Here is a 144,179-nt window from a genome sequence, read left to right as displayed (position 1 = left end):
CCACATCTCTATTCCTCTGCGTTCTTCTCCTGGCTCAGGTCCTTTCATCCCAGGGCTTGCTTCTCTTTCCTCTGCATGCGGACTTCCTTTGGCTCCAGCCTAAGACTTCAGCATCAAACGCCAACATCAGAAAACCCTCAACTCTGTCCTTTGCCATGCCTTTTATCTGTGAGTCCCAACCCAACGAAGGGTGGGAACTCAACGTCCTAATGACATGGCCCAATCAAAGCCCTAATCATAACTTAATCATACCTAGGCACAGACCAGATTACAAAAATAATCCAATGTCGATTTTTGGAATTCATAAGTATTAAACTGCTACACAACCCCATTCCATTTCTTCTTTCAGCTGAATAGTATTGCATTGTGTGAATATATCACATTTTGTTTATCTATTCATCAGTTGATGGATATTTGGGCTGCTTCCAAGTATTTTAGAAATTGTGAATAATCCCAGCACCATTTTTTGAAGAGACTATTCTTTCCCAATTAAGTAGTCTTTGTCACCTTTTCAAAAATCAGTTGGCTGTAAATGTGAGGGTTGATTCCTGGGCTCTCTATTTGATTCCATTGCTCTATATCTGCCAGTGTTCCATTACCATGTTATTTTGAGTACTGTGGCTTTGTAATAAGTTTTAAAATCCAAAAATGTGAACCCTCCAACTTCATTTTTCTTTTTCAAGGTGGTTTTAGCTATTTGGGGCCCCTTACCCTTCAACATAAATTTGATGATTGGCTTTTTTATTTCTCCAAGGAAGGATGTTGGAATTTTGGTTGGGATTGTGTTGAATTTATAAATCACTTTGGGTAGGATTGACATCCGAACAATATTTAGTCTTCCAATCCACAAACATGGAATGTACTTCCATTTATTTAGGTATCCTTTGATTTCTTTTAACAAGAAGTCAAGAGAAAGTGCTAGCATGTGAAAGAGTGCTAATAGGTTGGAAGTCAGTCTATGGTAACATGATCTTGTGTCCCATCACTATTGCTATATTCTTTCATTGGAATCAAATCACTAAGTATACCCCACATTCAAGGGAAGGGGATTTCATAAAGATGAGACTATCAAGGAGGTGCAGATCATTGGGTGCCATGTTAGAAGTTCCCTACCACAACATTATATACAGCATTTAAATAAAATTTTATGCAAAATTCAAAAGCATGTAAAAGTAAACTGTAAGTTATTAAGATTTATTTATTTGGTGATACTCTGTAGGAAAGCAAAAAATTCAGTACGGTCATTAGTTCTGTGGAGCAAGGAAGGGTATTGCCATCTGTGGTGGTTTGAAGCTTTATGTACTCCCAGAAAAGCATGTTCTTAAATGTAATCCATTTTCAAGTGTGTAAATCCATTGTAAGTAGAATCTTTTTCAAAAGGCTACTTCAGTTAAGGTGTGACCCACCTCATTCAGAATGAGACTTAATCTTATTACTGGAATCCTTTATAAACCAAATGAATACAGAGAGAAAGCCATGGAAGCAAAAAAGCTGAAAGCAAGGAAACTTGGAAAAGAAAGGAGAGAACAGCAGATGCTGTCATGTGGCAGAGGAACCAAGGATTGCTGGTTGCCACTCTTCTGGAAGAAAGCATCATCTTTTTTTTTATTCATTTTTAAAAAATATTACTTTCAAAAAATATGAGGTCGCATTCAACCCCACCACCCCCACCCTCCAATCCCCCCACAACAACACTCTCTCCCATCATCATGACACATTCATTGCATTTGGTAAGTATATCTCTGGGCATCGCTGCACCTCATGGTCAATGGTCCACATCATAGCCCATACTCTCCCACGTTCCATCCGGTGGGCCCTGGGGGGATCTACAATGTCCCGTAATTGTCCATGAAGCACCACCCGAGACAACTCCAAGTCCCGAAAACGCTTCCACATCTCATCTCTTCCTCCCATTCCCCCACCCAGCAGCCACCATGGCCATGAAAGCATCATCTTGATGATGCCTTGGTGATGCCTTGGTTTGGAATTTCTCATGGTCTAAAACTGTAAGCTTTGTTTACATTTCCATTGTTTAAAGGTAACCTATTACATGATATCTGCTTTATGCTGCCTTGAAAACTAAAACACCATCATAAAGGGTAAAAAAGGACCCTAACTATACATACAGACTCCAACAATATTTGTGACTGTGTTTGTCACATTCTATTTCTTTACCTACAAGGTAGATGCATGTGTGCTTTATTATACAATATTTTATATTTTTAGGTATGTGAGATATTTTATAATAAAAAATGTTTCTAAGAAAAATAGTATCTTTTCCTTTGGCCTGCATGAATATATATGAGGTCACTCAGGAGATAGGGCAAAGTTCTGTTGAAATGTAATATACCCAATATATCCAGTCTCTGCTAATAATTATCCTTTCCTTCTCTCCCTCTCTCATGCCTTTTTGAATGAATCCATGTGGATATTGCTGGAAGGAAACTAATAAAAGTCAGCTTGCAGTAGCTTTGAGAATGTTTGTTTTTCTGAGTTGGAATTGAGAATTTGGCCCATGAACTTTTTAAAGGCACCATGCTATCAACAGAATTTCCTAAAATATGCCAGTCAAAAATACTTTGTTTTAATATGTATTTTCTAAAAAAACAAGGTGCAAAGATTCCTCTTGGAAATTATAACATCATTATTGTGTTGGCTTATCAGTGTGCTGAAGAATAAAGAAAGTAAATTTCCAGTTAAACAGGTCTGAGCTTGAAATTTTGTAGTCACTTACTAGCTATGTGATCTTGGATATTTTGCTTAATCTTTCAAAACATTTGCCTCCTTGAGTATGTTATAAAGATAATAGTAATTACTTTATAAGTTTGATGTGAGGATAAAATGAAATAATGTGTGTAAAACACATTACAGAAATCCAATAATTTTTAGTTATATGTTACACTAATTGATTCCATAATTTTTCAGGTAACATGAAATGCAAAACTTATTCTATAGATTAGTTTATGAGTCTTCTACAGAAAAAATTCCCAGGGTTCTGTGAGTGGTATGCTGCCAAAATAATTAATATGCAGAAAATCTTAGTGTTTTAAGGATTTTTTTCTATAGGAAGTGTTTTAAGCAATTTAAAAAGCTTTTTTATTCTCTAATTACCAAAAGAAATTCAGTTAATGCTCCCATGACATCTACTAACATCTTAAGGAATAGGCTTCCCTAATTTTTAAATAAATTTTTTTTAAAAATAAAATATTTAGAAGTATAGTATATCATTCATACATGAACATACATAAACAATAACTCGATAGTAAAATTTGTGAATTTATAGGAGAAATATTCATATCATCATACAAGGTTTCCATAAATCTCCCCACCATCAACACCTTGCACTGTTGTGAAACATTTGTTACAAACTATGAAAGAGCATTGTATTAGTCAGCCAAAGGGGTGGTGATGCAAAATATAAGAAATTGGTTGGTTTTTATAAAGGGTATTTATTTGGGGTGGGAGCTAATAGATACCAGGCCATAAAGCATAAGTTACTTCCCTCACCAAAGTCTATTTTCATGTGTTGGAGCAAGATGGCGGCCAATGTCTGTGAAAGTTCAGGCTTCTTGCGTTCCTCTCTTTCAGGGTCTTGCTTCTTTCTTGGTTCAGGGTTCCTCTCTTCCTGGGGCTTCCTTCTGTTTCCTCTGTGAGTTTACTTCCTGGGGCTCCAGCTTAAGTCTTCAGCATCAAACTCCAACATCAAAAACCCTCTACTCTGTCCTTTGCCATGTCTTTTATCTGTGAGTCTCCACCCACCAAGGGGTAGGGACTCAATGCCCTAATGACATGGCCCAATCAAAACCCTAATCATAACTTAATCATGCCTAGGTACAGACCAGATTACAAACATAATCCAATATCTTTTTTAGGAGTTTATACCCATATCAAACTGCTACATTCCACCCTCTGAATTCCAAAAAGACATTACAATATTTGAAAAAACCTTAAATCAGTAACAATGCAAGTATTAAATCATATCACATCACAATCAATTTAAAGAAATAGTTTCTCTTGGGGCAAAGTCCTATTTGCTATAGACCTATGAAACTTACAAAGCAATTTATCTATTTCCAATACACAAATGGACAAAGGATAAACATTTTCACTACAATAAGGAGAAATTGGGAGGGAAACATGAGTTATATGTCCTCTACATTTCAGTTAACCTGCAAGGCATCCTCCATTCAATTTCAGACTGAGCATCATTCTTAAGATGATGGTTTCTTCTCCTTGGTGCCTTATAGGAACCCACCCTTTCCACATGTTTGCACAACTGCCATTTTCTTGGTTCCATTCTCATCAAGCATCTGTGTGCTGTCCAAGTCCCAGACCTCACCATCCAAGAGCATTGGGGTGATTGCCACATCTTACCCAATCTTTGGGTTAGAGTTTTAACCCCCTAGTACATTGATGTGAAGACAACATTCCCCTTAACATTTGGCAAAATAGTAAATTTTGAGCTCTGAGAGGGTTGAACCTCTCAGAATGAGTTGACCACCTGGCCTTCCCTAATCCATGGGGGACAGGTTCACCCCTCTCAGACCAATGGGTTCTGACCTTAACTGCCCTAATCTTTGAGGAATGTGCTCCACCCTCCCTGTATCCTGGGGCAGCAAAACTCTCCCAGAACTTCAGACAGGACATCCACCCTCTTCAACTGCTGGGATAAACTCACCCTCTCTGAACACATGGGTGGGGTTCCTCTCTTGGCCCAAGGTGATGTCTTAATTCCAGATCTCAGCTTCCATGGTTTTCCCCTTGAAGTTGTTTCCCCTTCAATCTCTCTTTTCCATGTCCCTTTTATTCCAGGCTGACTGTGATTTTGTTCATACAGCTCTCTCAAAAAGTCTGTTGTTTTAGCATGCAGGAAGCAGGGGACCAAGCCATCAGACAGTAAGACTTTCCAAAACTCTTTCCAAGATAACTACATCTTCAATCCTGATTTACAAGTCCCAAGTTTACTTAAGTCCTCCAATGGGGCACTTTCATCTGGGAGCTCGATTTCCAAAGGCTTGGAATTTCCAGAATCAGTTTCTGTTTTCTTTGTATGCAACAGTTCAGTCCTCAGCGTATATCTCTCATCTAGCATTTTTCTGTAAACTGCAAGCAGAAACCAAGCCACATTCTCTGGGTTTACTTTGGAAATTTCTTCAGCTAAATGCCCAGGCTCACCATGCCTTCCATATACACCAGGGGTTAATTTTGCTAAGTTCTCTGCAACTTTAAAACATGATCATCTTTCCTCCAGTTTCCAATAATAGTTTCATCATTTACTTCTGAGGCATCATAAAAATTCTCTTTAGCATCTATATTGCTATCAACAGTCTCTTCAAAGCACTGTAGGTCTTTTCTTCCAAGCATCTCACAATACCTCCAAAAAACAACCTTTACCCATTTATAAAACTGTTCCAGCATTTTGGTAATTGCAAAAGCACTTCCCCACTCCTCAGTACCAAATTCCATATTAGTCAGCCAAAGGGATGGTGATGCAAAATACCAGAAATTGTTTGGTTTTTTAAAGGGTATTTATTTTGGGTAGGAGCTTATAGATACCAGGCCATAAAGCATAAGTTACTTCTCTCACCAAAGTCTAATTTCACATGTTGGAGCAAGATGGCTGCTGACATCTGTGAGGGTTCAGGCTTCCTGAGTTCCTCTCTTCCCAGGGCTTGCTTCTTCCTGAGCTCAGGATTCCTCTTTTCCCGGGGCTTCCTTCTGTTTTCTCTGTGAGCTTATTTCCCGGGGCTCCAGCTTAAAGCTTCAGCATCAAACTTCAACATCAAAACTTAACATCAAAACCTCTCAACTATGTCCTTTGCCATGTTTTTTATATTTGAGTCCCCACCCACCTAGTGGTGGAGACTCAACACTATAATGATATGACCCAATCAAAGCCCTAATCATAACTAATCATGCCCAGGTACAAACCAGATTACAAACATAATCCAGTATCTATTTTTGGAGTTCATAACCATATCAAACTGCTACAAATAGTAATTGATTTGTTAAGATTTTCTATTTCTTCTTGAGAAATACTGTCAAGGGGAATTTTTACTCAAGACAAACTGTATTCCTATAACTGATTTTGATGTGATTTTTGTACTTAGCATTTCTACTGAAATGATTTAAGGTTTTTGGAATACTGTAATGTATTTTTGGGATTCAGAGGGTGGAGTATGGCAATTTGAGATTATTTATGAAAGATTATGTTTGTAAACTAATCTATTCCTCTGGATGTGATACTCTTTGTTGGCATCAAATTCAGATGAGGTGTCTTTTCATTAGATTGAGTGGTAAATTAGGGATTTTGATTCGACTACATCAGTGGGTGTGACTCAGACTCAGGTTGAGTCTTTGCCACCTTGCTGGGTCTGATATAAACAGACAAACACTCGCATAGACAAACAGACACAGGAAGAGAGAGCTCTGTTATTTTTGATCCTGCCGTGTGACAGAAAGGAGAAGGCTCAACAGCTGAAGCTCCAGGGAGAATAAACCATTTTGCCTGATAGCTTACAGCTGACCTTAGGAAGAGTGCAGAGACTGATATAGGAAGCCCTGAGAGACCAGCCCTATGCCAGCTGGCAGGTGAATACAGGAAGAAGCAGAGCAGCTGAGCCTGAGAGAAGAAGCCTAGAGGGAAAGGCTTAAACCTCATAGAGATCACCCACCATCTTGATTCAAAACATGGCAGCTGATTTTGGTGAGAAAGTACCTCTTATGGTACCTTGAGTTGGCCTTTCCATGGCTTTGGGCCTCTAAGCTTTTAGCCCAAATAAACACTCTTTATAAAAACCAAGGGATTTCTGGTATTTTCCATCAACACCCCTTTGACAGATAATACATAGCCCATGTCTTACATTTGGTGTATTTTCCCCTTCCTGACCCAATTATTAAGACCCTTTATTGGTATTTGCTGTCATTTAGGAGAATACATTCTCATACCTGTTAACCACAGTCATCATCTACCACTGAATTTCCTGTGTTATATAGTTCCAGGCTTTGTACAATCCATTCAAAGTGTATACTCAGTGGTTTCATTTTCATCACAGAGTTGTGCTGCCATCTCCTCAGTCAATTTTAGAACATTTTTATTACCCCAAAAGTACAAATTCCATACCCCTTATAGTCCCTAGTGTTGTCCCTTAGTATTGAAAAAATATCTTCTTGCCATAGTTGTAAAATGTTACAATATTACTGTTAAACTATCATCCATAAGTTACATTAGTTGTAAATTCTTCCATGTATCACCATATTCTTAGCACTTTGTAAAAGAAGTACCTTCTTATATTTATGTTAACCACAATCTTTGTCTACCACTGAAATCACTATGCTATAGATTTTCTAGTTTATTCTCTAGTTTCCTTTCAATTGAGAGTTACTTCCACATACTACCCCTTTCAGCCACAATCACTTTATAAATCAAGAGTGTTAGTTATAACCGTTATAATGTGTTACTCTCAGTTCTATTCATTTCCACACATTTACAGGTAGCCTTATTAATAATGCTAAATATATTAAGCATCAGCTCCCATTCTCAACCCACCTATTTCATAGGACCCTATATTCTAGAATTTACCTATGTGAGTTTACTCATCATATTTACTTCACATTGGTGAGACCATAAAATATTTTTCCTTTCATTTCTGGTTTATTTCATTCAACATAATATCATCTCATTTCAACCATATTGTCATATGTATTCCAATTTCATTTCTTCTTTCAGCTGAATAGTATTGCATGTGTATATATACCACATTTTGTTTATCCATTCATCAGTTGATGGATACTTGGGCTGGTTCCATATATTAGCAATTATGAATAATGTGCCTTTGAACATCAGAGTGCAACTATAAATTCGGTTGATATTTCTGGCTGAACTTGCTTTCAATTCTTCTGAACATATTCCTAAAAATTGTATTGCTGGATCATATGGCAGCTCTATATTCAGCTTCTTGCAGTACTGCCAAACTGCCTTCCATGGAGGCTGCACCATTCTACATTCCCAATATTAAAGGCATTTCTCCACATTCTTCCCAGTGCTTGTAGTTTTCTGTTTGTTTTTTAAATTAATGGTCATTCTATAAGATGTGAAATGATATGTCATAGTTTTGGTGTGCATTTCTGTAATAGCTTGTGATGTTGTGCATTTTTTCATGGATTTTTGTTCACTTGCATTTCTTCTTTGGAGATGCCTACTTAAGTCTTTGGCCCATTTTTAAATTGGGTTGCTTGTCTTTTCATCATTGAGTTGTATGATCTCTTTATATAATATGAATATCAAACCCTTATCAGATATGTGGTTTCTAAATATTTTCTCCCTTTGAATAGGCAACCTTTTAATTTCTTGGCAAAGTCTTTTCAAGAACAAAAGTGATTAATTTTGAGGAGGCCCCATTTATCTATTTTTTCTTTTGTTGCTCATGCTTTGGGTGTAAAGTTTAAGAAATTACTGCCTACCACAAGATCTTGAAGATATTTTCCTAAATTTTCTTCTAGGAGATTTATGGTACTATCCAATGCTGAGAATGGTGTATTAAAGTCTTTATTATTGTAGATGTCTATTTCTTCCTTCAGTGTTGCCAATGTGTGGCTTATGTATCTTGGGACACTCAGGCTAAGTGCATAAATATTTATTATAATCATTTCTTTTTGGTGAATTGCCCCTTTTATTAATATATATTGACCATCTGCATTTAAAATCTTTTTTGTCCAGTATTAGTATAATTACCCAGATCTTTATTTGTTACTATTTGTATGGAATAACTTTTTCCAACCTTTCACTTTCAACCTTGTTGTGTCCTTATGTCTGAGGTAAGTCTCTTGTAGATAGCATACATATGGCTCATATTTGCTTTATCCATTCTATCAGTGCATGTCTTTTGATTGGAGAGTTCAAGCCATTAACATTCAATGTTATTACCATAAAGATATTACTTCATCCATTTTATCCTTTGGCTTTCTGCTGTCATATCTTACTATTGTCTGTCATTTTACCTTAATTACCCTTCCATATAATCTTTATTTCTGCACTCTCCTCCAAGTCTCTCACCCTTCTTTTTTCCTTTCAGACTGCAGCACTCCCTTTAGTATCCCTTGTAATTCTGGTCTTTTGGTAACATATTGTATCAGTTTTGGTTGTCTGTGAACACTTTGAATTCCCCTTCGTTTTTGAAGGTCAGGTTTGCCAGATATAGAATTTTTGGCTGGCATTTTTTTTCTCTTTCAGTACCTTAAATACACTAGACCACTTTCTTCTTCATCCATGGTTTCTGATGAGAGGTCAGCACTTAATCTTATTGAAGGTCTTTTGTAAATGATGCTTTTCTTTTCTCATGATGCTTTCAGAATCTTCTCTTTATCTCTGATATTTGTCATTCTGAATAGTAGAGGTCTCTGGGTAGGTCTGTGGAGATTTTATTCTGTTTGGGGTGTGTTGTCCTTCTTTGATATTGATATTTATGTTTTTCATAAGGATAGGGAAGTTTTAAGTCATTATTTCATGAAATATTCTTTCTGCCCCTTTCTCATTTTTTTGTCCTTCTGGAACATTGACAATATGTATGTTTTTGCATTTCATGTTGTCATTCAATTCCCTCAGACCCTATTCCATTTTTTTCATTCTCTTCTCTTTCTATTCTCCTGTCTTTTCCAGTTCAGAAGTTCTGTCTTTGAAATCACTAATTTTGTCTTTGAGTAATTCAAATCTGCTCTTATGGGCATCTAATATAGTTTTAACCTCATCCACAGTGTCTTTTATTCCCATAAGATCTGTTACTTTTCTTTGCAGACTTTAAAATTGTTCTTTATGCTCACCATGTCTTCTTAATATCCTTTATCTCTTTAGTCATATTTTCTTTCAATTCTTTAAAATTGATTTAGGAGAGTGTGTGATTATCATTGATTAATTGTCTTAAATCCTGTATCTTTTCAGGATATTTGATCTGTTCCTTTGTCCATGCCATGTCTTCCTGTTTCCTAGTATGGTTTGTAGTTTTTTTGCTGATGTCTAGGTATCTGAATATGTTGGTGAATTTACTCTGATGGCCAATTTTTCTAATCTATTGTTATTATGTTTTCACAGCTCTTCTCTGATATTTGGTTTAACTTGTTCCAAGTCTTTAAAATTGCCTGGTTTAAATTATAAAAATCCTGCCAGGAACTCACTAGTGGGGTGCAGATTTTCTTCTGGAAGTTAGAGGTGACCCAATGGCAGTTTTTGTTAATGCAATTTCCTGACTGGCCAGCAGATGGTGCTGGGGGAGGGGAACATTTTCCTGGGGCCAGGAAGTTTAGTAATTCAGTTTGTTGTTTCAGCTTCTTCATCTCTCTATCCCTCACCTTCCTGGGAATTATGAAGCACTGTCTTGGTCTGCTGACCCCCAAAGCAGGCCCCTCAGGCATTGCTCTTTCTCAATAGTTTTTGCAAGAGAGCTGAGCCTTATCTACACCAGCAATTAGGGAAATGCAAATCAAAACTACAAAGAGGTATCACTTCACACCTGTTAGACTCGCTGCTATTGAAAAATCAGAAAACTGTAAATGTTGGAGAGGATGTGGAGAGATAAGAATGCTTATTCACTGTTGGTGGGAATGAAGAATGGTACAGTCACTGAGGAAGACTGTTTGGCAGTTCCTAAGGATGTTGAATATAGACTTGCTATGGGACCCAGGGTTACCATTTCTAGGTATATACCCCAAAGTACTGAGAGCAGTGACACAAATAGGAATCTGCACACCAATGTCTATAGCAGCATTATTGATGATAGCCAAAAGTTGGAAACCACCCAGGTGTCCATCAGCTGACAAATGATAAACCAAATGTGGAGTTTACATATGATGGAATATTATGCAGCAGTAGGAAGAAATGAAATCATGAAACTGATGACAATATGGATGACCTGGAGGACATTATGCTGAGTGAAGCAAGCCAGACACAAAAGGACAAATACTGTATGATTGCACTATTATGAACTAAATATATTATGTGAAATATGAATATGGATAGAATTGCATATATAAGACCATTTTTCTTTGAAACTGAACAAACACAGGTTAACACTATAAAATTTTAATATTAGACAAAAAAGCACATTATACCAAGTGAAGGAGACCAGACACAGAATACTACATATTGTATGATTCCAATTATATAAAATGTAAATATAAATCAATTTATAAAGATGAAATTAAATTAATGGTTATGTAGGGCTGATGAGGGAATGTTAAGAGGTGTGGAGTCTTTATTTTTGGAGTAATGAAATTGTTCTAAAATTTTTGATATGATGAATGTACAACATTGTGATTATACTAAAAGTCATTGATTATACACTTTTGGTAGATCACATGGTATGTGAATATATCTCAATAAAACTGTTTAATAAACAAATAATTGTGCAAGAATAGCCAGAAATAGCAGGGGAAACAAAGAGATTGAGAGGTGAGAAATTTTCTTGTTTGTTTGTCTGGTTTTTGTTTATTATTATTATTGAGATAATGAAAATGCTTTAATAATTATTTACGTGATGAACACACAACTATGTGATTATACCAGATACCATTGATTATACACTTTGGATAAGTTGTATGCTTTATTAATATGTATCAATAAAATTAATTTGCATTTTGAAAAAGATTCTACAGCTTAAGTTATCAAAATCAGGGCAGGGATTCACTAATGAGGCAAAAATTTTCTCCCAGGATTTCAGGTTAAGAGAGACCTGAAAGTAGTTTTTCTCTTGCAGTTTCTTGGTCAGCCAGCAGATGACAATGGTCAATGAAGCTTGCCATAGAACTGTTTCTTTAAACCTCCACTTGCTGGTGTTTCTGGTCTGCTCAGAACAGAGATTCAAAGTAGGCTGTGCTAGCCAAATTCACCAACGAGAAACCGTTCTCCCTCTGCCATACCCTCCCTTTTCCCAGGGAGGAAGATGTCTGTTCCTCTCTCAATCAGCTATAGTGGACCACAGGTTTTATCCAGGTTGCACACCTTGAAGGTGCAGGATGGGTGCCCTTCCTGGCTGCCATGGTGGTTTAGTAGCTCACTGTTGTCATTTTGGTTATTCATCTCTCTGTCCTTTGTCCTCCTGGGAGTTGTGCAACACTGTCTTGTTCTAGTGACCCCCAAAGCCACACCCAGGATAGTTTTTGACCCTTTCTCCATTTGTTTTTATGAGAGAGCTGAGCACTGCCTACCTACCACAACACTATCTTCCCAAGAACTCCTTTAATTGACTTTTGCTACCATTTCAAAATGTGTGGGCAAGGAAAAAGCAGGTAGAAAATGATTGCTAATATTTTTATCCCATTCATTTCTGATACTCTGAGCTAGAGCCTTCTTCATAAAGTGTACAACTCATTACAAGTAAAATATGCTTAGTGTGTATGTCTTGATTTATTTATATCTCATGTTGCAACAAAGCAAGATTTAAGATGGCCTATCAAAGACGTAAAATGCTACAAGAGAAAATACATATATTTTTATATAGATAATGTAATAAATAAGCAAGTAGTTCTTGAACCAGAGGCAAAATTCATGAGTTGTGTTAAATATAAAAAGTAACTTAGTAACTTGGAAGATACATTAAAGATAGAAGAAATGGAATGTATTATGGAACAGACAAGATTAATAATAGAAGAGGTGACACTATAGCTCTCTAGGCTGAGAGCTATGTTATATCTAAATAGGCCACCAACTGATGTCACCCATTTATAGTTTCATTCTGGCCCCACATATGCTCTGTCTCAAGAAACACTTAGCAAGATCATTGTCTAGTTACAGCTCTGGCCAAGAGTATTTTGCCCCTGTGGCTCTCTGCCAGAATTCAGAAGCAGCCCAAGGGTATACTGACAGAAGACTGGATAAGCAAAAGTGTATATACCTACAATGGAATATTATAGGACCATAAAAGAGAATGAAGTTCTGATGTATACTACAACATGGATGAACCCTGAAGACATCATGTTGAGTGAAACAAACCAGATACAAAAGGACAGGTATTGTGTGATCTCATTTACATGAAATTAGAATATAAAAATTCATAAAGTCAGAAACTAGAATATAGTTTATCATGGGCTGGATAAGAGTAGGGAATGGGGAATTTAATGCTTAATTGGGACAGTTTATGGTTGAGGTGATAGAAAAGTTTTGATATTGGATTGTGATGATGGTAACAACATTGTGAATGTAATTAACTTCACCAAATTGTATATTTGACTGTGGTTAAAATGGGAAATTTTAGGTTGTATATATGTTACCAGAATAAAAAAATTTTAAAGCAAAAAAAAAAAAAAGGAAGGATATAGGAGTTCAGGCCGAAAGAAAGTGGAAGTCACAGGTGGGATCAACTCATAAGCATGTTAATTCACTAACAGGTTAAAATAGGCCAGGACACATAGAGTGGTCTTTCCTTACTTTTGGAAGTCAATTCAAAGAGAGAAGTGTGGTCCATATATCTCACGATGTCCATAAAATGATAATTATAATAATTACTATTGTCAAGAAAAAGTACAGCTCTTCTGCATATAGAGGCTCATGGAAGAAGTCCCTAAGAAATCAAGAAGATATCCCTATAGTGTTCCAAGTGACAAGAGTGTTTTGTAAATTTAATGCTTGCCCCTCCTTTGAAAGATCCACATTGTTTCCTGGGTTTTGATATACTATATACTTCATTGATTTTATTATGCACTTTTTTCATATTTTAGCATACCTGAAGTTGGAATATATCTTGCAATCAATGACAACTTAGATTCAATGAAATATGCTGAATTGTTTGGATAGAGTTCCACTTAGAATTTCAAGAGGCATTTTGTTATGTGCAAACATGGCCTTTCATAATGTTTAAGTCTCGCTGTTTTAAAATACTTAATTAAACCAATGAAATCATCTGACATAATTCTATACAAGCATGTCATGGTACATTCAAGTTTCGTAAAGTCACCTAGAAAATAATTTTTTTTTCAAATGAATGTTATGTGCCTACTTGTGGGCTAATTGCTTGCTCAGGGCAATGTTGCATTTAATTGGCGTTTGTATTGTGACATGAAGAAAAATATTTGGAACTGTGCTGAGACATCTTGAGCAGTTAAAAGGAGGTAAATCAGATTTCAGTTATTGTACCAGAGTGTTTAATTCCTCTATCTATAAATTAATGAACAGTGATTTTTCTATGACTTGGATCTGCCCTATTATGTAAGGTATTTGAGAGAATTTGTTACTATGTCCTCGGAAAGTTTTCTCTGAAAGAGTTGAGACAGCAAGCTAAATTTATATACAAGGCTCGATTGTTCTGATCTTACTAAATGTCTATTGCTATTTTCAGAGGTCCCCTTATACTGAAAAATGATGGTGTGAACTTGAATTAGAGTACTGTATTCTGAACATGATTTGCAGTTTTACTGAACAGAGCTGACTTTTTTTCTTCCATATTATCAGTGCCATTTATTAAAAGCAAGGTAATTACATGTCATATTCCTTCAGCACAGAAAGACTGGAATATAAAGTGAACTTATTTCAAAATGAATTATATAATATAGTAAACTACTGCTTGAGGACTTGGATACAGTAGTGTAGAAATACTAATATTTTCCTCAGTTGATTCTTTTTGCAACTAGATTAGGAGGACAGAGTTTATATATTCCCGCTTAAATACACATCGATATAATAGAATTAATATTATTTAATTTAAGAATGTACTTATTAAATTTACCAGATATTTAGAGATAGGAACTATATCATAAAAAACCACAAACCCCATGAATTTATGATAAAACTGGATATCAACTACATTGATTTTTGAGGAAGAGACCTGGGAACTAGAGAAGATGGACTCAATGGGAAGATATTCTAGAAAAAAGGCCGTATTGCTTTAGAACATAAATAGTTAAGTACCATTCTCTATTTCTATATGTTAGGTTGTTTGATCAATCTGGACGGCTTGGCTTGAATCCTGGTTATTGCATGACCTTGGGCAAATTTCTTAACCTACCTATGTCTCAATTTCTTCCTCTATAAAGTGGGAATAATAACGGTTCCTACTTTTTTAAGGGTTTTGTGATAATTAAATGATAAACAAATTTTCTAATACATATAAAGTAAAAAGTACTTAATTAGGACTGTATCTGGAACATAGTAAGTGCTCAATATACGTAAGCTATTGCTGTTGTTTTGAGATGTTAATTTTTGATACATGCTGATGTTAAGAATTATAAACAAATCTGTAGGATTAGAAAAATTTAATCAAATCATATAGGGCTTTCCAAGAGACCATGCAATATTTAAGCTATATGCAACCTATATGCATATATAAGCTATATGCAAGAGTCATCTAGTCCAGCCCTATTATTTTACAGATGAAGAAGCAGATGCTTGCGGGAAAAATAGATTTTACAATGTCTTACAACAGATTACCTGCAGAGTAAAGGCTAGAACCTTGAATCATCAATAACCGAATCTAACACTCTTTCCAGGTTCTTGATGCCTTAGTAAGAGTTACATTGTGAAACAGCTCAAGTGCATACTGAATGGATAAGGCCACTGCCACTCTAAATCTGAAAAAAAAACAAAGCTGAATTTATTGCTTACTTAAGTAAGGGAGAGTTTTACTGGTCTGGCAAAGTCTAAATAAGCAAAGAAAATGGCTTTGGGTGTTTTGGTTTCAGGGGCAAGAGTGGATAGATGTCAGTCTTAAAGGTAAGGCAAGGTTGTGCTGTTTGCAGAGGTGAGCATGTGGTGACAGACATGTGTTGATGTCACCTTAGAAGAGTGCTCCCTGAAGTAGAGTCACTGATGACTGGCTAACTTTCAAAGCTTGAGGTTGTCACTGATTGGTTGACTTTCAGAATCATGTTCACCCCATAGCAAGTTGCCCATAATAGATTGGACAGGTTAAACCAGCTTTGCTGGTATTTGTTACCACAACTTTCTTTTCCTAAGAGAGTGAGGACTTTTTTTTTTCCTTAAAACAATCCTCCTGTGAAAATTGTTCAGATGGAAAAGAAGTGATTATATGGAAAGTTTAAGGTTTCAGTTTGGTTTATGTCATGTAGAAGCATCAAAATTTGAAGTAAGATATGGTATTGCCTCACAAGAGTCATACTCCTCTCCTTTATGTGCTTCATTAAGAAGCAGGAAGCAAATTGAGCACCCTACCTTCCCAATTGGAGAGCTTGAAAACCACCATTATTCCTTGAATGAGCTTTTCTGACCTTGGCATTCAGTGCCACACCTCTCTTGGCCTCTCCTACAGGATCTCCTCCAGAGTAAAGTCTCCTATCTCCCACTTAAGGTGCTGTCCCCAGGTGCTTCTGCTTATGACAGTAGATATATTCGTAAAGCCACAATATGAACTGATGCATCAAGTTACATTCCATGCATAGGAGATACAAAGGTATACATCTACTCCTGCAGTTTTCCCCTTGCCCTGAGCCACGGAACACCTTTTATGAGATGTTACAGTAGATTGACATCACCATTAAAAATACAAATCACCAATGGAAGGGCTTGTTGTTCATCTTTCTTCCACATTGTATCCTCTGAAAGGTAAGGATTCTTCCTGAATCAAAAAAGGTCCTTACTGATATACCTCGGTTAGCACATCTTATCTGTTGTTTAACCCTGATACAATAAAATCCGAACTGGGTCTCTTTCTCTTCATACCAAGAGCTTTTGTCTTAAACTTGATTCAGGTTGGCTCACACCTGAAGTAATGCCTCCTCTTCCTCTCAGGACTACCTGCTGCATCAAAAGGCATCTGAAATGTACAAATAAAGCTGTCTTTGCTGCTGGGGCTTTGATCTGGCTACTCCTCTGCTCAGGTTTTATGTAAACATCAAAAGCCTTAGCCTATAATTTAAAGGCTATTACCTATGTTTCCTAGGCATCTGGTTGCCAGAGGGATCTCTTTCCCTACTTTGAGGTATATCTTGAGGGGCAAGATATCAGCTAAACATATTAGCTATCATAGGCACATGTTCTATGGTCAGGAGCCTCAGAATTACCTCCTCAATCTCCCTGTTTCTGGGTCTCCCCAGGAAAAGCAGGAATACAGGAAAAACACAGTAGGCTCAAGATTTCTCTCCTGTCCATGGCTGTCAAGAGATCCACTGGGAATGTCTAAAAGCAAGTGACTTAGAATACAAAAAAAAAAAAAAAAAAGTTGGAAGTCTTTATTAAAGAAAGAAATATGTTAATCTATATAATAATTGTTGTAGGGAAATGATGTCATCAACATGGAGACATAAGACATCCCCTGGAAGAGCCTCCATAGAAAGTCAACAAATAAAGGGACAAATCCCACTTGCTTAGAACTCTGGAGAGAATGTTAGAGACTCCAAAAATGCTGAATCAAAGAAAAAGAAAAAAATAAAGGTATAATTTTCTGTCCTGGACCACAAGCCCACTTCCCTTCTCCTTACTTGATCTCATGCAGTTTGGTAGTTGCTTAGTGGTAGTGGCCCAAATCCTTCCCACCTCCCACTGGGGACACAGACTGTAGAGCTACCCACAACAGCAATTTAGAGCTGCAAGCAAGTCCAGGCAAGGGGACCCAAGTCCACAGAGACCATGGGATGAACACAAGCCTCTGAGGAGTGGTGCATATAAAAGGGACCCCCGGGGGCAGAGGGCAAGGGGGCAGAGACTGCTGTAGAACTGTTGCTGGTAAGTGGTGAGCTCACACTAGTTCCTCCAGGTATGCAGTAGAGCTTTGATTTTAGCTCTTTCTTCTCCTTCTTCTTCTCCTTCTCCTTCTCCTCCTACTTCTTTTTGAAGGGCAAGATTTCATTTATTGTTGCATCAATCTTATAAATAAACCCAACACAGTCTGGAACACTGAGCAGATAAAGTGCCAGTGTGGAGACCAGGCATTGGGAGAGAAGAATCCAGTTTATCTCCATGTTTCTAGCCGGGAAAGATATTTCTATTACACAGAGTGAGGGCAGCTGACAGACCAAGAAGTCCATTCTGTAAACTCTTGGAGCTAAGGAATAGAATAACTTACCAGTTGGGTTCTGTGCAGGGCAAGGAAATAGAAAAATCAGAAAACATTCATTTTTCAGATGAATCAGGCATAGAAATACTGGCCCAATGGATAGGGCGTCCACCTACCACATGGAAGGTCCACAGTTAAAACCCTGGGCCTTCTTGACCCGTGTGGAGCTGGCCGATGTGCAGTGCTGATGCGCACAAGAGGTGCTGTGCCATGCAGGTTTGTCCTCTGTGTAGGGGAGCCCCATTCACAAGAAGTGCACCCAGTAAGGAGAGCCGCCGAGTGCAAAAGGAAGTGCAGCCTGCCCAAGAATGGCACCGCACACACGGAGAGCTGACACAGCAAGATGATGCAACAAAAAGAAACACAGATGCTCGGTGCTGCTGATAAGGATAGAAGGGGTCACAGAAGAACACACAGTAAATGGACATGGAGGGGGAGGACAACTGGGGGGGGAGGGGAAAGGGGAGAGAAATAAATAAAAAATAAATCTTAAAAAAAAAAAAGAAATATCAAATGATAAAAACAAGTATTTTCCCAACTCCCTGTATTAGAGATTGACATTGAATAAGGAATAAAACGGGTATTAGTTTTTCAAGGTCAATTTCTTGAAGACCTGGGTAGACACCTGCTCTCCCTGTACCAGAGATACCACAGAGAAAATTTTCTAGAATTTGGGGAAGAACTGACCCAAAACTGACCTCACCTGCTTACTTTGCCACTCCCCCAAAAGCAGCCTCAGTGCACCCTCTTGGCCATCAAGGGTATATGGGCTATCAGAGTAATCAACTTGGCAGCATTTTTTAAAGTTTAGTGATGCTCAAGACTTCCTATATTGTCTCTGGACATTTTTAGGTGGTTCTATCAAGTCTGGGTTTTAAACATAATTACTTGGTTAGAGAACTCAAACGATTTGACTGCATTGAATGAGATTTTGATATCCTAAGTCCAGAGCACACCAATTGTTTCTTTTCAAAATTGGAAGACTCTCAGAGGCTAGAAGGATCATGAAAGGTCATCTGATCATTACCCTGACTCAATATAATTCTTAATTCAAAGGGCTAGAAGCAGTCACACTTTCCAGAACCTAAGAGTTCATGGCCTCACTTGGTCCACAGAGAATCCAAACCAGGCCAAGACGCCTCATTTATGGCCAAGAATCAAGGCTCAGAGTGGAACTTTCAAATAGGAAATTTAGGGAGTAAAATATTTCAGCTCAGTTCCAGGATAAGATGCAGGGCAAAGTGGTACCACAGTAAGCAGAGGAGGATAATGGGGAAGACTCAGTGGAAGGGCACAGGCTCCTACTATGTAAGAGAATGGGGCGAAGCTGGAGAGGGCACTGAAGGCTGGTATCCCTGGGATCACCCCTGCTGAGCATCAGCCATGACCTCCCCTTACTGTGGCTATGCTTAGCTCTCCCCAGCTTCCTCTACAGAGGCTGAGAGGAAGGGATCCTGGGGAGTGACCCAGGGATAGCTGGCTTCAATAGAAGCGTCTAGCTGTTCAAAAGGGGGTCACCAAGGTCCTAGTCCTTGGGAGATTCTGTGAGGCCAAAAAAGTTGAAAGTTCTGGAGAGTTATTTGGTAGGGGCAATCTCTGAAACCCAGACTAGAGATTGTTGGTGCTACCTTGGTAAGGTTCAAAGTTGAATCACTCTGGAAACCACTGCTATGAACCCACGGTAGACCTGGGAATCTCTTAAAGTGACACTCACAGTTGGTTATTTTTCTGACTTCTCTGAACACTTCATGACCAAACTGAAGGGGTAACTCCAGTACAGATACCTCTGTACCTAAGCTGTCACCCCAACAAACATAGTTTCAAGAAATACCTGTGATCTCCCCAACCCTTTGAAAAGAGTCAGGAAGTACTGGGCAGTTAGAAAAAGTTGTCCTTAACACTGCCAGCTCCAGACCAGCCTTTTTCCTTTTGCCAAGCCAGAGCTAACAGTTTCTCACCCCTCAATTCCCTGCCTGGAAATTTCATCCACTACCTCCATCCTAGAAGTGTTTCCTCTAGTAGGCCTCCCCACCAACTGATTCTACCTAGTCTCCTCCCACCCACTTTGGCTCTGGTCTGGAATTTTTTTCTTTTCCTACCCCTGTTCTCAGCTACCTCAGACCTTGGAAGGCACAAAACAGGCTAGGTAAAAATACTAACTGGATATTGGGGGTATAAACATCTGACAATATGTTCAAATTATTTACTGAAGCCTTCGATTTCTAGAGAGGAATTAATGTTCCTTTCCTGTTCCTTCCCCATTCTGTAATTCCTTCCCCACTGTCCCTGCCAAAAAGTTCAAGGTGAGAGACCATCACATTCATCTTTGTACCCTCAGCTATGGGGCACCAAGATAAATGTTTAAATGGTGTATTTGGGCTGGGGACTTCCAGTGGATGCAGCACACAGGAGAGAGGTCTACCTAGAGTCGCCCCAGCGTCTAGCCCCAATGCATACTTTTTTCCCTACCCAGCTTTTTTATATACTCTCACCTTTTCTCCCTCCTCTCAGGACAAATGAGGCAGCATGGAAGAATAAATATAGCCTTGACTTGGAAGTCAGAACTGAGGTCTAGGTCTCTTTCAACCGGTGACTCGGTATTGAGCTTTACTTGCCTCTCTGAAATTTTAAATAAAAGGATTAGAACTCTCTGGGTTCTTTCAGATAAATTCCTACTTGAGAAATCGATGAATGATTTAGAAGAATTTTTAATTCCAAGACCTGGGTATCCTATACCTCTTTGAAACAGTTGAAAGAAGGTAAAGGTCAGGTTCCTATTTATTATACATTTAGCTATAGGAAAAGAAGCAAGTGTCTATGGAGAAATAGAACCTGGTAGCCCCTATACTTGACTAATAAAGGCAAATTCCTGGAGCAAGCAGAGATATAGACCATAAGGAGAAAGGATCTATAAACTAAGTGATCAAAGGAGTAAAAACACTATAGCTATAACCTGACAATATCCCTAAGCACAGACTTAAGTCTAGAGAGGTCTGAGTGGGGAGGAGCGCCTGGAGCTTTTATTGGAGAAGGGAGAAACAAAAGAGCAAATTGCTCTTGTATTTGGCTCAAACCCAGTTTTCTCAATATTTCAACCTGAAGTGTGTACGTGCAGCAGGGTGTAGTTATACTTCGGAAGTGTTGTCTTCATTCAAAGAAACTGTCTCTACACAAGGGATTTCTTCCTTTTCTCTATTCCGCATGGTCAGCCCGTGCTTATTGAGGTTTGCACTTTGGGGATCAAAGGACAAGTGTTTCTCATTGCCATCAGTTACAGCCACTGGGCAGCCAAGGCAAAGGGAGCCCAGCAGGGTCACTAGATGCTCAATCCAGCCCACTATTTTGAGACCCAGGTAGGAGAAAGCTTCTCATCTTCATGCTTGTGAGATTTGACGTGCTCCCTGAGTCCCAATCTGTCCAGACAGGCTGAAGAGTTAAGCTTATACTGACAGCCTGTGTCAATCAACCAAGTCTTTCGTATCCTTTCTAGCACATTGGCAAGAAACCAAAATCATGTTAACACCCTTAGATTTAGCCCATCAGACTTAAACTGATGGAGTATGTTGGTCTTGGAGCCCCAAGGTATACCACTGCTTTGGATCTTAGGGTGGTTTCCATGAATGCAAAATGTTATGAGGTTGCTAGTCCCTGGACTAACCCAGCTTCTGGAGGCTGTTCAGAAGCAGCAGGTCTGCAGAGGAGTTCTTGTGGATGAACTGCACTGCCTGCTTCATGCGGCCTTGCTGCTGCTGCCCACGGCCCCCTGAGTATCTCCTTGCAGCCGCCCTCGGTGAGGAGACCTGTCCACACTGTGGCAGACCCTGGAACCACCGAGAGCTGACAGCTCGGCCATGCCTGCCGTCCCTCCAGGGTGCCTCCCAGCTTTGCAGACTCCTATATTGCCGGGCATCAGCATCTCTGAGCTCACAGCAGGAGCACCGGAAGGCAGGCGGCACACTCCGAAACTGGAAGCACTCACTCTTCTGTTTTGATGTAAGCTTTCAGGGCTATAAATTTCCACCTTTGCTGTGTCCCCTCGGTTTTGACAGGTTGTGTTCTCATTTTCATTCATCTCAAGATACTTACTGAATTCTCTTATAATTTATTCTTTGACTCACTGATTATTTGTGCTGTTTAATCTCCATGTATTTAAATATTTTCCCTTTTTCCATCCATTATCGATTTCCAGCTTCATTACATTATGGTCTGAGAAAGTGTTTTGTATAATTTCAATCTTTTAAAATTTATTGGTATTTGGTCTATCTTGGATTAGGATTCATGAGCACTTGAAAAGAATGTATATCCTGTTGTTTGGGGCTGCAATGCTCTATAGATGTCTGTTAGGTCTAGTTCATTTACCATGTTATTCAAACTCTCTGTTTCTTTATTCTCTGTCCAGATGTTCCACCCAAAGATGAGAGTGATGTGTTAAACCCTCCAACTGTTATTATAGAGACACCTATTTCTCACTTCTAGTTTGCCAGTGTGTGCCTCGTGTATCTTGGGTTACCCATGTTAGGTGCATAAATATTTATTATCGTTATTTCTTCTTGGTGAATTGCCACATTTATTAATATAATGACCTTCTTCATCCCTTATAACAGTTTTGCATTTAAAATCTATTTGTATGATATTAGTATCACTCCTCTAGATCTCTACTGGTTACTATTTGTGTGGAATAATTTTTTTCAGCCTTTCACTTTAATCTGGTTGTGTCCTTATGTCTGATGTTAGTCTCTTGTAGACAGCATAAATGGTCTGTATTTTTTTATCCATTCTATCAGTCTATGTCTTTTGATTGTGGAGTTCAAGTCATTAATATTTAGTGTTATTATGTAAAGGCATTACAATTTGTCTATTGTATCCTTTTTCTGTTGTCATATCTTACTATTGTCTCTTTTTGTGTCTATTATATTAATGTGTTCTGTTTGTTTTTTATTTGCCTCCATATATTTTTAATACTCTTTTTCTCTATATACTATATGGTAGGATTGTCCTCCTGGTGACAACCTTTCCAGATCAGATTTCCCAGCCAAAATTAGCCTAGGGACCCATGAATGGGATCTAGCTTTATTCCAATGTGCTCTGGGGAGGAGATCCCAAAGGCTGCCAATCTTCTCTTTGACATCTCCCCAAATCTACGCTTTCTTGTGTACCTAGCAGATTACACTTTTCATCCAGTTGTTCCCCGCTGCCCTAAGGTGTTGCTGTGCCTTTAATTCTCAGCTGACTTAGTCCCCAGTGAGATTGAGATTGAAGCTGAGGCTGTCAGGATGGGATGAAACTGTTGCAGAGCTCCCAGCTCTTGGGCTTTGTATTCTCTTATCAACTGCCACAACCTGTGCTGAGCCCCCAAAGTGGGCAGGGTGAATCTGTCTGCACTGTCAGAGAGAAACTGTTTAGACTGTGCAGTGTTTCCTCTCCTTCCTGAAGTGCACTGAGGCCTGGAGTGCCACAGTCCTTTAAAGTGCACTGGGTGAGTGTACCTGCTCTGCCCTGAGAAAGTGATCAAACCCACCCAACTTCTATTCCTGCTAGGCATGGGGTCCCAAGCAGTTAAATATCAAAAAGCCCAGCTGAAGAAACAGGTAAAAATTTGTCAGCCAGTATTTTGACAGGGAGTATTTTGCAGCTTGTATGACCTTAAATATGTGAATTTGAAAATATTGAGTTTAGAATAATTATTGTGCTTTGTGTTGCTCTGACAAACATAACACTGGCTATTGAAAAAGCATGTTCAAAAATATTTAATTCACTTCAGTCTTACAAATTATGTTGGTTTCTATGCACCCCTGAAGCTTCGGCCATTTAGCTCAGCTACATTACTAAATATATTCATCTTCCAGTACAATCGTGTTTCATACCATTGACATTTGCATACTCTAGAATAATATAGAAAGAAATGTATAATGTACAATGTTCAGAAAAGCAAGCAAAAGGTCAAGGAACCTACCTGGTTCTTCTGAGATGGTCTTTTGACAGCTTCATAAGCATTCATTCTACAAAACAGTAAGCTAATGGTTGAACATAATTTCCCAGATAAAGCACATTTTTGCATAAATAATGAAGTCTTTTTCTCAGACACCTCAAAAGAATTTTTATTTGAACATATTTCATGGAATGTGTTTAACCTGGTATTTCAATATATTTAAGACTTCCAGTGTTTTGAAAGGACCAGATTTTATTTGGAATACTCAGAAGAGAAAGTAACTGTCTTCTGAACGAGGTGAACTCAACCATTACCAATAAAAAAAGTATCCCCTGTATTCATCTCTTATAGATACAAAAAAATTTAACATTTCCCTCCTTATAATAATGTATATATTGTACATAATCAAACAATAAAATCTGGAAAGCAGCATGAAACCCTAAAATTCCAATGTTAAAATGTTGAACAGATGACCAAAATGTGAGAACTGCTAGAGTAGTCAAAAAGAGACAAGAAAAAAAGCTTTCTTACATATGTATAAATGAAGTGTGATCATCGCCAAAAGGTTTTAAAATTTATAATCATTACCTTCCAGTTTGAAAACTTTAATTCTAAATTTTTTGAAAAATCTATACACAAACCACTGATTTGACCAGACCATGAAAGTCAGCAGTAAGCAGGACCCAGAGTTCTTACATGTACAACTCCTTCAGGATTTATCTCATAAGGAACTTCTGGTTTTACACTGTATAAAATTTATGTAATAAATTTGGACCTTTAGTTTTACAAGAGGAGCAGATTATACAGTAAAGTACTGTAATGAATATAGATGCATATATCCTTAAGAAAATATTTGCAAATTGAACCCAATAGGACATTCAAGAATTATAAGCATGATCAAGTGGATTTTATACCAGGTATGCAAGGGTGGTTCAACATAAGGAAAACAACTGTTGTAATAAATCTCATTAACAAAAGCAAAGGAAAAATAAGAAACTGATGATCATCTCAATTGGTGCAGAAAAGGCATTTGACCAAATCCAGCATCTGTTCTTAGTTAAAAAAACACTCAGAGAAATGGAAGAGAAGGAAACTTCCTAACTATGATAAAGGAAATATATGAAAAACCCACAGCTAGCATCATATTCAATGATGAAAGACTGAAACATTCCCCTCAAGATCTGGAACAAGACAAGGATGCACCCTGTTACTACTGTTATTCAACATAGTACTGGACATTCTAGCCAGAGAAACTAGGCAAAAAATTTTAAAAATAAAAAGAAATAACAGGTATCCAAATTGGAAGGGAAAAAGTAAAACTTTCACTATTTGCAGATGACATGATCTTATATTTAGAAAGTCCTGAAAAAGCTACAATAAAGTTACTAGAGCTAATACATGAATTCAGCAAAGTGGTCAGGCACAAGATCAAAGCACAGTAATCACTAGTGTTTCTAGCCACTAATAATGAGCAAGTTAAGGTGGAAAGCAATAAGAAAATACATTTATAGTAGCAATCAAAAGAATCAAATATCTAGGGATAAATTAAACTTAAGATGTTAAGGACTTGTACACAGAAAACTATAAAACACTGCTAAAAGTAATCAAAGAAGATCTAAATAAATGGAAAGACATTCCATGTTCATTGATTGGAAAACTATATATCAGTAAGATGTCAATTCTACCCAAAATAATTTAAATTCAATGCAATCTCAATCAAAATTCCAATAGCTTAATTTGCAAAAATGAAAAAGCCAATAATCAAATTTATTTAGACAGGTAAGAGGTTCCTGAATAGCCAAAAACATCTTAAAAAAGAATGGAGTTGGACTACTCACTCTTACTGATTTTAAAGTATGTTATAAAGCTACAATGGTCAAAACATCAGGATACTGGCACAAGGATAACAATAAAGAGCAATGGAACTGAATTCAGAGTTCAGAAATAGACCTTTCCACATATGGCCAATAGATTTTTGATGATGCTTCCAAGTCCACACTAATGGGAGAGAACACTCTTCAACAAATAGTGCTGTGAGAACTGAATATGCATACGCAAAAGAATAAAAGAGAACCCTTATCTGACAACATATACAAAAACTAATTCAAAATGAATGAAAGACTTTAATATACAGTCCACTACTATAAAACTCCTAGAAGAAAATGTACGGAATCATCTTTAGGATCTTGTGTTAGGCAATGGATTCTTAGGATTTACACCAAATGTACACATAATGAAAAAAATAGATAACTGGGACCTCCAAAACTAAAAAAATATTGTGCATCAAAGGATTTGTCAAAAAAGTAAAATGACATCCTACAAAATAGGAGAAAATATTTTGAAACCACTTATCCGATAAAGGTTAAATATCCAAAATATATAAAGAAATCCTACAGCTCAATAATAAAATGATGAACCAAAAAATTTAAAAATCGGCAAAAGTTCTCCTAAAGCCAAACTCAGCAAATTAACTCACTGTCTCCCCCACAACATGGGACATGACTCCCAGGATGAGCTTCCCTGCCACTGATGATTTACTATCAAGCACCAACCAGTGATGCCTTTGAAAAAAGATTTTGACCAAAAAAGGGAAATATTAAATACAGAAGAATTTTTACAGCTAAGCGATTTCAAAGTGTGTTGGGAGGTCATTCCAGAGGTTACACTTATTCACATCTCAGGAGGATATCATTGGATGCCCAGTAAACAAAGTCTCAAGCAAAAGTGCTCCCAAGGGCTATAGGGACATCTGGACACTATGCAAAGTGCATAACTCCATGAAATCAGCACCCCCATTGGTAGGCCTTATTTTGGTATGTATGATAATCTTTTTCCTCCATATAACAGATTTAAGACTCACTTATAATTTCCTTACTCATGATTCTTCTACTCTTTATTTGAACCTATAATTAGCACTATACCCATTAAATATATGTCCCAGAGACTTAAATGTTTGGTCTGTTCATATGCCAGTTGATCCCTGAATCTCAACAGAGTTGCAGTCAACACCTACTCTCCAGTTCATCAGATTCTCCCAGGAAAACTAACGAAATGATGATGATGGACAACCCCATCCAAAAAACAAAGAATATCTACAACTGCAAGTAAAACAGCTCTTTCCATCTTCCCCATCATATCTAAGCCTCTTCTCAATCCTAAGTGGAGCAGACATCATGCCAAATTCTTTAAGATTGAGAAATGAGGAAACACAAGTAGTGAGTACAACCACAGACCAAAGAATATTTACTGTTATTGTAGTTATTAGCATGTGGTAACAGAAGAATTTGTAACATTGATATAAAGATAGTGGTTACTAGAGGTTCTGAGGGGAGGGCAAGGAAGATTAGCTGAAACAAAGGGCATTTTTAGGGCATTGAAATTGTCCTATATGATACTGCAATGACCAATACATTACATATTGGCAAAAACCTATAAAACCGTACAACATAAAGTGTAAGCCATAATGTAAACTATAGACCTTGGTTAGTAGCAATGCTTCAATATTGGGTCATCAATTGTAACAAATGTACCACACTAATGTAAGATGTTATTAATAAGGGAAATCATGGGGCAGGGAAGGGGTGGAGTATATCAAATCCCCTATACTTTATATGTAACTTTTTTATCATCTAAAACTTCTCTAAAAGTTAAGTTTATTATTACCAAAAAAAAAGGGCAAAAGTCTTAAATAGACATTTCTCCAAAGAGAATATACAAATGGTCAAAAACGCACATGACAAGATATCCAATATCACTCCTAGGGAAAGGCAAGTCAAAACCATAATGAGTTATCATTTCACACCGAATAGAGTGGCTATGGTTTTTAATAAATTACAAGTATTGGAGATGTTGTGGAGACACAGAAACACTCATTCATTGCTGGGAGGAAAGTAAAATGGTGCAGCCACTATGGAAGACAGTTCCTCAAAAGCTATGTATAGAATTACCATATGACCCAGCAATCCCACTACTAGACTTATACCTAGTTGAAAGCAGGGACTTACACAGATATTTGCACACTGATGTTCATAGAGGCATTCTTTACAATTGTTGGAAGATGGAAACAACAAAAGTGTTTCATCAACTGATGAATGATTGAACAAAATGTACTATATACATTATGATGGAATATTATTCAGCTGTATAAAGGAATGTAGTCTTGATACATGCAATGTGGATTAATCTTGAGGATATTATGCAGCAAAACAAGAGAGGAATGAAAAGACAAATATTGTATTATCTCACTGCTATGAACTAATTATAATAGGCAAATTCATAGAGATAAAATCTAGAATAGAGGTTTCCACATGGTAGGTTGGGGTAGAGAAGGAGAAACTGATGTTTAATTTGTATAGAATTTCTACTTAGGTTGATTGTAAGGATTTAGAAATGGATGGTAGTAATGGTAGCACATTATTTTGAGCATAAGTAATAATGGTGAACTATATATGTGAATGTGGTTGAAAAAGGGAGTTTGGGTCATGTATGTTACCAGAATGAAAGAAGATAAACCATGGGACTGGATAACACAGTGCACCCTGTTTTGGATGATAGACTGGAGTTAATAGTACAGGTATAAGAATGTTCTTTCACGAATTATAACAAATGCACGACATGGTAAGAATAGGTTGGTATAGGAAAAATACACCAAATGTCAACTGTGGACTATAATTAATATTACTATTACAATATTCTTTTATCAATTGTAACAAAGGTACCACACTAATACAAATTGTCAACAACAGTGTGGTATATCAGAACATTGTATTTTTTACATGACTTTTCTGTAAACATAAACTTCTCTAATTAAAAAAAATAACTATTTTCAAAGAAGCTTTTGGTTATAGAAAAGTCACATAGAAAATATAGAGGATTACCATATACCCCACCCCCTCTCACATTTTCCCCTATTAATAATGTCTTACAGGAATATGGTACATAAGTTACAACTGAAGAACAAGTATTGAAGCATTGCTACTAACCATGGTCAATGGTCTAATTTTGATTTACGTTTTGCACCATACACTTTGAGAAGTTTTAACAAAATGTATATGGGCTTATATCTGTCATTGCAAGACCATGCAGAATAGTTCCAATGCCCTGAAAATATTGTATGTTCTACCTATTCTTCCCTACCCCCTCCCCTGAGAACCTATGTTAACCACTAAGTTTCAATTTTTGAAGACTAAGGTTCATAGTTACATGCATTAATTCTGAGGGCTTGACATACTGGTCTGTTTTCTTTTATTACGCATTGCCTAGGTTCTCAAGGGATTCTTCTCTCTCTAATTGAGACAAACCAGGATTCCCAAGGATGGGAGTTTAATATTTTCCTGTTTATTTTGTGGGTCTCCACCCACTGAGACACCACACTATGACAAGATGAACACTTACAAATTCCATAGAAACATACCACAGGTGCGCCTTGTCCTATATATCACCCCACACCCAATGCCCTACACCAGTAATGCTCCCCTGCCATATTTTTCAAAAGAACAGTCCCACCATTGTAATTTTAACCACAGACCTCCAAATCCCCCAGAGTTTACCTGTTCCTTCCTTCCCCTCAGTTCCATGGATAGCCCAGCCCACCCATTCATCCTAGTACCACTGACCCCACTCATATCCCTATACCAACACCACCCCCAACCTCTGCCAAATAACCCCCATCCACCTTATCATAGGCTTTACCCATATTGAGCATCAGCTCACCACACTCTACTCCCTTTCTGTCTCCTGATAACCTATCTTCCAGACTTCATCTCTGTGAGTCTGTTCAGTTTGCTTTGTTCATATCAGAGAGCTCACATAATATTTGTCTTTCAGTTACTGGCTTCCTTCACTCAACATAAGGTCTTCAAGATTCATCCCTGTTGTCCCATGTGTCAATATTTCTTTCCTTCTTACAGCTGAGTAGCATTCCATTGTAGGTATATACTGCAAACTGCTTATCTATTCATCTGTTGATGGACACTTGGGTTGCTTCCAATTTTTGGCAATAGTGAACAATGCTGCTATGAACATTGGTGTGCATATATGTGTTTGTGTCCTTGCTTTCACTTCTTCTGGGTATGCATCCAACAGTGGGATTGCTGAATCATATGGCAGTACTATAATTAGCTTCCTGAGGATCTGCCAAACCATCCTCCACAATGGCTGCACCATTCTACATTCCCATTAGCAGTGGTTGAAGGTTATCGTCCCTCCACATCCTTTCCAACACTTGTAGTTCTCTGTTTTTCAATGGCCACCTGTCTAATAGGTGTTAAGATGACATCTCATTGTAGTTTCAATTTTCATTTCTTAATAGATAATGATGCTGAGCATCTTTTCATGTGCTTTTTAGTCATTTATGTTTCTTCTTTGAAAAAGTGTCTATTCACATCTCTTGTTCAATTTTTAAATGGGTTGTCTTTTTATTTTCAAGGTGTAGAATTTCTTTATATATGCAGCGTATTAGGCTGTTATCAGATAGATGGTTACCAAATACTTTCTCCCATTGAGTAGGCTGCTTTTTCACTTTCTTGACAAACTCCTTTGAAGCAAAAAAGTTTTTAATTTTGAGGAAATTCCATGTATCTGTTTTTTCTTTTGTTGTTTGGGATTTGGGTGTAAAGTTTATAAAACTATTTCCTAACTAAGATCTTATAGATGCTTCCCTACATTATCTTCTAGGAGTTTTATGGGCTTGGCTTTTATATTCAGCTCTTTGATCCATCTTGAGTTAATTTTTTGTATAGGGCATAAGATGGTGATCCTCCTTCATTCTTTTGGATATGAATATCCAGTTCTCTCAGCATCATTTGTTGAAGAGACCATTCTATCTCAGTTGAGTAGGCTTGGTGACCTTGTCAAATATCACTTGATCATATAACTAAAGAACTCTTAAAGTATTGAAAGCTAAAAATGTATGAATAGTGAAATCCACAACAGACAAATTTAAAAGAAAAACAGTCACCTGTAGAAAAATATTTGCAACTCACAGGTATAATTTCCCTCATATGTAAAGAGGTCCTTCAAGTTGAAAACAGAAGACCAATAACTATGGAAAACGAGGCTCAAGGCCATTGTTTTGGTTTGCAAAGACTGCCCATGCAAAATACCAAAAGTGAGGTGCCTTTCATAAAATGAATTTATTGGGTAAGAATTACAGTTCTGAGGCTGTGAAAACACTGAAATTAAGGCCTCATCAGAGATGCTGTCTCACCAAGGTTGACTGTGGGTAATACTAGACTCCTGCCATGTGGGCAAGGCAAAATGATGGCTCTCCATCCAAGTCTCTGCCTTCTCCTCCAGGCCACTTCTCTCAGAGCTCAGTGTGGTCAATCAAGTAAATGGTAGGGCTTGTCTCTTCAGCTTTGAGCAGCTCCATGGGTCTAAACTCTCAGAGTTTCTCTCCATTTCTCTGTCACCCTCTTGGGGTTTCTTTTTTCTTTCTGTGACTGCAGGTGATTCTGGAGTCCTTTCTCACACAGTAGAGTAAAAATGGCAGATCTTTTTCTTTAGCATAATAGAAGAGAACACATCTAAAGATATATTTAAGCAGTGGCAATGAGGCCTATGTTTCCTGATTACATTATTTATATTTGACTAATAATGTCTTTCCTACGTAAAAAGAATCATCATAAATAATTTATTGATACTTGTACTTTTTAAAGAATACAACCTAAAGGGCAATGGGAAATTATCTGGGCACTAGAGTAGACATTCAGGACCCAAGGAAAGTATTCCAAGCTTCAAAAGGACCAAAAACAAGACCTTGATAGATCAACAGGTAACCTATATCTAGGCTAAGGACCAGGCCCTGTGATTGTCTTCAGGATTCATAGCAACATTTGAGAAAGAGAGGGAAGGTCCCAGCTAGTATAGAAAGAGGTAGACTTCATTTATTACCAAAATATTCCAATTAAAGACCTCTGAATACAGAGAAAGGAGGGGTATCTTCATTCTTATGTGATATTCTAATGCCTCTGGGATGAAGATTCAAACCAACGCAATCAGCCTGTCCAAGGATTATGGTTTGCTTTGCACCACCAGACCATCCTCTTCATTATTACCCTTCTAATTGATTCTCCCCATGGCCTGCTTCTGGTATGCCCTGAACATGGCTCAGAGTCCAGGGTACTCTCCAGCTCCTCATCCTAGATGTTCCCACTCACACTATCCAAGAGTTAGTCACAGTATCTTTGACTGATTTTATTTGCAAAGGAGTCTGCAGAGGTGTTTTCATCAAGTGAATTCCAAAGACGTCCTGGATTCTTATTATAGACTCAAGTGTTCCTTTCAGAGGGGGGCTCTTGCCAAGATTTACTGCTTTCATTAACAGTGTAGTAAAAAAAGGGCCAGTATGTATATTTACATTTGAGGCCTAACGGAAAACATGTGGGGTCCAATAATGAGGTGATTAAACTTTCAAAATCTCAGATGCCTTCTTTTTTCTTTTTTTCCTTTTTTAAAATTGTGTCTTTTCAAAAAAAAAGATACATAGATCACAAAAAATGTTACATTAAAAAATATAAGATGTTCTGATATAACCCCCCTCTCCCCTCCCCCTGATGTAGACACTGAGGAAGAAATGGAAGAGATTGTCTTGCCACTATACATATAGGGCAACACCTATTATAGTGATGAAAGACAAAACGTCAAAGAAAAGTTTTATATTTTTTCATTTTTTTAATGCCCCAATTTATTTTTTACTTTATTTTAGTTTTTCTAAATTAGTATATATTCTATTTCTAATCTTAAACCCTATCAATACTATTTTATTTTCCTACTAATTGAATTTGGCAATATATTAGGCTCATTTTTAAAGAAGTTTTGGATCACAGAGGGTTTCAACTATGTCAGGGGAGGAGCACTGGTGTGGGGTGTCATTGATGGGGGATGCATGGCTGGGAGGGAGTTCTCCAGGGCATGCATATAGGGTACATAGATACGTTTGGATGTAAGTTGGGTATTGTCATAGTGGGTATAGTTTCACATGACAACTGAGGGAGTACTGAATTCCCATCCTGGGGAGCTCTATTGACTTCCCCAGTGGAACAGCAATAATACCCTAAGTGCCAGGGCAATGATCAAATACCATTTTTCTGCCATTTTCCCCATTGATGAGAGGTGTGATGAAAACCATCTCCCAGTGAAATTCCCTGCAGGATTCATTGCTTGCCTGCTGGAACCAAAAGGGAGTTTATCTAGAAGAATCACACACTAGATGATTTAAAGAATTGTAAAAAAATCAGTAAAAGCCAGCTATTTAGCTGATGAAAGGAACAGAGCAGGTAAAGCAAGTTATGTAGCTGAAAGTGCCAGATTATTTAGACTGAAGATAAGGGAGAGTCTGCGTACTCATTAACACAGTGGAATATTAAAGAGTTTATTTGCCAGAGAGGGACAAAATCAGTGGGAATATCAGAAGGTAGTGGAAGTCTTGCAACCCTGTGAAGTTCTTGGCCTATGAACTGTCTGAAGAGTGGTTTAGAAGCAATTTAATTTTGACTCATTGTCAGTCAACAAGCTTGGGACAAATTCAACTATTGGAAGGTGGCTATTTTTGGTTTTTTTATAAAAATTTGTGTCGTTTTCAATTCCTGTTTAGTGTATACATGCAACCCTTATCTCAATTTCATTAAATTTCCTCAGAGAATAAATCCTTATTACACCGAATTGAAAACAAAGGGACACCAAGCCACAACTGAAATTTAAATGACAACTGAAAGATACACCACAAGCCTGTGGTGGCTTGAAGCTATATATAGTCCAGGAGAGCATGTTATTAAATTTAATCCATTCTTGTGGGTGCGGCCTGTTATAAGTAAGACCTTTTAATGAGGCTGCCTCAGTTAAGGTGTGACCCACTTCAAATAGAATGAGTCTCAGTCCTATTACTATTGTCCTTTATAAATGGAATAGAGAGAAAGAGAGAGAACAAGCCACAGAAGCAAGAAGCTGAAATCAGTGAAACCAGGAAGAGAAGGAAGAGACCAGCAGACACTGTCATATGCCATGACATGTGGCAGACGATTCAAGGATCTCCAACAGTCTGTCTTTGGGAAGAAAATATGACCTTGATGATGCTTTCATTTGGACATTTTCATGGCCTCAAATCTGTAAACTAATAAATTCCCATTGCTAAAACCAAACTATTTCATGGTATTTGCTTAGAACAACCTAGGAAACTAAAATACACCCTAAAAAAATTAGAATTGTGTGTGCTAGTCTGGAGTTCCCTTATTTGTGGACAACCTTAGCAAACCAACCTATATGAAATCCAGAAATAATTCAGGACCTAAATGGCTTCCCCCTTTTCCTGATTCTCCTTTATAAAAGTTCAAACTCTGGCTGGTATAGACAACATTCTCCCAAGAGAACTGGCAGAAAAAAAGTAAGAAGTAGGAAGGATAGAAACAGAAATCAATATTGTACTCCTGTCACATATTCAATTATCATTCATAATTTTTTATTTGGAGGTACCAGGGATTGAACCTGGACCTCATACATGTGAAGCAGGTGCTTAACCCAGAGCTAGATCCAATGTCCCATAATTCATAATTTTAAAAGAGTCAGCAAACTTTTAGTTGAAATTTGATGTTAATAACTACTACCAATAATGAGATAGCTAATGGTTAGGCCCCTTTTAGTGCAAGTTCCATGGAAGATGTGATCATTTCTTGTCTTTGTTACCCAGCAACTGTAAGATCTAAAATGCCTGATGCACACAAAATGATATTTGGAAGGTACCAAAGAAATTTTCCCAGAGGAATATACAACACAGTTTTGAGGTTCTACTTCATCTATTAGCAAACACCTTACTAAAGTCTGACTTTCCTTGCAGATAAGTCACTGATAGCTTTTATTCATAATCTCAAGACAAAAAGTATGTCTGCCATCTCAGCCAATCAATTGTGGGGGAGTGAGATAAGTCTCAATGCCATAGTCTATGACGGGTGTGAACTAGGAGGTAGCCTAATTTCCAGGCTCCCTTCCCACCATCATGTGATCCTACTCTGAATATTTTTTATTACATGTGCTTTGATTTTCTTATTTTAACAGTACATATTGATATGCAACAAATATTACAAGCTTCATTTATTCTCAAGTTTCAAACACAGTGTTCTATTAGCCTGATCTCTTGAGAGTAACTTATATAGTGCTTTATTCTATTTGTTCCAAAAGACCAAGCACATTAATAAAGTCCAGCAATACATTAGATTTGTTTATTTCTTACTTAATAATGGAAGATACTTGTACAAAGAATAACAAATGGTTTCTGAATAATACAAATTCACAAAAGCTAATAAGTCTGAATTTGAAAATAAATGCATATTCAGTATTAAATTCAGTGAATCTAATTTTTAAATAGTGTATATAGCTCTGTGACATGTGAATTTAGTGAATTACAGAAAAGATTATATTCTTAAATTAATCTATTCTAATGAGTGTGGAACTCTTTAATTTCATTAGATTCGATTAAGGGACCATTTGATCAGATCATTTTCACTTAAATAGCTTTAGGACTTTTTGCAAGACTACGTCAGCGAGACATGATGCAGGTTGGTCTCCATCCTTTTGGTGGGTCTTAATAAACTGAGAACAAACACAGAAAGAAGAGACATAGAGCATGGGAGCCTGCCATTTTGACCCTGCCATGTGAGAGAAAGGGAAAAACCCTGAGACACTGAGAGAGAGGTCCGAGGCTGGAGTCATTGGAAAAGCTGAAAGAGAGGCCCCAGAAGAGACAAACCCTATGCCTGAGTATCCACAGCTGAGCTCTGGGAGACAGTGAGCTTGGAGAGAAAGGCGGGAACCTCGGCAGAGTTCAGCCACAATCTTACTTTCCATGTGTCAGGACAGGAGGTCACCAGTAGCTGATGGTGAGAAAACATCTCTGGTGATGCCTTGTTTTGAATATTTCAATGCCTCAGAACTATAAACTTTTGTCCCAAATAAATTCCCTTTATAAATGCCAACACATTTCTGGTAATTTTCCATTGTCAGCCTTTGGCAAACTAATACAAGTTCTTTGTTAGGAGATAAAAATAACATAACTTATTTTAACATAGAGAATTCAATACAAAGAATTAAAATAAATAAAAGAATTATTAACCAGGAAACTAAAAATTCTTTTAAATTTAAGAAAAATAAGGTGTCTTGAAGCTAGCAATTGCAGGATTCAGTTACCATCTCCAGGGTTAGAAGAATTTAGAGAAGTTGTAACTATTAAAACTTAAAACTTTGGACAAGGGAACTCATGGAACAGATACAGACCTCTGAAAAAAGTGTTGCACAGCCAGAGCAGGTGTCTTGAGCTTGGAAGAGGCCTCCACAGAACAGAGATGCAGACTTCACAAGAGGAGAAGCTGACCGCGTGGGCTGGTGTCTCTGAGGGGCACAATGGGTTCTGCAAAAGTCGGAAAATCCACAAATTAGATTCAGCTGTTTCTATAGGAATGACGTTCCACTCTCAGGTTGAAGACATGAGTCTCCTGGGGTGCTGAAGGAAACCAACCTGTCGGCAAAAGAAGAATATCATTCCTTCTTTCTCTCCAGTTTATTATCCTTCTCCAATGTCCCCCTTTGACAGAGCCTATAAGAAAGCTAACCGGCAAAAAAAAAAAAAAAAAAAAAAAATGTGGTTTGCAGAATCCAGCCCTAGAATTAGAAAGTAGAATATAAAGGGTGGATTTGGACCTAAGACACAATAGCTTAATAACTGGCACAATCTGCCCTTTGGTCTATTCACCATTCATCACAATCTTTCTACATATATTGAGCCTCCATAAACAACAACAAAAAAGAAATCTATAATTAGACCTAACATATTGAAATGATGTTTGTTGATGAGTCAATGCACATACTGCATCCAGTATGATAGAACCACCATCTTTTAAACTTGTCTCCTAAAACAATTACAATTGTGCCTTCAATAAATGATCTCACCATTATATTTGGCTAACTGATTTTTTTGATAGGTTAAAGACCACTCAATTTCATGAATATGAACCCATTTCACACTTATTATTCTATTAAATAAGTTCCTTGGTCAGAATAACGTTGGGGGAAGCAGACTTGGCCCAGTGGTTAGGGCGCCCGTCTACCACATGGGAGGTCCGCAGTTCAAACCCCGGGCCTCCTTGACCTGTGTAGAGCTAGCACATGTGCAGTGCTGATGCATGCAAGCAGTGCCCTGCCACGCAGGGGTGTCCCCTGCATAGAGGGGCACCACGCGCGGGGAGTGGACCCTGTAAGTAGAGCCACCCAGCATGAAAAAAAAGGGTTCAGCCTGCCCAGGAGTGGTGCCGCACATACGGAGGGCTGATGCAGCAAGATGACGCAACAAAAGAAAACACAGATTCCCGGGTCGCTGACAACAACAGAACCGGACAAAAAGAACACGCAGCAAATGGACACAGAGAACAGACAACTGGGGCGGGCAGGGGGAAGGGGAAAGAAATAAATAAAAATTTAAAAAAGACATTAAATGACCTTATCTAATAACACCAAATTACGTATTTTAAAAAATATATATTGGGCAGAATACTATAACAGTAGCACAGATGTTGTATGGAATATACTATGGCCATGACATTATGTGTCGGTAAGGCCAGCCCATATCCAGAATACATGTGTATTCGAGTGAAATCAGATGTTTCCCCCATCCATGAGGTTAGGGTTAAGCCACCAGGTGGTTGGCTGATCTGCCCCTAGGAATGGTGCCATATCAGGGACTCATTGTTGTTCTCATCTGTTGACAGGTGATAGGCCTCAAAAGTAGCAATAGCCTTATGGTAAGGAAGTCCATGCTGCTGAACACACATGAATAGCCTCCATTCCTGCCACGATTATCTTTCTGTACTTGTTTTTATTATGCAAACATTGGACTGACTGGGGATTGATGCTGACTAGAACCAAGAGAATATATCATTTTGTTCAACTTCTTATTAAGGGTCTCCTATGTTGTTGATCTGCTTTGACCTGAATTCAGATAGAAAACAAATATCTTCACATGATGTGCCTATTATGAAAGATTGATCCATATACCTTCTCTCCAGAACTCCTTGTCATCAGTGATCCAATCTGTTCTTTTCCAGTCTAAGACTGTAGCAGTTTGATATTATTGATGAATTCCATATTGGATATGTTTGTAATCTGATCTGTACCTGGACATGATTGAGTTATGATCAGGGCATTGAGTCCCCACCTGTTGGTGGGTAGGGACTCACAGATAAAAGGCATGGCAAAGAACTGATTGAGAGCTTTTAATGTTGGAGTTTTGGTGTTGGAGTTAGATGCTGAAGACTTAAGTTGGAGCTCCAGGAAGTAGGTTAACAGAGGAAAAAGAATCCTGCCCAGGAAGAAAGGAACCTTGAACCCAGAGAAAAGCAAGCCCAGGAATGTAGGAACCCAGGAAGCCTGAACCCTTGCAGATGTCGGTAGCCATTTTGCTCCAAATAGACTTTGGTGAGGGAAGTAACTTAAGCTTTAGGGTTTGGTATCTGTAAGCTCCTACCCCAAATAAATACCCTTTATAAAAACCAACCAATTTCTGGTATTTTGCATCAGCACACCTTTGGCTGACTAATACAAAGGCCATTAGGCCAAAGCATTATAAACTGCCATGAGACAGTGAAGATGCATAATTCTGGCCTTCTCCTTACCAAAACAAATTGCAAAACCAATTGCAACCTCAAAATTCTGTCCATTTAGAGAATTTTCTTTCCCAGCTCTTCTTCAAGTTACCCTACTTTAATGTCACAGACATTCACTTCCATTGCTATCAACATATCTTACATAACCATCTATAAATGAGGCTCAAGTTTTGTTCCTTCTCAGCCATAAATTCCTAAGGAATTCTCCATAAGCTTATGTATGAACAAAGGGAAAGACGATACACTGGGAATTAATGTTGAAGGAATCTGAAGTTTCTGCTCATGTAATTTACTTGTACCTTTTGTACTAGCTCAAGTCTAATTTCATGTCAGCCATTTTCATTTGATAATAGATTTCTGTTGCTCATGCCCAATCTTACAACTTGGTTCATGATGGGACATTTGGTAACTTAATATCCCATGCTTAGACGTTAAGTCTCTACTGAGTCTCAGGAGCAAATCTGGTGCCATTTCTCAAGAGAATAGTTATCTGTGGAAGAAAGCAAAACCCTAGGTATCTTCTCTGTCATCCTCCTTTTGTTGCTTGCCAAAGACTCCAAATAGCATACTATTTTCTATAGACTTTTCAAGTGCCACTAGCTCTATGGGTTCTTAAAGCTAAAATGGAAAAGAATTTTCACTGCAGGTTGGATTTTCTATGGAAAATGATTCAAGCTGGGTAAGAGTGTTGTTTACTGAGTTGGCAAAGACTGAAAGAAGAGCAAAGTTTGAGTAAAGTTGTCTAGGTTAAATACCAAGAAGACAGTTGGAGCCCTGATTTCAACCTCAAAAGAAAGTTCAGGGCTAGAGACATAAAGCTAGAAATTGGATGGTATTTACTCTGAAGGGACTGCATTAGATCACCCAGGAAGGGGTGTTGATGAAAATATCTGCCCCTTGTCTTACTTGACTGTTTTAAAGAGCCAACTGTCCTTAGATTCCTCAGCCATGGGCTGCAGACCCTTGCTGGGATACACGCCTTCCCTTACTATAATACTGTCTCTTTGTGAGCATGCTCATCATCTTGTGGTGAATTGCGTCCCAGCACCTGTGCTTTGATCCAGATTCTGCTTGGATCACACTGCACTCCAGCTCCAGCATTGGAGGTCTGAGCCCAGGTTCTAGTTCTTCCAGTCTGCTAATTTCTAAATGGTAAGTTTAGAATGTCTGGAAAATGCTGCGACATGACACTGTTCATTACTGCTTCATAATTTACTACCTCAGAAACACAATGTTTTATCAAGTGCATCAGACATTTATCCCAAGTCCTGACTGTTTATTCCAATCCTGAACAAATTTTATCTTATGCTTACTGCAGTCAGAACTGACCTCTACTCAATTTCTCTGTTCCCCTTTTCTTTCCTTCTATGAATCATATGCTGAAGTCTGTAAGGTGGTCTAAATATTGTGAACCCCAAATAACTTTGACCAATGAAACTATTTTAACTAAAGAGTAATCAGTTTCAAATCCAAGGTCAGAGATTCAGTTGACTGATGTTTTATAAGAACTCATTAAATAGTTCTCTTTGGGAAGTCCTTACACATTGTCTCGCAGCCCAAGTAATACTTCTTGATGTTTGTGTAGATGATTATTCTTGCTATTTTTTTCATACAACACTTGATAAATAGCTTTCAATTTCAATGCATAGTGAATGATAGCACTTTGACATAGAGTCATCAGAGAAACAGATTCTTTCTGTATTCTGACAACTATAGACCATCACTCTAACAGTCTATTATAGTTAATAATAATTAAGGGAAAACTGGGGTTGGGGGTGTGTACTAGTCTACCAATGGGATGCCAATGCAAAGTACCAGAAATCTGGTGGCTTTTATAAAGGGTGTTTATTTGGGATAAATGCTTACAGTTACAAGGCCCTAAGCAGTCCAACTTGAGGTTGCTTCCTCACCAAAGTCAGTTGCCAAGTGTTAAAGCAAACGGTTGCTGATTTCTGCAAGGGTTAAGCCTTTGCTCTGGCCTTCCTTTCTCTCTGCTGTAGGCTGGCATAGGGCTTGTCTCCCAGGACGTTCTCTCTCTCCTGGCATAGGGCTCATTAATTTCCAGGCCTTCTATATCAGCCTTGTCTCGCTTCTTAAGGTCAGCTGCAAACTATCAGGCAAATGGCTCATCTCTCCCTGGGGCTTTAGGTGTTTGAGTCTTCTCCTTTCTGCCACAATGCAGGATCAAAATGACAGTTCTCTCCTCTTCCAGGGTCTTTTTTTTTCCTTCCCCTCTCCCTCCCCATCCTCCACTGTCCTCCCTGCTGTTTTTGCTGTCTGTGTCCATTTGCTGTGTGACCTTCTGTATCTATTTCTCTTTTTGTCTTCTTTTTTCATCTTTCTCCTCTAGGATTCACTGGCAGTTGATACTGTGGACCTCTGATGTGAAGAGAGGTTCCCTGTCGATTGTGCTACCTCAAGTTCCTGGTCTCTGCTTTGCTTCCCCTTCATCTCTCTCTTGTTGCATCATCATCTTGCTGTGTGACTCACTTGCGCAGGCACTGACTCACCACATGGGCACTCTGCTTGCTACGCAGGCATTCAGCTTACCATGTGGGCACTGGCTCACTACATGCACACTCATGTGGACACTCAGCTCGCCACATGGGCACTGGCTTGCCACACAGGCATTAGCTCTCCATGAGGCCACTCATGTGGGCACTTGGCTCACCACTTGGGCACTGGTTCGCTCACTGTGCGGGCACAGGCTTATCATGCAGGCACTCACGTGGGCACTTGGCTCCCCATGCAAGCACTGGCTTGCCATGCAGGCATGCGTTCTCCTCTTCTTTTTTCACCAGGAGGCCCCAGGGATTGAACCTGGGTCCTTCCATTTGGTAGGTGGAGGTCTTGTCACTTGAGCCACAACCACTTCCCTTCCAGTGTCTTCTTAAGTGAATGTCAATTATATTGGTCTACCAAGGGGGTGGGGACACAATCCGAGTCACATGTTACTGATGTAGTCAAACGAAAGTGATGTGGCCAAAGTGTATTTATTAATATGGAAGGATGTGGAAAAGTAAAAAAACAAAATTATGAAACGTTTTGTAAATAATGATTCCATTTTGTGAAAAACATATGCATGGTTATGAAAAATTCAAAAAGGACATACTTTTTGGACATAATACTAAAATGTTAAGAGGAATTATCTCAGGGAAAACTAGTGACTGTTTTGTCTTCTATCATATTCAAATTTTCTAAGTCTTCTACCATAAAAATGTATTTATTATGTAATAATATTTTTGACACTTCACTGGATCCGTGAACCATCAAATGATAGTGTTTACATGTCTTCTGTAGAAAGTAATAATTTTTACTATTAATTTTAGTCACATCCTTAGTTAAAATTTAGTTCCAATGATTTCACAAATAAGGATCACATATTTAGAAAAACAAAAGGCTGTTTGAATACATAACCTGTTTTGTAAAACTGTTCACATTAAAAACTATGGTGAATTGTTATTTCAGAAGAAAAGTGTTGTACACTGAAATGTTAACAATAGTTACTTCTTGTTGAAATTATTTTGAGCAAGCTTTCCTTAATATTTCTTTTTGCTTCCCTGTCTTTTCTTATTTTTCAAAATTGCTACACTTAAAATGTTTCTAAATAGAAGTAGGTGATGAAACACTATTAATAACACAACATATCATTATGCCTTGGGATTCTGAAAATGCTGGAATAAACAGAGCAGTCGCTCAACTACACACCACTAATGGGCTCAGAGTAAAAGACTTTACTATAAATACAATTATATAGTAAACTACTCCATTTAAGGGGCCACAATTTGTGCTGCCAGTGCTTTGCATACAGTATTGCATAGAATTTTTGTTCAAAGAAACAATAAAGATCTTAATCAAAAGTGCAAGAAGATTGAGTCACCTGAACCAACCCCTTATCAAAAATCATTTATACGTTCATTCTTCCCCCTAGTCTTTGACCATCTTGGTTAGCTGGAGCTGGCATCCAGCCTGTGAATGCTGTGTAGATGGAGACTTACGATTAGATTTGGTTAAGGGAGCTTTGATTAGATCACTCTTTTATTAGATCTCTTTAGGGCCCTTGATTGGACTTCGTCAGTGAGGCATGACCTAGGTTGGGTCTCTACTCTTTCCTGGATCTTATACAAACTGGGAACACAAAGAAAGAAAAAAGAAACAAGGAAAAAGGAACTCTGTTATTTTGACTCCAGGTTCCCCCTACAGCTGCAGAAAGATAGACAAGTGCCAAGAGGCTCTACAACAGGCATTCTTAACAAATGGTCGATGAGCTTGAACTAAAATTCAAAATGACATTATTCTGTGGGGACATGTTGGTATGGGTGTGATATATTTATTAAATAATACACAGTATAGTGTGAACTTTGTAAGGGTCTGCGTGACTGGCAAAGGGTCTGTGGGACAAAAAGTTTAAGAACCCCCTGCTCTATAAGATGAGGCCCAGGGAGAGATGCCTGCTCTCCCACAGTTGATCTTGAGGAGAAAGTAGAGAGAGACTGCAAACCCACCATCTTGCCTAACCACATGGCAGGACTCCAGGATCTGCTAGCAGTGAACCCAGATGAGAAAGCATCACTGTTGGTGCCTTGATTTGAACATTTTTGCAACCATGGAATTGTAAGTTTTTACCCTAAATTAATTCCCTTTTATTTCTGGTATTTTTGCATTGGCAGCCTTTGGCATACTATGACAACTGCCCTCCCACCCTGGCCTAAGTCTCTGGATATCAGAGAGAGAGGGCTCAGCCCTCTCTCTCAGATATATGATTGAACCCACCTCACTTAGGGGGATTCCATCAGCTTTTCCAAAGGTAAACCTCTCTCAAGTTCCAGACTTAACTTCAGTGGGCTATAGATGTGAATAATTACATAAATGCCATAGATGTCCTATTTTATCCTCCCACCATAAATATCTTTAAGATCAGACTATAATGAGACACCCGAGTCTTCCACACAGGATTGTATGTTGCATCCCTACAATTTAATGTTATGATGGAGGTAGTATTAATTCTAGCAAGGAATAATTTTTGTGGAGCTTTCTTTTGTTTTCTTAATTTCTTCTTGCAGGAGATGCCTAGTTTAGCAGGAACAACATTTAGCAGTCTTCTAAAAATAATAACCATATAATATGAAAGAAAACAAGCTGATCCTTTTTGGCATCCTCTATGAGAGGTCAGACTGCACGACCTCCATGAGAAAGGATCAGTTGACTTAAACATGGAACATCTTGAAGTAAAATGGAAAAACAGAAGAGAAACAAGATAAGAGGATTACACAAAAACATAAATATTCAATAAAACTTATAATTAATTTTGGAAGAAAAAAGATCAGAATTAACCTTGCAAAAAAACCGAAAATGGGAGAAAAGAAAAACTTGAGACATATCTTTGATGAGGGTTGTGTCCTGGAGAGAAGCTGATATCCTAAACAAGCATCTGGCCCAGAAGTTAGCGAAGCTGAAAGAGAATGAGGCAGGACCTACAGTCACTGCCTGACCGGCTACTGTCCCATACCAGCCAGGTGAGATGGCAGACAAGTGACAAGCTGAATAATCTACAAAGCACCTCACCAAACCTTAAAGCATAAAAAGCAAGATGGCTATTATTCCACCTCTGTCTTTCAAATCTCATGCAGGCTACCACTTGTGGCCAGTGCTAACCTAGCATTATACCAGAAAGGAGATTTTGGAAAATGCAATTCCAACTTAGCTAAGGTAACATAATACAATCCACCACAGATCATGGACATACGACCTCCCTGTTACCTTCCTTCTAAACCTGTTAAGCCTTGCTTTCCACCTTGGGGCAAGGCTCTTATCACCACCCCGATTCAATGATTCTCTAAGAAAATCCATAGGACTCAGCACATAGTCACGCTCAAGATTAAGATTTATTTCCATAAAAGTAGCAATAGAAAATGTGCATGGGACAAAACCCAGAGGAAACCAGGCACAAGCTTCCAAGAGTCCTTTCCAAATGGGATCACATAAGATGCACTTAATTCCCCCAGCAACAAGCTATGAAAACACATGAGAAATGCTATCTATCAGGGAGGCTCAATAGACACTCAGCAACCAAGATTTTTATTGACCTAGCACTTACCAAAATTCTACAATCCTAGAGGGAAAGCAGATATTCAGCATATACCATATTGTTGGTATAAGCATTTGAAGTACAATGAGCCACTCTTACCAGTTCTAGGAATGGTGGAAACCCTCCCAAAATCTGAGTTCCCAGATGCCAGCCAAAGGTCAACTTTGCAGGCAGGCCTTTCTAAGAATGGTAGTCTTAAACTTGCTATGTTAACTCTTCATTGCTTTTTTAGGGTGGTGGGATATTTTGCCCTTCTCCAGTTTTCTAAAATACAAGCCATCTGTTTTTATAATACCTAAATGAAAATTTATGCCTGGAAGAAGAAGATCTTAATGTCTTCAAAGTTAGAGAGGAGATATAGTTAATTCTTGCATAGTGAAATCGTTGGGAGAACGACCTTGAGTTGCATCTTATTTGAGAGGTAAGCTCTAAAGTCAGCAAATAGTGCAAACATCACAAGAATCACATTGAAAATTGTTTAAATTATAATCCCATAAAGTACAGGTGTATTAGAGAGGGATCTCTAGGGAAACAGGAGGAGATACATTATATATAGTAAATATTATGAGATTTTAATATAGGAATTGGCTCATGCAACTGTGCGGATAGGCAAGTCCAAAAATCTGTAGGGCAGGCCACAAGCTGGGAACTCTGATGAAGATTTTTGATGAATTCCCCAGGAGAACCCGGCTGGATGAAGTAAAAATGAAAATACTCTTCTGACTGCTGAAATCATCACTTCTTCTTTTAAGGCCATCAATTGTTTGGATGAGGCTTCCCTCATCGTTGAAGGCAATCTCGTCAGTTGGTTGTAGATTTACTTAGCCATAGATGCAACCAATTTACTCATGATTTAAGTTCTTGAAATGTTCTCATGGTAACAATCAGGCCAGTGATGGTTTAACCCAACCACTGGACACCATCACCTGAACAAGCTGACACATGAACTCAACCATCACAATAGGATATATTGCTTCTCATGGATAACTATGAATTATGCTATGTATAAACATATCATATATATGGTAATGCAGAGTATATTTTAGAGAATATGCATGCAAAACAAACTTTTCAGCTTCTCCATTGTTCCCACATGTTTATGGTTGAAGTAGATTTTAAAACGTTTATGCCAACCTCAGTTGCCTTTAAATGCCTTTTTGTTTCATCTGAAAGCAAGAGCCTTTTGTAGAAATGTGTTGTCATCAATCTTTCCCAACCAAAAGTCCTCACTAACAAATTTTATCTTCCAGCAGCCAAATTTTCTATGAGCATTGGAACAAATTTCTATTTCTTCATGTGAGGTCAAGTTTTATTAAAAGAGTGGATCATTAAACATTAGACTCAGACTTGTTGTGATGAGATGCTTAGACTTTGAGAGGGATAAGAGAACAGATCTCCCAAACATCTCCCATTATGTAGAGAAGTCTCATGTGTAAAGCTATATGGAGTCATGGAAACAGCCATATTTCTATTTCTCTTTCGGTTAAATTTTCCTTAGCTAAATGCCTGTATTATGCTATCCTGTTAATAGAATTAGCAATAGGGACTATAAAGCTATTTTCTTACTGGGTCTTTCATGCACATTCTTGGCATCACACATACTTCATACTCTCTCCATTTCCTTTTGCTATGATGCAAAGTGAAATAAGAAGTGCATATTGGTCAGAACTCTTGGTTACTGTGACAAACAAACTCGCTTAAAGAGAGTTGTTCTAGCTTCAGGCAGTGATGGAGCCAACTGCTTAGAGAATCAGGACTATACTTTCCTCCTTATCTCTACTCTATGCTTTTCCATGTTCACTTCATTCTCAAGTAGATTCTCCCCCATTAAATGGGAACAGTAGTGCCAGAATATACAGATTTGGAGGGTCTTCTCCAGCATTTGACTCCAGTGAAAATATAAACAAACTATTTCCACAGACCTACATTAAAACCTAAAAAGGGTATTGATTGACTGTAATGTCCATCTCTGAACCACTCTTCCTGCCTGGGGGAAGGAGATCTCTGATTAGATATACTGGAGTGTTGGGATAAGTGGGGCCAGAAGATTTATAGTCCCACAATAGCACATGGGGTCATAGCAAGTCACCTAAATACAAGAATACTGAGGAGTAAAACAAAACAAAAAATCCAGGTAATTATTAAAACAATAGTTATTTTAAAGATAATTATTAAAACATCTTCAGATGATAAAGACGGTTAATATACCAGGTACCACCTCTTGGTTGCCTACTTCTGGAGGTGGGTACCCATCAGCCCTGACTCTCCTTTCTGTTAACTAGAGAAGTTGTGGGTTTAGAGAAAAATCATGCATAAAATGCAGGGTCCTCACTGTACATTGTAATTCTGCCACAAAGCTATAGCTCATTGACACAGGTGCGGTCACTACCACAATCTGTACCCTCCAAATACTGTTATCCTTGATATTTGAAAATTTGACTTGAAAGACAAAGAGACTAGGCATTGTTTGAATGGAGTCAAAGTAATGGCAAGACATAAGCCATATAGTCCTGCTTTGAGATCCCTAGAACTGCCCTGTTTCCACAATATGGAAGAGATTTATTACCCTTGACTCTGAAATAAATCAGTGTTGGCTATCTTTTCCACAGCCACTCCCCCACCGCGCCCCATCCCTTCCTTGGTAACAGAAGCCCTAACTGGCCATGTGCTTAGGAGCCCCTGGGTCCATTCCCACACCCAAACCAGTTAATCATGGTCTAAGCCAGTTACAGGGGTCTTATTCTCCTCATCACTGCCAGTATATGTGCAGGCACATGCTTGCAAAGAGGACCTAGGGTGCAGTCATCTGGGGAAAGCTGGGGAAAGTCCTTACTCTCCTCTGGATGTCATCATGTTTGCATGTGATTCCCAGAACATGGAGCCATCTTAAAGACATAATGGTGGACTCCCTGACATGCTGTGGTAATGAGCAGAAAGTGGAAAGCAACTGGGTCTCTGAGGTACTGAATTATCCAGTTCTGGACTCTCCAGACTTCTTGTTATTTGATATAAGAAATGTCCACATCTTTCAAGCCAGATTTAGTTGGGTTTTCCTTAATTTTGGATGATAGCAAATTAAGTAATATATACAAGATATACCCAGTCAATCCCTTTTATGTATCAGGCAGCCTGAGTTCATTCCTCTTACCTATAACCAAAGAATATAAATCAGTAAAATATACCTTGTATATTCCAGGTTGCAACAGTCTGCATGAGCAACTAAGGTCATCTTTACAATAATACACAAAATATCAGCACCGTCCCCACATTTACTTGACTTCAGGAAACTCCATCTTTTTCTACTTCCCCCCCTTAAATATTTTCTAAAATCCCTTTGAAATTCTTAGACTTATCAAAAATTTTTTTACTAGTTACTTCTCATCTGCCAAGGAGTGTAAAGCTAATTTCAGCAACATTTTTAAAGTGTGTCTAGATGACTGATTTTCTGATCATAAAAGGAAAGTGTGTACAATATAGAAAACTTAGAAAATAGCTTAAAATACAAAGAAAACAAAAATACACTATAATTTCACTATTAAAATATAATCACTTCATGATTTTGTTTATTCATTCCAGTATCTTATGTCATTTTTACTGGGAAAGATAATACTTATATTTAGTTCATACAATATATGTAGAGTTAAGTGAATAATTACAAAGCAAACTCCCATGTAACTATCACCAAGGTCTGGAAATATAAAATAACCATCATCTCAAAAACCCTCATTTACCCCTCTCCAGTCATAACTTTATTCCACCTCGTAAGTGGACATGATTTTTATAATAATATATCCCTTTCTTTTCTTTATAATTTTATTACTTATTACTAAAATGACTTTTATTTTTTAAAATTTTACATAAGTGAAATCATGCATGTATTTTAGTTCTTGATTCTTTTTCTCAGCAATATGTACACAAGATTAATCCACACTGTTGATGTATCTGGAATATATTTTTTACTCCATGTATTAATACACGTAATAACTTAAATTATCCATTCTACTTTAGTTAAGCATATGGGTTATATTCAGTATTGTTCTTGAATATTTTCCTTCCATGGTGGAATTATACTGTCTCCAAAATTTTATAATCTACTTTTATCATCTAACATTTGAGGATATGTTTCATGTTTTTAGAAACTGTTCAGAAATATTGTGTCTAATTGCTGCATAAAATTTCATTATATGTATATACTATAATTTATTTCACCACTTTCTTAGGGTTTCATTTAGATGATTTCATATTATTTACCACTATAAATAATCTTGTAGTGAAAATTTTTATATTGCGGATTTTTGTGTTTATTTCAATGCATTTCCTTAGGTCATTTCTCCAAAATAAAATTACTATGTCAAGCAGTGTAAATATTTTAAAGCCAAATTTCTCTGCAGAAGAATGTTATTCATTTATTCTTTCAGCAGGAGTGAATGAAAGTGCCTGTTTTAACTCACCCTTGCCAATATTAGATATTGTCTCTCCCTTTCCCTCACTCTCTACCTCTTTCTCTTCTCTTTAATCTTCTTTAGATGTTTTGATGCAAACTTTGTGCTAGATCTTCCTAGACAAGTACATTAACAAAAAGGCTTATTATATACAAGAAATAACTCAATAAATTAGAACTTCAAAAAGAAACTAATATTAGAGTTAGTAATTATTAATAATAAATAAAAATATCGCACAATTTTGAGAGGGGAGAAAAATTGAGGAGGAAAATGAAGTAAAACTGTGGCAGAGACTGATCAGATCCTCGTCAAACCCATGTTCTCTTCATCTGCACACACAGCCTTCATTAAGTAACCTCTTCATATGTGTCCATAACAGAGTTCTAGCCAATGGAATGTGGGAAGTGGTGTATGTCAGTAAAATCTCTTACACCTCACCCTGAACTTTTTTCCCCATCCATTAAATGAATGGACGTGATTCCAGGACATAGAGGAAGGCGGAATGATGAAATGGAAGGGGACTTACTTCCTAAATAATCATGTGGATATTGCCCTTTGAGAATGCACTCATGGAAATGATGAGGAATAGATTTTATAAGGTTAAGCATCTGAATATTCAGGATCTATATGTTATAGCAGCTGACATATTTTACCCTAACAATTAAAAAATATTGAGTTATTCTAGGCACTTTGTTAAATGTTTTAAATATTTTCTTATTTACTCCTTGCAGCAAGTTTATGCAATGGGCTTCCTATCTCATGCTATGTTTTATATACAGAGGTTTTATAAAATACATAGGTTCTACGGTTTGTTCATTCAAGTAGTAAGTATTGAGTGCTTACTAGGGACCAGACTCTCTTCCTGGCACATACAGCAGTGAACCCTACATATTCTCTAAATTATGTCTCACTTTTAAGTATAGAAATTGAAAATCAGTCATTGCTTATGTCTACCTCACTTGACAATACTTTTCATTTTTATATGATAATATGAAGACCATAACTTTTCATATTTTAAGCAGAGGAAGGTGAGATGGGACCAAAAAGAGGTCAATTAATTGGGGGGCCCTTCGTGAGGCTCTTGGGCCTATATCTCCCTCCTGGCTCCCATGAGGTGCCCTGGAGTATGGTAAGGCCTTCAATGGGGCAGCTGATGGATAGCAGGAAGGGATGGGGATGGGCAGTGTTCAAATCAGTCACCCAGCAAATCACTACGGTATGCTCCAGGCTACCTGTGTGCCTTATTAATAACTTACTCAAATAACAACTTAGATACTAAGAAAAAAAATCTTGCAAATGTAAACCTTAAACACTTCACATTTACAATGCATTGTCTCTCATTTTTAAAATAATGTTTTGTAGCCCAGCTTCAGCTAATCTTTAGCTAAGAGGAAAATTGTAGATGCTTCAAATTTGTCCCATATCACTCAAATGTGGAAATTTTCCATTCTTCTATTTTTCTTAATAAAAAAAATTTGAATCTAAATTCTGCATCTTCCATATACTGATAAGAATTTCAAAATTCATCATGCCTATGAGCTACTCTCTCTTCCCTTGTATTACACAAGAAACAAATGGACCTTACACAATCCTCCACCCCGCCCCCCAAAAAAAAAATGTCTTAAGGATTTCTGTGGTGATCAACCCAATCTAGTTCCCCTAAAAGATGCAAGTTTTGGTGGTGCATCTGAAGGGACATCTCCAGAAAACTCCCAATATCCATCCCCTACAAACCCTAAAGGATTCCCTCTGTCTCCATCTTCCTTAAGTCCCCACCTCACTTTCCTCCACTCAAAACATCCCTTCCCACTCTGGGCCGATCTTGTAAAATTTTCCCATCCCTGCTCCATCCTCCCTACTCTACCCAAACGTTTGAAACAGAGAAGCTTCTTATATCTCAAACCAGGAGGATCACAAATGTCAACCTCTCCTTTCTGAATTCAGATGGGAAATGAGATCTTTATTCTACCCTGGTGAGTCTTCAGCATCAGCAGTACCATGAACAACAACAATGAAAAACAAGAAATTATGTAATAATTCTCTTTGTCACATGTACATAAAAGTTGGATCTAGCAATTGACTCCAATAAATTAAAACTAGATATTTTACTTATGATTATATTTTAGTAAAGCGCTATTAGGATCTGGATCTGTGCATCATCATTCTCCCATTACTGAAGAACAGTCTCATTCACTCCTCTCAGAGTAGTGCCACATTTATTATTCCCAAATTATTCATCAAATATTTACCACATGCTATTACATGCTAGTCATAACTCAGAAGACTGGAGATATTTATAATACTACTAATACTTTTGTGAACTTACTCTGTGCTAGGTACATCTTCACCAATATTATTTCATGTAATTCTTAATGAAGTACACAAGCATCATCCTATTTTACACATGAGGAAACTGTGCACATGATGAAACTGTCTTAGAGAAATAAAGAAAACCTGCTCAGGGTCATACACCCAGTAACTGGTAGAGAAGGGATTCTAACTCTGACGGTCTGCTCCAAGAGCTGTCCTCCTAATCAGTACCCTAATGAGATGTTACATATCTCTTTACATAGCAACATACATATTAGGAGAGGGACTGCTAGACTCTCCAATCCACATCCTTACTGCTACCGCTGGGATTTCCCTTTCCACCACCTCTTCTCCTAAGACCCAAATGATTGAGATGCAGCCCATTCTCCAGGATCCACCACAGGAGAGCCAGCCTGCTCTTAACTTCTCACAGGCAAGATAAAGACGTTTAACATTGTAAGCACTGAAGATTTTGATGGGCATCCTCACCCAACATGTACTGGAAAATACAAAACTTACAGCTATGGTATAAGAAATAATTTTGTTCTAAATACAACAATTTTAGATAAGTTCATTTGAATCTAAACCAATTCTCTTCCTTCTAATTTCTCCCGCCCTCCAACACCACACTTTCCTTCCTTCCTTCCTTCCTTCTTTCCTTCCTTCCTTCCTTCCTTCCTTCCTTCCTTCCTTCCTTCCTTCCTTCCTTCCTTCCTTCCTTCCTCCCTCCCCCCCTCCCTCCCTCCTTCCTCTCTCTCTCTCTCTCTCTCTTCCCCCTCCCGCCTTCTCATCCAAAACAACCTTAGTTTTCATGTCAGCTATCTAGCCCAGCTCAGCCTAGTGTCAAAGATGGTGCTGGTAGGTTCTTCAGGAAAATGGCCACTAATGGGAACCCTTCCGTTAGATTGTAAGTTACTCTTAAGCAGAAATTACCTCTGCCCATAAAGAGAGATGACCCTCAGTATCATGTATTGTCTGAAACTCCAGAACTTCTTTCAATCTCTAAAATTTTACTTGACTCTAACCAACAATTACAGCTCTAGTTCTTTTAATCATTTTCTTAAACAAGGGGAAATGAGTATATCATGTTATGGCATCTATAGAATTGTTTGGTTTATGTCTGCTATATACTGTGTTCCACTTAAAGGTAAATGCATTTGTTATCTTAATTAGAAAGATAAAGTATCATATTTCAAAAAATAATGTGTATTCCTCCATTCCATTGGTAAAATTTCTCCTCTTATTTCTCTCTCCAATATATATGTGTGGGCCTCTTGTTATTCAAACTTAGAAATAATAAAATCTATTGCCAAATAAGCACCAGTGCTAAGTGCATAACAACTATTTTGGGTAGAGAGGGGTATAAGATCTGAAATATGCCTTAAGAATTTACACTCTACTTAAGGAAAGAAGATTTAAATAGAATGATGGAAAGCACAAAGTAATGGTCATCAACCTGGTGATATAGGTAAGATACACTATTGAAACATAGAAGAATGGGATAACCCTTTTGGCTGGTGTGATTAGGGGAAAGTATACATACAGACTCAGGGTTTATCTGAGTCTTGAAAACTGAATGAATTTTTGTAGGACTACAGCTGAGAGGACAGTGTTCAGGTAACAGAATTGGCAAGAGAAGAGTAGAAAAGCATAGACTCTGGTTAGGGGGCTATAAATTCCAATTTCACTAGAGTAGAAGATCTATGTAGGGAGAGAAGTGAGAACTGGGACTGGAAAGACAGTTTATGGCAAAATATGGGGAGCTTTAAGGTATAGCCCAAGGAGCTTGAGTTTTATACAGTTGACCACAAGGAACTATTGAAGGTTTCTGGGCAAGTGAAAGCATGAAGAAAACTTACCCGGCACAGGGATTATAGCAGTGTTTTACAACAACAAAAACGTTATTGTGCCCCTGCCAAGAAGCCTTCATAGACATTTTTCCCTAATCACCATAACTCCTGAAATGGCGATACCACAGATATACTGTACATCTGCTTATGTACTCTTTGTCAGCCTATGCTTTATACTCAGAAAGAGTAAGTTTTACAATATAAACTGTAATCCATGCAGTACAGCAGTGCTCCAAAATGTATTCGTCAAATGCAATGACTGTGCCACAATGATGAAAGAAGTTGTTGATGTGGGTAGAGTGGGCTAGGGTAGGGAGTGGGGGTATATGTGAACCTCATATTTTTATGTAACATTTTGAGTGATTTATGTATCTTTCAAAAAAAAAAACAAGACAATAATAAAAACATATTTTAAAAAAAGAGAGAGGAAGGAAAAGAAAAAAGAAAAAAAAGAGTAAGTTTTTTTCACCCCCAAGAATCAGTTTTCTCCTTTTTTGCAGAGCTACACTATACACTGAGGATGTATAGATTATAGGATTTGTAGAATTGGACATTGATATAAAAGGGGGTACAAAGTATTTTTGGGTTTCTTGTAGGAGCCCTAGCAAGCTAGAAGTTGAAAAGAAGCTGGGACCTAACGAAAGACCAAACCTTAGGTCAGAGCAGAATCTGGCGGCAGACTGAGCTACAACAGGGAGATCAAATGGGAAGACAAGGAAGTGTTCTAAAGAGGAGGCCACCTCAGGAGAGACGAGGCAGCAGTTGGCCCCTGTATTTTTAGGAAAAGCCTGAGAGCTTCCCACCAGGAAGAAACATCCACTAACAGGAATCCTGGTATGGTTACTATCAGTCCCAGGTGTGCAGGCAGTGATCATCTTGAAAATGTGCTGCATTGTGGCAGGGCCACAAGACTGCCAGAAGGCAAGAGAGAAGACTGACCCAGGAAGACAGGGTTGCTAGAACCTGGAACAAAGCAAAAGTTAATTCCTAAGAGTCTAGAGCACATGAGGCAGAGAATTTACTTAAGGACTAATCTGGGACCCAGAGATGAGCTCTAGGACACCTGGGTCCACGGCCCAGCAGGACAGTTAATGGTCATCCTTACTGAGGGAGGTGCAGAAGGTTTAAAGGCTACTTTGTTTATGTCAAGCTGAATGGCCTCATAATAGGAACAGGGCTGAGTCTTCAGGTAAAGAAATGCATTGGCCAAGAAGTGGGAAATTAGGCAGAGCCTGCAGAGCAGCTAAAGAGGCTCTCAGCAGCATGAGCATGTAGGAAGTTTTAGGATGGCAGTTCAGGATGGCAGTTGAGCACAAGCATTTAAAGACCCTGGACTCCACTTGAATGAGAATAAAGACAGTAAAACTGCAATAAAGAGAATGAAGGAAAGCCATCAGCAGAAGAGAATTGTCATCAAATTTCTGGTAAGTGGAAAGCAGAAGTGGCAACTAATGAAGCTGTAACCAAAAAGACACAGAAAGGGGCTGCAGATGAAGTGGCATCCCAAAAAGGCTCCGAGATATCAAGTAGCATGGAGGGTAAGAATGCCTTGCAGAGCTTCAAACAGCAGCACTGATTGAAAATCTGCATGTGAGACAAGGTACATATACACGTAATATCTGGAGTTCAGAATGTTCTTCTCTCCAATTCCTAATCCCAACCCAAGCCAATAACAATGACAAAAAGTAAATAAATGAAAAAAAGAAGAATACTTTCCTTTGAAGCATAAACATTTTTAAAAAATGATGTGTCTGAGGAGAACTATTAATATGTCAGTCAATGGGGTATGGCCCCCCTCAGAGCACAGCCACCCACATGCTGGCCTGGAGAGGCCCTCAGGGTGACCACCCTGCAGGTGGCTTAGAGAGAAATCAGTTCAGAGAAGGAATGGCCCTCTAGGAAGGATGCCCCTAGGATAAAAAGATTGGGTATTGTAGTGGTTAAGTCCATGTGTCAGCTGGCCAGGCTATGGTGTCCAGTTGTGTGGTCAAGCAAGTACTTTCTTGATTGTCACTATAAGAATATTTCATGGACTTAAATCACCAGTAAGATGATTGCATCTATGGCTGATTACATCTACAATCAACTGAGGAGATTGCCTTTAGCAATGAGAGACATCTTATTCAATCATTTGAAGGCCTTAAAGGGAGAAGAGACAATTTCAGCAGTCAGAAGGAAGAATTGCCATCTCTACTTCAGCCTACCAGCTTCTCCTGGGGAATTTATCAAAAACCTTCATCGGATTTCCCAGCTCGTGGCCTGCCCTATGGAACTCCCACTTGCCCATTCCTACAGTTGCATATACATATCTCCTGTTGGTTTTGTTTCTCTAGAAAACCCTGACTAAGAAAGATGGAGGAGGTGCCATTAGGCTTCACACAATGCTTCTATACTACAAGCACTTAAGGAAACAGTAAAGGCAGATAGCATGAAGGTGGGAGGAGCAACTACACAAGAAAGAAAATTAAATCATAGAATGCAGCAAGGTTAGATTTTAGTTGATAATCCAAACTTTTATTGATTTCTAAAGTGTAGAATCAATATACTTACAATGCACATAAGACTTAACTGGAATCATAGAATAAAAAGTAAATAGAATTAACCCTGAGAATTTTTTTTACCCATTATGATTTATTCTCTACAACACTTGAAGAGTTAAAGAATTCATTGATTTGCACCCAGAAAGTTATATAGCCAAGAAGCAACCAAGTGTAATGCAAAATGGAATGAAAGAATTGGCACTGAAGTCTCTTTTTTCAGGGAAATAAGAGTGAAAACAAACAAAAAGTGTGTATAGCTTCCTAGGTTCTAGAATTCTGATAGAAAATAACATCAACAGTTAGTGAAATTGCAGATGTTTAACACATCATGGAAAACAGATCTTGTGCAAATATTAACACCCAGGACTTAATTTGTATAGATGATTTTTATTATAAATGATAAAATATATGTATTATCTCAACTACAAATCTTTCATGTTGAAAGGCTCTCTAACATAAGTTGCTTTAATATCGTGAAATGAAAAAGTTTTAAGAACCTCACAGTGAAACAATCCAACGTCCACAAACTTGTGACCAAAAACATTCTCATTTAATTAATGTAAAACAAGAACAATTCAGAATTACAAAGAGAGCATACCCTAGCTGTGGGCATCCTGAGACAAACCAACTTTTCAGACTAAAGGCACCCATAGCTAGGGATGAAAACAACTAGAAGCCAAGACAGCAAAGTTGGGCTGGTTCCTTGAAAACAGTGGTTATCTCTTCTTCAGCTTGAGTAGCACAAGGACAAAGGAAACACTAAGCAGAAAACAATCCCTCTTCTTTAAAACTACCCATCACACTGCAGATACCTGGCCACGCTCTGCACAGCTTTGGACAAGCACAGAGAAGGCAGTTTAGCTGCAGTTTGGAACGGCTGTGAGGATGACCCAGACCCGGCGACACCTTTCCTGAGCAAGGAGTCTATTGTCTGAATCTAAGCTCAGTCTCGTTCCTTAGGAACATCAGACAAGTATGTGGCCATAGGTTGACACCTTTTTCATTAGTGATTTCAGTTCGAATGCCATGGATCCCTACCTCCCAGTCCAGATAATCACTGACATCCTCAAAGTTAGTGAGGAGGGAGTAAGAGCAGAAAATTTTAAGCAGCTCCTGTGGGGTCAGGGCAGAAAATCAGTTGTCCTTAAGTGTACTGGTTAATGTGTATTTCCTGAGTCCTGAATGAAAATTCATGACTTAGAAGGTCCCAGTGCAGCCACAAAGTTGCTCCTCTGTCTTCCAAGTTACAAACAACAGATAGGGGTCATTGATGAATCTAGGAAGTTGTGGTTGCAAGAAGCCATAGAGTGACAGGAGAGGACATCAAACAGTAGCAGCACATCTCTGGTTGCCACCTGATCCTTGGTGTTGTTGGCAGTTCCACTGGGCCAGAAAGAGGGTTCAGTGCTCCTGATTCAGAATTCATTTGGGTAATAGGAGAGTTTCCTGGTCCCAAAGTTAAGTCCCACATGTTCTCCCAGCCATGCTGCCATCCACATGCTGGTGATTTTGAAGAGGTCCTGAACTAGACCTGGGGACAGTTGTTTACTGGTTCCCTTGGTTTTGCTTTTCGTTTACAGATAATTTGTGCTCCTTGACCCCATAACAGCCTGCTGCTAACTTGGGCTCGAGTGGAGGAACACAAAGTCTTTCCCGTCCTGACTCAGTGATTCAGATCAGAATGCTGTAGAACCTGAAAACAGAAAGTCTGTATTGCCAGGAGAACAGCTAAAACAGAAGAGAGGAGCTATTTTGTTTGGGGAATGAGTTTTCTTCCTTCTGATTCCATCCCCTCTTCCTGTACCTTTCCTGCTGACCCAGATGCAGCCAGGGTGGACAGGACCTCTTGTGCTCTGCCATCTCCTGTTGCTTCACTGATCCATGCACCTGAGTGGGGACTCCAGAGAGAAACAGGCTGCGGGAGGGGGGGAGACCCTACCTGGGTGGGGTGGCCCTCACTAGGCAGAAGGAGGAGGCACAGGAGGAGGCTGAGAGTCATGGCTGGACGCCATTCCTGAGCAGCTGGAGTACTGAGCCAACCCTGACAATTTAAAAACAAAATTACAGATCATCAAAGTGGAAGATGAAGAGAGGAGAGGAGCAATGAAGTGTAGTCTCCAAAACCCTGATCTTTCAAAGTGAGTTCAGAGACTCTCCCTATAGTTGTTGGAATAAGAAATAAAATAAAAATAACCGTGGAAGGAACTGATTTATTTTGTCAGGGCTGCTATGAGAAATACCCAAATGGGTTGGTTGAAACAACAGGAATTTAGAGCCCTTTGTTTCAGAAGCTAGAAGGCTTGCTTTGTCCTGGAGTCAGGCCAGTAGCATTGTAGTACTGGCTTGCCACAATCCTTGGGTTCCCCGGCTTTTCTGTCACAGAGTGATGTCCTCTCCTTTCTTTTCTGGGTCCCCAATTACTTCCTGCTTCTCCCTATCACCTTCTTGGACTCTGGCTTCCAGTTTCTTCTCCTTATAAGGTCTACAACAATCTGATTAAGACCCACCCTGCTTCAGTTGATCTCACCTTAACAAAAAATTGCATCTTCAGAAAGGTCCTCTTTGCATTGGGTTCACACCCATAAGGATGCAGATTAAGATTAAGAACTCTGTTTCTTGAGGTACATAATTCATCCTACCACAGTACCAAGAGAGTAGCATAAGTATGTTGAGAGGAGGGTGGTAAAGAAGGTGAAAGGTGAACAGAGTAAATGAGCTAATTTGCCATCTTAAGAATTCAATAGAAAAATTTGGAATCGATGAATGAAGAAATAACATCTTATGCATATGATTTAGAAATATGAATGAAAATAACTGAAAATAATGAAAATGGAAAATGATTTATACACCAAATTTGGTTCTACCAAGAGATGTAGATATGAAGTTTTATTTGTGTGTGTGTGAATTCCAAATAGAAGGACATGCTTGTAGCATGAAATTGGTAATGGAGTTACCCCAGCTTTGTTCTTTATGCAGCATTGGTCTTATGTGATATTTAATTCTATTTGTGAAAATACAAAACTTAAGTAAAAAAAAAAAAAGCTTCAAGTTTTTTTTTTTTTACTTATCCTCCACCAAATGGAAAATGGAATAGGAGTGGTGAAGTGAAGGGACAAGGACTTCTGCTTTTCCTTATAAGCTTTTGGCACCATTGACTTTTTAAACATAGGTTTTCATTGCACTGATAAAATTAAGAAATCTTTATTTTATATAAAGACATCATTTACATAGTCCATATGAAATCCTTGGTTCCAGAAATAGGGTAGCAGCAGGAATAGAATGGAGAAAGTAGATGTGATAGACATAATGAAGAGAGAATTGTGTGGACTCAATAATTTAACATGAAGGACAAAGGAAAAAGAAGATATAAAAATATTTCCAAAGTTTTGAGTCTGGATTTTAGAGTCTCAATGAAAAACAGGGTATTAAGGAGAATAAGTTTGTCTGTGGGAAATGTGATGAGTGTAGTTTTAGACATTTCTACTTGAGGAGATAACAGTAAAGATTAGTGATTTAAAATTGTAAAAACATTCCATCATTTCAAATACCAACTCCTAGCTGGCAAATTCACTCTGCAAAATGGATCTTTTCTCCTTATGTGAGTCTCTGGGTATACATCTAATTATTATCAAGAAAATGGAGAGAATGTGCATCATCCACAGAAAATATTCACAGACTTTACCAAAAAGGGAGACTTATGTATTGCTCTATTGAATTGGGAGCTGGAGAAGAGGTGGAAATTAGATTACCAACTATCATGGGGGAAAGGATAAACCAATGGTTTTGGTGACAAAACTGAATATCCTAAACTCAAGAAAATAGGGCAATTCTAAAACTGGTGAATGACAAATGACTAACCAACATAGTATTAAAATTCAGATTCACTTTTTGTCTGAGTGTTGAGGGGTGGAAGATTGTGTAGGAATACCCTGGACTATGAAAATAGTTTCAGGTCAATAGTAAGTATAGTTCCAATGTGATGAAAACAAGTTTATTCCAACAGTACCACCCACTGGGCATAAGAGAGTGCAGCAGACCTGTCAGATTCTTTTTCAGAGTGCACACACACTCAAAGAAATGTGGAAAGGGAAAATTTGTTTCCAGGGGTTTGTAATAATTAAAACCATGTATAAGTACAAAATCAAGTAATGAAATGTTTTCCCCTTTTATGTCAGCTAAATTAATTAATTAAACTCATATTTGGAGATTTCACTTTGACCTAGAATGTAAAAAGCTGGAAAGAACATCACTCCTACCCTCCCAAAGTGGGAAAAAAATAAATCTACTTTTAACATCACAATTTTTCTTTAAACCATCAGTTTTAATTTTTGGCTGCTCAAATACCATGCAATAAGTTGGCTTAAATGCTGGGGATTTATTAACTTATGGTTTTGAAGCTAGGAGAAGTCCAAAATCAAGGCATCATCCAGGTGATCCTTTCTCCCAGAAGACTGTAGCATTCTGGGGCTGGATGTCAGAAATCTTTGGTCCTTGGCTTTTCTGTCACATGGCCATGCACATGGAAGTCTCTCCTGGCTTCTCTGGATTCCGTTGCCTTCCTAGCTCTTTCCCATGGTTTTTCTGTCTGACTTTCACTCTGCTTATAAAGAACTCCAGTAAAAAATCAAACTGATTCATTTGGGCCACGCCTTAACTAAAGTAACATCTTGAAGAGATTGTATTTAAAATGGGTTCAGACCCACAAGAATGGATTGCATTTAAGAACATATTTTTCTGGGGTACTGATAATTCTAAGCCACCACACCACCCGCGGTAGGCAGAGTAATGGTCTCCCAAAGATGTCCATGTCGGAATCCTAGAACCTGTCAATATATTTCCTCACATGGCAAGGGAGTTTCCAGGCATGATCTTGAGATGACCTAAGCTCCCAACTTAATAAATTAGAAAAAGAAGTGCAAATGAAATCAAAAGTAAGCAGAATTAGAAATAATATAGGTTCAGAAATCAATAAAATTGAAAATAGAAAAAAATATCGCCCCAAATCATTGATAACAAAAGCTGGTTCTTTGAAATGTCAATGCAATTGATTAACATCTAGTCAAATTGAATAAGACAAAAAGAAGCATGACCCAAATTACCAATATCAGGATCAAAGAGGAGATGTCACAACAGATCCTCTGACATTAAAATGCTGATAAGGAAATAGTATGAACAACTTCATGCAAACAAGTGCAAAAAGAGATGAAAGGAAAAATTTTTGAAATAAACTACCAAAGCAAGATGCTTGTTTTCATCACTCCTATTTAACATTGTACTGGATATCCTACTTAAGGCATAAGACAAGAAAAATAAATGAAAGCGATATAGATTGAAAAAGAGGAAATAGAACTGTTCCTATTCACCAACAACACAAATATTAACATATAAAATTGTAAAGCACAGAGGAAACCAGCAAGATGGTAGCGGAGTAAGGAACTCCTAGAGTCAGCTTCTGCTACAGGGCAGTAAGCAAACACCCAGAGCTCTCTGGAGCTAGCTGAAGCACCTGTTTGGGGACTCCAGGAGGTCAGAAGAGCATCCTGTAATGTCCTTAGAAGAGTGGAAGGAGGAGACTACCCATCTGCAGAGAAGACTCGTAAGTAAAGCGCTCCACGCCCAGGAGGCCGGTGCCCATTCTCCACTGGAGGCACAAGCTGCCTGGGGAACTGTTCCGCAGCTGGAATTGAATGCTCTACTTCCCCAACGTGGGGGAGGAAGAGACAGTTGGGCACCAATTTCAGCTACGATGAGGAAATTTAGTGGTCTACAGTATGATCCTGAGAACAGCTAAAGTTTGAGCCTGTCCAGGTCAGAAAGAGGCTGGGAGCTGCCATCTTAACTCTGCCCCCGGCAAGAGGGGAAGCAGGGCAGATGGAGAATCACAGTGCTGGTAGGGACTGACTTCTTCCCATCCAGATCATATTGCAGCTCTAGCCTAGGATTCAGCAGGCCTCTAGCAGGGAGGAAGCTGCAGGGACCTGCGCCAGCCTATCCAAGAAATTACCGGCCAAGCCGCCAAGGCTGCATGATCCTCCCCAGGAGCTGCTCTGTGATGGGAATTGGAAGCTCCATTTCACAGAAACAAGGGAGGAGGAGACAGTTGGCTGATGATTTCAGCTACTGATTGGTAGACTCGGCTGGCTAAGAGATAACCCGGGGCACAACTGGGGTGAGAACCACCCCAAGTCAGAAAGAGGCCAATAGCCACCATTCTGACTCTGCCCCAGCCTGAGGGGAAACTGGGCTGACTGAAACTCTCAGTGTCGGAAGGAACCAGTTTCTTTCACACAGATCAGCCTGCAGCCCGCCTAGGCTTCAGCTCTGCCTCTGACAGGGAGGAGGCTGAGGAGCCCTGCACCAGCCTGTATAGGTAACTGCAGGGAACTTCGGCTGGCATAGACTGAAAATCAAATCTACCTGGGTAACTGTGGTCATCTTAGGACCTGCACTGCATAGATTGCTGCCCACACCTGCAGCTTCATCCCTGCCCCAGGTAGAGGAGAAAGGGATGTGAAGCTCCATCAGTCTCTCTAGTCTACAGTCTAGACCAGCACATGGATTATTCCACATAGCTGTGACTCTGTCCCTGCCCCTGGCAAAGGAGAAAGTTGGAAGAAGCTTCATTGGTCCCTGGTGCAATGAGGGCAGCTTCAGCCTCCACAGCTTACAGCACCAACTACATGCTTGCATAACCAGTAAGGGAGAAATGCATAACCAGCAAGGGAGAAATGATGTGAAGCCCTAAACTAGAGAGAAAAACTGCACCCAGAAAAAATACTCTAGTAAGCCAAATGCGAAGACACCAACAAAAAATTACAATCCACACCAAGAAACAGGACGCTATGGCCCAGTTAAAGGGACAAGCTTCCAGATGATGTAAAGGATTTGTTCAAACAAATCTCCTTAATAAATTCAGTGAGCTGGCTAAAGAGATTAAGGATATTAAGAAGACATTGGAATGAGCACAAATTGAAAACATACATAGAAAAATAGCAGATCTTATGGGAATGAAAAGTGCAATAAATGAAATTTAAAAAACATTGGAATCATATAATAGCAGATTTGAGAAGGCAGAAAAAAGGATTGGTGAGCTTGAAGAAATGGCCTCTGAAAGTGAACATACAACAGAAGAGATGAAGAAAAGAATGGAAAAAATTGACCAAGGTCTCAGAGAACTAAATGACAGCAAAAGGCATGCAAACATAAGTGTCATGGGTGCCCCAAAAGGAGAAGAGAAGGGAAAAGGGGCAGAAGGAATATTTAAAGAAATAATGGTAGAAAATTTCCCAACCCTATTGAAGAACATAGATATTCCTGTCCAAGAAGCACAATGCACTCCCATCCAAAAAAATTGAAATAGACCAACTCCAAGACACATACTCATCAGAATGTCAAAGGCCAAAGACAAAGAGAGAATTCTGAGAGCAGCAAGAGAGAAGCAATGCATAACATATAAGGGATATCCAATAAGATTAAGTGCTGATTTCTCACCAGAAACCATGGAGGCAAGAAGACAGTGGTCTGATATATTTAAGACACTACAAGAGAAAAATTTCCAGCCAAGAATCTTATACCCACCAAGACTGTCTTTCAAAAATGAAAGCAAAATTAGAATATTCACAGATAAAAAGAAACTGAGAGAATTTCTAAGCAAGAGACCAGATTTTCAGGAAATAATAAAAGGAAGTGCTAGAGCCTGAAAAGAAAAGACAAGAGAGAAAGGACTGGAAGAGAGTCTGGAAATGAAGATTACATCAATAAAAGTAACTAAACCTGTCAAAAGAGTGGTGAAAATAAAATATGACAGATAAAGCTCAAATAGTCAGGAATAAACTTAACTAATGATGTAAAGCACTTGTTTTCAGAAAACTGCAACTCAGTGTTAAAACAAACCAAAAAAAAAAACCCTAAATAACTGGAAGAACATTCCATGCTCATGGATTGGAAGACTAAATATCATTAAGATGTCAATTCTACTCAAATTGATATACAGATTTAATGCAATACCAATAAAAATTTCACCAGCATTAAAGAAAAAATTGAAAACACAATCATTAAATTTATTTGGAAGGGTAAGGAGTCCTGAACAGCTAGAAACATCATAAAATGGAAAAGTGAACCCTCATCACCAGACTTTAAATCATAATACCTACCTATAGTGGTAAAAACAACAGGTTACTGACCTAAAGACAGACACAGTATATAAATGCAACCAAATTTATGGTTCAGAAAAAGACCCTCACAGGTATGGTCAAGTAATTTTTGACTAGCCTGTCAAACGCACACAGCTTAGGCAGAACAATCCATTCAACAAATGGTGCTGAAAGAATTGGACATCCATAGCCAAAAGAAGGAAAGAGGATACCTATCTCACACCTTATCCAAAAACTAACTCAAAATGGATCAAAAAACTAAAAATAAAAGCAAGAACCATAAAAGTTCTAGAAGAAATTGTTGGAAAATATCTTCAAGACCTGGTGGTAGGTGGTGGATTCTTAAAGGAGATAAAAGAAGGACTGAGTGGACTATTGGTGTTTAATGTACGTAGAAGTTTTAATTAGATTTACTGTAAAATTGTGGGAATATATAGGGTGGATGGTAACACACAGTGAGTAACAGCTAGTTTATAAATGGGGATGTGACTGAAAATGGTAATCTAATTATGTAAATGTCAATTGACAGAATGCTTGAGAGTAATCTAGGAACTGGACAGCACAGTAAACCAAGAGGTGGGTGAGAATTGTGGTTGATGGTACAGATGCAAGAGTATCCTTTGTTAGCTAGAACAAATGTATATCACTACTGCAGGGTGATGGGAATGTGGAGAAGCATGGGAAAAATATAGCTGGAGTGACCTATGGACTGTGGTTAGTAGTAACAATATAATATTCTTGCATCTATGCAAAAGATGTACTGTGTTGATACTGAGGCAGTATGGAAAATGTGAGCGAAATATACACTATGGACATGGCAATAATCAGATGATATTATTCTATCTGTAGCAAATGACACACCACATTGTGGTGTGTTCATGGAGGGGTGTTGTTTATAAAATATGTGCATATTTTATGAGTTTACAACTTCTGTCTTAAAAAATATATTTAAAAAATAATAATAGGGTGGGTTGGGGGAAAAACACACCAAATGTAAGACAAGAACTACGGTTAGTAGTAAGATTTTGACAGTGTTCTTTCATAGTTTGTAACAAACGTCTCATGACAATGCAAGGTGTTGGTGGAGGGTTGATGTATGGGACCCCTGTATGATGTTATGCATGTTTGCTTTGTAAGTTCACAACTTTTACTATACATTTGTTTGTGTATGTTCATGTATAAAGGTGACATAAATATAATAATAATAGGATTGGTTAGGGGAAAAATACTTTGTGTAGTAGTAGTATTTTGACAATGCTCTTTAATCATTAATTAAAAAGGTTTAAAACAACAATGCAAGTTATTGGTGGTAGGGTGAGAAGTTATGTATTTTTACTGATGTTATATATGTTTCTTTTGTAAGTTCACAACTATTATACATTTATTGTTTATGAATGAGTGATATATTTTAATAAATATTTTTAAATTAGGCAGAAAGAGGAAATTAAAAAAATTGTAAAGTGTCTATAAGCAAAAGGTACTAGGAAGTTTAGCTAGCAAATACAAAGTCAACGCATAAAAAATCATATTTCTATATACTAGATATGAACAATTGGAAATGGAAGTTAATAAAGCAGTACCATTTATAATAATCAAAAAGTACATGAAAGACCTAGATATAAATCTCTCAAAATACGTGCAAGTTAAAAACTAAACAACTTTGATGAGAGAAATCAAAAATATAAGTGAAGAAACATAGTGTGTTCTTGGATGAAAAGACTTGCTATTTTTAAGATGACTTCTCCTCAGAATGATCTATATATTCACTGCAATCCCAACCAAAACCCTAGCAGTTTTTTTAATGAAAAAGCTAAAAATTAAACTTATATGGAAAAGCAAGGAAACCAGAATATCCAAAATAGTTTTGAAAAATAAAAGCAAAATTGGAAATCCCTTAGCCAGATTTCAGGATTTACTATAAAACTACAGAAATCAAGATATTGTGCTACTGCCTCAAGTTTATGCAGCATATAGGTCAGTAGAACAGAATAGTAAGTACAGAGGTAGACCTCACACATAAGGTCAATTGATTTTCTTTCTTTTTTTTTTAAGATTTATTTTTATTTATTCCGCCCCCCCCCCCCCACCCTCACCCCATTGTGTTTTTGTGCTTGCTGTCTACTCTCTGGGTCCATTCGTTGTGTGCTCTCTATGTCTGCTTGTCTTCTCTTCTCATCTTCTCTTTAAGAGGCACTGGGAACTGATCCTGGGATCTTCAATGTGGGAGAGAGGCACTCAGTTGTTTGAGCCACCTCCGCTTACTGGTTCGCTGCATCACCTTTTGTCTCTCCTCTGTGTCTCCTTTGTTGCATCGTCTTTTATGCCATCTCTCTCTGAGCTAGCCAGCTCACCACACTGGCCAGCTTGCTTTCAACAGGAGGCCCTGGGAACTGAATTCAGGACCCCCCATATGGTAGATGGGAGCCCAATCACTTGAGCCATATCTGCTTCCCATCAATTGATTTTCAATCACAGTGCCCAGGCAACTCAATATAGAAAGGGTAGTCTTTGGGCAAATGGAGCTGGAACAATTGGGTGATCATATGCAACAAAAATCTTCAACTATATCTTATATCATAAATATACCCCCTTGACCAAAAGGGGGAAAGGTAAAGACAAATGAGTTTATGTGGCTAAGAGACTTCAAAGTGAGTCAGGAGGTCATTCCAGAGGTAATGCTTATGCACGTCTTATCAGGATCTCAGTGACAGCTAAAGTAGATACTACCCCAAATAGAGGGGCTCCTGAGGGCTTTGGAGACATCCAGACGCTATAGTCAGGGCAGATAGCTCAGGAATTGGTCATTTGTCAGTGGGCCCTACTTTGCAATTTATGCTCACCAGTGTGACAAAATTGGACTCAGTTGTGGTTTCCCTACATGTGACTTTTCTGTCCTTCTATTTGAAACTATAATTAGTACTAGAGTTAGTAGTTGTATGTCAAAAAGACTTAAATCTTTGGACTGTCCATGTGTGAGCTGGGCCCTAAATCTCAATGGAGTTGCAACACCTACTCTCCAGTTCACTGGACTCACCCAGGACACCTAGCAAGGAGAAGACGATGGACAAACAACATACCAAGGAACAAAGGGTGTCTACAACTGCAAGCAAGATAGTCCCATCCATCAGCCGTATGAGATTGAAGTTCCCCTTCAATAAAAGTGGAGTGGGCATCACTATCACAGAGACCTCAGGACTGGGGAATGAACTATGGAATAAAGTGGACTTACAAGTATACTACTATAGACTTATTATGATTCTAGCAATGGAAGAAAGATCATTGATGTGGAGGCACTGGGCACTGGAGGTTCTGGGGGTAAGAGGAGGGAAAAATAGGTGTACTACAGGGACATTTTTTGGGGACTTGGGAACGATCCTGAATGACATTACAATGACAGATAAGGCCATTATATATCCTAGCGTAACCTACAGAGTTTGGAGGGAAAGAGTGTAAACTACAATGTAAACTATAATCCATGCTTACTGGCAATGCTCCAAAATGTGTTTATCAATTGCAATGAATGTGCCACACTAATAAAAGATGTTGCCAATGTGGGAAAATGTGGGAAATTGTGGGGAGTGGTACATATGGGAACCCCCTTTATATTCTATGTAACATTTAAGTGACCTAAGAATATTTTTAAAAATTTTTTAAATTATAAAAATTTTTTTTTACCAGAATGTATCATAGACTCAACTGTAAAACCTAAAGCCAAGAACTCTATGAAATACACACAAGAAAAAATCTTTTTGACCTTGGTTTAAGCAATGATTTTTTAAAAAGTACACAAAGAAAATGAACCACAAAAGAGAAAATTGATAAATTGAGTTTTATAAAAAAAAATTTTTTTAATCTGCTCTTTGAAAGACAATGTTAAGAAAAGGAAAAAGATAAGCCACAGACTAGGAGAATATATTTTCAAAATAAGTGTTTGATGAAGAATTGGTATCCAGAATCTATAAAGAATTCGCAAATCTCAGAAATAAGGAAAAAAGCTAATTTTTTAAAATGACCAATATATCTAAACAGAACTTTCCCCAAAAGAAATAAAATAAGCATACATAAAAAGTGCACATACTCCCAAGTTATTCAAGAAATGTAAATTAAAAAATTAAGGATATACCACTACATACCTATCAGGATAACTAAAATTTCAAAAATGAAATTAATTGACAGTGCTAAGTGCTGGTGAGAATGAAGAGCAACTGGAATTGTTACACATTGCTGATGGGAAGCAAAAATGATTCTGTCACCTTGGAAAACAGTTTTGAAGTTTCTTATGAAGTTACACACACACCTGCCATATAACCCAGCAACCCCATTTTTAGGTATTAGGAGGAGAAATAAACACATATGTTCTCATAAACTCTTGTACATGAATTAGTTCATAGCAGCTTTGTACATAATCAAACAAAATTGCAATCAACACTAATGTTCATCAACCGGTAAATGGATAAACATACTGTGTTACATTTATAACATGGAATACTACTCAGAAAGAAAATGAACAAACACCAACACATGCAACAAAAATGGTTGAATCTCACATGCGTTATTCTATGTGAAAGAAACCAGACTCAAAAGCCTCAAAAAGCTACATACTGTATGATCCTGTTTAACGACATTCTAGAAGTGGAAAAAGTATAGGAACAAAACCCAGATTATTAGTAATTTGGCATTGGGAAAAGGCAGAAATGATTGACTATTAAAGGGCTTGAGAAAACATTTTTGCAATGATGAAAATAGCCTGTAACTTAACTGTGGTGATGGTTACACAATGGTATGTATTTGCCAAAATTTAAAGAATATACACTTTTTTAGGATGAATTTTATTGGGTGTAAATTTTACCTCAATATATCTAGCTCTAAAAAAAAATAAAAATAAGAAAATTTTAAAAATTTGAAACTGGACTGGCCATTTGTTAACTTCAGGATTTCTGTGAATTGGCAATTCCTGAGCTTTGCCAAAGCGAACAGCTGCCAATCAAGAAAAAGCCATGCTGGACAAGGACTATCAACACTCTAACACATTGATACAGTTGAAATTCAAAGTGCTTTAGTAGCATTAATTATGTGGTCTTTCATATTTTCCCATTATAAATTATATGAATTTTTTTTAAAAATTAGAATGATGTAATATTTTTTCTTAACAAATTCTATTTAATCAATACATATTAATAAGCATAAGTCCATCCAAAGCGTACAATCAATGATATTCAGTGTAATCAAATATTTGTGCATTTATCACTTCAGTTATTCTTAGAGCACTTTCACTATTCCAATAATAATAATAATGAACTGCAAACAACCAAAAATCATTTTTTTTAATATTTATTTTATTTTTCTCCCTTCCATCCCCCACCATTGTCTGCTCTCTGTGCCCATTCACTGTGTGTTCTTCTTTGTCCTCTTGCATTCTGGCAGCACTGGAAATCTGTGTCTCTTTTTGTTGCATCAATTTGCTGCGTCAGCTCTCCATGTGTACATGCCACTCCTGGACGGGCTGCACTTTTTCACTCAGGGCAGCTCAATGTGGGGCACACTCCTTGCGCGTGGGGCTCCCCTACACAGGGGACACCCCTGCGTGGCAGGGCACTTCTTGCACGTGGCAGCACTGTGCATGTGCCAGCTCACCACACGGGTCAGGAGGCCCTGGGTATTGAACCCTGGACCTCCTATATGGTAGGCAGACGCTCTATCAGTTGAGCCATGTCTGCTTTCCCCAAAAATCATTATCTCTCAATTTCTCTATGCCTCTCCTTCTGTACATAGTTGCTATTCTTTTTCTTTTTCTCTAGTATATTTATATTTATATTTTGTAGAAGCTTTATATATGCAATATCATCCATATTTGTGTTTTACTTGGGGCTTCACTATCTTATATAGTCCCATTTAACAGTTTTCAGCTTTCCTTCTGGTAATATACATGACTTAGATTTTCCCTTTTAACCTCTGTCATACCCGTATAATAGCTCTGCTAGTTACAAACACCATGGTATGCCTTAACCATTTCTATTCATTTTCAAAGATTTACAATCTTTTTACCAATTCTGCACAGATTAACTTTCCATCCTCTACCCTCCTTCTATCTTCTGATGACCTATATTCTAATATTAATTCCATGAGTTTACAAAATATATTTAGTTCATAATAGTGCAATCATACAGTATTTGTCCTTTTGTGTCTGGCTTGCATCATTCAATATAATTAGGAGGAAATCAGAAAAAAATCGATTTAATAGCATTTAATAGCAACTAAAACAGTTAAATATTTAGGAATAAACTTAAGCAAGGACATAAAAGACCTGTATTCAGAAAACTAAAAAGATTGCTAAAAGAAACCAAAGAAGACTTAAATAAGTGGAAGGCATTCTGCATTCATCGACTGGAAGACTACATATCGTTAAGATGCCAATTCTACCCAGACTAATTTACAGATTCAATGCAATCCCAATACAAATCCCAACAGCCTTTTTTTGAGAAGTGGAACAACCAATTGTTAAATTTATTTGGAAGGGTAAGAGACCCCAAATAACCAAAGAGATCTTAAAAATGAAGAATGAAGTTGGAGGACTCTCACTTTCTGACTTTAAAGCATATTATTTAGCTACAATAGTAAAAACAGCATGGTACTGGCATTAAGACAGACACATTGACCAATGGAACCAAGCTGAGAACTCAGAAATAGACCTTCACATCTACAGTCAAGTGATTTTTGACAAGGCTCTCAAGCCCTCCCAGCTGGGCCAGAAGAGTTTATTCAACACCTGGTACTGGGAGAACTGGAAATCCATATCCAAAGGAAAGAAAAAGGACCCTATCTCATGCCTTATACAAAAATTAACTCAAAATGGATCAAGAATAATGGAATTTTAATACATATTTTTGAAGACCATATATTTACATGACTCAATAAAGTATTAAAATAGTATACTATGAAACATCTCCCTCTCTCCCCTGCAACTCATATACTCAATTTCCTTCCCAACGTGTATGTGACCATTATTACCAGTTTCTTGGACATCCTTCAGATGTATTCTATCTTACATAGAAAAAGCATGTTATAAATTCTTATTTTTCCTTTTCTTACACAAATGGTAACCATAGTATGACCATTATTCTGTACCTCAATTTTTTCATTTAATAATATTCTTCAATATTTCCCCTATTGACAGTCTTTCAAGTTGCTTCAGTATTTTGCTATTAGAAGAAACCTTACAGTGAATAACCTTATGCCTATGCCATTTCATCTATTGTATATCTGTAAGACAGATTCCTAGATATTCATGTTAGATCAAAGACTATATGTATTTGTGATAGATAATGCCAAATACTCTCCAAGGAGGATACACCAATTCACTCTGGCACCACCCAGGTATAGCTGTCTTTTTCACAAGATCTTTATGAACAACTTTTGATCTTTACTAAACTCCTGAATAAAAAATTATACCTCACCATAGGTTTATTTCACATTATTCTTATTTGAGTGAGGTTAAATGTATTTCCAAATGTTTCAAGTGACTTGTATTGCCTAGACTGTTAAACATCTTTCATATCTGTGAGAGATTGAAGTTTTATGATCCCAGAAAATATGCTTTTTGAACTGATCCATTTCTGTGGGTGTGGGATCCTTTGATTGCATTAGATTCAGTTAAGGGAATCTTTTAGTTAGATCATGTTTAATTAGATTGCTTTAGTGCTTTGATGGGACTATGTCAGTGAGGCATGACCCATGTTGGGTCTCTGCCCTCTTCCTGAGGTCTTATGTAAGTTAAGAACAGATAGCAGAAACACGCACAGATGAGTACATAGAGTCTATGGCTTGCTATTTTGCAATCTGACCAGATTGCCCCTGGATAATTGTCTTTCCCTAGGTTAATTTATTGAGACCTGCATTAACCTTTATGCTTCACAGATCTTTCCATTCTTCCTCCTTGGTAAACTCCTTGGAAGGTTGCTTGTTGTTTGGAATAGTCAAATCTGTGCTCTGGAGGGAGATGGATTCATTTCACCTAATTGCCTCATCAGAACTTCCACTGGGGTGAAAGGCACAATCTCTCACATCAAAGCTGCTTTTAACATTTTCCCATTTTCTCTAGGAGTCTTGGAAGTGAATGGTTTATTAAATGAGGAGCAGCACAATTGCTGTCAGAGAAGTCTTATTGAATTAGGGAGTCAGGAGCTTCTTGGTAGGTGTGCCTTTCATTTACTCAGATCTAATGATTAAACTCTCTCCTGGGCGCTGACTTGCTGCCCCAGGGCTCCTATCCTTTGGAAAAGGAGTGCTTTAGTACTCGTAGAGCCAGAGCAGTTCTGCTTCTTTTCTGGGTGACTCCATTGTATATGGACATGAATTGTGACTCCCTGAAGTATTTAGCTTAACAGTTCCCTTTCATCTTTGTGAGGATATGGTCCAGGACTTCCCCTAAAAACTGAGTGTAGAGCCTCAACCATGTGCCTTCAAGTCCTATCTGATCAGTCATTGGAGAATCCATATGTGTCCCAATTACTAGGACTCTGAGCAGAGGTCTCTGTTCTTACTTCAGCAACCTTTGTTGCACAAAGAAATGAAATAAATTATAAAATGTTTATGAATCAATGAATTGAGTATTTAAGGGTCACTGAAATGATTTTATCATTTGTTTTATAAACATATTGCTCTCAAGCCCATATGCAGAAAAAAAGCAACAAATCTTGTTAACTAGCACATCTACTTGTTACCAAGAAACACATTTTGACCATATTCATTTCATAAATCTGTGACAGTTTGAGGATCCTCTAATCTTGTTTAAAAATATTACCCAGTCTTAAAAGCCTCCAAAATATTGCTAGTTAGAGAAACTATGGCACTTGAAAATGATTACTAGAATATCTCAAAATGTTAATAAAACTTGTAGGGAATGCAAAGCTGCCTTCTTTAATTTTGTGATCACTTTTCTTACATTTCTTTCTATTTAACCTTATGATCTTCTATATTTGGAGTAATGTCTCAACTCACCTGCTACTAGGATTTCTTTATTTTCTTAAAGTTTTTGCAATACTTATTTCTAGTGGAAAGGTACTATTGTTTTTCTCTGAATAAAATTGTAAAATATTCCATTTAAAAGGAATCTACACCAAAAAAATCCAACAGAAAAATTTTAAAAAGAGCTTATAAATACTCTTCACATGTGTGGGAGTTTAATACAAACCCTATCCTTATGTGCACATCAAAATTTCTTCACACATTAGGTGAGTTACCTAAAATTTCAAATTTGAATGGCAGTTTAAACAATTTTTATGAAGAAAAATAATAGATGGTAACGCATTGTGTAAATATCTGGTAAGACAGAGTTCATTTTTTAAATAATTAATAATAGTATAATATGATGGATATATGGTCTAAATATCAGATTTATGGTCCCTAATACTACCTTTTTTAGAAAAATCTAATTTCTTACTTTGAAAAGGAGATAAAGTAGTGACACTTACAAAATAATATGAAGCAAGTCCATGCTTCAAAGATGCAGGCAAGGCTTGTAAGAAACAATTATGTGAGTCAGTGACCAAGGCTATTAATAACCCATATTCAAGATGACCCAGAAAGGTCAAATTTGGGCAAGTGAACAAGAGCAATCTTCAGTTCTGAGCAGATATGTTCTCCTACAGCCTGACTAGCGTATGTTATGGATTGAATCATGGTCCCCACAAATACATGTTCATTCCTAACCCCCAGCTCTGTGGCGTGCACCAAATTGTAAATGTGAACTTTGAAGGTGTTATTAGTTAAGGTGGAGAACAAACCAAATCAAGGTGGCCTTAAACCAGTAAGACTAGAGTCCTTCTAAGCATTGGAAATTGGAGGTAAGTAATAGGGAACAGGAGATAGACAGGGAGAGAGAAAGCCATGGCCATGTAATGGAGGCAAAGAGTGACTTATAGGTTGACAGTAAGCTGCCACCAGAATGCTATAGACGTCAGAGAAAGCTTGGCCTGCTGACGCATGATTTTAGACTCCCAGCCTCCAAAAATGTGAGGCAATAAACTCCTATTGTTTGAGACAACCAGTCTGTGGTATTTGTTTTAGCAGCTGTGGAAAGCTAAGAAACTTTCTTTCCTTATTTCTAAATAGCATTTGGATTTCCTTATTATACAGAATTCAGGAACATACACCATACACTTAGTGATTTATCTCTATGAACATCTGAGGTTTGATATGCTTGGAAGTGTTGGCAGAAGGATGTTTTCTTGCACTTTTTCTGTTTTCCTGCCTAGTATCTTACTCTGAAAAGCAAGTTTACATGGAATCAATAAACACTGATGATCTGAGAGAGACTTTGAACTAGGACTTGATGCTCTTAAGTAGCAGCTTTGCTCACTAAAAGGGAGGAACGGTGAGTTGGTCATCTTTAATTTTCTAATACCTAACCTAGGGTCTGCCTAAGGTAGATATTTAATAAAATTTTTGAAGGAAAGATTATCAGTAATATTAAAAGTTTCATATTTTATTTATTTAGAAGAAGCAATATTTTAAAATTTTGAATCAATGAATATTATCTGTCTCAAATCAGTGTCTTCCTTAATGTCTTTTCAGGAAACTCTATGCAGGATGTCAAAGAGAAGAAAACAAAAGATCAAAAGGACTCCAGTTTATTTTCTTCTATACTCAGCTGCAGATGTCTCCTAGCTTACTTAACATTTCTTTTATTATAATTAACCTAATGTATTACATGGCAGCCAGGAGAATTTTATCCTGTGCAAAAGCCCAAAGACAATTTGATAATGCTTCATGCCCTGAAATTTATTGTTAGGTGCTATTTTTTTATTCTTTCTTAAAAGTACATTTTCTTTATTTTTTTGAAAGATACTTTAGGTTACATAAATGTTACATTAAAAATATAGGGGAATCCCAGATGCCCCGCTCCCTACCCCTCCAAGCTTTCCCACATTAATGACATCCTTCTTTAGTGTGAAACATTTGTTACAATTGATGAGCACATATTGAAATATTGCCACTAACCGTGGATTATAGTTTACATTATAGTTTATACTCTATCCTGCCCAATTTTGTAGGTTATGACAAAATATGTAGTGGCCAGTATCCACCATTGCAACATCATGCAGAGCAATTCCAATGTCCCAAGAAAGTCCCCATATTACACCTATTTTTCCCTCTCCCTCCCTTCACCTCCAGTGGCCACTGCCTCCACAGCAACGATAAAACTTCATCCATTGCTAGAATAACAAGTCTATAGTAGAATAATAGAAGTCTACTTTAGTCCATTGTTCATTCCCCAAAGAGGATTTTGAGATGGTGATGCCCACTCCACCTCTAATTGAGAGGGGTCTTAGATCCTGTGGAGCTGATGGATGGGACTATCTTGCTTGCAGTTGAAGATTCTCTGTGTTTCTTGGGAAAGGTGTTTTCCTTCAGCATCTCATTAGTTGCCCTGGTTGAATCCAATGAACTGGAGAGTAGGTGTTGTAACTCTTCTGAGATGCAGGGACCAACTGGCACATGGACAGACCAAAGATTTAAGTTTCTTGGGCATACACCTATCAAGTACAGTACTAAATATAGGTTCAAATAGAAGGGGTAGAAGAGCCACGTGTAGGGAAACCAAAAATGAACCCAACTCTGTCACACTGGGGAGCTTAAATTCCAAGGTAAGGTCAATGGCAGGGTGCCAAACTCCTGAGCTGTTTGCCCTGCCTATAGTTTCTGAATGTCCTCTAGATCCCTCAGGAGCCCCACTATTTGAGGCAATATTTACGGTGGCAACGAAATCCTGCTGAGGCGTGCATAAGCATAACCTCTGAAATGACCTCCCAAATCACTTTGAAATATCTTAGTCATAAAAGCTCATTTATATTTACCCTTTATTCCTTTTGGTCAACATCTTTTTCCAGGTGCATTGTTAGTTGGCACTTGGTAATAATCTATTAGTGCAAGAGAGGCTCATCCCCAGGACATGTCCCATGCCGGGGTTGGGGGTGGGGGAAGGTAGTAAGTTTAAATGCTGAATTTGGCTTAGAGAGAGGTCACATTTGATGTATAATACTAGGCTAAGTTTCAATTTCATAAGTAAAGGTTAATAAGTATAATCATCCATATCAAGGGCCGATCAAAATAATATGTCTTCCTTCACTAGGCACTGCCTCTGCCTCAGGTGATTCTTGCTGACCCATTAGAGAATGTAGCAGAGTTCCCCAGCATGGGCATTCAATATTCTTTTGGTTATTGTGTGGCTCTCCACCCACTGTAACAATGCCCCGTGAACACTTGAACACATTCATATGCCTTAGAAGCATACCCCAGGTGAACCCCCTCCCATGCATCCCCCATCACCAACATGCCGCAGTAAGGTGCTATTTAACCAACACTATTTACATCATTTTTCCTTTATTTTAAAACAGGCCAAGTGAAAGATCATACCTCAAAATACCTTTTTTACTACACATGCATTTTTACCTGTGGGAATCCCAGGAGAAATATGGTGCTGTTAACCTGTTTTCACATTTTAAATAATGAGGTAAAGACAAGCTACTGTGTGGGCAGACAAATTTTCTGAAAATCGTACTTAATTGCCCTACCAGGAAAATGAGAATCTGAAGAGATAGAAAATTGTTTTGAACGTAACAATTCCTTCAAATTAAATTTTTTTGTAAGTAAGTACAGATGGAGAATAAGCAATGATTAGGGAAGACAGCTAGGAATCTGAAGCAGACTTGCCAAAATTGTTCAATTAGTAACCTATTGTACTCATTGTTCAACTAGTAACCTATTGTTGCTTGTTACCCAGATATAATAATTGTAGCCATTACCCAGATATAATCAGATGGAGAAAATATCTTAGGGTATAGAGTAAAGTTATTGTTTGCTAGGAATTAAAAAATCTATAAAAAAATAAAATAGGAAAAGGTAAATATTAAGCTAGCCAGAGACAAAATAGTTGTGGAACATAGGAAAGGCATTTAGTAACCAACATGAAGAGGGGAAATAAAATAGTTAGCTTGTTATTATGGGAATAATGAGGATAATGAGATAGAAACAAAAGTCATGCTGATAGCTAAACAGCTATATGTTTCAACAGCTGGGGACCAAAACAACCCTGGAGGTTTTTGAGCATACCTGATCCCATCAGAACCCTTAGCATGGCCTTGAGGAGGCCTCAGACAGGGTAAATGGGAGCAATGTTTTCTTAAGTTCTCTGAAATCCCCATGGAGAACTATATGGAATGGCTTTCTTATAGCTGAATACCAAACTAGATTCAAGGCATGCAGAAAAATAAAGAGCTCCCAAAATTGGTTAAAAAAAAAAAAAAGGTTTGAATCAACCAATAAACAGTGAATATATTGAAATTATAATTAAATTCCATAGGCCCATATGTTTTTATAGATGAGTTTTGCTTGTTTTTAAACTTTATAAAGGTTTTTTAGATTTTTTAAAATTTTAATTTATTTTTTTAAATTTTATTTGAGACATGAGTTTATAAAACAATCATGCATACCATACAGGATTCCTATACATTGCACTACCATCAAAACTTTGCATTGCTATTACACAACTGTTACAATTAAAATCATGATCGTAATTTTACTATCTGTAGTCCATAGCATACATTTGGTGCATTTTTCCCACAACCATCCTATTATTAACACCATGTATTATTATTGTATATTTATTATAGAAAATTAGGGAATGTTCTCATATTTCTACTGTTAACCACTGTCCATCATTCACTACAGGGTTCACAGTGTTGTACAGTCCCCTGGCTTGTACAGTTAATCCAAAGTATACCCTCAGTAGCTCTCAGTTTCATCACAGGGTTGTGTTGTCATCAGTTCAGTCCATTTCAGAACATTTTCATTACTCCCATTATTGACCGTTAGTACTGATATAGTACCTACGGAAAAATAGTCTCAGTGTCTGAGCTTTTAAGGATGTAAATTTGAATGAGGAAGAGGCATCGATGTCTTGGAAGGTTCAAGCAGGACACCCCATCTCAGAAGTATATGGATTGTGAGTATAAAAACACCTCTAGGGTAGAGGTATTGTGTATTGAAATGATATTAATGTTCTCAGATGCTAAAATATTGTATGTGTGTTTAGACCACAAAATTGAACATAAAAAAATTAGGGAGAAAACCCTGAAATATTGGAAACATGTCGACTTCAGAAAACATGTTTTTGTAATAAGTGGTAATCAGACATTTTATTGAAGAAATGATGTGGACTGGGTCAGTGCCAGTCAGAATGCACTTCTTATAAAAAAACCACTGACAAGTCTGCCTGAGCCTCAGGCTGAGGCAGGTTGACTCCTGTCTGGCATCAATGCCTCCTGCTGTGAGACTGCCTCTGTTCTCACTCACACCCAACAGTCAGACCAGTGCCTCCCACCACCAATGGATTTAGATTCTCCACTGACATTACACCAGACCTGCCACCTGAGTTCCCTTGTTAAAAGTATTGTTTATAGTCTAGTGAGAGTTAAGTTGATGGATTTAAAGACTTTAATATCCTCCACCTTTAAATGTATTGTGTATCCTGACCTGGTAATTGTGTGTTAGACATTGTGACAATCATGTTCTTAAAGCTAACCCATTCTTGGGGTGAACCTATTGTGGGTGGAAACTTTTGATTACTTCAGTTAAGAACCTTTGATTAAGTTACTTCAATTAAGGTGTGACTCAGGGTGGATCTTAATCTTCTTACTGGAGTCCTTTACAAACCGTGGAACCAAGAAGCTGAAATCAATGAACTGGGGAAGAGAAGGGAATGACCAACAGATGCCACCATAAGATTTTCTATGTGACAGAGGAGTCTGAGATTGACAGCAGTCTGTTTTTGGGGAGAAAACTTCACCTTATGAGACCTTGATTTGGGCATTTTCACAGCATCAGAACTGTAAGCTTATAAGCTAATAAATCCCCATTGTAAAAGCCAACCAATTTCCAGTATATTGTATTTTGGCAGCTTAGCAGACTAAAAGAGACATTTCGGAAGCTGTAATTAAGCAAGCAAATAAATTGCATTGAGCATTCAACCTGTAGAATGGTCCCTGTGTGGGACCAGCTTTACTTTTAATTTGATTTGATCCACTTTCTATCTGTTAAAACAACAACATTGACAGGACAACTGGCGGAATGGCAGGATACAATTCTCATGCAAATACTTTCTTAGAGCACCAAGCTAATTGGCATTTATATTTGGGGGGGACATGAGAAAACTTTGGAAGACACTAAAGTTGTGGAAAAGTATTTTTAAACAATTAAAAAGGGAAAACTAGAGGTCAAAAAATGAGGATCCTTGGAAACCAATAAAGGACCTTATAAGACTAAAACTTAGAATCACCAGACCAGAGAAGTTATATCCTATAATTAAAAGAGCTAAGAAGGAGGAAATGCTTTATTGATTTCTTGTGTGTCTTTCCTCAAATGTAATCTCTTCCCTCAGCCCAGAAAATAAGCTGACATGATTTTGTCTTGTTTCCTTGCATTACCTACGGTTTTACTCACCATGTAAGAATCTCTAAGCAATGGGTAGATACAGGAACCTGGCAGAAGGCTTGTGGCATGAGGGATTTTAAAAATTGGATGCTAGAGAAGAGCAAAGTAGAAAGGGGAGGGTGATAAAAGCAGGGTCCTTTTAAGATTTTTAAAGGTTAAGGTTTAATAATAAGGTTTCTGTAAGCACTGAGATGACTTTTTGCATTTAAAAAACATCTGTTTGTTTGGTATGAAATTAGAGTGAATGATGATTTTACTTACCATCTTCCCCCCCTTACTGTTTTGCACTTGCTATCTGTTCTCTGTGTCCATTTGCTGTGTGTTCTTTACATGTCTGCTTGTCTTTTCTTCTAATCTTGGGAGGCACTGGGTACCGATCCCAGGACATTCAGTGTGGAAGAGAGACACTCAATTGCTTGAGCCACCTCATCTCCCGGGTCAGCTGTATCTCTCACTGTCTCTCTTCTGCCTCTCCCTTGGTTACATCATCTTGCTGCACCATCTCTCTGGGGCACAGGGTGCCAGCTCTCCGTGGTGCAGGCAGTCTGCTCTCCATGGCACAGGCCAGTTTGCCTTCACCAGGAGGCCCCAGGAATCAAACCTGGGACCTCCCATATGGTAGATGGGAGCCCAATTGCTTGAGCCATATCTGCTTCCCTTACTTATCATCTTGATTTGATTAATCTTGCATTTTATCCAGGGAATTATAAAGAAGAAACAGAGCAGGTTGACATACCAATAATCCTTTGTGGTGGTGATAAAAACCATGTCCCAGCTTGGGAGGAAGAACTGCAACAAAGAATTCAAACTGACACCAGCAAGTCTGCTGGTCTTCACCAATGGCTACAATCTTACATCAACATCCTGCCTGCAAATTAATGAGCTGAGCCCCAAGGACACCCTGCACAGTCAGTATAGTCCCTGTAGTAACCATAATTCACAGCCCCTTGTCCCTCCCCAATCCTTCCACACCTTTCCCTTTGTCTCAAGTAGCCATCTAAGCTGTTCCCCAGCTCACCCCTCTGAGTAGAAACCTCTTTTGGGGCTGCTCCTGTATTAACACAACTTTAGCTCAATAAACTTGCACTGCATCCCTGTTTCTTTTAAGTCTGTTTATTTCATTTTCTTCACAGAGTACTTGGTGTACAGAAGCAGGATCCAAAGGTGAACGCCAAGACGACACCTCTGTCTGTGGCAGCTTCTCTAGGGTTACTCTTTTTGTGTAGCCATAGGACTGCTTCTTCATCACTTTTATAGCTGGCTAACTTTAGTGCTGGGTTCCAGGTGTCATTACAGGTACTTTTAAAAAGTTCTAGGGAGCTAGTAGGTTATACAGAAAGAATAAAGCATCTCAGGGTTTAGAAATAACAATTAGAAATCAGAGCCCAGGGATAAATGTGACTGCTGCAAGATCTTACAATGTAGGCCATAATTTCCTTAAATAAAGCTGTTTCTAGACATTAACTACAACCTATAGTCGAAGTTTTGTTCATTTTACTTTTACACATTTACTAAGATCAACACCTCTGATGCCTTGGAGAGGAGCAAGTTACCTGCAGGAATCCTTGTGTTCCATCCTCTCTGGGGACATCTCCGCGTTCACCCAACTAGCCCCTTTCAGGTTTTTGAATTCCTGACATGTTGTCGTTAATGTCAAAATCCATTTGTTGAGCTAGAGTCTTGTTGGACCCTCTATCAAGACCTCTTGTTTGTGGCCATCAGGTAAGAGAATTCACTTCTGTTTCTGTTCAGTTACTGTTTCTCTGCTGTTACGGGAAATAGACAATTTTACATTTCTGTACTTCTGTGTTTCTGTGGTTTTGTCTGTTTAATTTATATTTTCCCTACCTCCAGATGGTAATTCTAAATTAACAAATAAAAATACTTAAGAAAGCTCTATTCAAATTGCTTAAAGATAAATCTGTACTCCTACAGTCCCAGAATTAGAGAAGCTGCTCAAATCTAATCTGGTGCTCTTTAAAATCCATCTGTCTTCTCTTTCTGGGTTCAACTTAGTTGAACTCCCCTTCTGTAATAAGGTTCCTCAAACCCTAATGAAGATTCAGTGGGCCTTATAAAGAATTCAGTCTTATCATTCAGATTTATAAGCCTGTATACTCAAACCTTTGCCGATTAATTTACAGGTCTGCTGGTAAAAGTTATGCAAAAACTTAGATAAACAAAACTTATGGAAAAGCAAAGCAAAGGTGCTTTCCAATACACTGCAATCTAATAATCTTATAATAGATATAGAATATAATCTAAAATAAACATTTTGAAAGCTTATTATTATGTCCTCATAAATAAAATAATTCATTTAAGGAAAAAACTTCTCTCCAAGATTTATATAATTAAATTTGTATAGATACCTAATTACAAAGGATTTAACAAAATTGGAAAGATAAATACCTTCATAAGCTACAAAATTCATATAAAATTACTGTGTACATTGTTTTCCTTGAAAAAAGTGTAATAATGATATGTGCCATTAATCCTTGTTTTAAAAAGTTGTATATTACTGTTTTTAAGTACACTAACAAAAGTCTTCTAAGTATTTCAAAAATCTGCTAGTACAAAATGTGTTCATAGTTTCATTTATATAGTTTTGTGATTGTTCATTGTCATTGTATATTTTGATACCTCCAGATGATGATATAATTTGATAAATAAAAGGTTCTGAAAGAGCTTTATTCAAATGGCCTAAAAATTAAATAAGTGCTTATATTATTACCCAAATTTAAAAGGTTACTGAGATCTCTGTAACTGTAAGTCTTGATTAATAGAATTACTATAAGTCTCTTTAAAAAGAATAGTTTGTGCTTAATTTGAAGTGAATAATTTATTTTCTTAATAAGAAAATTAGAGACGTAAAAGTTAAACGAATATTGGAATAGGTAAAAGGTTTGTGGGAATACTAATTGAAATTTAAGGTGTATTTTGTCTTAAAATAAAATGGTTAATTTTATAAAAACTGAAAATGGAGATATGCAGGACAGAACTAGTACACATATAGCAAGTGGTAATAGTATTGTGGTAGCTTTCAGTGAGTTAATATGTTTTGTAAAAGGAAACAAATCCTGGATGAATACAAAAAGTGCAAATACTGTGTGAAAAGGGCAACAATGGACATTTGCAGTTCTTCAAGGCTTTCTGCCCTGGCCTGATGGCAATGAATCTGGCTGCATAGAAGAAACCTGTGGCAGCGACCCAAGAAGCATCAGAGACAATGGTATCTTAAGGTCCTGGAATAGGCAAACAATTGGGACAAGCTGTAATGTCCCCACTACTCTATCAAATTCTTAAATGTTGTTTGGTTGGGTAAGACAAAACTATACTCTCTGCCGTAATTGATAAAGTACTATGTTTTCTCATGTCAAAAGAATTTGTAATATTGTTGGAATATTAAAAATCTTTCATCCCTCACTGAGATGTGTTAATTGGGGAAGGTCCTTCATGGGAATAGGAGGACCTCCAGCAGGCTGCTTAAAAAATAATAGTAATAATAATTAAAATAAAATAAAAAAGAGAGGGAGAAGGTGAATATTGACTTAGTCTGTGAAGTGGATGTGGCCAGTACCAATATTGGCTTTGGGTGGGGTTTGTGGCAAAGGCAACATTCTAATTGAGTACCCCTCGGCTTTAGTCACAATTGTGGGAAAAGGCAATAAGTCCAATATAAAAAAGCAATTGTGTGCAGCACAGGAAGCCCTGCTGAAAGTGAAAGGCTTAACCCAGTAGTGTCTGGTTACTCTGAAGACTGCCATCCCTATCCAGGGGTGGATTGCAAATACTAAAAGCAAGACAAAAATGATGGGCTGCTGTGAATCACCCTCTATGGGGGAGAGATCTGTGGAAGAATATCTGGGACACCTGCTAGCAGTGACAGGTAACTATCTATCATGTCCCTGCCCACTCCTCTAACATCCCTCTCAGGACTGCTGAGGCAGATGCCTCATGAAGATCCAGAGCCATACAACTGAGACCTGAGAAGAAGCAAAGTGGCTCCACCGGAAAGGCAAACATCATGAGTACCAGACCTTGTGGTGCTTAGCCCAGCGGTTCCAGCTGCCTGTTGCTCACCAGCAGCTTGTGGACACCACCCACCAGTGTCCTTCATGCTCACCTCAATGATTGTGACATGAGTCCCCTCCTGCTCTTGGGGAGGGCAAGATGCTTTCACTGCTATAGACACTGCTTCGGGACTCTTATAATGTTATAGACCAGCGATATCGACCAGACTCAGACTCTGAATAAAGTTCCAATTGAGAGGTTTATAAGCCGCGCGGCGACTGCCTCTCCTGTGCAGAGGAGAGCAGTCCTGAGTCGCAGGGGGAGTTTGCTTCTATAGGCTTTTAGGTTCAGGGCGGGGGGCAATAGCTCAGCAAGCAAGCATGTACAGAAGCAGATGTTTGCGGTTAATCAAGCGCTGGGAATTCTATCAGGGGAGATAAGTGGTTGGGGAGTTTTTGTTATTTATAAAGGTCTGAGTCAAGTTGGTCTAGGGGCTGATGACACTTTCTACAAGAGGCCTTGAGATAAGGTTTTACAGTCGAGCAAGCTTCTTACAGAAGTGAGATATAGGCAGTTAGGGGGCTGTGGAATTTTCCTGTCAGGTGGGGGTGGTCACAGGCTCCTATTTCTCCACAATAACAAGCCAGCTATTGTTTTCTTCCTGGAAAATGAGTCCTCACAATGATGGACTAAGTTTGAATTCAACACTGAGTTGTGGCCCCAGGTCCAGTAAAGATGCTAAGAGCAGGACCAATGAAGGCATTGAAATTATGAATAAACTTCCAGCTGTACCACAGTCCCAAATGGGGAAATAACAATAATTTGTCATTGCCTATGCCTCAAACTATGCAAATTGGGGAAAATTAGGTCATTTTTGATTGAGTACTGGCCTATATAGCCTTGCTGGTAAGAAATCTTAAGTCCATGAGAAATAAATCATCTGATAGTTGGAAGTTTTCATAATCTGCTGTAGTTATGGATTATGTTTAAAATGCTGTTCTCTGATTTGAAACAGCCAACAAGCCCTTCAGGGTATGAGGCAGTAAGAAACCACCAAATCTGCCTTTCTTGCTTTACAAATACAAAAAGGGGGCTATATCCTGGGAAACTGGCTTACCTGCTCCCTATTTGTTGCTTCCTGTTATTGTAGATGTTGCCTTATTGTAAATGGTGCAGTTGTTTCCTGTTATTGTAAATGTTGCCTTATTGTAGATGTTGCAGTTGCTTCCTATTATTGTAATGATGTTGCAGTTCTGATAGCAAACAGCTGATTGTTAGTTTCTAAATAAATAGGATGTGGAAACTGGGGTTGAGACTTTGAATTACAGAAGCTGTGGGTCCCCTGGTCCCATCTCTATCTCCTCTCCTGTGTCTCTCTCTCTGTCCTTTATTTCGTAAAGTTCTGCATCACCTTCCCTTCAAGGCAACTGATTGCTGACTTAGCACAGCACATAACTGTGGACAACCGATTAGCTTTAGATTACTTACTGGCAGAAGAAATGCCTGGCTGTTTTGCCAGCACATCTCATTGTCCCTGGGTCAACACCACCACAACCAGACAAGTTGAGACCGACATCCAGGAAAGCTTCAAACAAGCCAAATGGCTTCACATCATAAATCAGCAACCAGAGACATAATGGGAATCAAGTAAGGGCTTTCTCACCTCATCTCTCTCGGTTGTATTCCCTAGGCTCGCCGCTGATCATACTACTCATCATCCTAATCCTCAGACATGTTTTCATCTGAATTGTCAACAACTTCATCACACAGCACCTCAAAGACACCAAAATCTTTCTCCTCTCCCTTGTAGCTTCAGATTATCGGTCTATAGAGCTCCAAACTAGCCAGGATTAGTATTTAACCCTTATCCCATTGAAGAAGTTATTTTCCAACCTTTCTGATTATGAATAATGTTGAATTTTTTTTTTGTTTCTGCCTAAGTGGCTACTTTATCAAATTATTTTAAACATTAACATGTAATGATTTGTGTGGCTCCATAAAATAACTACAAAGAGACTTCCAGATATTGGATAGCTACAGGAACCTGGAAGAAGAGCAAATAAGAGAAAATTTTAAAGATTGGATACCCCTCTAAGTACACAGAGCAGAGTAAAAAGGGAAAGGTAGCAAAGTCAGGGTCACTTTGAGATTTTTAAATGTTATGTTTTAATATACTGTTTCTGTAAGCACTGACATGATTTTTTTGCAATTTATAGAAACCTGTTTGTACAGTAATTTACATTGATATAACTTCTAATGATGAACTATTGTGCATTTCTGCCATTCCACATTATTTTATAAAATTCTCATTTGACCTGGGATAGTCATTGTTTTGTTTAGTTTCAGAAGCAACCACATACACATCACACTTAGTTTTTTAATATATTTATTTTTGTCAGGTGTGCTTTGCATTTTTATAAAGAAACGTGAGTGATAAATGTGACACCATATAAACTTATTTTTTTGTAGTTTTGATGGGGTTTTAGGAAGAAATTAAACACCTGTGCTCTATCTCAATCTTAAAATGAAAAATTCCTATTTTGGAAAACTTTGAACAGGATTGGGGCAGGGGTGGTGTAGTAATAGAAGTAACTGGACTAGGAAGGGGAGGCGTCTGCTCCAATGATGTCATAGCCATTGGGGGCTGTTGGAGTCAATGACCTGAGGGTATCGGGATGAAAGACAAAGAAAGATTGGGTTCAGGGGATCTGAGAGCATTGATTTCTCAAGCTCATCAGACAACAACTTTATTGAGCCGAGGGGCTAGTATATATACGCCTAACATACGTGACATACATCACTAAATCAAGTTACCTATTACCCTTACCTCATTCTCTATTAACTAATGATTGATGAACACCAACAAACTTTACTGGAACTATTATTATAAAAATCAGTAACTATACTCATAAATCCTGTTACTCAGGTCGTTCCGTCCTATATGATCTTGTTCTGCCTGCAGGTGTGCTTTACCCAGCCATGACTATGATCCGCACCAATAATCATAGGGGACAGCCTGACTCAGTGGTCAAGGAAGTAACTTGCTTCCATGGAAACAACATGTCTTTGTTTCCCACAGAGTATCACGGAGGGGCTGGACTGGTCATGCAGCCGCATGTCAGGAGTAATGATGGCAGAGGGGCAGTACATGGAGAATGGCATTCTGGAAACAGTGCTGGAGAGAAGCAATATGCTCTGTGTAACTGCCTTCTTGAAACACAATAAAAAATTAAAACAAAATTGTAATAGAAATTTCTGTTAAGGATTTTGAATTAAAAGGCACATTTATAATTTTTTGAGTTATAACTTCTAAGGGAGAACAATTAAAAAGGTATTTTCTCCTGCCTAAGAGTTACTTCCTGAAACCTTCCTTGTTACTCAAATGTGGCTTCTCTCCATGCCAAATGCAGAAAACTAACTAGCCTCTCCCTGTCCCCAACCTGCCCCCCAAGCATGGGGAATGACTCCCAGGATGAGTCTCCCCGGCACAGAGAGACTAATACCAAATACCAACAATGCATTTGGAAAAAGACCTTGACAAAAGGGGGGAAACATTAAATGCAAAAGTATTTTTATGAATAAAAGACATCAGAGTGAGTTGCAAAGGGGGTTCAGAGGTTTCAGGGGTTATACTTTTGCACATCACAGGCACCTGAGAAACTGCCACAGGTAACAAAACCCAAACAGGGGTGCTCCTGAGGACTCTAGAAACATATACAAACTATAGGCAAGGCATTTACCCCATGAAATTAGAATTCTGTTGGCAGGCCCTATAATGGAATCTATGATCATATGTTTCCCAAGTATAACAGATTTAGATTCATTTATAATTTCCAACTTATGATATTTCTAACCCTTTTATTTGAAACTAAAATTAGCTCTATCCATTAAATACATGTCTCAGAGACTTAAATCATCTGTCGGTTCATATGCCGGTTGAACCGTGAATCACAGCAGACTTGGCAGCCAATACCTACTCTCCATTTCACTGCACTCAACAGAACAACTGAAAAATAATGGTAATGGGCAAACTACATGCCAAAAGATAAAAAGGATCTACAACTAGAAGTAAAAGAGTTCCTTCCATCCACCCCATAAGATCTAAACCCTCTCTCAGTCTGAAGCAGAAAAGCATTACCATCCTAAAATCCTCAGGACTGAGGAATGAGCAAACATAAAGGGGAATGCAACCATAGACAAAAGTAGACTTAATATTATTGTTATATCAGAAAACTTGTCACATTGATATAAAGTTGGTGGTTATCAGAGGTTCTTATGGGAGGGGCAAGAAGGAAAAGGTAGAAATTAGGTCTTTTTCAGGGCATTATAATTGTTTTACATGATATTTCATTGACAGAAACATGGCAATATACATTTTGTCAAATCTTATAAACCTGTACAGTGAAAAAAAAACTATAGACCTTGGTTAGTATCAAAGCACCATGTAAGAATCTCCAAAATATAGTGCTTATTTATTTTTTAAAAATCCCAGCTAAGAAAATGGCAACATTGCTACCATCAGATACAGACTCCCAGGAGAAAAATAAGGTGAATAATCTCTGGGTTAATGTCAAATTTCAGCTTCACTAAGAGATTATGAGCTGTACCTCAGGAATCCAATGGATGAGACATGACTGAGTCCTGAGAAACCTTGGGCTCCTGCAGATGGGTTATGTAGTAGGACATTAATGTGAACTGCCCATTAGATACCTGGCAAGAAGACTGTCAGAAGAGTAACTTGCTCTACATACTCTGCTTCTAAGCTCCTCATGTGAATCACCAGGTCACAGGATAAGTTCAGGGCAGATCATTTGTGCAGTATAAAATGAATGTCCTCTCCTCAGCTGACCCAGGTTGTGGCACACAAGGGAAAGAGGAGTAATTTCATCAGCACTGGTCAGCACCTGACTCGTACAGATTACAAGTGGGGTCAGTCTCAGCTGACCCTTGTCCTTTGATTGAAAGGATGATATAATGGCAGTGGAGATATTAATGATGGCAGTCCTCAATAAATTCATCTCTAGGTCAGACCTTTCTCACAAACCACTGGCTCATACCCTTCCTGACATTTCCACTTAGAATTTCCAGCGGATATGGAAATTCAAAACTTCAAGATGAACTCTGAATCTTACCTGGACCCCCAAAAACCTGTTGCAAATGCAGCCTTCCCCCATTTCAGTTGATAAAACTCCATCCTCCAGCTGCTCATGTCAAAACATTGGGTTCTTCCCTGACTCCCTTCTCCCATATGCCACACCTAATTCTTCAGGAAATCTTGCAGGTTCTGCCTTCAAAATATATCCAAAACCCAAACACCCCTTACCACCTCCCCTGCCTCCATCCTGGTCAGACACTTTGTCTTTTACCTGAACTATGACAAACTGCCTCCTCCAAACTGGTCTCTGATTTTACTCTTGTGCCCCTGCAGCCTAATGTCAATACAGGAATTCTTTTTTTTTTTTAATTGTCACATCATTTAACACCTCTACTCAGAAGCTTTCAAAGGTTTTTAAATTCACAGAGTAAAAGTCAAAGTCTTTATGATTGCCCAAATCGCCTACCTTTGATTCTCTCATGTACTCAAAATACTTACAGTGCACTTCATGCCAGCAGTGGTGGCTTTCTTGCTGTTCATTGATCATACCAAGATGCCAGGAACTCTCCCACCTCGGGCTTTCCTCTAGTATTCCTTCAGCAAGCTCCCTCCTACCCCAAGTTTCTGCTTGGCTAAATCTTTATTTCTTTCAATTTATTGCTTAAATCTCACCTTTTAAAAAGAAACCTACTCAGTCCATCTATTTTATATTACAACCTGTTCCTGTTTATGATACACTCAAACCTCTTACATCTCGATGATGTTCAAGTTCTGGGTTCTACTTCGTCAGCTTATGGTGTCCAATTGTTAATCCTTGGCCTGTTTGTTATTATGAAGGCATTTCATAGGTTAGATTCACACGAATCAACTGATCCCCTCAACAACTAGTTGAGTGCATCCACAATCTACAAAAAAGATTGCTTCTGCAATAGGGGAGTCTAATCCATGGGAGATTTTAAAAGCCAGAGGGACAGTTTCAGAGGTCAAAGTAACTTCTCCCTCGACTTCAACATTAGCTCTTGGTGGAATGTCCAGCCAACAAGTCTTCAGAGGGGAATTTGGGCTACAAACTTCAATTCCACTTGTTTGGGGTTTCCAGGTTGAGGTCTCCCCACTGAGACCAGACTTGCCAGACCCCATTTTGCATCAGCCAGTTCCATACAGCTCTTTATGTTGGTAGATGTATGTATATATCTTGGTCTGGGTCTCAGTAAACTTCATAGCTAATAAGATTTTGCCTTTCTTGGGTCTGCCTTAAAAGTAATTTGTATATCTGCTTTTAAGCGTCCCAACAGTTAGGAAATTCTCCTTTCCTATCATCCTTCCTGCAAGTTTATGTCTCTTTAAAAACTAATTTTGGATTGATGTCGCCTGCAACACAACTGGCCAGCCAGGACTCATGTCGACCAGCATGAGGAGGCGAAGATTAAATCCTGAGATGCCTAACCCTGTGGCGGGCTCTGAGGCACATAAATAAGGGCTGTGGCCATCCCAGGAGGCGCCTCCGGGACTCCCAGACCTCATCCCGCCTCGCGTGGTTCTGAGGCGGCCTCGCCGGTTTCTGACCACAGAGACTTGTCATCACCTGCAGGACTAAGCCTCCAGCTGTCGCCACGTCCCCGCCAGGCCAGGGGGAGCGCCGCCCACAGCACCGTCTAGAGGATGAGCACAAGGCCCCGCAGCCCCAGCGCCTGTCCCGCGCCCTGGTGGGCGCCGCAGTCAGCAGGGCCAGGCCCTGCCCAGCGCCGCCGACTTGAAGAGCCCGCGGGCCCCGAGCCAGTTGCCACGCCTGTCCCGGTGGTGCCAGGGGCGCCCGGGACCGAGCACGCGCTCACCTCCGTGGCGGTGCTGGCGGAGGACTGTGCCCTGCAGGTGCCCCTGGGCCGCGCCGACCTGGTGCTGGCGCCAGCGCCCTCGTCGGTGCTGCAAGTGTCCCTCGGAGATCACACGCTCATCCTGGTGCCCGAGGCCCTCGTGGGCTCGCTGGATGAACGGTCAGGAGAGGGCGACTCGCCTGATGGCCTGGAACTGGGCTTTTTCCCGGACCAGCAGGGATTCTTCTGCGCATCTGCCCCAGACACCGACGAGGAAGACGTGGACTCCGAGCACCTGGCTCCCTGGCTGCCTGCTCCAGCCGGCTCCGTCGCTGGGCCCCACATCTCTGCTAGAAGGGTCCTGAGCTCCTGTTCACAGGGCCCCAACCCAGAGCCCTCTGCTTCGGTCCCCAACCCTAGTTCAGAGAGACGCTCTCCTGGCCCCTACTTCAACCTGGACTTTCACCTTCGGAGGCCCTTCCCCAGCTCACCACTCCAACCTCTGCCTCCCTCACCTAGTCCAGACGCCCACCAGCGCCCTCAGCGCTCTCTCCGCCCTCCGTGCAAGGCCCGGAGACGCCTGTTTCAGGAATGAGCTGCCCTCCCGCAGTCCCTTGCAATTCTGCTGGTGACCAGGAGAGGGTCTCCTGACAGCCACTGTGTGTACATTGCACAACCTGCAAGGACATCCAAGCATGGAGAGAAGATAGATGTTTTTGGATGCATGCTGCATTGCAGAATTTTGGATCAGAGGTGGGCTAGAACATCAGCAAGAAACAGCACGTTGGCAAAGAAATTCGCTGCCTGGGACCCAGTGTACTTTCAGACCTTCATTTTGCTGCTCAGAGGCTTTTCATTCTATAGCGGATATAGTTAGGCAGCTGCATTCTCCCTTGTTTTGCTTTAGACCTCAGCTCCAGCACATTTGGCTAAAAATGCATCCATTCCTCAGCATACTATGGCCTCATCCTTCCCCTCCCAACCCCAACCCCCACTACCCCAGAATCAGAATCATTACTGAGTTTCTATATTCATTTGGTTTTGGTGCTAGTCCCGATGCTGATTTACGACAATCTTCTCACCAAGGACCTTTTCCTTATCCCTTTCTGGGGATCTAGAAAATTGTTTCATGTTAACAAATGTGTGTAAGATACAAAACAAACACTGAACTCAAACTAATGACCCTGTGCCCTTCTCTTTTGTTAATGACAAGATTAGCAAATAGTTAAACTATATTATTGAGCTGTGGGATATTTTTCCCCAAAGAACCCAGCCCTTTTTCATTCATTTCTTCTTGCAGACTTTCGATGAGAGTCTCCTGTCCAGGAAAAGTTTATAATTCTAGGAATCTTTATAGTTCTCAGATTGTTAATATCCTTTTCTTACTGGATGGCTCTAGTTTCTGGACTTCTAAAGTTCTATGCTTTAGTTTCATAAAAGAATTTAAGGACATGCCATAGGGTAGGCAAGGTAGTGAAAAGTTTAATAAGAAACAAGAAAACGAGAAAAGTACATGGTCCACGCCAAGTGAGTTGCATACATGGGATCCTAGGTCGCGGCTTTTTAAAGTCTCTTTGCTGTTCTGATTGGTTGCCCCACCTATCATTTCTCAGGGATCAATGGTGAGGACTTTGAGAATATCTGGGGCTCTCCTCTCATTCCAAATAAGTTCCTCAAGGCCCGGGTCTCACAAGATCCCTTGGGAGATTTCCCAGCAGTCTCACAGTCATGTTTGTCAGCCATGTTGTCTGCTAGGCCTGCCGCCTTCCTCCTTTCACTATACTAATATGCCTCAATTCCCCCCTCAGAGGGTTTACACCCTTATTCTTAAAGGAGCGTTGAAGGGTAATGGTCATTCTTCTGTAGCTACTTCCTGCTGGTTAGGGGGAGTAAGCACAACCAGACAATGTATAAAACCCTCTACCTATTCTCTTGCAGTTGAGGGAAGATGGATCTGGCACCCTGGTTTGATCTGGATGAAATATCCACATGACTAATAAGGCATTGATTCTGTAAGAAACTAACTTGGTTAGAATTTAAGATATGGTTCTCCTAAAAGGATAAAGAAGATGGTGGTATGCAGGCTCAAAAAGGGGGGCAGCCATGACATACTGGGCTACAAGACTGAGAAAGGCCAGGTTCCTTCAGAGGCTACATCCTCCCGAAGTTGATGAGAAATATGTTCTTCCCTGAGTTCTTTTATGCTGTTGGTTAACTCTAGAGGAAGATTGTAGTAGACCTGCTGGGGCCCACTTTCATCACCTTATTTATCCTTTTAATAAGACCATGTTTCTTCAAAATTCTAATTAAGTTTATTTCTTACAGAATTAATGCCTTATTTGTTATGTGGGGATTTCATTCAGGTCCAACCAGGGTGCCAGAACCATCTTCCCTCAACCACAAGAGAAGTAACTACAGAGGAATGGCCATCACTTCTCAGTACCCCTTAAGAATAAGGGCTTGAAGTCTCTGAGGGGGTAGTTGAGGCAGGTTAGCACAGGGAAATGAGGAGAAGATGAACCACACATGACCAACAGACAACATGGCTGTAAGACCCAGCAGACATCTTGACCTTGACCTTGAGGTCCCAGTTGGGATTTTTCCAGACTTAGAGGAGTCTCTGGGTATTTCAAACAGGCCTCTCCATTGGCCCCCACCATTGATGGGTTAAACAGTAACACCTGGGTCCCTTTCCTTAGCGTTAGCAACAGAAGGAATAATTAATAGCTTAAAAGGTAACACACAAGTCAAACCTTGCTCACTCTGCCTAGAGGAACCTGCATCAAATCTGTGTGTATTTCTACCCTTCTCTCCCATTTCTCAGCAAACTCTGTTCTTTTCCTCCATTTCTTAATAAATTCTCTTCCCTGGACTAACTAAAAAAGAAATATATATATATGAGCCTGTTCTGGACCCTAAGCTCGTGTCTCCTTAACCTTCTTCATTTTGGCAATGTGGTCTTGATTGTTGAAAATTGAGAAGGCTGCTTCTAAAAGGGAGTTAATAGAAGCTTGGGGACCCAGAGAAAGTTTTTGTAGCTTTCTACAGATATCTGACACAGAGTAGCTGGGTTTCTAAGTTCTGCCTCTGAGTAATTTCCCTGAGCTATTAACTGACCTGTTTAGTAGTGCATTTCTTCACCCCCTTTAAGGAAACATAACCACATGGGCTCTGGCCCTCAGATTTGTTTGTTTTTACACAGGTTTAACTGGAATTCAGTGTCCCATACAGTGGCTACATAGTGTGGCAGAAAAGGATTCTCTTTCCTTTTAGACTATCAGCAGGCAGGTTGTCCCAGTTAGAAGCTGCCCATTATCCTAGGGGAGGATAAAAGCATTTGTCAGTCTGTGTGGTGTCCCACTACTAGACCTGGTTGAACTGAGGGCTTGCTGAGCCAGAGTCCTACAGATTAGAAGCCCTGCTCACTGTCCCCACATTCTGGGGATCAGAAGCTTTATGTCTCTAGGAATCCCCAGAGCCTTAGAGATCTTGGAAGGCTTCTGGGTCTGGCACCCAGACCTTATCTCCCAAATCAGGCTTTCGTACTAGGAAAGTAACTGGCTAGGGACCTTTCTTTGGCCTACTTTGCTAAAGGTCTTAGGAGATAGTAATTAGCAAGCTCATCTCATGGTCATTCCCAGGTCCAAATTCCACAGTTAAGCCTGACATTTAAAAAACTAGAAACTAATTGCCCTGTGACTTGCTAGCAAACAGCCACATGCCCGCCCCCCCCCCACCCCCCGCCCCCAGTGCAATCTCAGGGCCTTCCCAGGGCTGAGAAGGAGCAAAGCCTCAGGGCACAACCGAGGATGGAACTCATGCTTCCCTAACAGAAGCATTTTCAATTTCTAAGACATTCGAAAGCATCTCACAGACCCAAAATGAGGACAGCAGTAGTTGGATTAAAGGAATGAGGGCCCAACACTGGGCTCCTGATACTAATGGCTATGCTTGTGAGCCTATACACCTGCAATAAGAACAAGGCCTAGAGTAGCATTGTGCCTGGGAGTTTCCTCCTGACAGCCTTCATGTTACTCAAATGTGGCCACTCTCAAAGCTAAACTCAGCATGTAGATGCAGTGCATTCCCCCCAGCATGGGACATGACACCCGGGGATGAGCCTCCCTGGCACCGAGGGATCACTACCACATACCAGCTGAAGATGCAACTAGAAAATGACCTTGAATTAAAGGTTCAATGCGGATCAGCAGAATATCCCTGTCCACATATAATAACATGACTTCAAAATGCTGCTTGACCTAATGTAAGGGGGAAATGGAAAGGAGAAATGAGTTTATAAGGCTACGAGTCTCTAAAAAAGAGTCTGGAGGTTGTCAGAAGGAATGCCCTTATGCACAACTGAGCAGAGTCTAAGAGACAGATAAAGTAGATACAACCCCAGGTATTGGTTCTTTTGAGGGATAAAGAGACCCACGGGTTCTATGATCATGGCAGATGGGGTTCACTGCCATGGCAGATGGCCCTTCTTTGGAGCTGGTGTTTCGGCGTGATGGAACTGGACTCAGAGGGGATCTCTTTTCACAAGACTTGCGTACTACTTTACTGGAATTGTAGTTGGTGCTGGGGTTTAAGATATATTTAGGGGATTTGAATCTCTGGACTGACAATATGATACCCAGGCCCAGAGCCTCAACAGACTTCAGCTCCTACACTCTGACTTATTGGACTTACCCCACTCAGCTAACATGGAGTTGAAGAAGGTCAACCACCACACCATGGAGCCTAGAGTGTCTACAACTGAAAGCAGGAGGAGTGCATCCAGTATCCATGTGGAATCTAAGCCCCCACTTGACATAGATGTGCAATGGACACAACCAATCCAATGTCCACAGAGAAAATGTGGCATGGGTGTGGGAAGGGTGGCCATGGTGGCTGCTGGGTGCGGGGAATGGGAGGAAGAGATGAGATGGGGAGGCGTTTTCGGGACGTGGAGTTGTCCTGGATGGTGCTTCACGGTCAATTACGGGACATTGTAGATCCCCCCAGGGCCCACTGGATGGAACGTGGGAGAGTGTGGGCTATGATGTGGACCATTGACTATGGGGTGCAGTGATGCTCAGAGATATACTTACTAGGTGCAATGGATGTGTCATGATGATGAGAGAGAGTGTTGCTGTGGGGGGAGTGGGGGGTGGGGGCGGTGGGGTTGAATGGGACCTCATATTTTTTTAATGTAATATTTAAAAAAATTTTTAAAAAGCACATCTAATTAAAGGAGTTAACTAGTGGCATAAGGAAATGGTACAATGAGTGATAGCCATTCTGAACTCAGAGTAAAGACCTGGTATGCTTCCAGCAGACTCCTGCTTGACTTAGGCCACATGCCCAGTCAGGTCTCAAGGATGGTTTCACCTGCCAACCAGAGCTTCCTTGGATCTGCACCACATTTGAAGTGGGAGCTGGAAGTCTGAACAGACCAAATTTATGTCCCATGGGAGTCTATCCAGGAACTCCTTTGAAATGGCAGAAACAAATGAGGGCACAGACAGGTTATAATTAAAAGCTTAGACTTACCAGTCATTGCTTGATGTTGGGGAGGGTTACCTGTCTCAAACTCCTGGCTGACAGTAGACAAATAATGTTATAGAATGGCTCTAGTTCCTGGGTTTCTTGGTAATTGAATTATGTGGCATAAGAGAATTTAAGGACATACCATAAAATAGGCAAGGGAGTAAAAGTTTATTAAGAAACAAGAAAACAAGAAAAGTACATGGTCCAAGGATGGACAGAGGGCATAGTGCAGGGTAAGTTGCAGGTGTGGGACCCTAGGTCAGGGTTTTTTAAAGTCTGTTTGCGGTTCTGATTGATTGCCCCACCTGTCATTTCTTAGAGGGACAATGGTGAGGCCTTTGGAGGATATCCAGGGATTTCCCTCATATCCAAAATGAGATTCTCATTCCAAATGAAATTCTTATGGCTGGAGTCTCATGATATTCTACAGAAGGCTTATGAGCAAGGTCTCTAGGGCATGTGGTTTATCAGTCATGTTCTCTGCCAGTCAGCCACTGTCCTCTTTCATTATACTAACCTCAACTTGTACAGTATTATTGGTGTATAGAAATATTTTCTGTTTCTTATGTTGCTCTTGAATCCAATAAAATTCCTGGATTTCTTAATTGTTAAACTGTCGATTTTCTTGGTTGGCTGATAGAGACAATGATAAGATCCCCTATTAATGAGAGGCTTCCATGACAAGGCGCCTTCATCCTATTTTTCCCTAATCCCTTGTATTGGCTATCACCTCAAGTTTGGGGTTGAACAGGAAAGCTGGTAGATGTCCTATCTTATACCATGTGTTAAAGAAGAATTCTTCTAAATGTTACCATGAAGTATGATCTTTGCTGTGCAGGGTTGGTATTTAACCTTTATCCTATTGAAGAAGTTTCTTTCCAAACATTCTGATCATCAAAAATTGTTGAATTTTTGTTTTGTTTTTTCTGCCTGAGCATCTACTTTATCAAATTATTTTAAATGTTAACATGTAATGATTTGTGTGGCTTTAGAAAATAGCTGAACAGAACCTTCCAGACATTGAGGTAGATAAAGGAAACTGGCAGGAGAGCAAATAAGACAGACTTGGGCTTCAGAGATTAAAAAAATTGGTGCCCTACTAAGCACTTGGGAAGAGCAAAGTAGAAGTGGAAGGGCAGAAAGCAGGGTCCCCTGGAGATTTTTTAAGTTATGTTTTAATGTACTGATTCTGTAAGCACTGGCATGACTGCATTTTTAAAAAAATCTGTTTGTGTGGCAATTTATATTGATACAACTTCTATGATGATTTATTGTGCATTTATGATCTTCCACATAATTTTATACAATTCTCATTCCACCTGATAGTCATAGTTTTGTTTAGTTTGAAAAGCAATCACATATACACCATTCCTAATTTCTTAATGCCATTCTTTGGTTTCCTATTTATTTTTAATGATATAAATATAACTGATAATGCTGAAGTAAATGGAAACTTATTTTTTTGTAGTTTTGATGGGTTTTTAGGAAGGGCAACATTAAACACATGTACTCAATCTTCAACTAAACCTCCTTCTGTTCTTCTTTGGAATCCTTTGAATATGATTGGGGGGGATATGGAATGAGCTCAGGCTGCCTTTTTTTTTTTCTTTAATATATTTTTTATTTCTTTTTAAAAGATACATAGATCATACAAAATGTTACATTAAAAAATATGTAGGGGATTCCCATATGTCCCACTCCCCACACCCCCCACTTTTCCCTCACCAAAGTCTATTTGAAGCAAGATGGCTGATGATACCGCAAGGGTTCAGGTTTTCTGGGTTCCTATGTTCCTGGAGCTTGCTTTTCTCTGGGTTCAAGTTTCCTTTCTTCCTGGAGCTGGCTTCTCTTTCCTCTGTGTGCTGACTTCCTGGGGCTCCATCTTAAGTCTTCAGCATCAAACTCCAAAATCAAAATTCCAACATCAGAAAATCTTCAACTCTGTTCTTCACCATGCCTTTTTTCTGTGAGCCTCCACTCACCAAGGGGGATGCAACACCCTAATCATAACTCAGTCATGCCCAGGTACAGATCAGATTACAAGCATAATCCAATATTTCTTTTGGAATTCATCAATTATATCAAATTGCTACAGGAACAGAACAGTTGAGCACCTATAGAACCACTCCCACCACCAAATAGGATTGAAGGGGGCTGATGCTTCCTCATCCACTCTGGGCAACAGTGGGCACTTTCAGCCTACAGGGGCTGAACCGTTGGGCATTAGTGGTTCCATTTCCACCCATAAAGGCAGAAGGGACAGTACTCTGTCAGCCTCTCAGGGCAAATGCAGGCATATTTGGTCCACACAGATTAGATTGTTGGACACTCCAGAGGGCCCATTCCCACCCCTGGCAGGGAGAAGGTCTGTTGCTATGTTAGTTTACCTGAGCATCTGTGGTCAGTTGGGACCCACACAGCATAGATTGCTTCCCACAACTATCCCTGCTCAAGGCAGGGAAGGAAGGAGTGTGAAGCTTCAGTATTCTGTCTGGGCAACTACAGCCAGTCTTGTCCTGCCCAACTTGCATTATTATACATGGCTGCAGCTCTGTTCCTACCCCTGACAGAGGAGAAAGGTGGTAGAAGCTTCATAAATTCCTAGGGCAATGTGGGCAGCTTCAGCCTCTATAGCTTTCAGCACCAATTACATCTTTGACACCTACTACACAACCAGCAAGGGAGAAAAGATAAAAAAGCCCAAAACTAAGGGGAGAAACCACACCCCAAATAAATACATCTAGCAAGCCAGATGAAAAAACACCAACAAAAAATTACAATACATACCAAGAATCAGGAAGATATGGCCCAGTTAAAGGAACAAGATAAGCCTCCAGATGACATAAAGGAATTGAGAAAGCTAATCCTAGATGTTCAAACAAATCTTAATAAATTCAATAAGATGGCTAAAGAGATTAAGGATATTAAGAAGACATTGGAAGAGCACAAAGAAGAATTGCAAAGCATACATAGAAAAATAACAGACCTCATGGGAATGAAAGGTTCAATAAATGAAATTAAAGTACACTGGAGGCATATAATAGCAGATTTGAAGAAGGAGAAGAAAGGATTGGTGATCTTGAAATGGCTTCCAAAAGCAAACATACAAAAGAATAGATGAAGAAAATAATGGAAAGTATTGAACAGGGCCTCAGGGAACTAAATGACAGCAAGAGACATGCAAATATACATGTCATAGGTGTCCCAGAAGGAGAAGAGAATGGGAAAGGGCAGAAGGAATATTTAAAGAAACAATGGTGGAAATTTTCCCAACCCTACTGAAGAACAGATATCCATGTCCAAGAAGCACAATGTACTCTCATCTGAATAAATTCAAATAGACCAACTCCAAGACACATACTAATCAGGATGTCAAATACCAAAGACAAAAAGAATTCTGAGAGCAGCAAGAGAAAAGCAACACATCATATAAGGGATACCCAATAAGATTAAGTGCTGATTTCTCATCAGAAGTCATGAAGCCAAAAAGGCAGTGGTATGATATATTTAAGATACTGCAAGAGTTAAACTGCCAACAAAAAATTTTATACCCGGCAAGATTATCTTTCAAAAATGACAGTGAGATTAGAATATTCTCAGATAAACAGAAATTGAGAGAGTTTATAACAAGAAGCTAGGCCTTTCAGGAAATACTAAAGGGAGTTTTAGCCTGAAAAGAAAAGACAGGGGAGAGAAGCGTGGAAGAGAATCTAGAAATGATGACTGTATCAGTAACAGTAACTAAAAGTGTCAAAAATAAAATGACAGATAAAATGCAAAGATCAAAATGGATGAAGAACTGCTTTTACAGTAATAACATTGAATGGTAATGGATTAAACTTCCCAATCAAAAGACACACACTGGTGGAATGGATAAGAAAATATAAGCCATCTATATGCTGTCTGCAAGAGACTCACCTTAGACCCAAGAATACCAATAGAATGAAAGTGAAAGGTTGGAAAAAGATATTCTATGCATACAGTAACCAAAAAAGTTTGGGGTAGCTATACTCATATCAAATGATATAAACTGTAGCAGTTTGATATGGTTATGAATTCCAAAAATAGATATTGGATTATGTTTGTAATCTGGTCTGTACCTGGGCATGATTGAATTATGACTAAGACTTTGATTGGGCCATGCCATGTCATTAGAGTGTGTGGACTCACAGATAAAAGGTATGACAAAATATAGATTGAGAGTTTTTGATGTTGGAGTTTTGATGTTGGAGTTTGAATCTGAAGCCTTAAGCTGGAAACCTGGGAAGTAAGCTCACAGAGGAAACAGAAGCAAGCCCCAGGAAGAGAGGAACCCTGAGCCCAGGAAGAAGCAAGCCCTGGGAAAAGATGAACCCTGAACTCAGAGAGAAGCAAGACCTGGAAGTTAGGAACACAGGAAGCCTCAACCCTCACAGATGTCAGCAGCCATCTTGCTCCAGCATGTGAAAATAGACTTTGGTGAGGAAAGTAGTTTATGTTTTATGGCCTGGTATCTGTAATCTCCTACCCTCCAAAAAACACCCTTTATAAAAACCAACCAATTTCTAGTATTTTGCATCACCACCCCTTTGGCTGACTAATAAATAGACTTTTTTTTTTTTTCCAAAGAAATTTTATTTGTATTTATCACAATAACAAATATATACATTTGAAAAAATAGTGTTAAGGAAATAGCTCAAACTTATTACATGCATTATATATATTAATTCATTTAGAACAAAAATCAAGTTTTCATCTCAGAATGATCACTCTGGTAATAGTTGGCAAATGAAGGAATGAAAGCAGGGTTGAAGAATAAAATATAGTAGCCTATTTCAGTGACTAAGGAGTCTAATAAATATTAGGGTAATGGGATGAAAAGAAATGGATATTTAGGGGCAGAATTGACTGCTTATAGGTTAATTTAGTGTGATGTGGATGACTAAGAGGAAGAGTAAAGAGGTCATACCTGGATGACCAACTACAGGAGTACAGCACAATATGAGCTGTTCCAAGTTCTCAAACAAAATATATCATTAAATTTAGTAGGGTGGAGTCTATCCTGACTAGAGTAAGTTAGTCAGGATAGACTGCTATAAAAATAATCCCCAAATCTCAGTGACTTAATAGAATAAAGGATTATTTCTCATTCACATCACAATTCACTGGGGGTCAATGTGTGTGTACATGGTGGTGAGGAGGGCAACAGGCTCTGCTCCATACAATCATTCAGGGACCCAGGTTTTTCCCTTTATGGCTCCACCATCTTCAAGGACCACTGGGTTTTCTCCATTCATCTGGATAAGGGAAGATGGAGAGCTGAATTGCAAAAAAAAAATTTATAGGTTAGGCTTGGCATATTACTTGCACCCACATCCCATTGGTTAGGACTCAGTCCTGTGGCCACAGCTAACTGAGTTGGTCAAAAGAAATACAATCTAGCTGTGCCTAGGAGAAAGGATGTGAGTTTCAGGATCATCTAGCCAGTCTCTGCCATAAGCATATATTGGGTGATAAGGCAGAACACTTTGAAAATATGACTGCAGTAAATAATAAAGTGATTTGACCTTAATAAGACAGTATCTATACATGGCTGATGCAACAGAGAAAGTCGTGGACCTACTTGACTATGTTATTGAAGAAACTCTACAGTCATGTTGTGTGGAGGTGGGGAGAAGTAGCAAGGAGCAATGTCTCTATTGAGTCCCGAGATAGCTAAATCAAAGATACTGTATTTATTTCCAGCACTGTCTATGGACTACAGTACTCTACCCATGCATTCATTAACTACATGCTAAAGACATGCCATTTTTCAGGCACAGTTCTAAGTACTAAAACAAAAAATATATATATTATCCTGATTGTCAGACAGGTACATTCCTTTGAGAGAGATGAATCCAGAAGAACCTCATGACTTGAAGGACCCAGCCTTTGTAATATTCTGCTTAATTTGCTTCGCTCTGATTCTCTACTAACCTAAGTGTTTTCCAATTCTCTCTTTTGTATGTGTGTGTTTCTTTTTTTTTTCTTTATTTTTTTAATGTTACATCCAAAAAAAATGAGGTCCCCATATACCGTCCACCCCCATCACCCCACTCCTCCCCCCATAACAACAACCTCCTCCATCATCATGAGGCATTCATTGCACTTGGTGAATATATCTCTGAGCAACGCTGCACTTCATGGTCAATGGTCCACACCATAGCCCACACTCTCCCACAGTCCACTCAATGGGCCATGGGAGGACATACAATGTCTGGTAACTGTCCCTGCAGCACCACCCAGGACAACTCCAAGTCCCAAAAAAGCCCTCACATCACATTTCTTCCTCCCAGTCCCTACCCCCAGCAGCCACCATGGCCACTTTCTCCACACCAATGCCACATTTTCTTCAATTACTAATCACAATAGTTCATGAATAGAATATCAGTAAGTCCACTCTAATCCATACTCAATTCCTCCATCCTGTGGACCTTAAAATGGTTGTGTCCACTCCACATCTATATCAAGAGGGGGCTTAGATTCCACTTGGATGCTGGATGCAATTCTCCTGCTTTCAGTTGTAGGCACTCTTGGCTCCCTTGTGTGGTGGTTGACCTTCTTCACCTCCATGTTAGCTGAGTGAGGTAAGTCCAATAAACCAGAGTATAGGAGTTGCAAGTCTGTTGAGGCTCAGGGCCTGGTTATCACATGGTCAGTCCAGAGATTCAGGTCCCCTAGGTATACACTAAACCCCAGCACCAACTACAGATCTGGTAAAAGTAACAGGAGAGGCTCGTGGACAAAGATCACATCTGAGTCCAGCTCCATCACACAGAAACACAAACTCCAAAGTAGGGCAAACTGACATGGCACTGAGCTCCATCTACAATGACCATAGAACCTGTGGGTCTCTGTAGCCCTCAAAAGGACCAATACCTGAGGTTATATCTACTTTATCTGTCTCTGGGACTCTGTTGAGTTGTGCATAAGGGCAACCCCTCTGATAACCTCCTGGCTCTTTTTGGAGACTCATAGCCATATAAACTCATTTGTCCTTTCCATTTCCCCCTTTTATTCAGGTCAATACATAGACTTTAAAAGCAAAACTATTATTAGAGACAAGGAAGGACATTACATATTAATAAAAGGGATAATTCACCAGGAAGAAATAACAATCATAAATATATATGCACCTAACTAGGATGCCCCAAGATACATGAGGCAAACACTGGCAAAACTGAAGGGAGAAATAGGCATCCCTACAATAATAGTTGGAGACTTCTATATGCCTCTCTCAGCATTGGATAGAACATCTGGGCAGAGGGTCAATAAAGAAACAATCTGAATAATATGATAAATGGACTAAACCTAATAGACATATACAGAACATTGAACCCCAAAACAGCAGGATACACATTCTTTTCAAGTGCTCATGGATCTTTCTCCAGTATGGGTCACAAAGCAGATCTCAATAAATTCAATAAAATCAAAATTTTACCATGCATTTTCTCTGATCATAAGGGAATAAATTTTGAAATCAACAAGAAGCAGAAAAAGGGAAAATTCACATATATATGGAGATTAAATAACACACTCTTAAATAATCAATGGGTCAAAGAAGTAATTTCAAGAGAAATGAATAAATATCTTGAGAGAAATGACAACAAGAATACAAAGGATGCTGTGAAGGCAGTGTTGAGAGGAAAATTTATAGCCCTCAATGTTTACATTAAAAAAGAAGAAAGAGCTAAAATCAATGACCTGACTACATAGCTGGAGGAACTAGGGGAAAAAAACAGCAAATGAATCCCAAAGCAAGTAGAAGGAATGAAATAGCAAAGATCAGAGCAGAAATAAACAAAATTGAGAACAAACAAAAAAACAACAACAGAGAGAATTAACAAAACTAAAATTTGTTCTTCAAGAAGATTAACAAAATTGACAAACCCTTACCTAGACTGACTAAGAAAGAAAAGAGAGGAAATGCAAATAAATGAAATAAAGAATGAAAAGGGGAACATTACTACTGACCCCACAGATATGAGAGATCATAAGAGGATACTATTAACAACTTTATACCCTTTATACCAAAAAACTAGACAATGTAGATGAAATGGAAAAATTCCTAGGAACATAAAAACAACCTACACTGACCCTAGAAGAAATAGAAGATCTCAACAAATCATCACAAAGAGATTGAAACAGTCATCAAACACCTCCCCAAAATGAAAAGCCCAGGACCAGACAGTTTCACAAGTGAATTCTACCAAGCATTCAAAGAAGATTTAATGCCAATCTTACTCAAGCTCTTCAAAAAAATTGCACAAGAAGAAACACTACCATTCTACAAAGCCAGATAAAGATATTACAAAAAAGAAAATTATACACCCATTTTTCTAATGCGTACAGATGCAAAAATCCTCAATAAAATACTTGCTAATTGAATCCAACAAAACATTAAGAATTATTCATCATGATCAAGTGGGTTTTATACCAGGCATGCAAGACTGGTTCAATGCAAGAAAATCAATCAGCATAATACACCACATTAATAAATCAAAGAAGAAAAATCACATGATCTTATCAATTGATGCAGAAAAGACATTTGACACAATATAGTATCCTTTCTTGATAAAAATACTACCAAAAAAAAAAAAAAAGGAATTAAAGGAAACTTTCTCAACATGATAAAGGCCATATATGAAAAACTCACAGCTAACATTGTGCACAGTGGTGAAAGACTGAAAGCCTTCCTAGTGAGATCAAGGAGAAGAAAAGGATGTCCATTGTCACCACAGTTGTTCAATATAGTGTTAGAGGTCCTAGCTAGAGCAATCAGGCAAGAAAAAGAAATAAAAGGCATCCAAATTGGAAAATAAGAATTAAAGCTTTCACTTTTCACAGATAATATGATTGTATATCTAGAAAGTCCCAAAAAATCTACAACAAAGCTGCTAGAGCTAATAAATGATTTCAGTAGAATGTCAGGATACAAGATCAATAAGCACTAAGCAGTAGTGTTTCTATACACTAATAATGCACAGTCTGAGGAAGAAGTCAGGAAAAAAAATTCCAATAGCAACTAAAAGAATCAAATATTTAGTACTAAACTTAATCAAGGGTGGAAAACACTTGTATCCAGAAAACTATAATGCATTGCTAAAATAAATTTTAAAAGACTGAAATAATTGGAAGAACATTCCAAGCTCATGGGTTGGAAGACTAAATATCATTGAGATATCAATTCTACCCAAATTGATATACAGATTCAATGCAACCCCAATAGAAATTTCAGCAGCATCTTTTAAACAAATGGAAAATACAATTATCAAATTTATCTGTAAGGTTAAGAGGCCCCAAATAGCCAGAAACATCTTAAAAAGGAAAAGTGAAGTTGGAGGACTCTCACTTCCAGACTTCAAATCATATTACCTAGATACAGTGGTAAAAACAGCATGGTACTGGCATAAAGATAGACACATAGACCAATGGAGGAACTATGGTCTATCAATTCGATGATGGTATAGAAAAAGACCCTCACATCTATGGCCAAGTGATTTTTGACAAGCCTGTCAAACCCACCCAGCTGGGACAAAACAGTTTAATCAACAAATGGTGTTGGGAGAACTGGATATCCATAGCCAAAAGAAAGAAAGAAGACCCCTATCCATACCTTAAACAAAATTAACTCAAAATGGATCAAAGACCTAAATATAAAAGCAAGTACAGGGAAGCAGACTTGACCCAGTGGTTAGGGTGTCCGTCTATCACATGGGAAGTCCACGGTTCAAACCCCGGGCCTCTTTGACCATGTGGAGCTGGCCCATGCACAGTGCTGATGTGCAGAAGGAGGGTTGCGCCACGCAAGGGTATTCCCCGTGTAGGGGAGCTCCACGTGCAAGGAGTGCGCCCAGTGCGAAAGGAAGTGCAGCCTGCCCAAGAATGGCACCACACACACGGAGAGCTGACACAACAAGATGACATAACAAAGAGAGACACAGATTCCTATGACGCTGACAACAACTGAAGCGGACAAAGAAGAACATGCAGCAAATAGAAACAGAGAACAGACAACTGGGGCAGGGGAAGAAGGGGAGAGAAATAAATCTTTAAAAAAAAAAAAAAGCAAGTACAATAAAGCTCCTAGAAAAAAATGTGGGGAAACATCTTCAAGACCTGATGGTAGGTGGAGGATTCTTAAACCTTACACCAAAAGCATGAGCAACAAAAGAAAATACGGATAAATGGGACCTCTGCAAACTTAAACACTTCAGTGATTCAAAGGACTTCATCAAGAAGGTGAAAAGGCAGTCTACTCAATGGGAGAAAATATTTGGAAACAACTTATCTGATAAGGGTTTGATTTCCATTCTATATAAAGAGATCATAAAACTCAACAATAAAAGAGCAAGCAATCCAATTTAAAAATGGGCAAAAGATTTATATAGACATTTCTCCAAAGAGGAAATACAAATAGCCAAAAACACATGAAAAAATGTTCCATATCACTAGCTATAGGGAAATGCAAATTAAAACAACAATGAGCTGTCATCTAACACTGCATAGAATGGCCATTATTAAAGAAACAGACAACAATAAATGCTGGAGAGGACGTGAAGAATACTCCTTCACAGTTGGTGGGAGTGTAAAATGGTGAAGCCTCTGTGGAAGACAGTTTGGCGGTTCCTCAGGAACCTAAACATAAAACTGCCATATGATCCAGCTATATTCCTCTACTAGTAATATAGCCAGAAGAACTAAAAACTACAACATGAACAGACATCTGCACACCAATGTTCATAGCAGCTTTATTCACAATTGCCAAAAGACGGAAACAACCCAAGTATCCATCAACCAAGGAATGAATAAACAAAATGTGGTATATACATTTGATGGAATACTATGCTGCAGTAAGAATAAATAAAATTGGGACACATGTGATGAAATGAATAAATGTTGAAGACATTATACTAAGCAAAGTAAGCCAGACACAAAAGGACAAATATTGTGTGGTCTCATTAATATGAACTAAATACAAAGAAGAAACACATGGAATTAAAGCCTAGAGTATAGGTTATTAGGAGATAAGAGAAGGGTTGAGAAGAACTACTGATTCTTAAAGTGTGTCGAAGTTTTAATTAATTTGACTGTGAAAGTATGGAAATAGAGTTGATGGTAACATTATAATGAGTAGCAACTGGTTTATAAATGTGATGTGACTGAAAAGGGTAGTCTGTGGAAGTAAATGTCAATAGAAAGAAAGCTAAAGAATAATCTAGGGACTGAATGATACAGTGAATCCAGAGGTGGCTGAGGATTGTGATTGAGGGAACAAATGCAAAAGTGTCCTTCTATGAGCTAAAGCAGATGTACATCACTATTGCAGGGTGGTGGGAATGTGGAGAAGCATGGGAAACCTACAATTGGTGTGACTACATAGTAGTCACAGCAATACCATAAAATTCTTGCATCAATGCCAGAGATGTACTGTGTTAATAATGGAGGTGTATGGAAAAAGTGTGCCAAATGTATGCTGTGGACCATAGTTGGTGGTGGTAGTCTGAGGATATTTTCTCATAATCTGTGATGGGTGTTATACCACAGTGTGGTGTGTTAGTTGGGGGGGAGGGTATTGTGTGGGAGATCTACACATGTGTAAGATTGTTTTGCTGTAACAAAAATATATTTTTTAAAAATAGTGTGGGTTGGGGGAAAAATACACCAAATTTAAGATAGGGACTATAGTTAGTAGTAATATTTTGACAGTGCTCTTCCATAGTTTGTAACCAGTGTTTCACAACAATGAAAAGTGTTGGTGGAGAGGTGATGTGTGAGACCCCTGTATGATGTTATGTATGTTTATTTTGTGAGTTCACAATCTTTATCAAACACTTATTGTTCATGCATGTTTGCGTATGAATTATATGCATCAATAAAAAACATTTTTTAAAAAAATGATATTGTCTACTGCCTAAGAGTTACCTCTTGAAATGCCTTGTTACTCAAATATGGTCTCTCTCTAAGCCAAAACCAGAAAATGAAATAACTGGATTTCCCCTGCCAACGGCCTTCCCCACAGCATGGGCATGACCTCCAGGTGTGAGCCAATGTCACAGAGGAACTAGTACCAAGTGCCAACCAATGATGAATTTGGGAAAGACTTTGACCAGAAGAGGAAAACATTAAATACAAATGCATTTTTATGGATTAGAGATAGCAGAGTGAGTTAGGAGGGCATTTCAGAGGTTACACTTTTGCATGTCTCAGTCAGATCTCACCAATAGCCACAGGAAACAAAACCCAAACAGGAGTGTTCCCAAGGGCTCTAGAGACATCTGCACACTATACAGAAGGCACACAAACCCCATGAAATCAGCACTGTGTTGGTGGGCCCTATTTTGGAATCTATGATCATCTATTTCCCAAATATAACAGAGTTAGACTCATTTATAATGTCTGTACTTAGACTATACTGACCCCTTTAATCTGAACCTACAATTCTCTCTATCCATTAAATATATGCTCCAGAGATTTGAAACTTCCATCTGTTCATACACCAGATGAGCCCTGAATCTCAGCAGCATTGCAGCCAACACCTACCCTCAAGTTCATTGGACTTGTGCAGGGCAACTCACAAAATGATGATAACTCACAACTCTCATCCCAAAAGACAAAGAGTATCACATCTGCAAGTGAAACAGTTTCTTCCATCTGCCATATAAAATGTAAGCTCCCTCTCAGTCTGAGGCAGAGCAGACATTAACATTCAAAAACCCTCAAGATGAAGGAATGAACAAACATAAGGAGGAATACAACCATGCACCAAGTGGACTTATTATCATTGTATCAGAAGAACCTGTCACATTGATATAAAGATAGACATTATTAGAGGTTCTTACAGGAGGGGGAAGGAAAAAGAGGTAGAAATAAGGGCACTTTTAAGCAATTGCAATTGTTCTGCTTGATGTTGAAATGACAGATATAGGCCATTGTACATTTTTACAAATCTTATAAAACTCTACAGTGAAAAGGAAATTATAGACCTTGGTCGGTAGCCATGCCCCATGTAGGAATCTCTAAGCCTTATAATGTTTTTTTTTTTTTAATGAATGGAAAGCAAAAAGTCCATCTAAGTAAAGGTCAACATTGCCACAATCACACAAGACTACCAGAGAAAAATAAGATGAATAATTTCTGGGTCGATATCAAATTTCAGCTTCACTGAGAGTTTGTGAGCTGTTCCTGAGGAGTTCAATAGACAAGATATGATGAGTCCTGAGAAACCTTGTGCTCTAGCAGATGGGTTATCTGGTTGGATAATAGCGTGAACTGGACATTAGACATCTGCCAAAAAGATGGTCACAAGAGTACATTGCTCAACATTTTCTGCTTTTAAACTGCTCATGCCTACCACCAGCTCCCAGGGGAGGTTGAGGGCAGAACATTTGTGCAGGGTGAAATGAATACCCTCTCCTCAGCTGATCAAGTCAATGGCATTTGAAGGGAAAGAGGAGCAATTTCATTAGCACTGGTCAGGACCTGACTAGCACAGATTACAAATGGGGTCAGTCTCAACTGACCTCTTTCCTTTGATTGAAAAGATAATATAATGGCAGTGGAAATATTAATGATGGCAGTCCTCAATAAATTCATCTCTAGGTCAGGCCTCTCTCACAAACTTCTGACTCATACCCTTCCTGACATTTCCACTTAGATTCCAACGGATATGGAAACTTGTAAGTCCAAAATGAACTCCGAATCTCATCTCAGTCCCTTCAAAACCTACTCCAAAAACAGCCTTCCCCCATTTCAGTTGTTAAAAACTCCATCCTCCAGGTACTGATGTCAAAACACTGGGCTCTTCTCTGACTCCCTTCTCCCATACGCCACATTTAATTCATCAGGAAATCTTGCAGGTTCTGCCTTCAAAATATATCCAAAATCCAAACACCCATTACCACCTCCCTTGCCTCCATCCTGGTTTTACCTGAACTACTGCAAACCACCTCTTCCAAAGTCATTGCTTAAAATCACCTTTTTTAAAAAGAGAACTACTCAGTCCATCCTGTTTCACATCCTGTTCCTGCCCAGGACACATTCAAACCTCTTTATCTTTGTGATAGTTTGGTTCCAGTTTCAACTTGATTAGCTTATGGTGTCCAGCTGTTTGGTCAATCCTTGGCCTGTTTGTTACTGTGAAGGCATTTCAGAGGTGGGATTCTCATGCACAATCAATTGATTCCATCAAGAACTAGCTGAGTACCTCTCCAATCTACAAAGGAGATTGCTTCTGCAATTTGGTGTGTCTTCTCATCTAAATTGGGGGAGCTCGTAAAAACCAGAAAGGGCAGTTTCAGAGGTCCTAAGAATTTCTGCCTCAGTTTCAACATTGGCTTTTTGCTGGAGTTTCAGTCAACCAGTTTCCCGTGGGGAATTTGGACTAAGGACTTCAACATCACTTGTTTGGAATTTCCAAATTGAGGTCTCCCCATGGAGTTCGGACTTGCCACCCCCATGATTGCATCATCCAGTTAGCTTTTTACGTGTGTAGGTGTGTGTGTGTATCTTGGTCTGGGTCTCAGTTATCCCCATAGCTAATAGGATTTTGCCCTTCTTGGGTCTGCCAAAACAGTTATTTATCTGCTTCCAAACATCCCAACAGTTATGAAATTCTCCTTTCTTATTATTATTCTTGTAGGTTTATGTCTCTTCAAAAATTACCTTTGGACTGATGTTACCTGTAACACAATTGTCTGGCCAGAGTTCATCAAGGTTGGTATGAGGAGGTGACAATTAGATCCCCAAAGGCCTGGCGCTCTTGGCGGGTTGTATGGCACATAAGTAGGAGCCCTTCTAGGAGGTGCCTCTGGAGCTCCCAGATCTCACCACGCATCACCCAGTTCTGCCCATCTCTATGTGATGGTTAAGTTCTGGTTTCAACTTGATTAGGTTTTGGTGTCCAGGTATTTTTTCAATTGCTGGCACTTTTGTTACTGTGAAAGCATTTCATGGGTTGAACTCACATGCACAATCAATTGATCCCACCAACAACTGTTTAGTATATGTACAATCTACAAAGGAAATTGCTTCTGCAGTAGGGGAGTCTTCACATCTAATCAGTGGGAGTTCTTAAAAGCCAGAAAGGACAGTTTCAGAGGTCAGAGGAATTTCTGCCTCAACTTCAAAAATGGCACTTGCTAGAATTTCCAGCCAACCTGTCTCCCCTGGGAAATTTGTACTAAAGACTTCAATATCACTTGTTTGGGGTTTCCAGCTTCAGGTCTCCCCCATGGAGTTCAGACCTGCCAATCCCCATGATGCACCATCCAGTTCAGGATAGCTATTTATATGGGTAAGTGTATGTGTATCTTTGTCTGGCTCTCAGTTATCCCCATATCTAATAAGATTTTGCCCTTTTTGGGTCTGCCAAAACAGTTATTTCTATGTCTGCTTTTCAACATCCCAACAGTTACTGAAATTTTCTCCTTTCCTATTTTCCTTCTTGCATTATTTTAAAATTTTTGATTGTTTCTCAATAGGGCACACTTAGTTCAAGGTCAACTCCATATTCTACCTTCTCTCCAAATCCTGTTCAAAGGATTCCAGAAAAGAACAGGATTGGCTTCAGGTTAAGAATACATTGAGTATATGTGTTTAATTTCACCCTTACTAAAAACCCACCAAACATATAAAAAGTAAGTTTTTGTAGACTTTGGCTTCTTCAGTTATATTTATTTCTTTATAAAATCACAACTAAACTTGGCAAAAATAACGACATTAACACGATAAGAGTGGTGTGTATGTGATTGTTTTGAAACTAAACAAAAGAATTACTATCCCAGGTGGAATGAGAACTGTATAAAATATAATATAATGGAATACAAGAATTGAACAATAATTCACCATTAGAAGTTCTATCAATGTAAATAACTACATAAACAGATGTTTTTTAAATGCAAAAAGTCATCTCAGGGCTTTAGGAAACTGTATATTAAAACTTAACATTTAAAATCTTAAAATGATCCTGCTTTTACTGACCTTTCCTTTTTACTCTGCTCTTCCCAAGTCCTTTTCCAAATTTGAAAAGTCCTGGTATCATTTGCTTCCTGCCAGTTTCTACCCCATTACTTAGAGATTCTTACTTAGTGAGTAAAACCATAGGAAATGCAAAAAACAACACAAAATAGCCTCGGGATTATTTCCTGGGCTGAGGGAGGAGTTTACATTTGAGGAGAGATACATAGGGAATCAGGAGGGCATTTTCTGCATCTTAGTTAGCTTCTTTAATTATAGGATATAAGTCCTCTGGTGTGGTGATTCTAACTTTTTGTCTTATGAGGTCCTCTATTGGCCTTCAAGGATCCTCTTTTTTTTTAAACGGTTGACAATTGAACCCAGGACATCATATGTGGGAATCCAGGGCTCAACTGCTGAGCCACTTCAGCAACCTCAAGTTGGATTTGTTTGTTTGTTTGGCTTGTTGTTTGTTTTTTTCTATTTGTTTTTTCAGGAGGCACTAGGAACTGAACCTGGGACCTCCAATATGAGAGACAGGTGCTCAATCACTTGAGCCAAGTCTGTTCCCAAGGATCCTCATTTTTTAACCCCTAGTTTTCCACTTTTAATTGTTCAAAAGACTTTTCCACATCTTAGTATCATCCAAACTTTTCTCATTTTTTCCCAAATCTAAATGCCAATTAGGTTAGTGCTCTAACAAGGTATTTGCATGAGAATTGTATCCCGTTACTATCCCAATTGTCCTGTCGGTGTTGTTATTATAAGAGATTAAAAGCAGTTAAAATAAAAAAGTAAAGCTGGTCCCACAGGTCCACATGTTGAATACTCAATGCAAATTATTTGCTTGCTTAATTACAGCTTCCAATATATGTTTCAGTCTGCTTAAGTTGTCAAAATGCAATATACCAGAAATGAGTTGACTTTCACAAGGGGACTTTATTAGCTTATAAGCTTACAGTTCTGAAACTGTGAAAATGCCCAAATCAAGGTCTCATCAGGCGAAGCTTTCTCCCCAAAAACAGACTGCTGTCAATCCAAGACTCAACTGTCACACAGAAAATCCAAGGCGGCATCTGCTGGTCACTCCCTTCTCTGCCAGCTTTCGTTGCTTTCAGTTTCTTGGTTCCACAATTTGTAAATGTCTCCAGTAAGGGGATTACAGTCCACCCTAGATCACATCTTAATTGAAGTAGCCTAATCAAAGATCCTTAACTGACGTAGCCTAATCAAAAGTTCCCACCTACAATAGGTTCTTACCAGGAATGGGCTTGTTTTAAGAACATAATCTTCTGGGGTCCATTCAGTTCTAAATCATCACAGTGTCTAATGTACAGTTATCAGGTCAGGACACAAATACATTTCAAGGTGGAGAATATTAAAGTCTTTAAAATCTATCGACTTGACAGCCATTGGACTGCAAACAATACTTTTAACAAGGGAACTTAGGGGACAGGTCCTATTCAGTGTCAGCGGGGAATCTAAATCCATTGGTGGTGGGAGGCACTGGTCTGTTGGGTGTGAGTGAGAACAGAGGCAGTCTCACAGCAGGGGCACTGACATCAGACAGGGGTCAACTTGCCTCAACCTGAGGCTCAGGTAGAATTTTTGCTGGGTTTTTATAAGAAGTCCATTCTGACTAGCACTGAGTCAGTCCATATCATTTCTTTGTCAAAATATCTGGTTTTCACTTATTATAAAAACATGTTTTCTGAGGTCAAGGTGTTTCTAATATTTCAGGGTTGTTTTTTTTTTCAATTTTTTATGTTCTAATTTGTGGTCAAAACATGCTTACAATATTTTAGGATCCACAAACATTATATCGTTTCAATACACAACACCCCACCCTAGAGGTGCTTTTTATAGTCACAATCCATATACTTCTGAGATGGAGTGTCCTGCTTGAAGCTTCCAAGACAGAGATGCCTCTTCTGCATTCAAATCTACCTCCTTTAAACTATGTTTCCATAGGTAACAGTACTATATGCTAATGGTCAATAATGGGGGTGTATAAGTAGTGTGTTTTATTTCCTTTTTGAGTAACGAAAAAGTTATGAAATGGACTGTGCTGATGACAGCACAACTCTGTGATGACCCTGAGAGCCACTGAGGGTACACTTGGATGAACTGTACCAGGCAAGGGATCATATGACACAGTGAACAATCTGGTCAGCGATGGCCTGTGGCTAACAGTACCAATATGAGAACATTCTCTCATGTACTATAATCAGTATACAATACTAATACATGGTATTAATAATAGGATGGTTGTGAGAAAAATACCCCCAATATACTCTTATCTATAGATGGTAATATTATGATGATGATCTTTCATTAATTGTAACAAATTGTCACAGAAATGTAAAGTATTGGTGGTAGGGCAATGTATAGGAATCCTATATGGTATGCATGACTGTTTTGTAAACTCACAATATCTCAAATAAAATTTTTTAAAATTAAATTAAATTTTTAAAAAGTCTAAAAAAACTTTAATAAAGTTTAAAAACCAGTAAAAATCATCTATGGAATTTAGTTATATCGATATATTCACTATTTATTGGTTGATTCAAGACTTTTTCTTTTTTACCAATTTTGGCAGCTGTGTTTTCTGCATTCCTTGAATCTAGTCTGGTATTCAACCATAAGAGAGCCATTCCATATAGCTCTCCATGGGGATTTCAGAGAACTTAAGAAAACATTGCTCCCATTTACCCTGTCTGAGGCCTCCTCAAGGCCATGCTAAGGGTTCTGATGGGATCAGGTATGCTCAAAAACCTCCAGGGTTGTTTTGGTCCCCAGCTGTTGAAACATATAGCTGTTTAGCTATCTCATTATCCTCATTATTTCCATACTGTAACAAGCTCACTCTTTTATTTCCCCACTTCTTTTTGGTTACTATATATATCTTTCCTATGTTCCACAAATCTTTTGTTTCTCGCTAGCTTAATATTGACCTTCTCCTAGTTTATTTTCCATAGATTTTTATTCCTAGCAAACAAAACTTTATGCACTATTTTCTGTATCCAGTTATATCTGGACAATGGCTATGTAAGAAGCTACAATAGGTTACCAATTGACCTATGTACAGAAATTAGGTGCATCTGTTTCAGATTCTTGGCTGTCTTCCCTAATTGATACTCATTCTCCATCTGAACTCACACACAAAAAAATAATTTGAAAGAATTATTATGTTCAAAACAAATTATATCTCTTCAAATTCACATTTTTCTGGTAGGGCAATTAAATACCATTTTCAGAAAATTTGTCTGCCCATACACTAGCTTGTCTTTACCACGTTATTTAAAATGTGGAAACAAGTTAATTACACCATATTTCTCCTGAGATTCCCACAGATAAAGAGGCATATATAGTATAAAATGTATTTTGAGGTATGTACTTTTACTGTTTTACAGTAAAGGAAAAATGATTTAAAGAATGTTTAAATAGCACCTCAAAAGTAAATTTCAGGGCATGAAGCATTATCAAATTGCAGTTGGACTTTAGTACAGAATAAAATTCTCCTGTCACATAATGCATTGAGTTAATTATAATAAAAGAAATGTCACATAAGGTAGAAGACCTGTGCTGTTGAGTAGATAAGAGAATAAACTAGAGTCATTTTGACCTTTTGTTTTCTTCTCTTTGAACCACTGCATTGAGTTTCCTAAATAGACATTAAGAAAGATGTTGATTTGAGATAGATAATTCCTTGATTCAAAATTTTAAAATATCACTAATTCTAGGGAAGCAGCTGTGGCTCAATCAATTGGGTTCCCATCTACTATATGGGAGGCCCGGGGTTCACGTCTCAGGGCCTCCTTTTGAAGGCAAGCTGGCCTGCGCCCCGTGGAGAGTTGATGGGCTGCACCCCATGGAGAGCTGGTGGCCCATGGCCCGTGCCCTGCAGAGAGCTGACAGCCCATGGTCTACACCTGCAGAGAGCTGGTGCAAGATGATGCAACAAAGGGAGACAAGCAGATATAAAGAACACACAGCAAATGGACATAGAGAGCAGACAGCAAAAAGCTGCAAGGGGGGGAAGAAATAAAATAAATAATAAAAATTTTTAAAATATATATATTACTTATTCTAAATAAATAAAGTATAAAATTATCAATTTTATTGATAATCATTCATTCAAAATTTTATTAAATATCTACTTTGCAAACACTATGTTAGATATGAAAAAATTAAAGATGAACAATTCATTGTCCCTGCCTCTTTTTTTATTAATATATATATATTTTAAAAGATACTTAGACTTATACAAAATGTTACACAAAGCATATAAGAGAGTCCCATATACTCCACTCCCCACACCTCTCACCCTTCTCCACATTAACAACTTCTTCATTAGTGTGGTACATTCATTGCAGTTGATGAACACATTTAGAGCATTGTCACTAAGCATTAATTAGTTTACATTGTCGTTTACACTCTCTCCCACTCAATTCTGTAGGTTGTGGCAGGATATATAATGGCCTGTATCTGTTATTGCAATTACATTCAAGACAATTCCAAGTCCCAAAAATGCCCCACTATTACATCTCTCTTTCCCTTGCCCTGACTTCAGCATCTCTAGTGGCCACTGTCTCCACATCAATGATATAATTTCTTCCATTGTTAGAATCACAGTAAGTCTGTAGTAGAATACCAGTAAGTCCACTCCAGTCCATATTTTATTCCCCAATCCTGAGGATTTAGGGATGGTGATGCCCACTCCATCTCTAATTGATAGGGGACTTTGATCCCATATGGCTGATGGATGGGACTCTCTTGCTTGCAGTTGTAGACTCTCTTGGTTCCTCTGTAAGGTGATTGTTCATCTTTACCTCCTTGATAGTTGTCCTGGGTGAGTCCAATGAACTGGAGCGTAGGTGTTGCAACTCTGCTGAGGCTCAGGGCCCAGCTGGCACATGAACAATCCAAAGATTCTAGTCTCTTGGACACACACCTATCAACTCCAGCACCACTATTAGTTCAAATAGAAGGGACAGAAGAGGCATGGGTAAAGAAGTCACCACTGAGCCCAACTCTGTCACTTTCAGGAACACAACTCCAAAGTAGGGCCCACTGGCAAGGTACCAGACTCCAGAGCCTCTGCCATGACCATAGAGCATGGGTGTCTCTAGTGCCCTCAAGAGCCCCACTAATTGAGGTAGTATCTACATTGGTAGTCTATGAGATCCTGCTGAGATGTGCATATGCATTACCTCTGGGATGACCTCCTGACTCACTTTTGAAGTCTCTTAGCCAGACAAACTCATTTGTCTTTACATTTTCGCCCTTTTATTCAAGGTCTTTTTCCAGTTGCATTGCTAGTTGGTGCTTGGTAGTAGTCCTTTGGTGCCAGGGAGGCTCTCCCTGGGAGCCATGTCCATGCTGTGGGTAAGGTAATGCATTTATATGCTGAGTTTTGCTTAGAGAGAGGCCACATTTGAGAAACAAGGAGGTGCTCACTAGGCTAAGTTGCAATTTCAAGAGCAAATGCTCATAAGCATAATCATCAATATCAAGGGCCATCAATAAACTATCCTTCTTCACTAGTTATTGTGCTGAAATTTGGGGATTGTTGTTGTTCCATTAGAAAACATGGCAGATCTCCCCAGGATGGGAATTCAATATTCTTTCCATTGTTGTATAAATTTCCGCCCACTATGGCTATGTCCCATGAACATTTGAACACATTTATATATCTTATATGTATGCCCAGGTGAACTTCCTCTCATGTATCCCCCATCACTGACACCCCACACCAATGATCCTTCCCTACCATGGTTGTAATCCTTCCGTGGTCCAAAACTTCTTCAAAAATGAAACCAAGACTACCACCAAATAGAATTAATAGGAAAATGAAATAGTAATAATAGGCTTAAACATAAGAAATAAAATAAATAATAATTTAGAAAAAATAAAATAAAATTTAAAAATTGGGATATTTAAAAAATAATTTTAAAAGTTTCTTTAAATTTTTTGTCTTTCATCACTGTAATATCCATTGTCCTGTAGGTACAGTGACATTTTATTCCATTTGTTCTCACAGTGTCTTTTTAAAATTTTGTCTTCAAATAAATTTTAGGTCACAGTAAAGTTACATACAGAACACAGGGGACTCCCTCCCATAGCCCCAACATTCTGCCCTTTACTCCCTTCCCATTTCAATTACTTTTTTATATGTGGATGGTACATTTGATACAAGTGATATACAAATATTCAAACATGGCCACAAACCATGATCAATGGTTTACATTTTGGTCTATCCTCTAGACCATATACGTATAAATTTTTGATGAAATTCAACATGGCCTGTATCCATCATTGCAAGGTTCAGCAGAACACATCCACTGCCCCCTAAAGACCCCCTCTTCCATCTACTCTATCCCTCCTTCCCCCTCCCATTTGGCCCTCAGCAACCATCAGCCTTCACTCCTTGAAGGACAAGATTCATAGTTACTTTCCACAGCAATAAGGGTTTGACACACTGGTCTGTTCTCCCCTATTAGGAACCACCCATGCTCTCGAGAGACATCCACCCTTCTGTTTGAGAACATATCAGGCCTCCCCAGGATGGGAGTCCAATTCCTTCCCTCTCATTATGTGGGTTCCATCCACTGATACAACACACTATGACAAAATGATCACATGCACATTCTCTAGAAGACTGCCCCTTGTGCACCCTGTCCCGAATGCCCCCCATCCAACACACTAAACCAGTAATCCTCCCTTGACATATTGCCAAAAGAGCTTTCCCAACCTAGTAGTTTTAACCACATACCCACCAATCCCCAGTGTTCACCTGCTCTATCCCTCAATCTTACCCCAAATCCACAAACTGTCCAACCCGCCCTCCCCACCCTACCCCCTGTCAAGTTTGCACCACCCAAACCAATAGTATCACTACACCCCTGTCATGTCCCTTCACTCCACAATTACTCACTTCCAAATCATAGATTTTGCCCATGTGGGCATTGGCTCACAAACTTCTCCCTTTCTATTTCCTGTAAACCTATCTTCCAGACTCCAACTCCCTGAGTCTGTTCAATTTGCTTAATCCATATCAGTAAGGGCATGTAATATTTGTCCATCAACACCTGACTTGTTTCACTCAACATAAGGATCTTCAGATTCATCTATGTTATCCTATGTGTTAGTACTGTATTCCTTCTTACAACTGAGTAGTATTCCACTGTATGTATGTGCCACATTTTGTTTATCCTTCCATCTGTTGTTGAGCATTTGGCTTGATTCCAACTTCTGACAACAGGGAATAATGCGGCAATGAACATTGGTGTGCATGTATCTGTTCATGTCCTTGCTTTCAATTCTTCTGTGTATATACCCAACAGTGGAATTGCTGGATCATATGCCAGATCTATAGTTAGTTTTTTGAGGAAACACCAAACTGTCCTCCACAACGAGAATGTGACTGGACCATTCTACATTCCTACCAGCAGTGGATGAGTGTTCCCATTCTTCTACATCCTTTCCAACACTTGTAGTGCTCTGTTTTTTTAATGACCTCCAATCTAATGGGTGTAAGATATCTCATTGTAGTTTCGATTTGTATTTCCCTAATAGCTAGTGATGTTGAACATCTTTTCATGTGTTTTTAGCCATTTGTATTTCTTCTTTGGAGAAATGTCTGTTCAAATCACTTGCCCATTTTTTAAATGGGTTGTTTGTATTTTTATTTTCAAGACATAAGATTTCTTTATATATGCTGGTTATTAGGCTCCTATCAGATATATGGTTAACAAATATTTTCTCCCTTTGGGTGGGCTGTCTTTTCACTTTCTCAACAAACACCTGTGAGGTGCAAAAGTTTTTAATTTTGAGGAGGTCCCATTTATCTATTTTTTCTTTTGCTGCTCATGTTTTGGTGTGAAGTTTATTAAACCATTTCCTATTACTATGTCCTGTAGATGCTTCCCTACATTATCTTTCAAGGTCTTCATGGTCTTTGCTCTTATATTTAGATCTTTGATCCATTTTGAGTTGATTTGACCTTGCCTCTTAAGGAGAAAGGTGCTACTTAAGAGCACCAAGTCCTAGTTCCAGGACTCTCACATATTATCAATGTTTATTGATTCCATGAAAATGTGTGTCACAGAGTTACTAAGATACTCGGCAAGAAAACTTCAGAAAAGATCCTTCTGCCAGCATTTCCAAACATATCAAACCACAGTTGTTCATTCGATTAAATCACTGGGCTTATGGTTTATGTTCCTGAATAGAGTTATTAAGAAATCCAAATAGTATTCAGAAATAGGGAAAGAAGGTGTCTTAGCTTTTCAGAGCTGCTAAAACAAATGCCACAGACTGGTTGGCTTAATCAACGGTAATATATTATCTCGCAGTTTTAGAGACAGGCATCCAAAATCAAGGTGTCAGCAGGCCAAGCTTTCTCTGAGGTCTATAGCATTCTGGTGGTAGCTTACGGCAACCCATAAATTACTCTCTGCCTCTGTCACATCACCATAGCTGCTGTTTCCTTGTCTGTCTCCTTCTGTTTCATATTGCTCCGCTGTCCAATTTTCCCTGCTTAGAAGAACTTTAGCCATAGCGGTTTAAAGCCCACCTGGATTTGGATTGTTCTCCACCCTAACTAATAATACCTTCAAAGATCAAATTTACAATTTGGGTCACTCCACAGGGCCAGGGCTTAAGAATGAACATGTTTTTGTGAGGGCCATGATTTAATCTATAACAAAAGGCTCTGCTAGTCAGGATCTAGGAAAACATATCTGTTGAGAACTGAAGATTTTTGTTGCTCATTTGCCCAAGTTTGACTTTTCTGGGTCATCTTGAGTGTCGGTTACTAATGATCTTGGTCACTAATTCATATAATTATTTCTTACAGGGAAACGGACTTTGGCCCAGTGGTTAGGGCATCCGTCTACCACATGGGAGGTCCGCGGTTCAAGCCCCGGGCCCCCTTGACCCGTGTGGAGCTGGCCCATGCGCAGTGCTGATGCGCGCAAGGAGTGCCGTGCTACACAGGGGTGTCCCCCACGTAGGGGAGCCCCACGCGCAAGGAGTGCACCCATAAGGAGAGCCGCCCAGCGCGAAGGAGGGAGCAGCCTGCTGAGGAATGGCGCCGCCCACACTTCCCATGCCGCTGATGACAACAGAAGCGGACAAAGAAACAAGACGCAGCAAAAAGACACAGAAAACAGACAACCGGGGGAGGGGAGGGGAATTAAATAAATAAAAATAAATCTTTAAAAAAAAAAAAATTATTTCTTACAAGCTCTGCCTGATTCTCTAAAGCACGGACTTATTTCATATTGTTTTGTAAGTGTCCCAAATTTATTTCTTTTCCAAAGGAAGAAATTAGATTTTTCTATAAAAGTAGTTTTAGGGATTAGATTCAAAATACAAATCTGATATTTAGCCCATATTTACATATCCATCATATTATTCTTTTATAATTCATTGATAAATATTTTAAATATCACTTTGTCATACCAGATATTTATACAATGTGTCAACAATTACATTTTTCTTTTTAAAATGTTAATTCTTTAAACTCTCCAAATGTGAGTGGAGAAGTTTTGATATGCACATAAGGATAGGTTTGTATTAAACTCCCACACACATATGAAGAGTATATGTAATTCCATTTTAATTTTTTTTTTTTTTTGGTATGGATATCTTTCAACTGGGATATGTTGCATTTTTATTCAGAAAATAATAATAGTAGCTTTCCACTAGAAATAAGTATTCCAATAATTTTAGGACAATAAAGAAGACCTAGAGGCAGATGCATTGAGACATTACTCCAAATATAGAAAATCATAGGGTTAAATAGAAAGAGAGATAACAAAAATGATTACAAAATAAAAGAAGGCAGCTCTGCATTTCCTGTGAATTCTATTAAAATTTTGAGATATTCTAGTATCATTTTCAAGTGTCACAATTTCCATATTCCATAGCAATATTTTGGAGCCTTCAAAGACTGGGTATTATTTCCAAACAAGATTAGAGGATCCTCAAACTGTCACAGAATTAAGAAATGAATATGGTCAAAATGTGTTTCTTATTAACAGGTAGATGTAGATGTGCTAGTCAGCAAGATTTGTTGCTTTTTTTTTTTTGCATATAGGCTTGAGGGTAATATGCTTATGAAACAAATGATAATGCTTGCAGAATAAATATAAAATCATTTCAGTGACCCTTATTTACTCAATGCACTAGATTATAAACATTCTATAATTTATTTCATTTCTTTGTGCAACAAATGTTGCCGAATCAAGAACAGAGACCTCTGCCCTGAGTCCAAGTGATTGGGGCATATATGGATTCTCCAAAGACTGATCAGAGAAGACATGGTCCAGGATATAAGCTCAGTCTTTAGGGGGGAATCCTAGACCATATCCTCATCCCAGAAGAAAGGCAATTCCTATGCTGAATCGGAGGTAGTCCCAATTCATATTCACATGCAATGCAATCAACCAGAAAGGAAACAGGACTGCTCTGGCACTATCAGTACTCCTTTTTCAAAGGTTAAGAGCCCTGGGGCAGCAAACCAGTGCCCAGGAGAGAGTTTAGTCATTGGACCTGGGTAAATGAAGGACATGCCTACCAAGAAGTTCCTGACAGCCTAGTTCAGTATGACTTCTCTGAGCGCAATTGTCCTGCTCCTCAGTGAATAAACCATTCACATCCAAGAGTCTTAGAGAAAATAGGAAAATCTGAAAAGCAGCTTTGCATATCAAAGAGATTGTGCCTTTTACCCAAGTGGAAGTTCTGATGAGGCAATCAAGTAAAATGAATCCATCTCCCTCCAGACACAGATTTCAGTATTCCAAACAATAACAACAAGTGACCATCCAAGGAATCCACCAAAGAGGAGGAATGGAAAGATCTGTGAAGCAGAAAGGTTAAAGAGGATGCCAATAAATTAACTTAGGGAAAGAAGATTGAACTAGGGGCAACCTGGTCAGACCACAAAATAGCAAGCCATGATACAGCAAAATTAAACTGTTTGCTCATTAAATTCTATAGCTCAGCTTAATAGAAGGGAGCACATCTCAAGATATATTTAAACAGTGACAATGAGGCCTTATGCTTTCTGATTACATTATTTATATTTGACTAATAATGTCTTTCCAACATAAAGAGAATCATCAAAATTAATTTATTGGCACTTGTACTTTTTAAAGAGTACAATTTAAAGGGCAATGGGAAATTATCTGGGCACCAGAATCAGACATTCAGGGCCCAAGGAGAGCATTCAAATCTTCAATAGACCAAACACAAGGCCTTGGTGAATCAACAGGTAACCTATATCTAAGCTTAGGACCAGGTCCCATGATTGTCTTTAGGATTCACAGCAACAGTTGAGAAAGAAGGAGAAAGACACCAATTAAGTTAGAAGGAAGTAGCCTTCATTTATCACCCACTATATTCCAACTGAAGAACCCTGAGTACAGAGAAAGGAGGGTTATCTTCAGTATTGTTTGATATTCTAATGTCTCCAGGACTAGGATTCAAACCAACACCACCAGGCTTTCCAAGGATTATGGTCTGCTTTTGAGCCCCAGACCCTCTCCTTCAATATCCCCCTTCTAATTGAGTCTCCCCATGGTCTGCTTATGGGTCCCCTGAATATCGGCTCAGAGTCCAGGGTATTCTCCAGACTCTGATCCAAGATGTTCCCACTCACTTTAAACAAGAGTCAGTCAGAGTGTGTTTACTGATCTTATTTGCAAAGGAATCTGCAGAGGTACTTTTATTCAATGAATTCCTAAGACTTCCTAAACTCAAATTAGTAACTCTGTCTTCTTATTATAGACTCAAGTGTTCTCTTGGGAGGGGGACACTTGACAAGATTTACTAATTTCATTTACAGTGCTGAGGACAGTATGTACATTTGAGGTCAAGCTCAAAGCATCAAGGACTCAATACTAAGGTTATTAACCTTGCAAAATCTCAGGTGCCTTTTTCTGGCATTTTCCCCATTGATGAAAAGTTCAGTGAAAACCACGTTCCAGTGAGATGACCTGCAGAGTTCATTGCCTGCCTGCTGGAACTAAAAGGGAGTTTGTCTAGAAGAATCAAATACTAGATGATTTCAAGAAAAAAAGTTTAAAAATCAAGTAAAAAATCGGTAAAAGTTAGCCAACTTTTTAATTTATCAGTGCAGCAGTGTAGGTATAGCAGGTTATGTAGACTGAAAGTACCAGATTATTTAGCCTGAAGATAAGGACGAATCTGGGTATTCATCAACACAATGGACTATTAAAGAGGCTATTTGCCAGAGAGCAACAAAACCAATGAGAATATCAGAGGTTAGTGGAAGTCTTGCAAACTCTGTGAAGTTCTTGGCCTGGGTCTATGAACTGTCTGAACAGTGGTTTAGAAGCAATTTAATGTTCTTTAATATCAGTAAACAAGCTTGGGAGAAAAGGCAACTATTAGAAGGTAGCTGTTTTTGCTATTTCATAACCATGTAGATTTCAAAAAGCTTAACAATTCCTCTTTATTGTATACATAAAATCCTTGTCTCAATTTCATTCAATTTCATCAGTGACTTGAAAACAAAGAGACACTAAGACACAACTGAAATTTAAACCACCTGCGGTGGTTTGAAGCTATATATCCCAGAAAAACATGTTCTTAAATTTAACTCATTCCTGTGGGTATGGACGCATTGTAAGTAAGACCTTTTGATGAGGTTGTGTCAGTTAAGGTGTGACCTACTTCAAATAGGACCATTCTTAATCTTATACACACAGAATTGGTTGGGGAGAGAGGAGAGAAAGATAGAGAGGGAGAGGGAGAGAGAAAAAAAAGAAAACCACAGGGAACCAGACGGACTTGGCCCAGTGGTTAGGGTGTCCGTCTACCACATGGGAGGTCCACGGTTCAAACCCCAGGCCTCCTTGACCCATGTGGAGCTGGCCCATGTGCAGTGCTGATGTGCGCAAGGAGTGCCGTGCCATGGCAGGAGTGTCCCCAGCATAGGGGAGCCCCACGCACAAGGAGTGTGCCCCATAAGGAGAGCCACCCAGTGCAAAAGAAAGTTCAGCCTGACCAGGAGTGGCACCACACACACGGAGAGCTGACACAACAAGATGATGCAACAAAAAGAAACACAGATTCCTGTGCCGCTGACAACAACAGAAACGGACAAAGAACATGCAGCAAATAGACACAGAGAACAGACAACTGGGGGGGAGAAGGGGAGAGAAATTAAATAAATAAATAAATAAATCTTTTTAAACAAAAAACAAAAAACCACAGTAGAAAGAAACTGAAATCAATGAAACCAGGAAGAGAAGGGAGAGATCAACAGATGCCATCATTTGCCTTGACATGTGGCAGAGGAGCCAAGGATCACCAACAGCTGTCTTTGGGAAGAAAGCATAGCCTTGATGATGCTTTTATTTGGACATTTTCATGGTCTCAAAACTGTAAGCTAATAAATTTCCATTGCTAAAGCCAATCTATTTCATGGTATTTGCTTGGATAGCCTTGGAAACTAAAACACACTCTTAAAATTTAGAATTGTGTGTGTGTAAATCTGGAGTCCCTTATTTATATATATATATATATATATATATATATATATATATATAATATATGGACTTAGTATATATATATATATATATATATATATATATATATATAGCTTAGCACACTGTAACCTATATGAAATCCAGAAATAATTCAAGACATAAATGGCCCAGTCCTTCCATTGAGTCATATTCAGAGCACAGTCCAGAAACCAGAAGTATTTTAAAAGGAATTCACATACTTACATACACATGAAATTAAGTCCAATTTATAACCTATAATAATACTTCTCTCCCAAAATTGTCTGCCACTCCACAACTCCTCTAGAACTTCTCCTAGTAAAACCCAATTATGTTTTCTATAATCTCAGCCTAAGTACCTTTTAAAACTATCAATTTTATTTTTTTTATTTTTTATTGTATTTTTTGAAGATACATAGATCATGAAAAATGTTACATTAGAAAATATAAAAGGTTCCCACATACCCCAGGTTCTCCCAAATTCAGATTCTCCAATTTATTTTTCCCCTCCTCATTGTCCTAATTCTGTTTCACAAAAGTTCAGACTCTAGCTGGGAAAGAAAAAAGTCTTCCAAGAGAACTGATGGAAAAAGATAAGAAGCAAGGAAAGCCAGAAACACAAATCATTAATTTTATTCCTGTCACATATTCAATTATCATTCATAATTTTTTCTGTGGAGGCACTGAGTATTGAACCTAAGACTTCATACATGCAAAGGAGGAGTTCAACCACAGGGCTAGACCTTCTGTCCCTTCATTCATAAATTTAAAAGATGAGTCAGCAAACTTGTAGGCAAAATTTGATGTTAACAAGTCTACCAATAATGAGATAGCCAGTGGTTAGGCCACTTTTAGTGCAAGTTCCATGGAAGTTGTGATCATTTCTTGTCTCTGTTTCCCAGCAACCATAAGATCTAGAATGACTGATGCACACAAATTGATATTTGAAAGCTACCAAAGAAATTTTCCCAGAGGACTACACAACACAGTTTTGGGGTTCTACTTCATCTCTTAGCAAACACCTCGCTAATACCTGAATTTCCTATTCCCTTGAAGATAAGTCACTGATAGCCCTTATTCAGACTTAAGACAAAAAGTATATCTGCAATCTCAGCCAATCAATTGTAAAAGAGTGAGATAAGTCTCAATATTCTGTGGCAAAGGGTGAACTGGGAGTCAGCCTAATTCCTAGGTTCCCCCTTCTGCCATCATGTGAGCCTATTCTGAATACTTAACAGTATATGTGCTTCGATTTTCTTATTTTTTAAAATACTGAGTGTGATGCAGCAAATATTAAAAGCTTCATCTTTTCTAGAGTTTCAGACACATGGCTCAGTTACCCCAAACTCTCAAGAGCAACTTATACATTGCTTTACTCTATTTGTTCCAAAAGACCAAGAATAATGACAAAGTCCAGCAATAAGACTTGCTTATTTCTTGCTTAACATAAGTCAGCATATGCCTGAATCTAATTCAGTTCATTTGAATTATCCCTTTGGGAAATTTGAAAGGTTGAATAGAAATATCTCAGACTAAATGGATCAATTAGAATTCTCTTTTGCTTAGAAACCAGGTGATAATGAATAGAATATCTCCAAGGAGCCTACAATGTAAGATGCACGTTCAAAGAATAACAAATGGTTTCTTAATAATACAAATTCACAAGGACTAACAATTAAGGTTTCTGGGTCTTAAAATAAATGCATATTCAGTGAATACAATTTTTATATAGTGCATATAGCTCTGTGACAGAATGAATTTTGTGACTTACAGAAAAGATTATGTTGAGTTAATCCATTCTTGTGGGTGTAGGATCCTTTGTTTGCATTAAATTCAATTAAGAGACCATTTGATCAGATCACTTTCACTTAGATAATTTTAGGACTTTTGATGGGACTGTGTCAGTGAGGCATGACCCAGGTTGGTGTCCATCATTTTGGTATGTCATATAAATGGCAAAGGGAGCCTTGCCATTCTGACCCTGCCATGTGAGAGAAAGGAAGAATACCTGAAAGACTGGGAGAGAGGCCAGAGGCTGGAATCCATGAAGAAGATAAAAGAGACAGACCAGGAAGAGTCAAACCATATGCCTGAGTACCCACAGCTGAGCTCTGAGGAGAAGGTGAGCCTGGAGGGGAAGGCAGGGACCTTGGCAGAGATCAGTCACCATCTTGCCTTCTACATGGCAGGATACCAGGACCACCAGAAGCTGACTTTGGTGAGAAACCATCTCTGATGATGCCTTGATTGGATATTTCATAGCCTCAGAACTGTGAGCTTTTATCCCAAATAAATTCCCTTTATAAAAGCCAACCCATTCCTGGTAATTTTGTATTGGCAGTCTTTGGCAAACTAATACAAGCTCTGTGTTAGGAGGCAAAAATCACAGAACTTATTTTAACATAGAGAATTTAATACAAAAAAATTAAAATAAATAAAAGAATCATTAACCAGGAAATTCTTTTAAGTTTAAGAAAAATAAGGTTTCATGAAGCTAGCCATTGCCTGAATCAGTTACCATCCCTAGGGTTGGAAGAATTAGGAGAAAAAGTTGAAACTATTAAAACTTAAAACTTTGGACAAGGGAATTCATGGAGCAGATACACAGACCTCTGAAAAAAGTGTTGCTCAGTCAGAGAAGGTGTCTTGAGCTTGGAAGAGGCCTCCACAGAACAGGGATGCAGACTTCACAAGGGTGGATGCTGACTGCCTGGGCTGGTGTCTCTGAGGGGCACAATGTATTCTGCAAAAATTGGAAAATCTGCAAACTAGATTCAGTTGTTTCTATAGGAATGAAGTGCCACTGTCAGGTTGAAGACATGAATCTCCTGGGGTGCTGAAGGAAACCAATCTGTCGGCAACAGGAAGGATCTCATTCCTTCTTTCTCTTCCAGGTTAGTAGTCTTATTTAGTGCCCTATTTTGACAAAGCATGTAAGATATCCAACTAGCAAAAAAATGTGGTTTTCAGAATCCAGCCCTAACTTTATAAAGTAGAGCGTAATGGGTGGATTTGGACCTAAGACACCATCACTTAATAACCTGCACAATCTACCCTTTGGGCTACTCACCATTCATCACATACTTTCTACATATATTTGAACTACCATAAACAACAAACAGAAACTCTATGATAGGACCTAACGTAATGAAACTATCCTTTAGACAAATGAAGACATTCTCACCCTCTTCCCAAAATGGCATGTAAAGTCCCAACAATCATTATATCCATTGCTGTGAGATAGTCACAATATTCACTTCTGACCTATCTTAATTACACCTCAAATTCAGCCACAGACACATACGAATTGTTGTCTGAAGACTAAGTTGTAGGTTTAACCTCCAAAAGAACTTGCATTAGATTCTAAGGAAATACTATGAAGAACTGTAGAGGATATCCTGGGTTCCAAACATATTTTTCCTTACCCCTATTATGCAGCAGGAACCCAGTTTCCCTTTGGATCAGGATCAATTTCCCCAACCAGTAAAGTAACCTCCTTCTTGACCTGTCTGTTCAGTGGCATGTGGCCTGCAAATGGACAGGTGGCAATCTCAACTTTAACTTCACTGGAACCATTGTTGTGTCCTCCTTGGGAACTAAGACCACCATACCAGCAGTGCTCAATGCTATAAGAAGGAAGCAAAAATTCTGCAAGTTAGTTATTGGTGTAATAGTGAGAGAAGCCATTCCTTCTTATATTGTTTTGATTCATGAACCTTTGTATAAGGGCTACCTGAGAGTCAGTGCCCTATGTTGGTTGATGATTCAATGCACATACTGCATCCAATATGATAGAACCACCATCCTTTCAACCTAATGTCTCCCTACTAGAACCATAATTGAGTCTTCAACAAGCTATTCCACCATTCTATTCAGTCAACTGATCTGGATGATAAGGTAACAACCAGTCAATTTCATGGGCATCAGCCCATCATCACATTTTTCTATGAAATTAGTACCTTGGTCAGGAGGGTGCTGGGCAGAATACTATAACAATATCACAGATATTGTATGGAATATACTTTGACCATGATATTATGGGCTGTGAAGGCTAGGCCACATCCAGAAGACATGCGTATTTTAGTGATGTCAAATCTCTCTCCAATCCATGATGTTAGGGTAAGCCACCAGGTGGTTGGCAGATCTCCTCCTAGGAATTGTGCCATGTCCAGGACTCTGGGTTGGACTCTTCTGTTGACAGGTGATAGCCCTCAATAGTAGCAGTAGCCTCATGGAAGGGAAGTCCCTGTTGCTAAGCAAATGAATAGCCTCCATCTCTGCCACCAGGATCTCTCTGTACTTGTGTTTATCATGTAAACACTTGAGTGGCTGGGGATTGAATCTAGCTAGAACCAAGAGAATAAATCATTTTCTTCAACTAATTGTTAAGGAAATCCTGTGCAGTTGGTCTGCTTTGACCAGAATACAAATATCTTTACACTATCTGCCTACTCTGAAAGATTGATCCATATACCTCTTCCTCAAAAGTCATCGAATCTGTTCTTTCCCAGTCTAAGACCATCAGGCCAAAGCATTATAAACTGCCATGAGACAGTGAAGATGCATAATTCTGGCCTTCTCTCTACTGAAACAAATTGGACAACTAATTGTAACCTCAAAATTCTGTCCATTTAGAGAATTTTCTTTCCTGGCTCTTCTTCAAGTTACCCTACTTTAATGTCGCAGACATTCACTTCCATTGGTATCAGCATATCTTACATAATCATCTATAAATGAGGCTCACGGTTTGTTCCTTCTCAGCCATACATTCCTAAGGAATTCTCCAAAAGCTTATGTATGAAAAAAGGAAAGACAATACACCAGGAATTAATGTTGAAGGAGTCTGAGGTACCTGCTTATGTAACTTACTTGTTCCTTTTAGACTAGCTCAAGTCTAATTCCTTGTCTACTCACTTGATAAGAGATTGCTGTTGCTCATGCCCAGTCTTATGACTTGGTGAGTCAGAGAACCCTTGGTTCACGATGGGACCTTTGGTCCCTTGATATCCCATGCTTAGACAGTAAGTCTCTACTGAGGGCCAGTAACAAATCTGGCGCCATTTCTCAAACAGATAATAGTTATCTGTGGAAGAAAGCAAAACCCTAAATATCATTCCTGCCCTTCTCCTATTAGTGCTTAACAAAGGCTACATAGGACATTCTGTTTTCTACAGACTTTTCAAGTATCATTGGCTCTGCAGTTTCATAAAGCCTAAATGGAAAAATTTTGCACTGCAGCTTGGATTTGCTGCAAAACTTTCTCTTGTTGAAAACCCCTTTCAAAATTGGCAACCTTAGTGGTCACTTAGTAGGAGTTATCATAACATACACAAAAAGATGTTGTCTCCAAAATGCCACCTAGCATTGTAGCGCATTTTGTTGGTGAGGGGTGCAAGGTGCAGCAATTTGACTTTTACCCTTAAGGTGTCATAAATTTCACTGAGCTGGTGGACCCCTGACTTTTCATGGGGTTTATAATCCAACTTTGTTTCTCATATGTCTCACTAGGCCATCTAAAATACTTACTACTTCCAGGTCCTCAGATTCTATCAACATAATGTCATCAGTGGACAAATATGACATTTTTTAGAATGTCAAGACAGTCGAGATCTCTGCAGAAGATATTGTGACAGGAAGCCAGAGAACTGACATAGCCCTGAAATAAGACTGTACAAATAAATTAGTGGTCCTACCATACAAGAGCAAACTATTTTTGAGGTTCTTGCAAATTAATATGGAGAAAAAGCATTTTTCCAAGTAAACAGTTGCACAACAGATGCCAGGATCAATGTTGATTTGCTTCAGTAAAGACACCACATCTGGAACAGCAACTACAATTGAAGTCAACAGCTGATTAAATTGATAATATTCCACAATTATTTGACAAGATCCATACCCCTTCTATACAGTCCAAACAAACAAATAGGGCTGTTATTTGTGGCACTATCCCTTTATGTTACAAGTGATTAATAATCTCTGCAAGTTCTCAAGCGATGTGGAATTGCTTTTGATTTACCAGGGGAGGGGAAATTCTCGAGCATCCATTTGGTCCTTCCTACCATAATGACTTCACTTCATGGGTAAGAAAATTAATTTGAGGATTCTTCCAATTGACAAGTTTATTCAGGTTAAACATTTGTAACTTAGGAACCAACCACAGAGGTCTGTGGAGCTACTGGGCCCACCATGACTCAAATTTAGACCAAAACTTCATTGATCACTTGACCACTATCAGCCCACCTGATTAGTGGACCACCGTGGCATTTTGGCTCCATGGATTTTGCATCAATTCAGAGCCTTCAAAGTCTGGTATTGCCCTTTTCTTCAACTGTTCAGTTACTAAAAATTGTTTCTGTCCCTTTGAAAAAGCTTAGAGGGAAATTTACAGTATTGTGTCTGAATATTTTTCTGATATGACATTAAAATATGGGTTTTTGTAAAAGCGTTAATGGTAGAGCAAAAATATGATAACATTCTGCCTCATTCATGCAAAAAATATTTATTTGAGTGACAACTGTCAGGCCTTGTTAGAGTTGATGGATGAAAAGAAGTATCCTTATGTAGCTTATATTTCAGGAAATAGAAAGAAAATAATCAGATATTTCAGATAAACTCGGATTGTGGTGAATGCACAGAATGAATGAACAAGGTGATATGGTAGATAGTGGTGGGTTATTTTGTGAATAGTACTTCATATATGTAGTTGGGAAAGGCCAATCTGAGAATACAGAATTTAAGCAGAAACTGAAAGGAAGCAATGAAGCCACCTATGAGAAGAAGTAGCAGAATAAGTCCCAGGCAGAAAGAACAGGAATTTCAAAGACACTAAAGTGGAAATGTGGCTGTGTGTCTAAAGAACTGTCAGCAAAAGGAAGCATGGCGTGACAGGAACTTGGAGAGACAGACTGAGGCCAAATCAGGTAGGACCTTGTAAATTAGGAATTCATACAATCATTTCAGCTAAAACACAGCACATGCATTTCTAAAACCCACTGTACTATGCAAATAGCACAATATAAACCTCAGGGCTTATTGGGATGAATGAGTTTAGGAATAAAATGCTCAAAAGCTTTGTCAGTCACAGATTTTTTTTAAAAATGATGGAAACCTAAGGAAAACAGCACAATTTGCACATTTTAATAATTGAGATACACACAAATGTTACAATAAATATGGCACATTGCCTTGTAAAAGGACCTGAAGTGTGCTTGTGGAAATGGGCCCCAGGAGTACTGCAGCTTCTGAGTCATTTTCAAGTGGTGGAAGAAGAGGTATCTGAAACCTGATGGAAAGGTGTACTAGCAGAAGTGTGTGGGTGTGGCTTATCACACACAGTGAACTGAGGTAGGTGGTGGAGGTTTGAGGTATGTATGTACCTGGGTGCATTTTATGTATTCCTGTACTGCTCCATTCACTGAGTGCAGTTTCTGCATTCACCTAGTGAAATGCACATTATGCTCAAATTTTTCCTAATACATCAATCACTTTTTCAAACCAAGCATCATAGCAGAACTGACTATATTTCTTTCTAAGTGTAGGCGACGCCACTGGAAGGTCTTAAATAGCAAAGTGACAATGGGATTTGCATTTTGAAAGAACACTTGGCTTGTCTGTGGAAAATGGTTCAAGCTGGGTGAGAGTGTTGTTTACTGAGTTGGCAGACTAAAAGAGCAGCAGGTATGGAATAAAGTGGTCTAGGTTACATGCCAGGAAGACAGCTGGAGCCCTGATTTCAACCTCAAAGGAAAGGTCAGGGCTAGAGACATAAAAATGGGAGTAACAAGGAACTGGATGGTATTTACTCTAACGGGACTGCATGAGATCACCCAGGAAGGGGTGTTGATGAAAATACCTGCCCCTTGTCTTACTTGACAGTTTTAAAGAGCCAACTGTCCTTAGATTCCTCAGCCATGGGCTGCAGACCCTTGCTGGGATATACCCCTTCCCTTATCATGATACTGTCTCTTTGTGAGCATGCTCATCATCCTGTGGTGAATTGCGTCCCAGCACCTGTGCTTTGGTCCAGATTCTGCTTGGATCACACTGCACTCCAGCGCCAGCATTGGAGGTCTGAGCCCAGGTTATAGTTCTTCCAGTCTGCTAATTTCTAAATGGTAAGTTTAGAATGTCTGGAAAATGCTGCGACATGACACTGTTCATTACTGCTTCTGTGTTCTTAATTTTATACTTCAGAAACATAATGTTTTATCAAGTGCATCAGACATTTATCCCAAGTCCTGACCGTTTATTCCTACCCTGAACAAATTTATAACTTATGCTTACTGCAGTCAGAACAGACCGCTACTAAATTTCTGTGTTCCTTTTTCTTCCCTTCTGTGAATTATATGCTGAAGTCTGTAAGGTGGTCTAAATATTGTGAACCCCAATAACTTTGACCCATAAAACTGTTTTAACTAAAGAGTAATCATACTCAAATGCAATATCCGAAATTCAGTTGACTGATGTTTTATAAGGACTCATTAAATATTTCTCCGGGGAACAGCCCATGTAATATTTCTTGGTCTTGTGTGTAGATGATTATTCTGTTATTTTTTTATACAACACTTAACAAAGAGCTTTCACTTTTCAGTGCATGGAGAGTTATATCGCTTTGACATAGAACCATCAGGGAAACAGATTCTTTCTCTATTGTGACAATTATATTCCATTATTTTAATATTCCATAATATTCCATAATATTAAATAATAATATAGGGAAAACTGGGGAGAAGGTATATATGAGAACTCTGTATTTTCTGCATGATTTTTCTATAAACCTGTAAGTTCTCTAACTAAAACTATAAAGATTATTGTATTATCAAGGAAATAATGAAAAATGTGAGACACATATAGGTAAAGAATATCCTTCTCAGCATTCTTAACTAAATATTGGAAGCAATTTAAAGATCCCATAGTAATCAAAGCCTTCTCTCTCAATTAGGGGTGGTGTTAATGTGGGCTGTGGGTGGGAGGCTGTTCGCCTCTTTGTAGATAACCTAAGCTGTCTGTGTCCGGACCTGTGGGTGTGGGACAGTGAGAGGCTGCAGCCCTGCCCTTGGTGACCATGGCAACGACTCCTGTCCCAGGAAACAGTTTATCAATGCAAACTCTCTCTATATACCAGTCAGTCCAGGGAGACGCTAATGGTCATGATGCCGAAGCTTAAGGGGACTTGAACTTGGCCTCAAATGGGGAAATATAATATAGCCTGTGCATGAATTCAAAATTATCTAATTCTGTGTTCAAGTGTGCCTAGAAATCCAATTAAGTAATATAGGCCCTTTAAACTTTAAATGTTCAGAAAGGATGTGCATCCAGACAGAAGTGGGCAATATGTTAATTCAAAATCTATCTGGTATTCAGGCAAACACTTAACTAAAAAGGAAAGTCATTTTCTTTCATAAAAGTACCATTTAACTCCCCGCCCTGTATAAAAGGAACTTGAAAATCTTGTTCAAGGCTCCGGGTTTGGAACAAAAAGCTCCCGAGTCTGGCCAACAGTAAATAAACCTTTTTTTCCTTCCCAAAATTATTCCTGAGTCCTGGCCTTTCTATACGCAAATAATTAAACCTCTCTCAACTCCTACAACAGTGTGGACACCATCATCCCAGAATCCTCAGGATTTGGGAATTGCTATGGACTAAAGTGGACTCACTGTTATTCTACTATAGTCTTATTGTGATTCTAGCAATGGAAGAAATTATATCATTGATGTGGAAGCAGTGGCCACTGGAAGTTTTAAGGGCAAGATGGAAAAGTAGGTGTAATATGGGGGCATTTTCGGTACTTGGGAATTGTCTTGAATGACACTGCAATGGCAGATACAGGCCATTATATATCTTGGCATAACCTACAAAATTGTGGGGGAGAGAGTGTAAACTACAAAGCAAACTGTAATCCATGCTTAGCGGCAATGCTCCAAAATGTGTTCATCAATTTTAATGACTGTACCACAATAATGAAGGATGTTGTTAATGTAGGAAAATGTGGGAGGTGTAGTGAACAGGTCATATGGGAATCCCTAATATTTTTTATGTAACATTTATCTAAGTATCTTTTTAAAAAAATTATACTATTGTAGAAGTTGAGAGTGGTTCAATTATTTGTGCATAGAAAGACCAGGACTCAAGAATGATTTTAAGAAGGAAAAATGATTTATTGACGGCCAGCCGGACTCGGGAGCTTTCTGTTTCAAACCCAAGCCCTGAACAAGAATTTTGAGTTCCTTTTACACAGAGAGGAAGGGTCAAGTTGTTCTTTGTTTCAGTGCTCAATAGGCTTGAATTAGCATATATCTTCCACATCCTAGGTAAGCTTTTAGCATGGACCTTATACATTCTAGATAAGCTTTTAGCACATTTCATTTGCATTTTTCCTGAATATTTAAAGTTTATAGAGTTTGCGTTGTTAAACTGTTTCTTGGGACTGGAGTCATTGCCATGGTTACCAAGGGCAGGACTGCAGCCTCTTACCGTCCCACACCCACAAGTCACAGACAGCTTAGGTTATCTACAAAGAGATGAAGAGTCTCCCACCCATACCTCACATCAATACAAATAAAAAAAAATTTTTAAATAAAGGTCCCATAGTAAATTATGATAAAGCCATATGATAGAATATCATGAAGTTATGAAAAGTGATATGTTTGAAGTATATTTATTAATATAGAAGGATATGGAAAAGTAAAAAAATTAATTTATGAAACACTTTGTAAGTAACGATTCCATTTTGTGAAAAATATGTGCATGCATATGGAAAATTTAAAAAGAACATAATGCTAAAGTGCTAAAAGCAGTTATCTCAGGGATAACTAGTAACATTTTTGTTCTCTATCATATCCTTATTTTTTGTTTTCTACCATGGAAATGTGCTAATTATAGAACAATATTTTTAATTCTTCACTGAATCTATGAGCCACCAAATGACAGTGTTTACAGGTCTTCTGTGGAAAGTAATAATTTCTATTTTCTTCAACAAATCAATTTTATTGACCATATTAATAAAGAATACAATCCATTCAAAGTGTACAATCTGTGGGATTTGGTATAATCATGTAGTTGTGCATTTATCCCTTCAATCATTACTATAGCATTTTCATTATTTCAATAATAATAATAAACAGAAAACAAGCAATATTTGTATTTTTAATTTTTGTCCTATCCTTAGTTACAATTAAGTTCCAATTGCTTCAAAAATTAAGACTCACATATTTAAAGAAAAAAAAGACTGTGGAATATATAACATATTTGTATAACTATTCACATTGAAAAATATGGTGAATTGTTATTTCAGAAGAAAAGTGTTGTACTAAAATGATTAACAGTGGTTATTTCTATTTGAAATGATTTTAAGCAAGTTTTCCCTAAAATTTTTTACTTACCTGTCCTTTCTTATTTTTCAAAATTGCTACCCTTAAAATGTTTCTAAATAGAAGTAAGTGATGAAACATTATTAAAAACATAACATATCATTATGCCTTGGGATTCTGAAAATGCTGGAATAAACAGAGCAGCCCAGCTCAACCACACACCATTAATGGACTCAGACTAAAAGTTTTTATTATATATACAACTATATTGCAAACTACTCCATTTAAGGGCCACATCTTAATAAAATTTGTGCTGCCAGTGCTTTGCATAGACTATTGCAAAGTATTCTTGTTGAAGAAACAATAAAGATCTTAATCAAAACTGCGAGGAGAGTGACAGTCATCCGGACCAACCCCTTATCAAAAATCATATATTCATTTTTTCCCCTTGTTTTTGACCTATCTCAGTTAGCTAGAGCTGGCATCCAGCCTCCGATAACTTGTCTCCCCCCTCCTCCATCCAATCTACCCTTGACTCTCATATAACGAGACTTCCTTCATTACTGCTGTCCTGGTTTGTTTTCTGTGAAATTAAGAAAATTATGTTCTTAATCTAAACCATTCCTGTGCTTATAAATGCAGTTTAGATGGTGCTTTTTTATCATATTCAGTTAAGGCTCCTTTGATTAGATCACCTTTTCATTATATCACTTTAGGGCCCTTGATAGTAATACATCAATGAGGGATTATTAATAGGTTTGGTCTCTACCCTTTTGCTGGATCTTATACAAGCCGAGAACATACAGAGAGAAAGAAGAGATACAGGAGAAAGCAAGCTCTATGATTTTGACCCTGCCATGTGAGAGAGAGGATTCCAAATTCGCCTACAGCTGCAGAAAGACAAAATGTCCTGAGAGGCTTAAGAAGATGAGGCCCAAGGAGAGATGCCTGCTCTCCCACAGCTGAGCTCCAGGAGAAAGTGGAGAGAGACTGCAGACCCACCGTCTTGCCGAACCACATGGCAAGACTCCAGGATCTGCTAGCAACTGACCTTTGGTGAAAAAGCTTCTCAGATGGTGCCTTGATTTGGACATTTTTGCAGTGTTGGAACTGTAAGATTTTACCTTACATAAACTCCCTTTTTAACAGCCAACCCATTTCTGGTATTTTTGCATTGGCAGCCTTTGGCATACTAAGACAACTGCCCTCCCACCCTTGCCTAACTCTCTGAATATCAGAGAGAGTGAGAGGGCTCAGCCCTTTCTCCCAGATATATGATTGAACCCGCCTTGCTCAGGGGGATTCCATCAGCTTTTCCAAAGGTAAACCTTTCTCAAGTTCCAGAACTTAACTTCAGTGGGCTATAGATGTGAATAATTACATAAATGCCATAGATGTCCTATGTTATCCTCCCACCATAAATATCTTTAGGATCAGACTATAATGAGACACCTGAGTCTTCCAGACAGGATTGTATATTGCATTCCTACAATTTAATGTTATAATGGAGGCAGTATTAATTCTAGCAAGGAATAATTTTTGTGGAGCTTTCTTTTGTTTTCTTAATTTCTTCTTGCAGGAAATGCCTAGTTTAGCAGGAACAACGTTTAGCAGTCTTCTAAAAATAACAACCATATAATATGAAAGAAAACAAGCTGATCCTTTTTGGCATCCTCTATGAGAGATCAGACTGCACGACCTCCATGAGAAAGGATCAGTTGGCTTAAACATGGAACATCTTGAAGTAAAATGGAAAAACAGAAGAGAAACAAGATAAGAGGATTACACAAAAGCATAAATATTCAATAAAACTTGTAATTCATGTTGGAAGAAAAAAGATCAGAATTAACCTTGCAAAAAAAAAAAAATGAGAATATGAGAGAAAAGAAAAACTTGAGACATATTCTTTGATGAGGGGTGTGTCCTGCAGGAGAAGCTGATGTCCTAAACATGCATCTGACCCAGAAGTTAGCGAGGCTGAAAGAGAATGAGGCAGGCCCTACAGTTGCTGCCTGACCAGCTGCCGTCCCATACCAACCAAGGTAGCCAGCAGATAAGTGACAAGCTGAATAATCTACATTATAATGTAATACAATAATTACAATACCAAACCTTAAAACATAAAAAACAAGATGGTTGCTGTTCCACTTCTGCCTTTCAAATCTCATGCAGGCTACTACTTGTGGCCAATGCTAACAAGAAAGGAGATTTTGGAAAATGCAATTCCAGCTTAGCTTAGGTAACATAATACAATCAAATACAGACCATGAACATATGACACCCATGTTACTTTCCTTCTAAGTCTGTTAAGCCTCGTCTTTCACATTGGGGCAAGGTTCTTATCACCACCCCAGATTCAATGACTCTCTAGGAAGATTCATAGGACTCAGCACAGTCAGGTTCAAACAGCTAGGGTACAAAGAGGCACTCTTATCAGTTCTGGGTATGGTGGAAACTCTCCCAAAATCCAAGTTCCCAGATGACAGCAAAGCCATAGCAGTCTTAGGCCTGCTATGTTAACTCTTTATGGGACACATCTTGATTCAACAACAATCCTGGCTCCAGTACAACTCTTAACTTGTTCTATTTATTTGACTTTTGAAATATGAGACTCCTCTGTTTATTTAAATAATAAAACCCCATAAGAAAATACATTTCCCCATTCCTATTTCATAAAAGGAGTTTTTCTCTAAGCACACTTATCCTCCCTTCTTCCCTTTAGTCACACTGACCCTCAAAAGGTGGAGGAAATTACCTGATTGCTAAGTTTGGGATGAATAACCGGATGTCCTTGTCTCAGGCCACCCTTGGCTTCATTCTGGCTACATGAGAATCATGCCCCATTGATGCTCCAGTGACTCAACTCCTTCAAGGGGAGCTATACTCCATCCTGAGATGCTGGCAAAGGTTTATCTGCCTAATTCTGAGGTTCAATATTAGCTAACCCATGTGGCAGACCAGTAGCCCCTATCACAGGAATAAATTTGAGATCTCTTCTGAATTCGTTTTTATTACAACTTATCAACTTTATAAGAGCCAAGTGGGGAAGAAAGTTTCTATGCACTGGAGTTCCATCAGAGACCCCAAAAGAGAAGAAAGAACCATTTGAAAATGGCAAACCCATTAGTTTTTAGGGTGGTGGGATATTTTTTCCTTCTCTATAGTCCCAGTTTTCTAAAATATGATCCATTTATTTTTATAATGCCTAAATGAAAATTTATGCTCAAAAGAAGTAGATCTCAATGTCTTTAAAGTTAGAGAGGAGATATAGCTAAACCTGTGTAATGAAATCACTGGGAGAACTACCTTTGTATTTTCAATGGAGTTGCATCTCATTTGAGAGGTAAGTTCTAAAGTCAACAAATACTGCAAACTTCACGAGAATTGCCTTGAAAATTGTTTAAATCATAATCCCATAGAATATAGGTGTATAAGACAGGAGCTGTGGGGAAACAGAACATACAGGGGGAGATACATATGTAAATACATACATATATATACACACACATACATATATATATATATATATATATATATATATATATAGTAAATATTATGGGATTTTATTATAGGAATTGGCTCATGTAGCTGTGGGGATGGGCAAGTCCAGATTCTGTAGGGCAGGCCACAAGACAGAAACTCTGATGAAGGTTTTTTGATGAATTCCCCAGGAGAAGTTGGCTGAATGAAATAGATATGGAAATATTCCTTCTAACTGCTGAAATCATCATTTCTCCTTTTAAGGCCTTCAATTGTTTGGACGAGGCTCCCCTCTTGTCGAAGGCAATCTTCTCAGTTGGTTGTAGATGTAATTAACTTACTTATGATTTAAGTTCATGAAATATTCTCATAGTAACAATTAGGCCAATGATGGTTTGGCTGAACCACTGGACACCATCACCTGAACAAGCTGACAAATGAACTGAACCATCACAAAAGGATATATTGCTTCTGATGGATAAATATTAATTATGCTATGTATAAATGTATCATATATGTGGTAATGCAGAGTATATTTTAAAAAACAAATATAAGGCATGTAAAATATAACTTTTCAGATTCTCTAGCAGTTCCCACATGTTTAAGGTTAAAGTAGAATTTAAAACCTTTATGCCAACCTCAGTTGCCTTTGAATTCCTTTTTGCTTCTCTTCAGCACATCTGAAAGCAAGAGCCTTTTGTAGAAATGTATTGTCATCAGTAGAGTCACATTTGTGATTCGATTTTTCCAACCAAAAGTCCTCACTAACAAATTCTATCTCCCAGAAGCCACATTTTCTATGAGCATTGGAACAAATTTCTATTTCTTCATGTGAGGCCAACTTTTATAAAAGGAGTGGGTAATTAAACATTAGAAACAGACTTGTGATGAGATGCTCAGACTTTGAGAGAGACTAAGAACAGACCTCCCCAACATCTCCCACTACAGGTAGAAAAAATCCTAAGTGTAAAGCTTTATGTGATCATCCAAACTTCCATATTTCTATTTCTCTCTCTCAGTTAAATTTTCCTGAGCTAAATATATGTATAAGGCTAACCCTTTATTGAACTAGTAGTAGGACTACAAAACTACTTTCTTATTGCATCTTTCGTGCACATTCTTGGCATCACATGTACTTCATATTCTCTCCACTTTCATCTGCAATGATGCAAAGTGAAATAAAAATTGGTCAGAACTCTGGGTTACTATGACAGAAACTCACTTAAGCAGGGTTATTCTAGCTTCAGGCAGGGATGAATCCAACTGCTTAGAGAACATCATCAGGACTCTTACTTCCCTCTATATCTCTACCTTTTCTTTTCCATATTCACTTTATTCTTGGGCAGGTTCTCTCCCATACAGTGGGAGTAATAGCACCAGCTGATACAGGTTTGGAGGATCTTCTCAGCATTTGATCCCAGAGAAAATATAAATAAAATATTTCCCCAGATTCATATTAAAACCTAAAAAGAGTGTTGATTAACTGTAATGTCCATCTCTGAACCACTCTTCCTGCCTGGGGGAAGGAGATCTCTGATTAGATATACTGGAGTGTTGGGATAAGTGGGGCCAGAAGATTTATAGTCCCACAATAGCATATGGGGTCACAGCAAATCACCTAAATACAAAACTACTGAGGATTAAAAAAAAAAACCCTCAGGTAATTATTAAAACAGTAGTTATTTTAAAGATAATTATTAAAACATCTCCAGATGATAAAGAAGGTTAATATACCAGGTACCACCTCTTGGTTAGCTACTTCTGGAGGTGGGTATCCATCAGCCCTGACTGTCCTTTCCGTTAACTAGAGAAGCTGTGGGTTTACAGAAAAATCATGCATAAAACGCAGGGTTCTCACTGTACATTGTAATTCTGCCACAAAGCTATAGCTATTGACACAGGAGTAGTCAGCCAACACAACCTGGGCCCTCCAAATACTATCATCCTTGACATTTGAAAATTTGAATTGAAAGACAAAGAGACTAGGTATTGTTTGAATGGAGTCAAAGTAATGGCAAGACATAAGCCATATAGTCCTGCTTTGAGATCCCTAGAACTGCCCTGTTCCCACAATATGAAAGAGATTTATTACCCCTTGATTCTTTGAAATAAATCAGTGTTGGCTGTCTATTCCACAGCCACTCCCCAACCGCGCCCCATCCCTTCCTTGGTTACAGAAGCCCTAACTGGCCATGTGCTTAGGAGCCCCTGGGTCCATTCCCACACCCAAGGCAATTAATCATGGTCTAAGCCAGTTACAGGGGTCTTATTCTCCTCATCACTGCCTGTATATGTGCAGGCACGTGCTTGCCAATAGGACCTGGGGTGCAGTCATCTGGGGAAAGCTGGGGAAAGTCCTTATTCTCCTCTGGATGTCATCATGTTTGCATGTGATTCCCAGAGCATGGATCCATCTTAAAGACATGATGGTGGACTCCCTGACATGCTGTGGTAATGAGCAGAAAGTGGAAAGCAACTGGGTCTCTGATTGAGCTACTGAATTATCCAGTTCTGGACTCTCCAGACTACTTGTTATTTGAGATAATAAACGCCCATATCTTTCAAGCCAGATTTAGTTGGGTTTTCCTTATTTTGGATGATGGCAAACTAAGTGACATACACAAGATACACCCAATCAATCCCTTTTATGTATAAGACAGCTCTTACTTGCAACCAAAGACTATAAATAGTAGACTGCGTAATTTATATATTCCAGGTTGCCACAGTCTGCATGAGCACTAGAGGGCATCTTTACCCTACTACTCCAAACACCACTTACTAGACTGCAGGAAACTCCAGGTCTTTCTGGTACTTTCCCCTTAAACATTTTCTAAAATCCCTTTGGAATTCTTAGACTTATTTAAAAAAATTTTACCAATTACTTCTCACTTGCCAAGGAGTGTGAAGGTAATTTCAGCAATTGTTTTTGTTTCTAGATGACTGATTTTCTGGTGACAAAAGAACAGTATGTGTAATGTAGAAATCTGGAAAATAGCATAAAATACAAAGGAAAACTAAAATCCACTATAATTTCACCATCAAAAGATACTCACGAGGCGGCGGGGAGCTGCGGTAACCTGTGGAGATGTCGCTTCCGAGGGCAGCCCGAGATGACTGGCTCTATCGAGTTCAAGCTGAATCAGCCGCCCGAGCATGGCATCTCCTCGGTGGACTTCAGCCCCAACCCCTCCCGGTTCCTGCTGGTGTCCTCCTGGGACACGTCGGTCGCCTCTAGGATGTGCCGGCAACTCCCCGCGGCTCAGGTGCCCGCACACGCCTCCTACCATCCGACGCGCCTGGAGTGGGGGCTTAGATCATCGGTTGACAAGGCATGATTTGAACACTGATCAAGAAAACCTTGATGGAACCCGTGATGCCCCTATCAGATGTGCCGAATACTGCCCGGAAGTGAATGTGATGGCTACTGGACGCTGAGATCACACAGTTAAATTGTGGGATCCCAGAACTAGTAATGCTGGAACCTTCTCTCAGCGGGAAAAGGTCTACACTCTCTCGGAGCCTGGAGACCGGCTGACGGTGGGGGCGGCAGAGTGCAGGTCTGGGGCTCCCGGGACGTGGACTCTGTGCAGCCGCGCCGGGGGTGCAGCTGAACAGCAGGCCCGCTGCCCACGAGCCTTCCCAAACCAGCAGGGTGACGTTCCAAGCCCTGTCGAAGGCCGGGTGCTGCTGCATACTTGGACCCGAGCCCTGAGGTACAGAAGAAGAAGTATGCTTTCAAGTGTCAACGACTAAAGGAAAAGAACATTGGGCGGATTTACCCAGTCAATGCCATTTCCTTTCACAACGTCCGCAATACATTTGCGGTTCTGATGGGTTTGTAAATATTTGGGATGCATTTAACAAAAAGCGGCTGTGCCAGTTCCATCGGTGTCCCACTAGCATCGCCTCACTTGCCTTTAGCAATGATGGGACTACACTTGCAACAGCATCATCATATGTGTATGAAATGGATGACACTGAAC

At 38.7% G+C, this 144,179-nt stretch overlaps 1 protein-coding gene and 3 pseudogenes across 1 annotated transcript; 2 read left to right on the top strand and 2 right to left on the bottom strand.

Moving 5' to 3' along the window:
• Nucleotides 1–21,118: 21,118 nt before the first annotated feature.
• LOC101428875 (nuclear receptor-interacting protein 3 pseudogene) lies at nucleotides 21,119–23,991 on the bottom strand (annotated as a pseudogene).
• Nucleotides 23,992–56,587: 32,596 nt separating this feature from the next.
• LOC101428433 (AMMECR1-like protein) lies at nucleotides 56,588–90,069 on the bottom strand (annotated as a pseudogene).
• Nucleotides 90,070–90,207: 138 nt separating this feature from the next.
• LOC101427991 (proline-rich protein 23C-like) lies at nucleotides 90,208–90,954 on the top strand. Its single transcript, XM_004474681.2, has one exon. The coding sequence runs from the start codon at nucleotides 90,208–90,210 to the stop codon at nucleotides 90,952–90,954; it is 747 nt and encodes a 248-aa protein (XP_004474738.1).
• Nucleotides 90,955–143,306: 52,352 nt separating this feature from the next.
• Nucleotides 143,307–144,179, top strand: part of LOC101419621 (mitotic checkpoint protein BUB3 pseudogene) — a 1,000-nt pseudogene continuing 127 nt past the window's right edge.

Source organism: Dasypus novemcinctus, chromosome 1 (assembly GCF_030445035.2).
Source record: "Dasypus novemcinctus isolate mDasNov1 chromosome 1, mDasNov1.1.hap2, whole genome shotgun sequence".
Classification (NCBI taxonomy): Eukaryota; Metazoa; Chordata; class Mammalia; order Cingulata; family Dasypodidae; genus Dasypus; species Dasypus novemcinctus.
Note: the sequence above shows the minus strand (reverse complement) of the source record. Positions and strands in the feature narration are given on the sequence as shown.

Excerpts from the sequence above, each read along its gene's own strand:
- LOC101427991 (XM_004474681.2), top strand. The coding sequence starts at position 90,208 with ATGAGCACAAGGCCCCGCAGCCCCAGCGCCTGTCCCGCGCCCTGGTGG.